Source organism: Buteo buteo, chromosome 3, assembly GCF_964188355.1.
Source record: "Buteo buteo chromosome 3, bButBut1.hap1.1, whole genome shotgun sequence".
Classification (NCBI taxonomy): Eukaryota; Metazoa; Chordata; class Aves; order Accipitriformes; family Accipitridae; genus Buteo; species Buteo buteo.
In genome coordinates, this window is record NC_134173.1 from 47,460,219 (window position 1) to 47,604,397 (window position 144,179).

Here is a 144,179-nt window from a genome sequence, read left to right on the forward strand (position 1 = left end):
ACCAGCCAGTGTTACCCCGGCTGTTTTTAAGGCAGCAGGGCTGTGTAGGTCCCCACTCAGCTGGCTTTCTCACAGAGGAGGCATCTGATTCTCCTAGACTTGAATGGCAACGGGTGTCTACATTGAGGATCTGGGGTTTGTCGGTGAGCTAAGTTTAATGAAATAGGTGGGAGGCTAATTGGTCTGAGCTAGCAGTCTTTTCCCATGTAGGTAATGAGTCTCGATGCCTCTCATTGGTATGACATCAGCTTTCAAAGATGTACTGACTGGGTGAGGCGTCTTTTGTGGGTTCAAACAGGATTTATGTGGACCCCCCTCCACCCCGAGTTTAGCACCCTTTCGTCAAAAAATAAAATGTGCACTTCGGAAGGAATGTAAGTCTTAAGTTATATTTAACATATAAATATGTTCAGATGTATTATCTTTACTTTTGTGATTGGATCCAGCTTACCAAAGGGACCTTGGTGCAGCTGCAGAACTAACTGAAGTCAGCTAGGACTGCCTATGTGTAGGCATACGCACGGTTTCTGTATTACCCTATACCTCCCTATTGTATATATCCTGTACATATGCAGGGTTGTTGAAGTGCCTGGTGCACTGATGTTTGTGCCAAGCAGCAGCGATGAGCTCCATCAGCGGCAGGGCTTGGACTCTGCGGACCTCCAGGAGGAGCTCTGGATTCAGCGTACGGCAAGAAACTCCAGCAGGCTCAGAAAGCTGTGATTTTCATACCGGACCTGGTTCCAGTCTTACTGCTTATGCTGGAGGGAAGGGGGCCTGCTTGGAAGTGCTGCTCAAAAAGTGGGCGGGGGAACCCTTCCACTCCCCCCCCCCCCCCAATCCCCACTTTTTTGAAGCTAAAATGCTCTTTTAAATACTAACCCACCTTCTCAGCTGCTTTTCTGGCCTCTGTCTCTTCTTTTACCTTCCCCTGTCTATGGCCACCTTGCCACCTGGCTTGGTTCCCTGCTCTGGACTTGCAAATATGCAGGACAGCAGGACCTCAGAAGCAGGCCTTCATGCAGAACTTTATCAGCCCTTTCCTTACACACTCACACCATGACAAACTGCAGCAAAGACAAAGATTAAATCAGTTAAAAGTACCCATTTTCAAAGAGAAGTTCAGCCCAGCATGATGACTTCTTAGCCTCTTTAATACTGGTTCAGTGAATTTTGCTTTGCAGTAACCAGCTGCGAGCTGGCTATCATTGCACCACACTGAGGACACTGAACTGTGAAGAGGGATTTCTTGGTCAAGTCTGTGCCTCTCAGCCCTTGATAGGGTTCAGGGCACGTCTGTTGTTGCGTGGTAATGTCAGTGCTACATTAGGTTAGGTGGGAACAGGGGGGACATGCCCATAGGAAGGTATTGCAACTGTTGGTTTTGAGGCTGTTGAGGATGTTCAAGTGTAGCATTAATCACTTACTTTTTGATTTATTGAGGATTTGGATCTTAAAAGGTAATTTTACCAAGAAGGAGAGGTCTTATTCGTCAAAGGAAATTCAGTCTGAACTGACATATTGAGCAGATTGGCCCCATTTTCAGGACTGGCTACACAGTAGAGCTGAATTGGGTTTGGGCACTTTGTCCACTAAGGAACAAAGTCTGCAGCCCCGTTAGTTGTTCTAGGGCTGTGTCTACATGTAACTTGGGTCATTTATTGAGCTCTCCAGAACAATCGTTGCGACGCTTGAAGAAGTATTGCTGTACTCTGGAGCATCTCATGTATCCCTCTTCAGGTACTGTAAGAGTACCTGAAGTAAGGCCCTGCAAAACGTTCCTCCTGAAATAAGAAAATAGGCTGGAAAGAAGAAACCATAATAGGCCAATCTCAAGAACAAGGAGAATAAATCATATAGATAATGCTTTGATTCTTTCACCATGCTTTGCAAATGTTCTTTTTACAATGCACAAGCAAGAGCTTGAGAGAAAAAGCCCTTCAGAGCTTCTGCAACAAGAGGCTATTAGAGTGTCTAGGCTAAGCTAGAAATGGTGGCAAGTGGCAAATACCAAATCTGGTCACAAGAGCAGGTTAAAAAAAAAACGCTGCCTTTGGCTCAGGTAATTTCTGCTAAACCAAAAATAAATACAGTGGAAACTCCATGTGGATGCACAAGTAAAATGGATTATGTTACCAGTGACCTTCCTGTGGCTGTAGTGAAAAGTTTCAGAAGTTAATAGCTGAACGTGGGTAGCAGAGACCACTTCATACTTTTCAGGTTAAAACCTGAAACACTGCCCAATGCTTTGCAAGCTCTGTCAGCAAAATGTCTAATCGATTTAGTTTCCTGAGCTTGGAAAAAAATCCTCCTGCATGGACCAAGAAATTTCAGAAAAGGTTTGTAATACCACTAACCTGATGAAAGATCTTGTCTGTATGTTGTATCAGACACTTGTGGTTGAACACAAAAAGGGGTTTATTTCACAAAGACGACAATAGGAGAAAAAAAAATAATGGGGGAAAATAAGTAGTCAAGACATTCATTTATGTAGGCTGAGAATCTGTCTAGAGCACATACTGTGTCTGAATAAACTGAAATCTGAGCCAACAGCTGCTTCACCAGAGCAGAACAGAGCAGCCTCTTTGTTGAGAGAAGAGATCCTGTGCTCTGACCTTTGGATGATCACGAGTCTTGTGTAACTCACATCATTTGAGAAGTGAAAGCTGTTGGTCTTTCCGTGGTTTTCTAGACTCAGAAACGAAACACGTAGCTCACAGAAGATGTCAGTAGTTGACTACAGCATGGTGACAGCAAAGATAGAGAAAAGTAATTATTTGCACATGTTCTGTCTCTCAGGTTAACTCACAGCAAGGTTGAGCTTAATTTTTCATTCTTACATACTCCTTCATAACACATTACTTTTTGTACATTAATTTTGCAACACTCTCAACTTATTTTTTAATTGCCTATTTAAGTAGGGACGATTGAGTCAGATCTGAGTGGTGTGAGATGAAAAAGCAGTGATCTCCACAAGAAACTGGCTTATCTGGGCTCTTCTTTTACATCTAAGCAGAAACAACACCTCTATAGGCACATCAACATCTTACTGAATGGCTGATTTCACTGTTTTTCAAAAGATTACATAGAATGAGACAATTTTCTCATCTGCCTCTTCCCATGCAAGTTATTATCCCCTTGCCCAACTCAAATCTAAAAAGTATCACATGATGTTTTTGTTAGTTTTACATTATCCTACAAGCTATGCTGCAAGGTTTCTAAATCAACACACAAAAAGTAAACCTCTCAGGACAAGACTTTCCCTAAATGTACAAAGCCATAATAGGGTAGATCTCTTGCCTGATGCCTCTGCTTATCCCTGTAACAGGCATATTTGTATGACAGAATGAGGGGGAAACCTTCACATCACAAATTATCCACCCCATAATCAGGTTATCAGAAATGCTGAGAACACCTAGGAAAGAGCCACAGGAAATTTGGGAGGAGAGATCTTGTAGAAGGTTTGCCACGTGTTGCAACTGCTTCCTAAACCACATTTATTTATTTATCTCTCTATCTATTTATTTTTCAAACATGCAAAGCAGTAATGAGATCTTTAAAGGTCAGTGCGCAACCTTCTCCCAATAGGCACTTGCCAGATGAGCAATGCTTGAGAAACCCACATTAACTGCCAAACAAACACATGATCAGCATTTCATAGTCATCCTCAACATTTCCATAAAACAGCTGTGGCAGCTGAGGTTTCTTCTAGATGAAACGCATTAATCCACAGGGGGTTCAGAGAGCAGAGGCCTGTTTCCCCACCATATTAAAGCAGGCGTCCTACTGTTTTCAGTTTGAACCAGTAGAAGAAAGGAGTATTATAAAATCTAGAAGCAGCTAATAATTTACGAGCAAGGATATTTAGACCTACTTGAAACCCAGATGAGATATCCAGGACACAGTTCCTGTATTACACAGACAGGAGTCTCACCGGATCAGCGAATCATCTAATTTTAACCTGCTGACAAGTCTATGGGATCAGCAGTAACACTAAGACTACACCAACTGACTTACTGTGCAATTAGGGTGAATCATATAATTACTTTCTTCCTCATTTTCTCTATTTGCAAAGCAGAGGGAAATACAATACCTATCTCTCAGATACAAAGTGGGAACAAATTCATTATTTGGAGAGCACCTTGATGATCCTTGAGTCACAGGAGTGCTGAGTACAAATCAGCAAGCATTTAAGATCTCCATGAAGAGCTTAAAAGGGGTAAAAAGAGGAAAGGTCCCCATGAAGACTGTGTTGAAAACCATGTACTCCTGAAGGCTTAACAAAGGGTTGTGGAGAACCTGCTGACTTCCCTTAAGACAGATGAGACTCAGCCAGTGCTGGGAGTTGAGCCCAGAATCCCATTTATCAGGCCAGTGCTTTAATCAGATGAGCCACAACGCCTGCTGGCAGGCAGGACCCACGCTGATGCTTTCTGCACTGTGGGGGATGATCTCTTCTCTGACAATGCATGTTCCTGTCTCCTAAAGCCGAAGGGTTCCGCTTTGGCTAGCAGCGACAGCACTTTTGAGGACTGGACTGAAATTACTGCTCAAGGTCACTACTCCAAGTCTCCTCCTTCTCCAGAGCCACACTGCCCTGCTTGCAGTTTGGGATCTTTACAAGCAATACCAGAACTCCAGCCTCGGCTGGTGCCCCGTGATATCCTTGATGAGACAGAAAAGGCACAAGTCACACAAACGGGGACAGGCAGAGGGTACGGATCTTGGTTACACACGAGACAAATGCGTTGCAGACTACTTTTCTGCCTGTCCATTGGAGGTTGAAGGTATAAAAAGAGAAAGAGAAGCTTTGCCAGTTCAGCTAGAACATCATTAGCTTTCCTGAATTGTAATTTTAGTGTCAGGTGCTGTTCCACTGCAGAAAGACTTCATGCTAAAAATTTTCATTCTTTATTACATAAAGATGAACTACACTAGGCTTTCTGATTTATCCAGCTACAGGGATTTACATTTGAGGACTCAGTAACTTTGGCCATTTGCATAGCTCCTTCAGCATTCCTGTTACCTCTCCGTGATAGTGAAAAATGTTTGTCTTCCAGAAACATCCTGCCTGTGCACATCCTGTGCTCTGGGCAGCCTAAATGTAACTCAGACTGACCCTTGTTAAACAGCATCCTTCAATGCTACTATCAGTTTATTTTGATGATGCTGGATAAAACTGCAGTTTGGAGCTTTGAAATGTGCCTACCAGAAGAAAAAAGATGCTATGTATGTGGCATACAGGGTTATGCTTAGACACATCTCGTGACAGCCTTCTCCTGACTCTGGAACAACCACCGGAATGGTTCTGAATCCATCAACCAAAGGAGAAATTTAGAGAGAAACATTTCCTATTCCAGTATGTCACCCAAGCTATCCAACTGGAGAATGATCTATAAAGCAACAGCAGAAATAGATATGGCCAACAGTCACTCATGAGTTGAGATGATGTAAGTTTGTCACTTATATCTATTACAAGATAAGAATCTGTTAATTTTTTTCTTTATAATAAAGGACTGCATTTCCTCACCTTTCCACTCTTTCAAATCTTTACATTTGCATCAGATAACAAAAGATATGTCAAACTTTGGAAGAAGATTGAAAACATTTAACAAAAGCTCTAGCTCAGTTTGTTTTCCTTGCAATGCACAACCTGGGAAGGACCAAATACAAAAGGTTGCCCTTTGAAACAAGACGAGGATAAAGGTTAGCACAACGAGGGGTTGCAAACATTTAGTGGAGAAGCAATTCTAGTTAGCAAATGATTGAACCAAGTTTCACTTTCAAAGGGGAAAAATCCTCAAGTGTAAACTATGGACAAGGCAATCCCCTCTTTCTCCTCTGCCTCTTCCACTTTCTCTCTCATCTTTTCTTTCAGTTAGGAGGTTAAGATCCTATGCATTAAAATGTGATAAAGATAAAAAATCAAAACATAGAACAAAAAACTCCACCGGTCAGTATATTGACTGCTCACCCAGAATACAAACTGTTTAAGAGACATCTTTTGAAGAGAGCTGCATTATCAGTACTCCAAGTTCAAAGAAAGAAACATGGATGTGAAGATACAGCTCAGCTACCCTAGCATCCCTTAAACTAAGCCCTGGAGTTTATAGGAAAAGTACATATCTAGTTTTGAATGTTGGACCTGTCTAGAAATCTGAATGTACTGATCTCTGGGACAAAGATTTAATTAAAATATAGAAAGGAATGACACGAAGACAGACACCTAGACCTGGTATTCCATAAAGGGAGTGTTTCCTAGAGGATTCTTCACTTCCTTGGGGATTCATGACCTTGGGCTATTTATCTGACATTTCTTAAAAAAACTGATTGCAGCAGCAGCTTCAGAGCATAGCTCTTCAGAATTCCTCTCCCAGTGTGTATGACAGCCTGCTGTAGCATGGGAAAAAAACCCTCCACAAACAAAACCATATAAAACTTCCTATAGAAAGTTGTATTTGTTACCTGTTCTACTAGAAAAGCAGATTTCTGGCAGGATAACTGCTACTGCTTCATAGCTACATTTCAACGAAGGAATAGAAACCACAGAAAAATCAAACTAGTGGTCTAATGAGGCGCACAGAGCAAAACCAATTTGGGACAGATATACCATCTACAACAGGAGCTTTCCACATCCCTTTTCTCTGCAACTATGACCCCCCAGAGCAACAAAGAGATGCTTAACACAAAGAGGTGAGTGCCGCAGCCTGCTGGAAAACACACGGCATAGGCTATTCTCTCCTGCAACTGTCAGGTGCAGTTTTGTGAATCTCCTCCCTCCCTTGAGCTTGGTTCAATGGGACTATTATAGTCACAGTAATTAATGGTTGTCACAGTGGGAAAGATATGAAGTGGGAGTATTATGTGGACTCATTCTTCATTCAAGACTAGTCAGCATTTTAATTGATTTAGGAGTATACAAATCAAAAGGAGAGAAGTGGTGTGGGCAGACTGCAAGTGCTTTGGAGGATAAAAAGTCCTACAGGATTATTAAGTTTAAGATGTAGTATTAAAAAAACAAAACAAAACAAAAAAAAAGCAAACCCCCAGTAAGATTCAGCTGGGTACAACGTATTGAAAATCTAAAACTAAGGGAAAAAGCCCCCACTGTAAATCAGTGGCTGAACTATTAATTACCTTTGGAGTGATTTGACTACAACAGAAAAGAACAAAGTGTTACTGGTTGCAATTCTTATAATTAGTTCACTCTGCTACAATTCCAGTTTGAATACTCCTCTGCTCATTGTGAAGAGCACAGAACTCCACTGTCAAATTCTCATGAATGAAATAATCGAAACTTGGCTTCTTTATTAAAATTGCAGCAGTGAGTGAAATGAGAAGGAAATGGGTGGAAAAAAGATGAATTGCCAGAACGGAAGCAAGCGCACCAGAAAAAGTTAAATATAGGACAGACTTGGAAACCACCTCAGTTAGGATGTTCAAGGCCACCATGGGTTGTACTCCTCAGATTCTGCATGTCCCTTAGGGGGGTAACCATTCATTAACCCAAGAACATAGGCCAAGTGATACTACATGGCTGCTGAACAAATCCACATTTTTCAGCTTAGTTTAATTAAAAATCAAGGTCCCCCTAAACAAAAATGTCTATTCATGTGATACTAAATATTTTGATCTGCAATATATCTTATAAACCTTAAAGACAGAGCACAACAAAATTTCCATTCCTTTGCCCTCTCATGACTAAATTGTAAATTATATTAATGCTTCCTTTAGTGACTAGATTTGCAGATTTACCTGAAGTACTTTAGAAATTCCTAGCATGTATGACCCAAGCACCTTTTCAAGATTTTAAAAACATTTATGGTCGCAAACCTAATACTATTTCAATATACATGGTTCAACCTTCTTTTCAAATATACAAGTGATATCTGACAAAAGAGTACATGAATTTTCAATAAGGTGTCAAAACTTTATTGAGTTCACTCAACATCTATGAGGATTCATGTAGAATATAAAAAAAAAGTTCCTTTTTTATTTTAATCTTCAGCAGAAGTACAGTAAGTTTTCTGGTCTCTCATTACAGAATTCTCATTCATTTTCATGCACACATTTTTTGGTACAAACAGAACTCAGACCAAAAGTTGAGTAACTGTAGGAAATCACTGAGGTAAGAAATGTCTCTTTCTAATAGTATTTTTATCCTTTTACTAGACAAGGCATTGAACATTTTTTCTACAACGGAAAAGAGAAGACAGGTGTTTTGTCCATAGTTTTATTTCACCAGGAAGGTTTATACAGTTCTGCATAAAGGTCATCGTATGCACAGCCTGAAGTACAAAGCTCCCTTTGAAAACTCCAGCACAAAGACACTGCATATTGACAACATTAAACAATGATGTGGGTGGTATACAGCGAAAAAAAAAGATTTAAAACAAAAAAGCATTCTTCCTATTGGAAAAGCAGAATAAAACAAGGCACTTCCAGTACATAAGTGAAGAACAGAAACAAGCTGCATCAAAGATTCCATAGAGCTGACACAGAGCACTGTAGCAAAATTCTGCAGTAATGAACAAGTAAAATACAAAAAGGCACTACATAATCATCTCCCTGCAACTCCCCTTTCTCAACCAATTAGCCAACCGAACTTGGCACAATGGAGTCTTAATTATAAAGTGCATCTCCTGTCGTAATACATTTTGAAAAATAGGCTATAGAACATATGTAGCAATATCCCCATGTATACAATATATTGAAACAAAAATACATTGCAACTAGATTCAATCTAGTTATGAACTGTGCAGGAAAAATATGGCTTCTTTACAAGTCTTTCAATCATGTCCATATAATCTGGAATATTTCTGAACAAACATGAATGTATTAGCAAGATGGTAAGAGGTAGTGTTCCAAGTAAAAGGCAAACTCACCAATTTTTATTGTTACATGGGTATATAGCAAAGGTATCCCAGATTTTAAAAGCAGCATTACCGAACAGAAAGTATTACAGCATGCTATCTTGGGATGAAAATACACAGTGTTTTGGGGGTCTCATATTAGTTCCTTCAGCAAAAATGACCATTTTTTTTTAAAATGTTCAACTACAATCCCATTGCGTAAGTACTTTTCTCTTGGTACTGTAAGTTTTCCTATTGCATTGCATTAAAATTTCCAGAGAAATATTCTTCAGCTTTATAATTTAAAAACAACACATTCTACACTCTCAGGAAACATAAGATGAGTCCATTTTTACTTCAACAAGCATTAACTTATGGCTATAAGAATATGAAAACACAAATACCAAACAGATGAACACTTCAAATGTGTCACATCAGTGGAAACATATGACATGCTAGTTAAATGTGTTTGGTGATTTAATGTGAAGCTTTCATCACTCTGCTAGGAAAGTCAGCCAAATTGTGTATGTACACTATCTAAACTTCAGCTGATTTTAGCCCTTATTAAACTTTAATATATTAAATATATAAAGGCTAGATAAAAACTGAAATCAAAGCAGCACTGGGTATATTTCTTACGTTAATAATTTGTAAGGATTTATGTAAACATTCAATATGTGCATTCTTGCTCTTTGCTGTAAATTCTTCACAGCTACTCTATGCCCCTACCCACAGAGTATGTCCCAAACGTGAACCTTTCCCAGGTAATAGCAGCTGCTACCGATCTATTCTTCATCAGCCGTATATGCTACTTCAGCGACTTCAATTTCTGGTACAGAATTTTCAGCCAAAGAGCCACTCCAGCATGCCTCATGGTTCTCTTTATCTGAGCTGCAACAACAGATCAATAAGCTTTGTCAAATGGAAACTAATATGATTCTCCATAGTCATTTTATGCCAGCAATCCACAAAACACTTATAAAGCTTGTTCAACTTACCACTTATTCCACATCTAAAATTATCTATCCTGAGGGCCTTTATGAAACATGGGATAGCTACAGAGAGGTGCAATAAAATGCTGAATTCCTCAGCTGTTCTGAATTTATGCAAGACCAAACATTTAAAAACATGCTTAAAAAAAGCCTTAAATATGTTATAAGTAAAATAATAGTATTTACCAGCTGTCCTCACCCAGGGTACCCTGGTCTGCTTCTACTGCAGAAGACTCCACCTCACCACTGCACTCACTTTCTTCTCCTGACATCTGACGAGTCATTTTTCCTAAAGATAAATCCCTACAACAAATAAGAACAGAGTACCACCAATCCATACAGCAAACATTCATCACTGAAGAGCTGTTTGTTTCATTTTAAACTTTGCAGTTTCTGGGAACCTATCAATCTCACTCCTACATGCCCCATTTCAGTTATTACTACAGAGATGCAGGGCTTGCACTGGATAGCTATTCAAACAGTTTATTTGCTCCAGCTGCTTATTCCTAAACTAATTCAATCCTCTGGTTGCATCACAATTTAGTAGTTTTACAAAATTCAAGTCCCAGAGGACTGATTATTACTTCAGGTAAGAAATTACAAGCAGATGATCTAAGACACACACATCTTGCCTAAAAGGCACAAGGATTATAACCAAAACATAGTCTGAAGACAGGCAGGATGATAAATAGATTTCTTCAACACTTTCCCAAGTTTCTCGTTGTAACTTTAGGGTCACATATTACATTTCAGAGCAATACATCTTCCCATTAATGATAAAGAGACAGGTAGTAATTTTTTCTTAACAGCAACACGAGCTGACAGTCCGACTAGCCTGGCTACAAATGGGAATACAGTCATGTCAAATTATCAAAAAAACTTGTTTCCTAAGTATTGCTCCGTGTGGAAATCATATATCAATTTAGTGTTGAAAGCTGCCACTTGAATTGGAAAGAAAAGCTTGTGAACAATTTTGTGTTGAAAGTGATACTACTATTATTTCACCCTCTTTTTAAATTACTTTAACTACTATTGTTTCTATAGTTTTATTTTAATGCATGCATTTTAAGTAATACCTCAGCAGTATGCTCTAACACATTTATTGGCCCATGTTTGGGCCAAATCCAGCATGACATGTAAAGGCCTACAAGTCTGATGCCTTGTCCAATTGTCCCCTCCTACCTCACATACATTTTAGGTACCTGGCCTTTCAAGCGTAAAGGCAGAAGATGCTGAATTCTTGTTGGGTCATCAGATCAAAATTCCACTTCAACAAGGCCAAAGACAGACCCCATTTCTTTTGGGTTCAACTCCCATCAGACATGCTGAATTTCTTAAACAAGGTCATGGGTTTACTTGCTAACTTTTACAACTAAAAATCACAGGAGTTATTTTCCATTAATACCTCAGATACTACTTGGCTGACTTTCAATAATTTTAAACATCTGGGAAGCTGGCAGGGCATATGTGTGATAAAAAAATAATGTCTTCAGGGAAAGCACTAAAAAATAAAATCCATTTTTGCTACTCATGTATTCTTGTTTTATTTTTAGTTACACAGAATTTCCTATCATGATGTTTTAGCCAAATACGAGTTATTTAATTTTTATTGGCTATTTCACTGTTTAAACTAGCAGTAGTCAGAACTTTCTTGTCAAACAGGGAAAACGTCTTTCAAATGTATTTACTTGCCTTCAGGAGTACGTGACAAACTGAATATGGTATTCAGATCAGAATTTTCAATAAGCCACAACAATTCCATTTAAATCCTTTTCCAAATGTAGTTCACTTAAACCTTATATCCAAAGATGTGATTTGTTAGTTAACCTGGATTTGCTAGACTCAACAACCCAAGCAGTATTAAAATAACTTCTAAAGGGACCATGGGAATTTACTCCTTTGCTAAGGAAATCCCACAATGACTGACTTAGCAGGTCTATCAGGACACTGAATAGCCCAACATCAACTCTGCTGGGCCTGCTACAAAGTTTAGCAGACAGGCGCCATAAAGTTTGTAATAAAACTCCACCATTTTTTTTCGTTATATTTAAATGGATGATCTGTGGCATCATCCTAGGCAATTCAGAACAAAATTAAAGACATTTATACAGACATATAATCACTTGATCACTATGGTCTGTCAAAGCTTTCAGTACAGGTGGAAGTTTTTCCACTGCTCTCATCTCTAGCAGGGCATTTCACATACCCAACATTTCAAAAGCAGAAGAGAATCTTTGCCTTATCTTTACAGGACTTAAAGTATTATGAAACGTAATTGCAGTTACTTTAGAGGGAAAAGATGGGACAACACTTTCTCAGTCATTTGTACTAAACAACAGCTTGTTAGCCAGCATACAAGAAAGAGCCCGCTGAAAATATTGCTTTATGTGTGGTTATGAGGGGCAAAGTGTTTCCACGAGTACATTTAAAGCTGGTGCCTGTGAGAAAATGCCCTCACGAAAAGAAACTCCTAAACCCCATAAAATTTCTACATACCTAATTCTTCTTTCAATAGCATCTATATGAAGTTGCTTTTCACTTAACAATTTCTTCAGCGATTCAACCTCCCTTTGTTTTTCAAGCAGTTCTTTTTGTAGACGGTAATTTGTTTCCTCCAGAGTTTCACAGAAAGCCTAAGAGACAAATTTAAGAACATCTTCCATTTAACTTCAGTGGACTGCCTTTATTGATTTTTCTTTTAGAAATATCAAACTGTAATAGAATTGTAGCTGCTTTTCTTTATATTGATTACCATAGAGCTACAAAAACTTAAAAAACCCAAGAGTTCTGTCCTTAATAAAACAATGCTGCTTTGCTTTGAAGAATGAATTTATTACGCTAAACTGCAATGCAAATACTTTTATCGCATCATTTGTTTGTCTCACAGGAGATTTCATAAAGAGGTTTCTTTCCTTTGACGCAGTCCCTAATTTTGAACCTTTTTGCCTATATGGGACATCAGCTGAACTCCCTACTCCCCTTTCCCCTCATATAAGATTTGCTTTCACGAGACTTGGAATTCAGTTTCAAAGTATCTAATTATTCCCAAGATGCTGGGAATATTTGGCTAAACTGCATGTTCTTCCCTTACCCAAGATAAAGACAAAGTTGTACAGTTCTGTACCAAATAGCTATTACAAATATGACAATTGTGAGAGTTGGAAGACCAATACAAGAACATTTTGAAAAAGTTTAATGAAATGCTAAGAACACTAACGACAACCATGATAACTCTGCTGAGCATGACATGTATATATAGTCCACCCTGATGAATTTGACAGCAAGCAATCTCATCAAACCTTAATGTGAAGACCAACATATAATGCAGTATCTGCTGAATGCAGGAAGTGACAGAAGCATTGGCACAGAGCCTGTTGATCTATTACTGGAAAGAGCAAATCTACCAACAGTAACGTGCAATTCTGATTTAATAATTTACATGTTCTCACTAAATAAGAAACCCACATAGGAGGCTTTCTTTGCTTAACATTACATGCACCTAACCAGTATTTCATGGAATCCTCTGAATATAAACTTTTTATATGAGCTCAGTTAAGAACAATGCTGTTGAAACACTGTTTTCCTAAAGTTTTAAAATGGGCTACAAACATCAAGAAGATACCGTTCTTTGCTTTAATTGAAGCAGACTTATCAAGTTCTTTAAAATGTTGAGTCTTCCTGTAATTATACAATTCAAACAAATGCAATGTTTTTCAATCCAATAGCCATTTGATTTTTATTTTTTTTGCAATGAGTTTTAATTTATTTTATTGACTCAGATAGCAAATTTATCTTGGTTGACAGGCATTGAAGACCAATCATCAGTTAAGCCACAGCTTTATTCACATCTACTAGAGCCGAGAACACGTGGCATGCAATTCATTCTTCACACAGCATTTTTAGTGATTGCTTTAGCAATCACTCCAGTTAAGCAGTCATCCTGTTCCATCCAAGCCAATTAAGTTAATTCTAGTGTATTTTGTAAAACTGTTCAGGGTTGCTGGTGGCCTAGCTGAAAATTGGCCATTATTTCCTTAAGAATGTAACTAAGTTATATGATGTCTACCTTTAGATTTATGCACATGCAAATTTCCCTATTCACAGAATAACTAAAAGTACTCCACATGTTGTGAACTGTTTCATTGTTCTATATGAGATCTGAAAGAAGACATTTGGAAAAACTCATCTCTAGCTGCAATCTGTGTATCAGCTGCCCAAAGAAAGGGAGTGACTCTTCACAACTGAGTAAGAAAACATCAGCATATTCTGAAGGATGCCATAATAGCAGAAAGGTGAACCAAAGCTGAGAAAGACCTATGAGGGAACTGTGTGTAATGAGACATCTTGTTCCTTGAAGACCTGGAGTCTGGTACAGTTCTAACACCCAGGTGGGACCAATTTTCCCTGTAAGTTCTGAAAGGGCAACAGAACTAGGCCAGCTGCAAGAGAGCTTGTTTCCTTCTTCAGTGGATCATGAAACACTGATGGCTAGGAAAGGACCTGTGGAAACAATTACCAAGGATATGACAGAAAAAAGATTGCTTTAGTCAGTATTTTGCCTACATTTCTGTGATTAAGTTTCTGTAAGGCCTAAACAATTTCTAATACGGGAGGTACCTGTACCCCTCCCAAAAAAGATAAATATGTTTTGGCAAGTCCTTACTGAACTGGAATAATAAAATGGACATAAAACAAATAGAGGACATTCGTATTTTCCATTATTAGGAAAACAGTAATAGAAGATTATTTTTTTTTTGCAATGCTTTGTATCACAACAGTAACAGCAGAAAGGTGAAACAGAAGTGATTTTTGAGATACCTTTAAAAATGAACTCCAGGAATAAGTATGTGAACCACAGCGCTTGCCCTGTAGTTGGGCATAGTTAACAAAAGCAAGGGATGGATATAGTTGCTCTCTGATATGTAGGAGTTCAGGATCCTAACAGGCAGGAGCAGGGCAAAAAGCAGGACCGCAACTATGGATTTCGGGTGAGCAGACTTCAGTCTCTTCAGACATCTCCTTGGAAGAAAGACTCCATGTGAAACCCCTCTGGAGGGAAGAGCAGACCAGAAGAGCTAGTTGATATTCAAGGATCACCACCTCCAAGCTCAAGAAAGGTCCACCTCAATAAGAAGGAAATGAAGCAAAGGTTGCAGGAGGTCCATATGGATAAGCAAGGAACTCCTAACTGAACTCAAACAAATTTTACGAGCACTGGAAGTATGGAGAAGTGACCCAGGAGGAATATAGGGCTGCTGTCTCATCTTGCAGGGACAGGGTTAAAGAAAGTAAAGGACAACCTCGCACCGAATCTGGCAAGGCCATGCAAATGGAAATAAGAAAGAATTCTACATGTACATAATCAGCAAGAGGGAGACTAGGGAAACCATGGACTTGCTGCTGAATGGAGTGGGAGAACTTGTGACAAATCACACTGGAATTGTTAAGGTACTTGATGCCATCTTTGCCTGTCTTGTCTGGCAAGACCAGCCTCAGGAATCCCGGACTTCAACAACCAGAGGAAAAGACAAGGAAGGGCACGACAGACTTACTCAGTGGAAGAGGATCAGGTCAGGGAGCACTTAAACTGGACATATGTAAGTCCATGGGGCCTGACAGGTTGCACCCATGAGTGCTGAGGGAGCTGGCTGATCTTCAGCTTGTTGTCCATCAGGACCCCATGGCTCATGATTCAACGATCATAATCAAAGGTAATTAAAGGACTTGAGCATCTTTCATGCAATAAGAGGATGAGCGAGCTGTGACTCTTCAGTCCGAGAAGGGAAGGCTTAGGGTGATCTTATCAATGGGTATATATACCTGATGGGAGGGAACAAAGAAGGAGCCAGACTCTTCTCAGTGGTACCCACTGACAGGACAAGAGACAATGGGCACAAATTAAAAACCAGGAAATTCAATCTGAACACATTAAAACACTGGTTTTTTTTTACTGTGGTGGTGATCAAACACTGGAGCAGGTTGCACAGAGAGATTGTGAAGTCTTCTCTGTAGATTATTCAAAACTTGGCTGGACATTGTCCTGGGCGATCTGCAGTAGCTGACCCTGCTTGAGCAGCAAGGTTGGACTAGATCTCAAGAGGTCCCTTCCAACCTCAACCATTCTGTAATAAAGCAGGGTATCCCTTGGAGACCAGAATTTTATGACAACTGTGCCTGACCAACTTCACAGAAATGGTTAATAGCCAAAACTACAGCAGCACAGCTATTTTAATAGTTTGCCTAAAATCCTATGGTGAAAGAATAACCCTGAGACTTCACCATGGCATAAACGATCAAAATCTTTACAAAGGCAGCACTAAATTTCTTAATTCATTATTTGAACAAATAATTCCTGCAATTTTTATTACTTTTCATCAACTTAAATAGCTATGATGAAACATGATTGTACAGAAATGAAATATGAGCTCATAAAACAAAAAACATACCAAATCCTTTAATATACATAGTAATGCAACAAGAGCCAAGGCACTCCCACTTGCACACAAAACAAATTGGCAAATACAAATTTAGTTGAAGAAGCATCGCTTACCATTTATAATTTCTACAGCATTAATAATGTATGTGCCATTCCAAAACACATTGTTATTCTATAAAGCAAGAAAACTAAGACAACCTGTTCTAGACAGACTTGGTATATAGGTCTGCATGCCAGTGAAACATACTTCTAATAAAACAGGCTGCAGCATACAGTATTATTTGTTCAATGTGCTCATATGCACATTGAACAGCTGCTGTTTTACAACACTACTTGACACTGCTCAGTTATCTGCAAGAACAGTATTTTTTGTGGTCAGAATTAATCCTTTCATTACATTTCATAGCAAGAACATTTTACTGCAAGACCTGAAGTCTCAGGTGTACGCATTATGACAGTGTGTTGAATGTAAACCTACAAAAACTCTCATATTCAGCAGTTGCCTTAAAAAGAGATTTCATCCACTGGTCATAAAAGGCAAAAAAGAATAGATTATACCTTGGGACAGGGATCAAATACAGCAGTCAAAGATTACCAGTGATCAGACTGTGTCAGTTTTAGAAATACAGCCATTTGCAATTCTTTGTGAAAGAACAGAAATAAAAAGGTTTCATTCCATACTGTTTCAGCAGATTTTACAATATCCTAACAACCAACACTGCCTTTTGCATTCTTTTTATCATAATACATAGCACTTACCCTGCTTTCTTCTAGACTGTCAAAAGGACCTGGAGGATCATCCAGACAAAGAAATTCCCTCACTGCAAGGCTTTACCAAATAAAAGAGAATGAATTACTTGGTGTACAAAAAGCAACAATACTTAAATATGATGATACAAAGGCAGTATTTCTTCAAGGGACACAAACATCCATCCTCAAATTTACTCTGAAGTATTCAAAATAACATTAAGAAACTATTAAGTCTTAGTTGTACATGCAAACCAGGGACAGTATTTAAAAATGTGACTTAAGAAGTTGTACAAGTACAGTTAAGAGTTTTCAAACAGAGAGTAAGTCAATTTAGAACATGATTTTTCAAATTTGTTGCTACATGACAACCGGCAAGCAAGTTTATCCTTTTGGTATTGAAAAGGTTTGAAAAATTCTCCTGGGGAAAAATAAACATTAAAAGATGGATGAAGAAGTGTGCTGCTAAAATCCATACACAGATTCCCTCAGTGAAACTACGCATGGGTACTGAAACACTCTTACGTGTCTCCATTTTGCTAAGATCATAATCCACTGACATATACACAGTATATAATTTTTATATATACACACACAAAGTATATAATTTTATAGCTATATATAAAAAGAATAGTAAGTTATAAAAGAATAAGCAGTGACAAGGTTAATGTGCCATGGATATACTACATAGCATCTCTAAACACACATTTTGAACTAATGCATTCAACTTAATTGTGTAAAACTCTGTAACAGTTGTCATCCCCCTCTATGCATTGTTTTGCAAAGCCCAGAAGAAAGAAGTATGTGCAATGCTGTGGTTTACTATAATTTTGAGCATCTTGCTCATTCTATCTTCCAAGTTTACATTACTTCTCACAGAACTCTTCAACATCTCCAAATATGTCCCTTCACCCACCTTTCCTGCTCTGTTGTATTCAATCGTCTATAAGTAACTTCCAATCAGAATACTGTATTCACAATTAATTAGCAAGTAGTAACTTACCAATTCTGTGCTTGCACTCACTACTACAAATCTTTAAATCATCTCCCACTGCAATGAATGCACAAAAATGGAAGATGTGAATCCAAACTAATTCCCCATCTCTTCCTCGCACCTAAGTCCTGTGGGAAGGTGAGGGCAAAAGGAAGTAGTTTTCTACCTTCCACTCATTCTCTGCATTTGAGGCAGACGCAAAGTACAAACACAAGAAAGGAAACTTCTTTTACCCAGCTACTAATCTAAACAGCTTCAGGTTTAGCAAGCAACATGGGGAAAGAAGTTTTTTCAGCAAACGCTAATCATAGATTATGCCATCACTTTTAGTTTTAGAAAGGCTCTGAAGAATATTTATCTAAAACACACTGAACCTTTATTTTGTCGCTGGATTTTTGTAAGCCTGTTTTCGAGTGCTGATTGCACATGTGAAGATACAGGTGGGTATTTTTGGCCAATGGTTAGTAAGAAGTCTTGTCTTCGTACCTACTTTCACCTCATCAGCCTTTACACTAACCTGAAAAAAGTTTCTCCTATAATCATGATAATTCCTTTTCCTACTGAATCTATGTGACGAATGTGATAAAACCTTCCTTTTTCAAGCCCTCTCCACTGGTTTACATTCATCAATCCACGATCTGTGCAAGCCATAGCCTAAACCCGTACTATTAAAACAGCTTCTCCCACGTACTCAAATCAATAATAAACAATTTCTGCTACTTAAACCAAGACTATCACTCCAATTAGCACAAAAAATGATAGATGACAAGAAGTCATTAGTTAAATTATTAGAAAACATAACACCAAACCAAATGAAAAGTTATTCAGGTGTATAAAGTACATTTTCAAGGAGAAGAGCAGGGTTGGTTTTTTTTCCTCTCCACATAGTTTAATCTGTTTGAAGTGACACTTTTCCAACATGAAGCTCAAGTCCATTTCTTAATGGTTGAATTGTTCTTTTCATAAAGATTAAAGTTAGGCATATGTGAGTTCATTCAGCACAATGCAGAAGAATTCATTACGTGGGAACACTTCTGCTCACCATTTTTTTTTCAATATCTTCATCTTTATTCACATAGTTCAAACATATTTTAAAAGTATTTATTTTCTAAATTTTGCTAGTAAATTTATTATGTTATTGAAGGGTAACATTTAAATGGCATAACATGCAGTAATGCTTGTGAGTGGAAAAAGGAAATACTCGGAAAAATAAATGTGCAAAACTATCCAATCTACACATATCATCTGCTTACATCAGGTCAAACCCATTTTTCTTCTCCCTACAGCTGCTGGCAGAAAACTGTGTCTTTTTCTATAGTTTTCAAAACTTCTTGAAACAGAAACCTTTATATTCATTATTTTACATAAGGAAGGCAAGAAACTTAAAGCCACAGGTCACCAAAACCATTGTTTCTTTAACTAAAATATGCACCTGATGGCATAAACATTCATTTGCAGCCTGGCTTTACTCAGAGTCTGCTTTGACCCTGCTCTCCCCTCCACGTGTTACACCTCTTCCTTTCATCTAATAGGAGAAAATTCTGCCTTAAAAGTATCATAGAAATCCTCTACGTCATGCAACAGATTGCTGTACGTGGCTTCTTTCTTTGCTCCTATGCTAGCTGACATTCTTCTCGAGAGAGGCAGCAATGCCAGGGTATGCCAGCGCTACGAAGGGCAGCAAGGGGCAGCGTGGCACATGGGATCCCTGACAAGACTCAACAGCCGACAGAGTTCCTCCCTTTCACGCTGCTGCTTGTACAGGCTGGAGGCAGAGGAGAGCTGTGTCATCTATAGAAAGCCAGATGACGCTTCTGTTTAGCAGGTCACAACTTCTTTCTCCCGCTTCATGGGTTGTATGAAATTTTCTTGAACACGTTAAACTCTACGGGTGGATTTCAATTTGATCTTTCACTGAGTCTTTAATACAAGGCAAAATATGAGAAGAAATCCATAAACCACAGACTCTAATTAGTCACCTGCATACTGTCCTATATTTTATCTTTAAACTGCTTTGCGAATCTAGTTTTATTAAAAAATAGGTATACCAAATGAGGTCTCCTATCCCTGAAGGGCAAATTTCCCACTGTCAATGTGTCTCAATGATAATATAGTGCATAAAGAGAAATGAAAGAGACCTCTCTGGAAAGAGAAAAGGCTCAGTTGGTTTTGGTGTGACCCAAGCAGTTTGACTTCCTTGCAAAACCGTAGAAGTGGTGAGCTTTTAAGGAGGAAACAGGGTCAGATGCTCACCATGGCTCATGTAAGGTGCAAATATTAATTTTCATTAATACAAACTTTTATTCTCTGATAAGTGGGTTAAAAAAAAAAAGTCAGACAGATCAAATCTCCCCAGTTTTAATCACTTCTTGAGGAATCCAGACCTTCCACAGATCCAAACATTAGAACATAAGGCATACCACTAAGCTATAAAGTTTATTAAAATCTTAATCTTTGTGCAGAACCTTACACAGCCAAGATGAGTATTCCTCAAAACCACATTTCAGTTAACTATCTGTTCATTAACCAAAATACAAACTGATTCCACAAGTACTTAAATTTCCTTTTGTAGCTGATGAGCGATGAAGTCTGAAAGTTATGGTTTGGGCTTTTTTGCTTTAAATTATGACAAACACTATTTTGTCCAATACGGACCATTATCAAGCTATAAACAAGCTTGCTGAAATGCCAAACTAGCTGCAACAACACGAGGCATAAACCCTTCTGATCTATTCAAGCAGACTAGAAGTCCATCCAGCTCACTCACTAGTCTGTCTCCAGTAGCATAACATAAGTGACATTTAGGGAACAATTCTTTTTTTTTTTTTTTTTTTTTGGCACACATATTATTGTGTCATTTAATAATCAGGAAGTTCTTAAACTGCTCAGCCACATATTTCACCCATATAATCATGTTTAATAGCCACTGACAGAGAAACTCACAGGTTGATCCCAATTTCTTTTTGAAACCATTTAAGCTTTCTGTCTCTGACATCTCACAACAAAGCTTCACAACTCAGTGTGACATAAAGACATGACTATGAATCATCAAAAATATTAACATTCTTTACTCACCTTCTTCCCTATCCCCTTGATGATTTCATACACCCTGTTTAGCCAGCCTTTTCCCAAGATGACAGACTAAAACAAACAGAACTCTTCTTGCAGGGAAGTTTGTCTATCATTTCATCTGGTTTCACTTGCTTTCTTTGTACTTGAGCAGACCCTCCTTTGAAATTGAATCCTATGTTTTAGCACTGGACTATGTGGAAGTGCAATTCAGATTCCCACAGCAATAACATTTTTTTTTTCCTTTCAAATTCCTCTTCAACAATTTTCATGCAACTTTTTGACTATTGCTGAATACTGAACTGATTCAGAAAACTGTATCAATACCAATAGTTATCTTCCAGGCTGTGAAAAACAATTGAGTTTATGATTCTGTACGTATGTACTTACTGTCATTTTGCACTTCATGATGTGAAAATTTATGTTAGTCACTCAGTGCCTTGGGATTCTTCTACAATACTTCATGATCTCATTGTTCATTCCCTTTTCCAGGTAATTCCTAGATATTCTGAACACCAGTGTCCATAACTGTGATCCAACATTCCATATATAGTACCCCTAAATTTCCATCAATCCTTTTCCCCTTGCCTCTCAACTATTTTATACAAGCTCCCTCATAACTACTTGTGAGACAGATTTCCCTCTGCAAAAGACATTATTGCTTTTCCAAGTATTATTTTTATTTACCTGCTTACCACTTTAGTTTTTTTATTACGAGTAGTACCAGAAGTCAGACTTACTTACTAATCTCTAGTTTCTAGACTCAGCAGTCAAATGCCTTATAAAAAATGCACCAAATGTAATAATAGCCATTCTAGTAAAAAGTAGATATGAGCATTATATGGTCTCACACCACAGCTCAGCAATTTTACATTTTAGTTCCTTTAAAATTCTTGAGGGAATGCTGTTTGCTCTAGAGAATTTCTTACTCTTCATTTTTAATGGAAGTTTCAGACAAAGACAATTCCTCAGCCTCATTCCTCAAAGAATCTCTGCTACAGCAACCTCACAACTTTTTTATTTCTGGTGTTGGAAAAGGTTTTTAGAACCAACTGCTCTGCCTCTAGCAACTTGCTTACTGAAGTTCTCTTTTGGCCTATATTAAAATGATTTTACATTTCATTTGCCAGAGTTATGTTCTAGTCACCTTCCAGCTTTGGAAGAATCTTCCACTTTGTATGAAAAAAGGTATTGTTCAAAGACTTCAGCACTTTGTTGCTTAAACACATTATGTTTTTTAGACTCTTCTTAAGCCTTTTTTGATTTGTGGTTTACACTTATGTACAGCAATCTATAAAGGTACTTCTATTACTACCATGTCATGTAAATTAAAAAACATTAGTTTAATACACATTTTAAGAACTAATCATATAACAGTGTAGGTACTTTCCATTATGAAAGCCCAACATTTAATCTCAATATAAATTAACAATATACCAATTCTGCATTCAGCACACAGAAGTAATGTTTTAGGAGTAAACATGGGATTAGTCTAACACTTTAAATATTACAGCTTTTAGTTAGTAGTTAAGCATGTACAATTCAAAATACTCAATTCCCATTTTTGCTTAGGTTAAGATGGGATTAATTTAATAGGACACTAAATTCACATAATGAGCAAATGCACAACATGAACGCTAATGAAATTCCTTACTATGTTGCTCAAAGGTACGCTGCTAGAGTGTAGGAACCTATATGAGGAATTTGGGCACAAAACCACCATCCAAATCCACAGGCAAAGTTTAATCACGTACCAGTTAGCAATATCTTTGTGAGCTACTAGGTTCTGGAGGAATGCTTGTAGTCCCAACTGTCGATCTTCCAAGAAGTCAGGATTATAATTATCCTTGAACCAGCGCTTTGGTGGAAGGGCCAACCGAAAGCCCGGAAACATATCTTTTAGCTGAAATAGAAATCAAAGCCAAAGAAAACCATGAAAAAAAGTTTTGATGAAATACTGAATTTGACACAGGCACTGACTTTACTCAGAATTACAGGATATTTCTGTCTTCTATTAAGTTCAAGCACATGGTAAGTCTCAACCAAAAGTACAATCCAAATTATAGCATAAATTGTGGACACAGTTCTGTCACTTGCTGTGTTGCCTTATGCAAATGACCTCTCAAATTTGAAAAACTTTGCTTTGTTATTTAGTGTCTCTGAGTATGCTATTTAATGCCTTTGAGACAATAAACGTTAAAAATTTGTATGTAAGTAAAAAGTCTCAGATGAGCAAGCATTTCAGTGGTGTTTCTTCTGAAGCACTCAGGGATAAGTACTATATAAATAGAATATATAAAAGCCCATTACAGACCTACAACTCTGCAACTCGTCTTTTTGGGGGGCTAGCAGAATGAATTACAGCACATGCATGAGATACTTCTAGCAAAGAGTAGTTCCTTGTACACTCAAAATATTAAAATTTCAATATGCATGGATGTGGCTCAAACCCTAGTACTAACATGCAAAATTGTGTGTTTGAGTTACTTATAGTAATGGGGTATATACTCAACATCCCAAATACCTAGAGTTTTTCTTTGAATTCAGAAATGAAATATACAAGTGAATGGAAGCATAAAATTATATCACAATGGACCTGTCCAAGAATGCAATTATTTTTCTAAGATGCAGGAAGATCAAAAAACATTAACACATTCATAAAACCCCCAATTTTTAGATGCCTTTTCTTATAAGAGATACTTGACACAGAAAAACCTCAAAGAGGATTTACAGCCAACAAGAAAAAGAAAACAGGTTTTACAAAATCTAACGTTCCTCTAACTGCCACAAGAATTGTTTAATCTTTTTCTGAAGACAGGATGAAGCCAACTGCTGTCAGAGATGTACTCCATACACCTAATATATTCGTATGAATGTTCCAGTGACAGGTATTCCAGAATCTGCCTTGGAAACAGTTTAGCACTCAATGTTTACATAGTTGCAAAGTAATTCTTCAGTGGGTGTCTTGATCCTTGCACAGCAAAATTTAAGCCTTCTGACAATAAGCTTTATTTATTTAACTACTCTTTATGGACTCATGGAAAAAGCTAATGGATAGCTCTTTCAGCGGATTAAGTTTTTAAAAAGTTAAAACAGATACTGTATTTCAGCTAGAATCTCTCTACACAGTTTAAAGGAAGAACCACGTTAGTGGATCACCCTTGCTCATGTAAGTACCATTTCACAGCACAATGGTGCTTTTTTAACACCACAAGTATTGTATATTCAAATAGCCCACGATAACTGCTAGTTTCTTATTTATAGAATGGTTTATTGTCAAAGCTTTGCTCTTTATTTTTGCATTTAATTACTTAAGTATGTTTTCCTCTTCTCTTACTGAATTTCATCATGATATTAGACTCTTCTTGGTATTTTTAAGTTTATCTTTGGTCATCCGAAGTTCCTTCATCTCTTTACCAAGTGTGGTGGGTTGACCCTGGTTGGATGCCAGGTGCCCACCAAAGCCGCTCTATCACTCCCCCTCCTCAGCTGGGGGGGAAGAAAATATAACAAAAGTCAACCCATCACACCAAGTTATCATTAATACCACATACGTAAATATCATCTATGCTCCATAACCCCTCTTAAGTTCTATTCTCTGAAAAGAACTGAACCCAGAAAAGGTAACAAAATGAGTTCCTCTGTTAGTTGTAGAGAGGAGGCAGAGAACCACTGCTGGGAAAACTTTTCAACCACAGGGATTTCTGCTTAATGGTAATTTCACTTGTATGGTTATGTAGATCATGTAATTTATTTCTAAGGAAAGAGTATGCCTACACACAGATTACTCCTTTTGTGGATGAAGAGAGTATGAGAAAGCTAGCTGCTGTCAGCAGACTAATTTTCAACAGCACAGTCCTGAGGCATTCTTCCTCGAATACTCCTCAGACACAGCAGAAAAAACTGTGGGTCAGACAAGTTATGCTGGCTGTGATTGCTTGCTTGGACCCAGCATCTTTTCTAGACGTCTCTCCCCTACATGACCACATGATAGATTATGCATGTCACATGAGTCATAGTCTCAGGGAGAAATGGTTAACTTCTTGGTTCTTAAGACTGGCCATTTCATTGTTTGTTCAACTTCTTTACCAGCATAGTAATAAACTTTACAAAGTTCTTTTCCCATATTTTTTTGGGACTGAAGAGTATTCTTCACATACTTCTACAATCCACTAGGTGTTCTTAACAAACAAAGCCTATGCATCTAGCCAAATGTCTGTATTTTAGCCTTTGCTCCTAACCCCTCAAATTCTGTTATGTTTCAACATCCGCTAAGATTAAAATTTTTTGTTAATATTACAGCAAAAAATATTTCAGTCTTTGCTGTATCATTCACTATTCACTTTCCATACTTTGCTCTCAAGTAATGTATCTGTTATTTTACTGCCTCCTTCCCTTACTTCTGTCCCTAATGATTTATAGAACTTTACCTATTGCTCTTAACATCCTGTGACAGTCCATCTTGCATATCAGCACTTCTACCTTAGTCTTTAGAAGTCTGTGCTACTCTCCTTGTGCTGATCTATATTTGTATTTTTTTTTAAATTACTTTTGACTTTGAGATCATTATGTGGCTTCTTGTGTACCCATACTGGCAATATTTCATCTTTCCTTCATATTGGACTACTTTGCCATCCTCTTCTATTTGTCTTCTTTCAGTAGGTACAGAGTTTTCTTAACCTTTTCATTGCCTGGATAACCTTTTCAGTGCCAAGCTTTGACACTCAAAGAACTTGTTGCTCACACTTGAAATCTGTTCAAGTCTTAACCTGCTGCTGCACTTACTCATTTCATTAATAAAAAGAGAGTTCATGTTTTGAGATCTTTTATTCCCATTCATTTCTATTTTATTAGCTGTTCCTCGCTAAAAATTTTTCAGAAACTAGTGGAAGTACAAAACACTTTCTAGGATCCTACAGCTATCTATTTTCTTTGAGAGATCAGGGCAATAAAGCATGCTATTACTAAGTTCACTTGCTGCTTCTATTAGTTAGCTGAGCTGGATTCATTCATCTAGTCCTGATTTTATCTACATGTCCCCATTGTGACACTGTTGCTATTCTCACATTTTCTCCATTTTTAGCGACTGCCAAAATCCAACTCTCAGTTCAGTTTGGACTTGCAAGCAAGTATATGCCCAACACGTACAAAACATACTGCTCTTTTGTCTTTACCTGGTCTTCCTGAAAAGCCATTCCCTCTCTGTTAATATTTCAAACTGATTCACACAGTGATTGATTATTCAATTCAGTTGGCATTTAATGCCAAGTTTCTAATACCATTTCAGGGAATCAATAATTTGCCACCAGCCTCAAGAAGGATAATAGAGAAAAGGATTCATAAGATAGTATATTTCTCTTGTTTATATTGGATTTCTAGGAGACAGGGAATAGAAAATCCTGGAAGTATACATGCATGCAACTTCACATCTATATTTGACATCAGAGAACAAGGAATGGCACGTGTTGCACCATGCCTTTTGATCCACTGATGTATGCATATAACCATTTACTCTTCATTTCATAAGACATTATGGTTTTTATAACACAGAAATGCCAGCTCCAGGAACCGAAACATATAATTCTGAAACTTCTCGAGAATTACAGAATAGTAACATAATAAAAGTTTAGATATATACTGAAAGATGAAAAAGCTTCAGTCAGTGAACCAAGGGAAGAATAAAGTTCCTCCTTCTAAACAGAAATCCTAATACCTACAAATTGTGCTAGGAGCCAGTCATTTTTGTCAAAGATTTAACTGCAAAGACTAAGGCCTTCACTTGTAAAATCTAAATATCTGTTCTAAAATAAATACCTGTGGCATTTCAATTTTTCAAACTGCTGATAACCATACTGGAAGTCAATGCAAGTAAGCCAGTTCTTGACCTGTATCTGACATAGCTGACCAAAATACAAACTGGTGTATGACTTGACTTCTGAAACTTGAGTTGAAATCCCCAGAACATCATCATCTCAAAAAAAGGCTTTTGCCAATACCAAGACACTCCTTAATTTAGGATAGACTGAATTAAAAGACAGAAATTTCTTCAGAAAGAAATCTCTAAACTAATTCACATTCAACAGTTTGTGGCAGTTTTAGACAGCACTGATGTTTTAAAGGTGGCCTAAAAGATATACAAATAGGTCAAGCCAAGTTCAAGTCCATATTCAAAATTTCAGCAGAATTAAGTTCTTAGTTGATTAGGCACATTGAACCAAGGAGAAGAAAAGGTATACAAAAAAAGTCCCCTACTATGGGTAAAAAAAGGTAGTGTTAAAAAGTTACAGGTTTGAACATGAAAGAACATAATAGCAGAAAATATGTTGAACTTGCAATGAAAGATTATTCTTAGGAATGGACAGCAGGACAAAGAAAAGTGTAATTCTGTTTTTCTAGTTTTATGCTTCTATAGAAATAATGCTAAATGGGATAGCCAAATGCTATTTACCAATTAAAAAAACTTGTGCTTTTTACACAAACATTTTTTGCTTTCAAATGTTCTAAAAACATTAAGATGCTGACCCAGAACTCCTTTTTACCTGGCATCTGTGTCTTCAGCTTTAAAGATCTGATATAATATTTCACAGTTAGCTTCAAAGACACTGAAAACAGCTGAAGACTGACCAACATACAAAGAACTTCCAATGTTCATGACACTTCAGTTTTATCATGAAAAAAGAGTTTGCTGCACTGGAAAGGACTGAATAATTACTGGATTACTCATGCAAGAGAATACAGGCCCCCACTTCTATTTCCTTGCATGGGATACAACTGTTAAAGAGTTAATTTCCTTTATCTAGGAATAAATATAAAGTATCACACTAACAGCTTCAAATGAAGAAATACCTTCTTTACCTCAGCTGTGGTTATTTCACGTATCTTTGAAAAAATAAGGAGGAATCATATGTTTTTACTTCATTAACCTAGTATGTGTTTTATATGCAGTAAAAAAAGCAAGAAAAGAAAAGTCACAAAAACGTGAGACACAAAGAAAATGAAATGTGAAAGAAGAGTGAGGCAAGTTAGCTGAGAATTTACCAGTGTATAATTCTCACCTTGTCATTAAGCCTGGAGAAGTCGGTGTACCGTCTGAAAACCACCCAACTTTCCTCTGGACTTCTTTTTACCAGTATTTTGTATACCTGTGTGGAAAAACAGGAATATCAGAAAAATGTGCACAACTTCACATTGCACTGGTTGGAAGGCTGAAATTATCCTTTATTTCTTAATGAAACAAAAGTTGTGGATATAAAGAAAATCCTTAATTGGATTTTTTTTTTTTTTTTTTACAAAACCTTAATTATTGGTACAAATAGTATAAATTAATTTCAGATTTTAAGGAAGGAGTTTCTATAATTCCTACTTACATTTAACTATCTCCTGTCTGTAAGAAAGGGGTTGTGAAACTGCACCCAGATTTCTTCCCCAGGAAAAAACAAGTCTCAGCTATCAAAGAGGTAAGTGAAGTTTTAGTGATCTACTTTAACCTTTGCTGAATTAATAGTTTTACTCATTAATCCTTGAGGCCAATCTGTTTTTAAGACAACTGTAATAATCAGGTACTGAGTGTTATATTGTTTTAAAATGTCTCGTCTGACTTGCTTCACAAGGAAAAGTGATGCAGGATAAAAATAACATCCTCCTTTGGTTCCATTTGTCTTGAACATTAGGTTTTGTCTTTCCAGGCAAAATATTACCACTTCCCTAGATAACTGCATCAGAACAATTATACTAGCACTGTAAAACAGAAATAAGGGATCCTTTGAATCATATTTAGCAAGACAACAGCACAGCAGTACCATTCTCCTATTTAAAAGCAAATGGATAAATAAACAAACAGTAATAAGTAAAAAAACCAAACCCAAACAATTACCTTTTAGGAGGACTGATGCTCAAATGCCTGAACACAATGAATCTAACACACAACTTCAACTAGAAAATATTAAACAGTGTCTAGGAAAGAAAGGTTCTCGTATCACAATCTTACTGTCTCCAATGTAAGGAAAAAGAGGCTCTGCAATTTTACTGGGTTAGCTTTCCCAGTCTAAGTGTTCTCTAGTTAAAAAAAATACAAGGAAGAAAAAGGTATTTTTGGAATCATAATGATAAACAATCCCTTATAGGCATTTAACCAAATTCTATTTAAAACATTTTCTAATCTGCTACATAGTAAAATCTTTTCTAGTATTTCACGTTTTTACAGCAGGTTGTCTTAGCTGATAAATATATTTTTCTTGTTACAGTCCCAGCAAGTGATAACCCCAGTGCTAACCAAGTTCTGTACACGTGAGACTGTTTTTTAGCATTTTTGTATTCTATAAATATATAAGTTGCAGGCAGTTACACAAACTACAGTGCAAATTAAAAGCAATTTTTCAGCAAGTACTTCTCTTATCTACTTTTTAAACACAGAATTCCACTTTCAAGCATCATCATCTGTGGAAGTCATGCACTGTGATAAAGGCAGTATTTCAGTTACTAACAAAAAGCTATTAGCTTTTAAAATTCAAGCTGCAAGACATGCCAGCATTAAAATGTAATTCTTCTGTCTTGCATTTTCTGTATAAGTTTGTCCAAATGTTTTAGCTTTCTTGTCATACCAAAAGTAGAAACAGTTTTATGTTATGAAAATTTCATAAAGCAGAACTGCTATATAAGACTGTGAAGACTCTTTGCTAGCACACAGTGTAACACAGAACAACAAGCTTTTGAATATGCTTGCGGATTTACTTGCTAATCAGTTTTCTATTCTTTTATTCTACTAAAAGTTTGGCAAAGGCATTGCTTACAAGTGCACACATGAAAAAAAATTCAGTTAGTCTGACCCTCACTTTGAATGGTTTCAAGTAAATACTAGACAACTTAAAAGAAAGTCTTCACAAATTATGGTCAACTTAACTGTAATAAGGAGCACAATCAGCTGGTGATTACTGGCAAAAAGAAATATGGTCAACCTGAAACAAACATTTTTGGTTTTCTTGCCAAAGTTGAAAAAAGGTGGTGTTTTATTGTTTGGTTGTTTAAGATTTGTAATTAATAGAGTATAAAAAAAACAACTGTCTGTTCCTTCACACAAGGTCTTGGGAAAAAACTACAAACAAATTCAACAAATTCATGTAATTTCAGTCAATCCTGAACGGCCTTATTCCACAAATAAAAAACATTCAATGAAAATATGCCAATATTTAGTAACAATCTCTGGCTGATTCAGCATCTCATTATTATTTCTAGTTGGCTTTAAAAAAAAAAAGTGCTAATTGAACATTCCAGGACTAACTCATTTGAGACTAACTGCTTACAAACAGGTGTTTTTCAGCCTAGTTTTTTTTTCTCCTGTAAGCGTCAGCAACCATGTACTCCAACATGCACTAACATTTAACTCTTGCAGTTAGTACATCACCCAGCTTAAGTAATTCAGATTCGTATTTTTTTGAACTATGAGATGCTAACAAACAGTAAAAAAAAAACTTCAGCAATTGAGTCTCCTGTCTTTTACAGGTGATTTCAATTTAATTTCCACTGTCTTCCATCCCATTGATTTTGCACTGCAGAAGCAACTGAAATTTCTAGGATTAATTCCTTGCTGGTTTTAATGGACAATAGCAAGCTTATTTTCAACATGCAGCTGAAAAGACACAGTTAGTTATGTGCTGTCAGAAACAAACACAGCAACAGAAGTGAATTCAGAAAGAGCAAAAATGCAACCAAGCATTTTAACGATGAAGAATGTTTCATTTGTACTATAACCTGGCCTTCTACACAAAATAAGGAGTCAAAGTTGTTCTTCAACTGTAGTTACAATGACATCTTACACACACACTGGTATATGTGTTGGCATATTTTCAGACTAACCCTTGTCAATATAACAATATTAATCATTGTTTTAGTTTTGAAGGTATTACTTAAAAGGAATCTTTAAATCTACATGCAAAAAAAAGTTGGCTCCTCTCTTACGCTACCATGCATGAAGATCTTAGAAACTGAAAAACTTACGAAGCCATCATTCTCAAATAATTAAAAAGCAGCATTATTTAATTATTTGCAAAAAGAACTTGATGATTTTATATTTCAACGGTCACAAGAGCATTAGATTCCACACTTTTCTAATCTAAAAGAAAATAGGAGAAAAAAAAAGTTTGTCTGCTATTTCCTCCTCCTTACTTTTTGTGATTAATGTTGCTCTCCTGAAGTAACATAATTAATAAATAATTAGTAACAAACAACTTCCATCAGTCCCACAAGCATTGCTGAATTATCTCAAGGAAATGTTTCAACCACATCCACAAAAGCAAATGCACAAATGCGTTAATATATTTATAGCATGCAAAAAAACCACTGAATTGCCAGCTACAGTACATTTGGAGAAAATCAGTACAAAACAGTTAAGCTGGTGTTCTGTTATGAGATACTACATATGTGACGTCTCACTCTGATGTTTTCAGAACAGATTTCCCCTTATTACAAACTAAACCTAGCAATGCAGGAAGCTGAAAACTACATGTTTGCACTTCAGTGCAAAACTAATAACTGTAAAAGGCAAATACCAGGCTGTCTTATCATTCATTTCAAATAAAAGAGTACATTTTATTTATGATGTTAAACTATCCAGAACTTCTAGAAGTTCAGTTTCACAAGGAATTGTAACTTTGCAGGGAATTCCTGACTTCTCCAGCAGAAATTGATACCTGAAGTAGAATGTATTCCATTTACACAGTCACAGGAAAGACTGCTTCCGAGTCTCAATTTTCCCACCTGTATAAGGGGAGTGGTATTTTCCTGTCAGATGGCAGTACTTCGAAGCTAAATTAGTATTTGTAAAGTTCCCCAACATCCCTGAACTGCAGGATTAATTACTGAAAGAGAATGCAAAGTACATTCAATTGTTATCTTGTCATTACAGGATGAACCATACTATCCCAAAAACTTACAGTGAATTTTGCCCTTTCCTCCATCACCTCATAACCCAGTATAGTAGGCGTGGACGGTCGATCTTCCCAGCTCCTGGAATCTGTATTCTGCTCTATTTCTTCTACGGGCTGCGTACAGTATTCTATGGATGTATCCATACCTGTAAACTTAGTCCTAACAAGTGGACTACTACACACAGATGATGTAGAACCAATCTGGTCAGGCACGCTCATCTTTTTAAAACTACCAACTGTGGAGTCCTCCAGCTGTCCTTTTGAGGAACTGGAACTTGTTGAGATGCTCCCAAAAGAACTTCTTCTTTGGTTTCTGTTTGTAAAGCTGGATGAGGAGCTTCCAATAGGAATAGGAACAGGAACATATGGTGTTGCCATCCTTCATGAAAAAAACCTCAGTTTTTGGTCCAGGAGTTTAAGGTTCATCCACTGTATAAGCCATATTTTCTCTTCTTTTCAAGAACATTACCTGTAGTGAAGGACAGAAAATATTGTCATTTTAAAGTGAAAGCAACACTAAGTACTGCTTTGGAAGAATACGTATCAGCACTGAGATAGTACATAGTACTCATGATTAAACATTTTCACAAGGAATTTGGCTTTGTATAAAATGCTGCTTTTAAACTGTATCTTTGCAGTTTGACGGACAGTTTTACAGGAGTTCTCTTTCACGGCAATTAAAATGACAAAGTTAAAGTAAGATTACAAAAGAGAAGAATCTTTTGGTCCTTTAAGTGCTATTTTGTTTTATTGAAAAAGTCAAGAATTTTTAGGCATATTAGAAGCTGGGATAGTTTTAGTGACTGTTTAGTATAAACAGTACAAAAGCTTTTCTCAGAATTGTTTCTGTAAGATATCTGGAGCAGACTACATAAGCCAAACATGCATGCTACAATATACATGACATGAAGCAAAAGACAACACAGTAAACAACTTAGGTGAAAAACATATTTGCATATATTAGGTATTCACTGAAGTATAATGGATCTGTTTTCAAAATGAAATATTTTTTCAAAACAACTCTGTTGTATATAATGCTGCAGACATTTGTAACAATGTTAACTGGGCACATTTTCTGTAGCTTGAATTGGAGCAATTAAGTTTTACAAGCATGCACATCAAAAGCAGTGTCGTAACAGCAGCTAGTTTTCCATTCCAGCAGATTAAAATGGAAAAAACAAGTTCAGGGAAAAGACATAAACAAAAGATTTGATATTTGTTCTTAAGGAAAACCATTTCAAGCCAAAATTAATCTTTTGTGCGCGTGTGTGTACATTTCTAAAAAAAAAGGCAAAAGAAAATTAAGACAGCAGTATCAAACTGCTAAAAAAGCACCATCTCCTCATTTTAACAAAGTACCCAAGAAAGAGCTCTTATAAGATGCAAATTAGATACCACCTCTTTGGATTAATAGGATTTGAGTCACCACCCATTTCACCCAAGAGTATACCAATCAACAGCAGACGGCTGTGAAATGGGAAACTGTCAACCTGATTCATATCATATATATAATCAATCATCTACTGGAGCAAAAACCAAATGAGTTTCCTAATTGGCCGGGTGAAGTGATGCTTTCATTCTCTTGCTCTAAATAAATCTTAGAGAACATGAATAAGGAAATAAATATGAAATGAACCAGCATGAACAAGGAAGACTGAAAAATGCTCTCGAAAGAATTCCATCAGTGAAGAAAAAAACCAAACTTGCTCATCCTTTCAGCTACATAGGGAAATCTTCACACACTCTGTATGTCAGAAATCTCAGGGAACTTGACCAACAAGAACAATTTCAAACTGGTAGTGACTCCTCAGGAACAGCTCTGCTTCACTGCAGGATGAGGCTGGACACTCAGCAGCATCCAAGGGACCAGAAATGTCAGTATCATAAACCCCTGCTGACTGACTTTGCTGGTCAGCTACAGGATTTGGACTACCCAGCAGCTTCTGTTGCAGCACAGTCCTGTGCTTGGTTGTGTGACTTAACCTCATGTGTCTGACAGCTGATCTGCTTCAGCCTCCCATAGTTTGAAAGAACCAAGTCGTGCCCGTCTTGGAGATGACACTCTCCTGGAGGTAGACCAAGATCTAAATGCCTTTTTCCACCTGTATCTCAGCAAGTGAATCTGTTTTCTGCCTCAAACAATAAACTTTGTAATAAATTCTTTTAATAGAGATAAAAATATCAAGATACGCAAGTATTCTCTGGTAGATATTCTCTAGCAATATTGTCACCTGTATAAAACACTGAACAAGGTAACTCCTTTTTTACTTGCCACTTCAGTGACTCTTCCATGTTACCAGCAAAAGGAATTGAGAGCATCCCTTAAAGAATACCCCCACCCTGCTATGTTCCTGGGAGGATTAAATCCCTATGAACAGAAGAACCCAACTGGGTCCAGGTTTGCAACAAATCAAAGGATCTGTAAACAAAAAGAAAAATGGTTATTATCTTCTGCTGCATGACTTTATTAATCTGAACCAGGAAAGGAAAATAAGCCCACATCTCAGGGAATCTGGTGAAGTTCACCCAGGAGTTAATGGAATTTTGAGACGAAAAAAAGCTTGTCCTTTTCAGCACTTTTTGGAAAAAAACCAAGAAAACCCAACTACAAACCACGACAACATTTTCACCAGTTACCATACTTGTGAAAAGTGTCTCTTCTAGAAGAACTTCTTTCTTTAAAGTGAAATGCCAGTCAAGAACTCACTATCGTGAACTTACATACTTACCACTACTCTTAAATGCACATGCATTATTGAAAAGCAGTACCTATATTGGCAAGCAACACACCTCAAGACAAACAGGCCTGTAGAGTAAAGCACTTGGTGTTAAGAATCCAACATCTACATTGTACATTCTTCAGCAGCTTTTATGTCAGACTAGCTGCAATTTTGTACCATTGGCTGAAAGCGAATTAGCAGCTGGACTGCATTTAGTCTGCTCGCAGGGTATCTTTTCTGGTTTAGTTTCTTTTGTACTCTGCAAGACCATCCCAAGTTGTGAGCCAATGCATATTAAATGGTGATGATCACAATATTTGCTTCTAAAGGACATTCTTGACTCAATCTGACACAGTAAACATATCCATAGATAAGTAAAAGGGGCTGATACTACCAGTGTCACACCCAGATTTCTGTAACTCTGAAGAGTACCAGAGGAGTATTCTTTTAGTAACAGAACTGTCAGGTCAAGTGAGCAAAGGGCACACTGTGTCATTTAATTTGATTTTTTTTTTTGGTCAAAAGAAAACAGAAAAAGAAACATACAAAGATATTACGTTAGAACTTACCAGATTCATAAATACATATATATGCATATATATGTATGTAAATCCATCTTAAACTGTAAAAGTATCACAATTTCTAAGCATCTAAAATATTTACATGCTATGAATCACAACAGGGTTTAAAAATCTCATTAATTTGCACTTCATGAAGGCTAAACATTAGAAGAAGAATACAATGTTCAAATGAGGGTCACAACCTTAGGATTCAAGCCTTTTCTATGAATATGGAAATTTATTGCCAACTCATGTAATAAAAGGAACAGAAAATAATTTGATATAAAACCCCAACCTTTCCGACAAACCATATCACTCCTTGCTTACATTGGTGCAGCGAGGGAAGATTTAAGTGCACAGTCTGCTACTACCCAAGCTTCACCACGGACTAGTCTCACATGTCACTGCACTGAACCAGCAGAATTGTTGCACCACACCAACTTTCAGAACAAACAGATCACTCACGACACCTATGAGATAATCCAGCAACAGCACTCTTTCTTGTCTAGATATTTACTTTACTTTTTGTAAGAAATTTGTTTCCTGTTCAGAACCTGTATTTGGTTTAGTTTGATTTCCACCTGTAAGTTAAGAATGAAATAAGAAGAAGACAATATTTGCTGGAAGTACTGAACTGCTAGACCTGAAACAGGATAGGATAGAGTCCCAGGAACCCTACCGTCACATGCTACAAAACAGCATGACACCAACTTGTCCTACAGGGTGTTTACAACAGCCACCTCCTTTTTTTGCGGGTGAAGCAAACAACCTATAATAAAACCACTTAAAAAGGGTTTGCCTCCAGCTTGCAGCTATTGCAATTCCAAACCCTTTTAAGCTAATGGTTTGTACATTCAGTGAGAAACATGTAAGCCAAGCGATTCAAGGATAATAGATTAAAAACAAAACAATCCTTACTTAACAGTTCTAATTGGATTTAGAAGACTTTTAGCTATGCAATACTATTTGTGATCTGGTTACATTTATTACATCTCTGTATGGACAATGCAGTCAGGCTGACCTCTGTTGTTTAGGATTTCAGTGCTACCATGGAACGTCAGCTGAAGAACTAGTGGAATATTTCCAGAGACACTTGCCGAGTTAGGTTTTATAGAATTTTTAAAAAATAATCATTTGGTGCCGACTTCAATTAAGTTACTTAACAACATACTCCACCCCTTTACGAACTCAAAATTGGGGCCTGCTTATCACACCTCACGCACAGACAGACAGGCACACGGAGGGAGACAATTCCTGCCCCAAAGCGCCTGCTACCGAACTAGAAACAACTGAAGGCAACTCCCCCCTCCCCCCAATTCCACAGTCGGATGCGCTTACGTTGCCTACCTCCGCCTGCGATTTAATGGTTCTGAAAGAGACACAAACCGAACAAAAACTGCAGTTAGCTCTCAGTCAAGCCACCGGCGACCGGCAGAGCCCCGAAGCGGAGGGGACCCGCTGAGGGCAGGGGCGGGGGGTTGTGCAGAGCCGCCCGCAGCGCAGCGGTTACGCCGCTGACCGCGGCCGCCGGGCTCCGTCAGGCGCCCGGCACCGGCGCGGAGGGGAGGCGGCTGCCGCCCGCGGGCCGCCACGCTCCCTGGATGCCGCTCGCGCCGTTTTACGCAGCTTCAGGAGCGGCCACCGAGCCGGCGGCACCGGAGGGGCCCGGCTGCGCGGCCCGGCGAACCTTGCCCGGTCGCCAAGGCTTCGGCAACCGGCGGGTTTCACAGCAGCGCCGGCTGGGGAACCACCCCTGAGGTGAGGCGCCGCTCCTCAGTCCCGCCCCGGGGAAGAGGAAGGGGGGGTCCGTCCCCGCCGTCCCGCCCGAGCGGCACCGGCCGCCTCCGCAGACCCAGCCGCCCGCGGCGCCCCCCACCGGCGGGGGCCGGCTCAACCGCCCGCGGCCGCCTCCGCACAGCTGCGCGGGAGCTGCGCCACTGGCCGGCGCGGCGAGGAAGCGGCGGGAGCCGGCCGTGCCCGGGACGGGACGGGCGGCAGCGACGAGGCTCCGTTCCCCCAGCCGCCCCAACCCGAGCGCCCCACCGCCTGCCTCCTTCCTTCCCGGCAGGCGGCGGCGGCGGCGCGTCCTGCCCCGCTCATCCCTTCCCACCCGTCGGGCGGACGGGGAGGGGAGGGGAGGGGAGGGGAGGGCGAGCGCCCCCGCTCACCTGCTCGCCGCCGCGCCTGCTTCCCTCTACCGCGCGGCCGCTGGGGCCGCCCCTCCCCCTCGGCCGGCCCCGCCCCGCCCCGCCCCGCCCCTCCGCGCGCCGAAAGGGAGCTGCGCGGCACCCCGGGCCGGGGCAGCGCGCTGCTACCTGCGGCGCGTGGCGGGCGGGGAGGAAGCGGGCAGGGGGCGGGGGCGGTGTGGGGACCACAAGTACCGGCCTGCCCCGCCCGCCGGGAAAGCCTTCGTTTCCCGGCAGGCAGCGCGAGGCCGCGCCGCGGCGGGACCCGGCCGCGTTGCATTTCGGGCGCTGTAGTTCCCTGGCGTCGCGGTGCCCGCTGGGACCCGTAGTTCCCCGGGGTGGGGCGGGGGAGCGCCCTGAGGGCGGTCGGGTCTCTGAGGCGGCCCTCACCGCTGCCGCGCCCGCAGGCCGCCCGCCTGGCCGGCCCCCAGGGCCTCCGGGCAGCCGCGCAAGGGGGAGCGGGGAGGCGGCTCCGGGCCCCCTGACAGGGTCCGCCGGCCCCTCGGCCGGGCGGGCGGCCCTCGGCGCCCCCGCCGCGGAGCGGGGCGGGAAGGGGCCCGCGGGCGCGCGGGGAAGGGCGGCGGGTCTTCGCCCTCCCGGCTCCCGGGCGCGGAAACCCCAGGGGCTTTGTCAAGTGCGGGATGCGGGCGTGATTTCGCGTAACACCACCATAAAGTCCTGCTGTACCGCGAGGTGCTTCCACACGGCCGCGTGACAGGTGTGGTAGTGGATAAAAGCGATTAGTGAATCTGCCGGGGGAGGGGGGAAGGAGGGAAATCACTGCTCTTAAGTAGTGGGAATAAAGCGGTATCTCAGTATCTCATAGTGACCTAGGTATGTAAACAGGGATATGATAAGTCTGGAGAAAATGAACATGGCACAATTTGTGTCAAAAGGTGCATTTTCTTTAATATGTTTTATATTCTTTATACATCACATAAAAACGTGATACCTAGAATTTCTGAGAAAGTCTATTGAGTTTTCATCCAGAGGTTACCACACGCCTGTTTTTCTGGGATTGGCTTTTCCCCCCCTTTGGACCTTTTATCTGGAAGGTACTTGAGCACTTTGGGATTTTAGGGTGACAGCAGCTGTGACTGCTGCCCAACATCTGTCTCACGTTCATGGGTCTGGAAGCCGTTAGATGCTTCCAGAAAATATTGCACCTTTTGTTCAAATGCTGCGCAACTGATCTGCGTGTTTATAATAAACTTGATACTTTCTGCAGCGCATGGGCACACAAATAGTGTAGCAAACCTGTGCTGGTAAGGTGATCTGATCTGTGATTGCAAACAGTAGAATAGGCCTGTTGCATTACCCGTGTCAATATATACTGCTCAGGGGGCTACTGTTACCACTGGAGTGTAATTCTTCTGCTGGAATTATATTCTTAGCGTCTTAGGGAATTTTGTTGTTTTTTTTCCTGTGTCATAATGTTTAAGCAGTACATTGGACTGTTTGGAATTGATTTTGAACTTAGTGGGTTTTATGGATGTTGGTCTTTCAGGCAATTTCCGCAGATTTGGCAGGGTAGCTAGCATTCATCATGAGTAGAATTAATAGATTTGAAAAGCATTTCTGAATAAATAGTTCAGAAGCCATGCCATGGGAACTTTTTTTAATCTAATTCTCTCTTCCCAATTCTGTTTTAAATATGTAGTACTCGGAAGAGATAAGGCACTGGATTTTTGAAATGTGTTATACTAATCCATATATTAAATCTGGGGAAATTTAATCAACTGCATTTTGAAAATTGCATTGCCAAACCTGATATGCCAAGCATATTACTATTATGAACTTTAAACTTTGTCTCACTCAAGGTGAAAATGCCCTCTAACATAGAGTGGCAGAGGAGAAAAAACTGTTAGAAACAAGAGAATTCTAATTTCCTGTTGTTCAGAACACTTTTTTCTATAGTAGTTGATCATATCTGAGCATTAAAATAATTTAGTTGTATATTCTATTTTTTTTAATGTAAAAAGTTATTTTTAAAGTTTGCTACCTATGCTGAGCTACTTTTTAAAAACAAATGAGATTTTTTCACCTCTATAAACATTTGATAGTTATAAATACATGTTTTTCAGTTTTCTAGTCAGCTATCCCAACAGCTTGTGGCATGACATTTATTGTATAGGTAAACGTAAAATTTTTAGCAGCCCCGCCCCCCCCCCCATGATAGTGAGATCAGTTTTCACTATGACACTGTCGATCAAGCAAGAGTCCTATACCATATCCTTTGAAGAGGACAGGACATTTTTCATCATGGTGAGCAGGTATAGGATCAAGGTGTGAGGCTGCATTTCTTTGTTTATTTGGAAATTCCAAGGAAGTCAGTGGGATTTTTGGCTGCTGAGGAATGTGGGCTCAGTGCCTTCATGTCACAAGGCATTATTCACCCACAAAGTCATCAGGAATGACTGTTGCTTCACTGGGGTGAGAGAAACTATGCAGGATTAAGGTGAATTAAAATTGGGTCTGTGCCTTTCCTGGTCTTCTCTTTACAGTAGTTCTTCCATGTATACTCTGGCTGTAGCAATCCGTGAAGCTTTGAGACTGCCTTGCTTCAGCTGCTTGTGTCAGCAGAAAATCTGTGGCTTTCATTGCAGGCTAGATGAGCCACCCTGTGGCAGTGCCGTGCATTTCACCTTTATTGAATCGAAAGGTCCACAAAACTAGTTTTACAATAATGCCTAAGAGACTGGAAAGTATTTGCTGGACTGCCCTGGAAAGTATTTATTGTTTATTTTCTGCACATACTTGTACCAGATGCCACCCGTATTCTGCCTTCATCCACTAGTTATTTGGTTTTCCAGAGGATTTATATATATATATAAAAATAGGCCTGATCAAAATCTGTCAGGCCATCATAATCCTTTGTGCCAAAGACCTGATTTTTGCTAGTGCTAGCTGGTTAGCTAGCTTAATTTAACCTCGTTTAGGGGATAGGGCTTGCAAAATCAGAAAAGCCTATTAACGTAAAAGAACTTTATGCAACCTCTGTGAACTTCCCAGCACTTTCTCTGCTGGGAATAAGAATGCAGGAACTGCCAATCATGTAGCACTAGTGGTCCAGCAATTCAACTTTCTGTTGTCAAAAATATACAAATAATCCTATAGATGACAACTCTGGGATAATCTGCTATTGAATTAAATGTAGCTTCTGCTGTGCTAGTCGAGGCATAATGTGATACATTTTGAAAGTCCCACCTGCCCTCATGATCATGTGAAACACTGAGGGCAGATTTGCAATCAGGTTATGGGATTTAGGCACTCAAATCTCATTACATTTCAATTGGATGTAGGCATTCAGATTCCATTGTATTTTAGAAAAATTCAGGCATTCAATCCCATTATATGTCAGTGGGATTTGGGCCTTTCTGTCTCAGGATACTGTGAAACCTATGACTTGGAGGATATTTGTTTTATGACAAAACAGCCAATTTTTTTTCTCAGCTGTAGAGCCTTCAGCATTAGAAGTGATGGAGTTTCTCCTAAAGGCAATTCTTTCTGTAACTCCTTCCAGGTGCAAAAACTACACAACTTTAAAGAAGTACAGCTGGATATTTTGAAAGTAGATATAAGCATTGAAACTGGGAATTTCATAAAATGTGGGCATCCTATTCCTGAGTTGTGATACTGTAATACTTTTAAGCAGTTGCCATGTCATTCTAATGTGTCTCCATTTCATAGATACTATATCAGCCTGTGTGTGTATGTTGTATTTTCATACTTCCTATGTCTGTGTGGTGCTACTTCAGCACGTGTTCAGAGGGACCTTGGCTTTTAAAGGGCTGAAAAAATTGACCTTTTATACATACCCTTTGAGAGCTCCTGTCCTTGGGAGGTTGAACTACACAGTTTCTGATATCCAGTGGTCAAAAAAGACTGAGGCAGAGGTAAGGGATGGGATTTAAACTCCGTTGCTGGCTGGCTTTTTGCAGGTTTGGTCTGACTTTCTGTGATTCACTGCTCTGTGGCTGACTGTGTTCAAGCTTACTTTGAAATCATCATGAGGCATCTCGCTTCTGCAGCATAGGTTCCTGGAAGCCTGCACTCCTTGTTCAGAGTTCGAAGTATTATGCTGAGGACTAGGCTCTCCCAAAGTCCAGTCCTCTGTTAGCTCTAGATCTTTATGGTTTCTAGGACTTTGTTCTAGCTCGGGTTTTGAATTTCAGATTTGACCCTTGTCCAAAACACTCAGGTGTGGGATACTGATTGCCGCTTTGTCTCCTAACTGATTACTCACAGCCTGGTAACATCTATCTATTATCTTCTGATGCTTGCTGTAAACTTTACTCATAATATAGTTTTACACCTAAATTGGTTTCAGGGTGGTATCCTGACAATAGACTTCTTATGGAATAAAAATAGACTTAATAGACTTTTTGTGGAATACCAGATTCACAGGTATGGTTTAGCTGCTGTGTATTATTCTAGCAATGCACTGAGCTACAAATGGGACTTAACAGCTATTCAGTTATGCCTGTTGTGCTTCTCTCTTAGATGGGACTCCTCAAGCAAGAAAGCAGAAGCAGCAGCCTTTATGGAGTTAAGAAATCCGTGCCTGCTAGAGGCTAGGTCTACTTTGAGTTATAGGGAATTTTTCTCTCTCAGGGATTGCTTCTGGGTAGAGAAGCTCACAGGTGTTATGGCCAGAATGTTCAGAGGAATGAACTATAAGTGTGGATTTTAAAATAATATATGAGTTACAACATTTGCTTCTGTCCTGTCGCAGGTATTGAGATCCCTAGCAAATTGTATCCTTCCTTATTCCTTCCTTTTTATCCTCACTGTGAGCATTTTCAGCCCCTGTCCTAGCTGGATATATCTTGCTTTGGCTTTAAAATACATAAGTAATTGTGATTATCCACTGCTAATAATGATGTATCATTAATAAATAAGAATATATGGAAGTATTCTGATAATTGATGTATGATGCTTAGGGGAAATTGTCCTAGAAATTGACAACTGAAGACTTGTTGACATCCGGCTACCCTTCTGGAAAAAGAACAAAATATGTAATTTTGCAATAGGTAGACTTCGTGATATTCCACTGGGGTCCTGCTTTCCCTGCCTTCTTTGCCGTGCTCTTTATTGGTAAAATCAACTTTCAGGGACTCTTAGTCCCCTGTGATCAGTGGGAAAGTTTGCAGCAAGGCAGATTTACCTTAGTGGAAAAGGATTATGTTGGGGAACATTTAAACAAACTGGACATATGGAAGTCCAGCGACCTGGTAGGATGTGCCCATACTGTTGAGGGAGTGGGCTAATGTCACTGCAAGGCCATTGTCGATCATCTTTGAAAGGTCGTGGGGTCTGGGGGAGGTTCCTGAGGACTGGCAGAAAGAAAATGTCATGTCCTATTTCAAGAAGGATGAGAAAGTAGATCTGGGGAGCTACAGGCCAGCAGTTGACCCCTGAGAGGGTGGTAGAGCAAATAATTTGGGAAACCATTTCTGAAAATGAAGGACAAGAAGGCAATCAAGAGTAGTCAGCATCATTTTAGGAAGGGGAAGTCATGTCTGACCAACCTGATAGCTTCCTGTGATGGGGTGACTAGCTTGGTGGGTGAGGGAAGAGCAGTGGAAATTGTCTATCTTGACTTAATCAAGGCTTTTGGCATGGTCTCGTGTAACATCCTCATAGATAAACTGATGAAGTATGGGCTAGATGAGTGGACAATAAGGTGGACAGAAAATGGCTAACAGCTGGGCCCAGAAAGTTATGAGCAGCGGCACAAAGTCAAGTTGGAGGCCAGTCACTAGTGGCGTATCCCAGGGTTGATACTGGGTACAACCCTGTTCAGCATCTTTATTAATAGTCTTGATGATGGCACAGAGTACACCCTCATCAGATTTGTGGACAATAAAAAACTGTGAGGAGTAATTGAATTACCAGGTAACTTTGCTGCCATTCAGAGGGACCTCAACAGTCTGGAGAAATGGGCTGTTAGGAGTCTCATGAAGTTCAACAAAGGGAAATGCAAAGTCCTGCCCCTGGGGAGGCAAAACCCCATGGAATAACCAGTTGTTGTGGTTTGACCCCAGCCAGCAACTAAGCACCATGCAGCCGCTCACTCACTCCCCTCCCTCGCTCCCCGCAGTGGGGTGGGGGAGAAAATTGGGAAAAGAAATAAAACTCGTGGGTTGAGATAAGAACGGTTTAATAGAATATAAATAGAAGAAACTACTACTAATAATGATAAGACTAATAAAATGACAACAGCAATAATGAAAGGATTGGAATGTACAAATGATGCGCAGTGCAATTGCTCACCACCCGCCGATCGACGCCCAGTTAGTCCCCGAGCAGTGATCCCCCGCCCCCACACCCCCCAGTTCCTATACTAGATGTACATCCCATGGTATGTAATACCCTGTTGGCCACTTTGGGTCAGCTGCCCTGGCTGTGTCCTGTGCCAACTTCTTGTGCCCCTCCAGCCTTCTCGCTGGCCGGGCATGAGAAGCTGAGAAATCCTTGACTTTAGACTAAACACTACTGAGCAACAACTGAAAACATCAGTGTTATCAACATTCTTCTCATACCTAGCTCAAAACCCTAGCACTGTACCAGCTACTAGGAAGACAATTAACTCTATCCCAGCTGAAATCAGGACACCAGTGCAGGCTGGGAACAAACCAGCTGGAAAGCAGCTTTACAGAAGAGGCCCAAGGAGTCCTGGTGGACACCAAGCTGAACATGAACCAGCTGTGTGCCCTTGCGGCAAAGAAGGCTAAGGGTATCCTGGGCTGCATTAGGAGGAGTATTGCCAGCAGGTGGAGGAAGGTGATCCTTCCCCTCTGCCTAGCACTGGTGAATAACATCTGGAGAGCTGTGTCCCGTTCTGCGCTCCCCAGTACAAGAGCGATACAGACATACTGGAGCAAGTAAGCAAAGGGCCATGATGATGATTGTGGGCTTGGAGCATCTGACAGTGAGGAAAAGCTGAGAGAGCTGGAATTGTTCAGCCTGGAGGAGAGAAAGTTCAGGGGTGTCTTATCCGTGTGCAGAAATACCTGATGGGAGAGTGCAAAGAAGTCAGAGCCAGGCTTTTCTCAGTGGTGCCCAGTGAGAGAACAAGAGTCAGAGAGTGCAAATGGAAATATAGAAAATACCACCTGAATGTAAGAAAGCACATTTTACTGTGAGGATGATCAAACACTGGAATAGGTTGCTCAGAGAGGTAGTTGCTTGATGATATTTAAAACTTGACTGGACACAGCCCTGAGCAACCTGCTCTAGCTGACCCTGCTTTAAGCAGGGGCTGGCCTAGATGATCTTGAGAAGTCCCTTGTAACCTCAACCCTTCTGCAATTCTGTGAGCTTAGAGGCCTGCCGTCCTGCTGTTGCTGCAAAACAAAAAGACACCAGACAATGTTTCTATTCCTGTTTTCCTAAAAGCATCTACTCTTCAAAGAGTATGGGAGCAAAATTTGTTCTTCTCATCTGCTGTTGTGTGATGAAATAAAATTCAACTTGTTGCAAGTTGACAGGTAATCTTTGAATGTACTTTCTGATACTTTTTTCTGAATAAGGTTTTTTCCTTCTTTTTTCTTTCCTGTAATCAATCTGAAAAGAGAAGAACATACCCAGGGAGTAGAAAGAATTATTGTTAATTGAATAGTAGACTACATGGTTTCTTTTCAATCTAAATAAAATTATTATGGCAGAGATTTCAGGCATTTTGATTGAGGAGTTATATTCATGTGCAATAATGACTTCATTACATGCATTTGAAGCTTCAAGTTTAAAAATGGCTAGTTTGCTCTTAGATAGAAGAAGTGGTTTTAAATGTTCTTTGTTTTACATCATTGAAACATTCACTTTCCTTGTGGGGAAGAGGTGGTTCTTTCCCAGTAATAACCTTTTGGACAAGATGGTACGCTGTGCTGTAATTTGACATAGCAAAGCTTCTGGTTCTTTGTAGAAGGTTTTGGGTTTCCCCCCTAATGCTCTACAGCTTACTGTTTTGTATGGCACAATGTATTTTAGTATTGATTTGGTCTCAGAGGTCTCAAAAGTATTTCTTTCTCTGTGGGGTAAAGAAGAAAGTTGGTCCTGTTAAAACATGAACGGACACACAAGTGGGACAGACTCTGTTAACTGTTTCATGGGTTTCTGTGTGACCTTGGACAAATCACTTCACTTTACTGTTGATTCCCAGGTTTTACTATAGGCTCATTAAGTGAGTTAACAAAGTTACAGTGAATATAATCTTCTTCTAAATCTGGAAGGCATCACTATTACTTGCACAACCCTGTGTTCTGAATTTAAAGTGATACTTGTCTTTCCTGCTCAACACAGCTCTGTTACAATACGCTCCTTCTGCACACAATCCCTAATACAGCCCTATAAAGGGCAGTGTTCATTAACTGTATCCTGTGCACAAAGGATGTGAGCTTGATTCTTTTCAACAATAATACAGAAACCTTTCAATTTATTTCCAAAGTTCAAATAGCAGCAGTGGTGTGAAACAGCTTTGTCTTGGAGAGACATGTGGTGCATTGATATGGAAATGAGCACACCCTGTGCTTCAGTAAGTGCCAGGGTGGCAATGTTCAGTACTGCCACACTTAAGTGAGCTTCTGCATTGTCTTCAGCTTGGGTTCAGCTAGCCAAAATTCTGGCAGTGTTTCCTTCTGTGTTAGAGGTAGACTTTGAAATGCTGCTATACTTGACATCCTTGTATGTAAAGTTGGATAGAATCATACTCTCTTTTCTTGTGAAGTAGCAACATGTAGTTAGTTATTTTTAGATTAATATTATACAATAATGTATTTTGTTTATGGTAAAAACCAGCAGATAATTTGGACTTTTGGCTTTGAAGAAGAAAAAAATCTGTCCTTCAGAAGGACTCTATCTATTGCTTTCTGTTTATTTAGCCTTTTAGTCTTTTTCTATTTCAACTCTACCTTGTGAATTGCAATTCAAGACTATGTTGCACACTGACATGTTAATTTAGCATTAACATTTGCCAGCTATTCTAGGGCCGGAGGCTACTGTTTAGTGATTATTATTATTGCTATCTTGCAGAGACCAGAAATGTGCTAATCATTTGCAGATGCATAGAAAAACATCATTATTTTCTGGATGGATTTGTAACTTTATATTGAACAGGATGAAACAAGTGATGATAACAAATATTTCTGGCAGAAGTTGATGAGAGAACAAGGGTTATCACATGAAGTTCAATCACTTACTCATTTTAGGCCTCGACATAAAATTTTTTATTATCAAACAGTATTTATCGTGATGGATGATTACATAGAGCAAAGACTCTTTTAGGAGAGGTGAGCTCTAGTTGGAATACCTCAGCTGATCTCAGCTGCAGCAAATTTCACTGAATGTGTGTGGTAGGAAACCCTCAAATCACAGAAACTGAGCGGCGAGTCCGCTGCACAGTGTGTCCTGCACTTCTTGTCTCGCTGTCATCTGGACACGGTCCCAGCAGCTGGAATGCCCATCTCTTCCTTCTGAACTGCCCACATGTCTTACTTCCCAGTGAATGTAAGAGTATGGGAGGGAAGCAGAGGGTGGGATGGTCCCAGCATGCCGGTAGGACACAGCCACGTCTCACACCCTCACCCAAGATGGGAAAAGCTCCCAGGTGCCACAGCTTAGAGGTAGTAATAGGTACCTGAAATGTCATTTCACCTAGAAACTTGGACACAACTGATCACTAGCATATTGCAGTATTCCCAAAAACTCAATAATTTTAAATGAAAGGGAAAATTAGACAGCTGTATGAGTGAATAATGTCTTTTACGTGCTGAGGAGGAAGGCAATCTTTAGGATGCCTTGTGAATGAAAATATTGCTGTGGCTGGAGGTAATGGAAGCAGTAGGCATTGCAAGTGTAGGGTGACATGGCAAAAAACATAAGGATGGTTGTAAGAAAGGTAAGCAATATTAGATGGAGATTTTCTGTCAGAACTGTCACAGATATTTCTAAGGAGATATAGTATGTGATGGAACAAAGTCAATATTAAAATGATCAGGTTTTATAAGAAATCAGTGTTGCCTTCCACCACTACAGGTGTGAATATGCACATCCTCACAAATGCATACTACCTGCATAATTTAAAAACAAACTTAATTTCAATGGTGTTACTTTCAGTGGAATAAGTGCTCCTAAATGGTCTCACGTCTTAGTCTGACTTTCTCACTGTACAGTAGTAAGGACATGAAGTTTCGGCATGAAGACCTTGGCTTACTAAGTCCACAATTGCCACTGAAAATTGTTTTAAATCTTTTAATAAAGATACAGAAAAAAGAAGAAAAGTAGTTAGAGAATTTGAAGTATAATTTATTAAGTGAGGTTTATAAATACACATTTTAAAATAAAACCTGTAACTATAAAAATACATAGTACAATAAAAAGTAAAAGGTTTTCATTTCATCAGCATTCCCTAATTGCTTTCCTTTGTATAAAAAAAGATTTTAGAAGGAAGTTCTTCCTCCTGTTAAACTATATTATAGCTAGTATTAAAGACTTTATCAAATGTCTCTTTTGGAAAAAGAAAAATGTATTTGAGGTGGATTCAAGTTATTGCTTTTCCTAAGTTTATGCTCTGATATGGCTTTGCTGGGAACAAAACAAATAGACACAAAAGGGGAGAGAACAGCAAAAGCTGACATTGCACTTTTTAGTTTTGATGCTTATTTTTAGCTTGCAGCCTTATGAGTTGGAATGACAGGCACACTATGCCATCTTTGCATCCAGCCCAAGACCCAGCAAACCTGCATCAGCCACCTTTCAGGTCATGGATTGACAATGAAATGAAAAGAGGTTCTGTATTGGTCGGCTAGATCAGATTTCTTTCACACCAAAGAGAAGAAGAGAAGTAGGAAAGAGCAAAAATAAACCAGAGCAAGAAAAAGACAAATAGAAGAAATGTTGCATGTAGGACCCAAATCTTATGTTCTGGATGATGTTACAGATTAATCTAAAGAGCAGTGAACAATCATGTGACAAAGGGAGCTGGACTTCTCTTACTCTGTAGAATGTAGAATACAGGATTTTACACCACAAAGCTCAGTGTATGAATTCTCCTTGCCTGGTATTAAATGGAGTTTCTTTGGTGTGAAACGAATTGTGTGCTGTAATTTGAATGGTAGCAATCTGACTTTTGTGCAAGAGAGATGGTTGAGAGGAAGCATAAATAATAACCTTACAATTTCTTTCTGACATGTAGATCATGCCGCACATTAGATGATGAAGATATTTCTGTCCTTTGATATCCTGTGTTCTCACAACAAATTATTATACATCAAAGAAATGAGTTCTGAGTCAAAATGATAGTAAAAGTGATGAGCTAGAAAATAATGTAAAGAGCTGGTACCTATGAAATTGCTGCAAATGTCTGAAGAAATGGGGTAAAGGAAATTGCTCACAAAGTTGTTCAAATGACTTAAGCTGCTGTCTGAAAAATAAATAATCTGGGATATGACTATTAAAAATGAAATGTGGTTAAAAGCTGAAGTTTTTGAAGCACTGTATCCAATACTGTATTATAAGCCATCTTTCCTTAACCTCCTTCCCTGATTAAAGTTTTAGAAAGATTGTAGTGGGGGCAAGTAGAGGGCAAAAGAGTTGCCAATATCATAAAGAGTCTTTCTTATCTAAGTCATTAGTCCTTTTCCGGCCATGTCAATAGTGGGTTGAAGTTGTCATTGCCAGAAGATTATTCAGTGGTCTATGTGAAATGAATTGATGGTTTGTTCTTGTTCCTGTTAGATATTTACATCACAAAAAAAGATTGCCAGGATTGATACCACCCAGCTGATATCAGAGACTAAGCAGTGGTTGAGGGTTCATTGCAGAGAGAAAATTGTAATTAACATGATAGACAATCCTTTTAGGAAAGGGTTAAGTGAGTGATGTAGAGTGGTAGGGAAACTTGTCCTTTTTGCTGACTAGACTTTTGTGTGATCTGGTCTAGTCTCACTTCAGTGGAGTGTCTTTCCATACCCACTTGGGGACAAGGCTTCTTCTTACCTGTGTTTAGCCATCTAAATTTATGTTTGAGGTGGTTGTCTGGGATCCCTCATAGCCCATATGAAGACAAAAGCATTTTCAGAGGACTTCAGTTTCTCAGAGATAACCTTTCTGGAGATTTTTTGAATCACTTTGCATGGTTGTCCATGTACAGAAATGTTGAACTCCAGGTCATCCCCTCCTGCAGGAGCAGCTGGGTCTTGGTTTTACTCATTTGGCAAGAGAGGAAATTCAAGTAAAATGACATGTGGGTTAAACTTTTCCATGACGGCTACAAGATTAAGAGCAGAGATGAACAGAAGGCAAAATGTTATATATTCTGGGATACTCTTCCTATGAAAAAAACAAAGGAGGAAATTGTATCATTTTAGTGAGTGTTAAATATTCATGCTGAATATGTTAGTGATGCGACTTACTCTGAAGGCAGAAAGCAGTGTTACTCAGAGCACAGACTTTCCACAAATTCCTGCAGTGTAAGCTTGTCTTTGATAACTCTTCTTTCTGGGGCCCCAAATTAGTCACTTAGCTCTCTATTTCAGTTTCTAAGTCAATAAACTGGGGATAAACTGTACTTTCTATCTCCCTTAAAAAATGTTACTTAAGAATTCAGTGTTGAATTACAGGTGAACAGTGGCAGGTATGTGCTCAAAGGCCCAGACTGGCACCAAGATCTCTTGAAGTGGATGGTACAGACTTAACTTAGATATCTAACTATCATACTTCTATCAGCAAACAGTTATAAGCTGTACATAAATCTTTCAGCTGCAGCTTTTGAGCCCTCCCTTGTGCTTCCCTTATGGTTGTGGCCTTAAATTTATTTTTTTTTCCAGAAGGAAAAAGCAGAAAGGTTACTCTAAGCTGTGCTCTTGGTGATATATTTGGATGTTATGGAAAATTGGAAAACAAATTATTGCCATGTCTTATTAAAGATCCATGTGTCTGGACCAGATGTTTGCACTACAGCCAGTTCTGCTAATGAGGAAAAGGGTAACTAACCATAACATGATTGATTTCTGGGTGAAGGTCCATCTTTGCGTCTATCCCTAGCAGGTGTGTGTATTTTCTGTATCGCAAAAAATACACATTTTCTGTATTGCAGAGAATATTATATAGTCTGTCCACTACCAGGACTTACAAAACAAAATATGTTGGCAAAGACCAACAGATCAGCATTCTTTCTTTAGAACACCCCCCCCATACCCCCCCCCCCCCCCATTATTTATTAAAAGTACCTAGACAAGCAGCAAGTGAGTTTCTTTGATTATACTTTACTGCTTCTTTTGCCTTGAACTGTGAATTGCGATTGCTTAGATAAATGCACGGAAAGACTGTCTGTTCTCACTTTGGCTTTCAGAAATACCTCTTTATGTTTTTCAGTGAGGTACTGTTTTGTAATTTACATCATCAGTCTCATTGTGTGAATCTCTACAGGTATCTCAGCAACCTCTTTAGGAGTAATACAGTGTGGGTTACCATTTCCCTCTGCTTTCCAACAGTGAAAGAATAATGCTCTCACAAAGCTGTGCTAAATTACAAGACTAGCTTTTTCTGTGCTAACTCCCTATTGTTATGTATGATTTTAGTCAGTATTATTAAAGAAAAGCATGAAGCATCCCAGCTTTCTGGGTGGTCTGAAAAATCTGTCATCTCCCCTCAGGTTTTCCACAAATGTACTTGAGCTTTCCTTTAAGTCTATGTCTGAATTTGAGAATCCCCATAAAGGAAAGAAAGATTCAAGCAATCTCCGAATGTAACTTTTAAAAATTGGAGATAGGACTAATGAAATCTCAGTGTGGGTCCCCAAAAGATAATTTAGTGGTAGGTACTGAATAGAGCATGCTGTGTGATTTGCTGATGAATCCTTTGAGATTTACTTAGACGCAGGATCAACCACACCGAGAGCAGAGCAATAATTCAAGCACTTCTCCTGGGTGGCAAAATAGCTGTCTTCCTGTAGCTGAGTTAGTGCTGAAAGGTGCAACAAGCTAGCTCATATATTTTCAATAGGAATTTTTAAATAAAAGACAATAAATTTAAAGCACCCAGCTGTTCTATAAAGGCATCATAAAAAAGGGACAGTGTGTAATAAATTACCCATCATTTATTTTCAAAAAGGGTTTCTAATGAAAGCTTAGCACTAATTGGATCTAATCACACTGGGAAAATGTGGTTATTTTCCAAGACATTTAGATCCTGTAGTTTGTAGCTATTCTAATTTAACACTTTCTAGATTTCTCTCTCATCTGCAGTATGTCCAATGTTCTTCAAAATTACTTTTTTCCTAAAGACTGGAAACTACGTCTCCCATTATGAACTCTAAGTTTATATAGGCAAGAATTTGAATCTTGACTAACTAGTTCCACTTGCAGTGCAAACTTTTCCTTTTTTTGCAACAAGAAACTGTGTGGTCGTATTAGCTGCTAGCAATGTATATTGCTCTCCTTAATCTCTTTCTCCATATTCTCTTAGCTTAGGGTTACTTCTTCTGTTCAACAGAAAAAGTTTTGAGGTTTTAGAGGTTTTTTTTGCTGCTACTCTTATTCTGAATTTATTTCCATGTAACTGCATATGCTGTCTGGTTGCTTGGGGATTTAGTTTAAAACTCTTCTGTACTTGACTGCATTCTCTGTCATCATTGGCTGTACTTCCAATTAAGTATCATGTGAAAAAACTGTCCATTTCTCTTTTTGCCTACTTTCTTTTCTGTTTCTTTATTAACCCTTAAAAACTAAAGCAAACCAAAATTAACCTGATCTTTAGACAGGTTAACATCCCCAAAAGGAAAGAGGCATTGTTAAATAAATGGGTCCATGTTAGTTCTGACAAAACTCTCTTCTGTTCCTATTTAACTTACTTCAATATGTTTGAGTCCATTAAATTATTTCTATTGGATAATATAAAAAATACATAGTTTAATGCAGAGTAAAGACACTGATACATATAATTTTGCACTTAATACAATTAAATACACTCTACTTTTTTCTTCCATGCAAACAGAGGATGCTTTCAAGGACAGGGACAGTAAACTTAGCTCCAGTCAAATACATGGAAATTGACTGGCTTCCTTTTTAATAATCTTTAAAGATTTCTTTAGATACGTCTGTTCATGTTGTCTGCAGACTGAAAAGACTTCTACCCTCAGAGTTGAGACATCGGTGCTGCTTAGCACTGATAAAATAACACTCTGTCAAATATTTGATGGTGGAGGGGTGGTGAGTTGATCACTCATACGATTGACCAAGTCACAGTCTCAAGATTTCAGGGTGGAGGCAAAACCACTGCTTTTGTTAATGCTTTCTCTCACCTAAAGGTGCTGAGAAGTCAGGTGAGGTGAAGTTGGCCTTTTTAGGAGAGAAGCTTGCCCAAAGGCACGTTTACATTTCTACCTTACAGTTGATTCATGTTTAACTCTTTTGCCTCGATCTAAATAAACATTGCATATTGTTGGTAGAAAATGAATTAGACTCTTTCAGAGCTAGTCTTCTCAGGTGATGCTTCTTTTTTTAGTGACACCTTTCTCTTACCAAGTTTTGAGCCATGGTTCTTTGGGCCGCAGTCGTGTCTCAACTTTTATGATAGACCAATATGACTTTTTATAAAAGCATTAGGAAAGCTCGTACGGTCTCAGGGAGTCCCACTGGTGGTTTGAGGGCTGCAGTTGCTGCTGTTGTAGGGCATTTTACTTTGCCCCTCTTCTATGCAGGGATCTGTGGCTGGCCGTTTGAACCTCTGATAAAGGAGCGGAGCACTGACTGTTGTATTGCTTTTAGTCCTGACGACATTTGGTCGCACATACCCATTCAGTCACTCGTGTGTCTTCTGTGCATGAGAACACCACCTGTGTCTCCATCATTCACACTGTGCACCTTGCTAATGGCCTTGCAATGTGCATACACAGAAATGTGTGTGGGATGGGCCTGGTTTTGATCTAACATTCATATTTGCACCCATGTCAAGGTCCTTTTATGCTGCTGGAGCAGTGTAAACAGGCAGTAGTGGCGTTTACCTGAGAATTAAGCCCTGTTTAAACATGAAGGGCTCAGTTCGGTTACCCTGACTCAATTTCATGTAATACATTACTGTACAAGTACTAGTAGATTCAGTGAATCTGTTTATGTGACAAAGTGTCATTTATGTGAGAAAGTGAAGCAAAATCAGACTGCTTGCACTTAAGCCCAATGGGAAATGGGATATTAACTGACTCTTTTACAGAAGAAGAGCTGTTGTAAAAGAAATATTTGACACTAGGAAGGAAAGAACAGGTCAGCAGGATAACACACCTTGAAGAACACAAGCAGTGATTATATGCCATTATTTGTCAGTATTCCTCTTCTGTAATCTAGAGCTGTGTTGGCAAAGTTAGCTGCAGCGCTCGGGAGTAACTCTAATGGGATGTTGGCATACCTGAATCGCTTAAGTAATACAAACTGAGTGCAATCTACCTTTATTGGTAGCAGACAAACAGAAGGCAATTTGGTCAAAATTCCTTCTATTATATTTTCAAGGGTGTTCTCTGTAGAAGGAAACATTGCTTTGAAATGTATTTGTTTTGAAGCACCTGCATCCACAGAGCTCATATTACCTCTGAGAACTGAAGAATAAAGGTTTGAGAGGAACCTCTGTGTGTAACAGACTCTATACTTCTGAACTACGTTTTCCCAGCATGCATAATTCTAAATATTGAATGATGGCAATTACTAAGGGCATTTGAAGAGTAAGACATTGAGGAGTGTTGTCGTATTATATTAGTTATGGGTAATAGCTGCTGACTTTGGAACAGTGATGTGAAAATCAGACTGCTTCAGAAGCTCAATTTGGAAGCTGGGAGAGTCATGCAAGGTGACAGATCAGTACCAATGTAGGAAATGTCTTAGAGGCAGATAACTGCTGTTTCATGCATAAGTAGTCAGGGTCCAAATATTTTTCCTATGCAAATCAATGTCAAAATTCAGGTTAACCTGATTAGGATCTCCTTGCAGAGAAGGATGGAGAAAAGTTATGAATTCCATCATTTACATAATATGTTGAATCTGGCAGCCCTAGGAAAGTTCTTAATATCAGTTATTGTCTGTATAGAACAATTCTTGTTCAGAGAAACAAATGAGGAAGGTGCTTTTCCATGAATTTAGGAAGGCATTTTGAATTGCTATGCATGGTATGCACTTGTGCTGATCCTGCAATGTGCATTTCTCACAGACATATTCCTAACTCGCAGTTACATTTGGTGAGAGTACATTGAACATTCCCAGACTGTTCACTCATCTTCGGTAGTTTGCCTAAAACAGTGTGATCTCCATGGCTAATGATGCTTAAGGTTTTTTGTTGCATCTCATCCCTCATCTACATGGGGTCACCTTTGCCGTTTTTGAAGAAAGACTCCCGCAAAAGAAGAGTGTTCAGGAGACATTGGCAGAGATCTGCAGTATGTCTTAGGGAGAAAGGAAGATTCCTTCTAATCTGTGCTATAAGTAATAAAATGTGGCCAGGCAAATCATTCTTCTTCTCTGGAAAAGTTCAAATAAACCATAAGGGAGATATTGTGAATTATCCAGCGTGTAAAAAAACCTCATGTTCTCATTCATTCACGAGGTGACAATAAAGAATTTATTTTGTGTCTTGCATATTTATCATTTTTGGATGTCAGAAGTATTGCTTTCTGTCATCACTTAAAAAGATTTTCTGGTGAACCCCTCACATCTTCCAAGGAAGATGTCTATTATACAAGGTAAAGCGTTCTTTTGCTATCATAATATAAGTTGTATTTTAGAATGGAATTAACTGTATTCATAAAGGACTGGTTTTAACATCTGGATATCTAGATTAGGAGCATTATCATTATAAACAGAATTTCTGTATGGGAAAATTTTATAAATATAGAATTACTCTGGACTATGTAGTGGCTTACTGAATGTCTCAAGATTTTCATAAGCTGTGCCTAGTTAGGAAGAAGTATATGTTGCAGTGAGATTGGTTTAGTAGGATGCTTTGCTCAAATATAGGAACACTCGATGCTCTTGGCAACTACATCATTTCAAAGTTAGTTCCCCTGATTTGTGTCTGTTTGTTACCTCATTCCCCTTCTCCAAACAGTGAGGCTCCTATTTGTGGAATATATCTAGTGTCATCACCAACATTAGCCCTTAGCTGATAAACTGAAACATTAATGGAAATTTTTGGCCATTGAAAATTATAGAAGTGCTTTTCTATATGTGCTCTTTCAAAGTAATTTCTCTGTTCCTTTGTACCAGTGCTACTTTTTGCTTTTGTACAACCTGATTTTCTTTAAGTGGTCTGACAGAAGAATACATGTACTGCTGTTTAGATTATTGCTCACATTATTTTAGGATTAAAAATTGGATTGTTGTGCTGTGGTGTGTTACTGAGTATTTACAGTGACGTGCATCCTTGATTATTAGGGTGAGCAGCAATTTTTTTTTTTTTTAAAGAATGTAAAGGGAAGGAGAAGCAGAAAAATGCACATATTTCAAATATATGAATTCCTGTTGTTATATCTTGGATATAGCCCCATTCTCTAAGCAGTAAGGCTCACGCTGATTGTAAGTACAGAAGAGCTGTGTAATTTTTAGTGCTTAAAGTAAGGTTTAGTTTTGTGTCTTTTGACAGTTCTGGCCCCTATTTCTTCTTAGATGTTGCTTTACATTTCAAGGGAAGCATAATATAAGTGTATCTAAAATTCAGAAATAAAAATAGAGCATAATATGCACTGAGTCTGAATCCATTATGTGATGGTAGGTGTTGCTTATGACAAGAGTGATTGTATTTTTTCCTGACCTGGAATACTTTTTGTATAATTTCTGTATTAATTTTCATAAGCTTTCCCTTTCTAAGTATTATTATAAAAGGGATTTTAGAGATGAAGTAATGGGGGGAATTTTCTCTTTTCAAAGCAGACACTCCGGCTTCACTCCTAGGAAGTCCTACTGGTATCTCTACCTTCCTCTCCTGATAACTCTGAGGAAGAGAGGTTAAATTGCAGTAAATTTCAGTGTATACTACAAATTATATATTTAATTATGCTTGTTCCCTAATACGTAGGTAAGAAATTTAACATTCCCAGATCTGCAATCTGAAGTTATTATTTGTTGCAGATTTTTTTTTCCTAAGTAAATGCAATGGAAGTACAATGAAGCTGCCTTTCTGGAAGCAGGATGGTGATTTTTTTCTGCCATTCAAGAAACTTCAAAACAATAGGAAACTCTTAAGTTTGGTGCATTTGCATGTACTTGGAAAAAAATCTACTTTTAAATAGGACAGCACTGTATCGTTTTAAAGCACTGAAGAGTAAGTAATATAAAATCAACCAAGAGGATAATCTCTGACATTTACAAACATTTATAATGGCATTAGTTCCAAGTAAGTTAGCTGAGGCAATTTGAACCTGTAGACCTGAACAAATAAATAAGCATGGCTTGCCATCAGCTATTTCAGAAATGTACCAGTATTGCTGTGGAGCTTTGTGCATCCAAATAAGCAGGGAGATCTACCAGATTTCTCTGGGGCTTCCGTCAATCAAGACATGGTCTACTTTACTAGCAAGTATTTCACAAACAGGTAAAAATGCTATGTTGCAAAATTTCTGGGCTTTCTGGAAATTCTGTTGCAGTGTTTTAGAGCTGGTCTGAAAATAATGGGCTTACAAAAGACTCAGTGACAGGGCTTAAAGGTGAAATTAGTTTTGATGAAATGTCCCTGATTGGCAGGTCTGCAATAGTTTCCCTTGCTTGCCTGTGAGATGAATCCGTTCTTTATGCAGCTGTATGCAGCAGTTAGACTGTGTTACCAGTGCGGGCCTGAGCTTGCACTTGATCCCAGACTGACTTGTCCAAATTCTCTGAACCCAAGCCAATGCCAAAGCAGCTTTCTGCAAGCCCTGAGGAGTGCAAAAGAATAATAATTAAGCCTGTGCACATTTTTAGTATGAGCGAAGTGTGTGCTTAGTATCAGGAAGGAGAGCTAAACATAGGCATGCCTGCTCTTGCTTAGCCCCCATCCCCTGCCGTAAGTGCCACCATGACTTGCAGCCATGTAATACGGCCACATGGGGATCAGAAAGACCAATATAATGGTCAGCATGCCCTTATGGGAAATAGGTCACTGTGACACAAGTGGCCTAGGCAGTATGAGCGTGCAGAGCGTGGCTCGGGGAACGCGCTGTGCTTTAGCCCGCTCTTTGGTTCAAGCGGGCAGGTGGCGGGGGGGGCACGGCTGCAGGGCTTTGCTATGCTGCCTCGCCACAAGTATGTATTGCTGTACGAGGGACAGAAGCACTGATGCTCATCTCTGGGCTGGAAAGATAATTCAGTTCCCCACTTACTCAATTGCAACCTGTCTTCAGGGGAAGTCTTATTTATTAAAGATTTCATCCACTTTATTCCTCAGGGAAAAATGTGAACAAGAGGAAGAAGAGGCGTCTGAGCCAGCAGTCTGAGGGCCAAAGGAGTTTGGAGACTGTTAAGCAGACATTGCAGCAATTCCTGCTCAGAGACTCAAGCAAGAATGTGCAGAGTGGGGCTGACCAGTGGCAGAGACCCTTGGTAGGACAATATTCATCAGGGTCCCATGTCCCTGCATCAGCAGTGCTCAGGTAAACCTCTAGCCCTCCAATCTCAGCCCCAGCAACTTTAAATATTTGCCCTGAGAACCATTTAAGACAATTAACCTGATGTGGTGTTCAAAACTAAAAGCTTGATTTAAAAGTAGGGAATTTACAGAAGCACGACTGAGAGTTAAGTTTGGCTTGTGAAGCCTTTATTTCTGGTACTAATGTTTAAGATGGAAACAACCCAGCTTGACTTCCAATTCCCCAGAGTGAATTTGTAGACCTGAGTTTTAGAAGAAAAAGCCCTTTAACTGGTATATTGAGATATTTAACCTGCAAATCTGTAAGAGAAGACAAAAATGCAATTCACACAATGATTTGATTCCATTTTTTAGAGGAAAACCACATTTAAAAACTGGAAACAATGCTAAATGCCAATTGTAAAATGCATGCTTTAATGCTGATTTCCTGCTACCATCTGTTCTGTAACAAAAAGTCAGTCTCTTAGTTTCTGGGTCAGAAACAAGGCTCTGGTAGTAACTTTGTACTTCTTGGAGGATGTCATGTGCTTTAAACCAATTCACTCCTGTGGTGCTGTGCGGTGGGAGGTCATCTGAAAAGTTTAAGATAACCCAGGACAATTTAAATCACACAGTTTTAGCAAGGGTCTGTTAGTTTTAAGCACTAGCACAATTTGGCCAAGGACTATGTGTAGATTGATTCTTCAAAGTTGAGTGCACATCTAAGTAAGACCTGGAGGCTTGCTGCAAATGGTTTTATGTTTATTCTTTTTCAAGACTTCCTTTATAAAAGTTTCTAACTGGGTGACACTTTCTGGTTTATATCAAACTTCTGTAATAGTGAAATTTAGAGTTCAGGATGATGTCCTGTCCGTAACTGCAACTACACCCTCATGGAATATAAATTGTTGTCCCATTCTCTACATTATTGTTCTAATGAATGCCTGTTTTGTGGTTTGGTTTTGGGGGTTTTTTTTGTTTGTTTTTTGGGTTTTTTTGGGTGAAGATGTGACAGAAGTAATCTTCTGAGTTAACAGCATACTGTATTTTCAAAATTGTTAAAAATTTGAGTTTTTAGAAGTACCCGAAATAGTTATTGACCATTGGTAAAATTGAGAGGGCAAATTATTAGTATGCCTTAGTGTGTGCTCTAATGCTTTTGTGTGTATGGGGTTTTGTGGGAGCTGAAAGACTTGCTTTTTGTTACTAACTTTCTGAAATTACTCTTCTGCTCTATTTTTTTGTCTTGTTTTCATTCCTTTTCCAAATGAAGTTCATAGATCGTTCATGAAAAAAAATATTTCAGCTGGTAAACATTTCCATCTGCTAGAATACCCTGTTTTAGCAGCTGTAGTTAGGGTTGTTTAGAAGAAACCCAGGAGACCAATATTAACAAGTATCACCATTTTGGAAATGAACATTGAGTATTCCAAGTAAGTCTGGAAATGTCTTGAAACTGGCAAAAGAAAAATCACCAGCATTCAATGATGACCTAGTCTTGCTAATTTGAATGTCTTCCTCACTCCACTGGCAGCATAGGGAGTGTAGCACCTCCAGCGTGTGCTGGAGTTCAGTTAAACTGGGACCCTTCAGCTGGCAATATTGGAAACCCATAGCACACGCAAGGTGGTCCCAGTCACCAGCCTGGTGTTGGCATTGCCACTCACCTTTTACACAAGAGTCAAGGAGAGCCCCAGGGGAAAACTGACATTTACAGCCCCTGCTCCTGGGGAGTGGCATGTGCTTTGCATGGCTGGATCACCAGATAAGCGCAGACATGATTCCCAGCGAATGGACTTCGCTGACCCCTGTTCCCTTCTTCTGTGGGATGAGTGGGCATCTAGGAAATCCTGCTGCCTGGTACCAGGGCTCACCCTTCCTAGGACGGTGCCCTGCGGGCTGGCCCACCTCCCTGTCACAGGGCAGCGGGCCTCTCTTCCCTCCCATGCCAATGGTAGTAAATCACTTGTAACTTTTTCAGGGACTAAAGTTGAGTCTTCATGCTTGTCTACCTTGTCTTGTCTTGCCCTCGATCTTCACTTTCAGGTTCAGTGGTGGGTTCCCAGTGTATTTAGCAGCCTACAATGTTGATAGATGTACTTAGCCATTTAATCATAGATTATGCTATGGATTGCTGTCTTGGACATTCAGTGGGTTTTCTGGAGCTTTTTGAATATTTTTCTGTCCTCTTTCTTCTGCTGTTAACCCAGGAATGCTAATAGCTGAAATCCCCTCTTTATACAGAGAAACATGGGTAGTGGCCCAGCAAGGCTGCACATATTACAAACACTTGTAATTTTACCTTGTCTATAACGGAAGCTGAGGACAGAATCTAAATGGAGAGATTAGAGTTAATCCTTGGAAGTGAGAGGAAGTTCACAAATTGTTTATTTGACAACTTAGTTTATTTGCCTAGCTGCTGCTGTCTGTATAGTCTACCTATCCTTTCTTGATAAAGAGATAATTTATCGTTCAGAAACATGGCTCAATTTTTTTCTGTGCTGGTGCACACAACTAATGCATGTCATTAATGCAATCCGGAGGGAGCAATTCAGAAGAGGAGAGGATAATTTACTCACCATGTGCATTCAGTCCTCGGCCTCCTTGCTGAGATTCCCCTGCTGGTTTGGATTCTGTTTTCTGACATAAACCTGCCTTACCTGTAATACCCAGAAACGTAGTGAGCCTACTAGTTTAATTCAAGGATAGGATGGTACAAATTCTGTTCCCAATCTTCGGAATTCAGAAACCTCAATTCTGTTTTAATCTGCAGACCCACGCCCAGTTCTGGCATTGCTGCCGCTGTATGATGTGAGAACTACGTTATGAAAGACTATGAGATAGTTATAATTACTAAAATATGAATAAATTATTCATATTGATTGCACTGGAAATAGGTCTGGTTTGACATGAGAAAGAAAATTTGAGGTGGGGATGATACCAATTTCAAGATGTGCTGTGCTGCAGGGGTGTTGCATGGTGCTGTAGTTACTGAAGTGCCTTGGCAAGAACCTGCTCCTTGCAGCTCTGTAACCTCCCCCTGAAGCCGTTGAGCCATTAGCTGGAGCCTCTGTGCCATAATTTTTCCATTATTGTTTTCATGCTGTTATCCTTGTATCATTTGCATGGATTTGCACCTGCAAATCCTGGCTGTTGTTAACAGTGGGCTTTCATGGAAGTAGCTACCACTGGTTTGAGAATCACCCTTCTTTCCCCTCTTTCTTTCCCTCCTGTTTTGTAGATTTTAAATTACATTAGAGAAATCAGACACTGCACAACAAAGCAGATAATAGTCATCCAAATGCTCAATAAACATTATCCAATAATATATGTGGACAAAAGCTTAACAGTCAATGTACAGCACTTGCATCTGATTAGCATACTCTGGTCAGTGCTAACAGCATCGTAAGCAGAAGCATTCCCTAGGGAATTTGAGTGGGTCTCAATGAAACATTTAGGATGAGGGGAAAAGTCCTCCTCCTCTTCTTCATCATCACCACCTGCCTCCATTACCACTGGAGACACTGTCCAGAGGATGACGCTCACCTGGGACCCCATGGCTCCCCTTACTGGCTGGTACCTGGGGAGTTTTTCCTCCTCCTCTGCATTTTCCCCTCTCCTGTCCTCTTTTCTCTGTCCTTCTCCTCTGCTTTTGTCTTTGTTTTTCCCCCCAAATTACTTTGTTAGAGTCAGTGCATGTCTTCAGCAGTGGATCCTGCTAATAAATCTTTGTGCACGTTACCCTGGCTCAGCATCCTTTGTGCGGCAGGGGAATCGATGATCAAGGTTGAAGTAGAAAGCAGTAAGGAAAGTGAAAGGTTGTGATCCAGACAGGTAAAAGCTGAAGAGGAAAGAGGCGTCGAGCAGCAGGCCAGACGTAGTGCTGGTATGGATACCTGGTCTGGTTGTGCTGACCTCTGCTATCAAAGTGCTCCTGCTGAGGGTACAGTTTGTAACAGGAAAATTATGGGGTGCTTTCAGCTCTCTCTGCAGAAGTGCAGTTTTTCTGGAATAAATGCATCTGTGGAAGGACTTCACTAGCACTAATATGTCAGTCACAAGGACTCTTAGTGCCAGCAAATGTTTGTAGGGCACCAGAGTGTGTCTGTACATGTTGAAGAAAGCGGGATGCACACAGAGGCACAGGCTTACATCTGCAGCTGAGCCCAGCACATTTCCTATGACAAAATGGGATGCAGAATGTGTCAAAGTACTTTTGCAGCCCCTGAATGACTCTGGTCTTCCTGCAGTTTGCCTATTAAATGTCTGTTAAATTGTTTTTCCTCCTTCCTGGTACAGAGAGTGCCAGACACAACATAATCCCCCATATAGAGAGGTGAAAATCCCAAGCAGTGAGCAGTCTTGAGGGTGATTTAGCCCAAAGGCTGGCTCGTGTGTGGGCGCTGCAAGGCTGAGGTCACCAGCATCGGGTGGGCTGGGCACTAGATCACACCAGCGGTACCTGCCTCTGCCTGTCACCCCCAGCAGAGCTTCCAGCACGTCAGAAGTCTGTCTGCAGATCTCTAGGGCCAGGAAACTCTGTAAAGTGACCTGTTTTCACATTTGCTACTCCTTTTGCTTACAAAAGCAAATTTACCTCCATCCTTATTTTGTTTTGATTCTATTGTGTATACACTAATTGTATATTCCATGGAAAAATATAACTAGCTGACTTATTCACAAAGAGATACAATATCAAATATAGTGTTATTTTTTTCTATTCATAAGTAATTGATAGAAAACAGCAGGTGTTATATTTTGTCTTGGAGCAGATAACATTCAAGGAAAAAGAAAAGGAAACCTCTCCTTTTCTCATGGTTAAGGGACTGATAAATCATTCCATGATAGATAAGGATAGAACTCACACAAGTAACAAAGCTTTGGAAAAAAAGCACATAATAGTAGTAGTGGTAGTAATAATAGTAATAATAGAAAATGAATGTATGCTTACACTGCTAAAAACTTGTTTGGATGCAGAGCTCCAAAGCTTTCCGTATTATTGAATCTAGAAGAAAAGCTTTTTATTGCTCTTAAATTAAAAACAAAACCAAAACCAAGCTACTGTACAAATGCAGTGGATTTGAGGCTTTGACTGTGTATTGGGTTTGTGTGGCAAGTTTTGGTAGTGGGAGGGCTACAGGGGTGGCTTCTGTGAGAAGCTGCTAGAAGCTTCCCCGATGTCCCATGGAGCAATGCCAGGTGGCTCCGAGATGGACTCACTGCTGGCCAAGGCTGAGCCCATCAAGTGACAGTGGTAGCACCTCTGGGATAACGTATTTAAGAAGCGAAAAAAAGTTGCTGTGGCACAGAAACTGCAGCCAGAGAGAGGAGTGAGAACAAGTGAGAGAAACAGCCCTGCAGACCCCCAGGTCAGTGAGGAAGGAGGGGGAGGAGATGCTCCAGGTGCTGGAGCAGAGATTCCCCTGCAGCCTGTGGGGAAGACCCTGGTGAGGCAGGCTGTCCCCCTGCAGCCCATGGAGGTCCATGGTGGAGCAGATCTCCACCTGCAGCCTGGGGAGGAACCCACGCCAGAGTGGGTGGGTGCCTGAAGGAGGCTGTGACCCCGTGGGAAGCCCACGCTGGAGCAGGTTCCTGGCAGGGCCTGCAGATCCGTGGAGAGAGGAGCCCACAGAGCAGGTTTTCTGGCAGGACTTGTGACCCCATGAGGGACCCACACTGGAGCAGTCTGCTCCTGAAGGACTGCACACTGTAGGAAGGGCCCCACGCTGGAGCAGTTCGTGAAGAACTGCAGCCCGCGGGAAGGACCCACGTTGGAGAAGTTCATGGAGGACTGTCTGCTGTGGGGGGACCCCACGCTGGAGCAGGGAAAGAGTGTGAGAAGTCCTGCCCCTGAGGAGGCAGGAGCAGTAGAGACAAGGTGTGATGTGACCACAACTCCGATTCTCCATCCCCCTGCGCTGCTGGGGGGAAGGAGGTAGAGAAAATTGGGAGTAAAGTTAAGTCCGGGAAGAGGGGAAGGGTAGGGGGAAGGTGTTTTAAGATTTGGTTTTATTTCTTATTACCCTACTCTGACTTGATTGGTAATAAATTAAATTAATTTCCCTGAGTTCAGTCTGTTTTGCTGGTGATGGTAATTGGTGAGTGATCTCTCCCTGTTCTTATCTCTAGCCACGAGTTTTTTGTTATACTTTCTCTCCCCTGTCCATTTGAGGGGGGGAGTGATAGAGCGGCTTTGGTGGGCACCTGGCGTCCACCACAGACTGACAATAGATAACCCAGAACTCTTTGATTTTTACTTGCTTTTCTACATTTGTGTGTGGCACAAAATGGAAATTCCAGTGTAAGAAGAATTTATAACTCCAGCAGTCTTTGCGTCTACCAAATAGGGAGAATAAATATGTCCAACACTCCAAAAACCCAAGAAATTTCTCCTGGGAGGAAGTTCAAATAAGAGAAAGGGGGTATAATGGTACCTTAACCACTCCTGTCCCCAGCTCTCCTGTTCATCTCCCTTTTGTTTCCATTGGCTTGTTCTTCATCACAAGCAATATTCCTTCAGCACATTTCTCCCATTGCTTTTGAGCTGCTATTAGTGTCTAATAAGTATATCATATACCCAATAAGTTGTCAAGATTCAGTAAAGATTTCTGGTCTATTACACATCTCTTAAGTGTGCTCTCACAGCTCTTAGCTTGGGAACGAAATCAAGAGTTTCCACCCCATTTGTTCGGTCACACTGGACTCTCCTTAGCCTGGTGCGCCTCAGTCCGTTCTTGGTGAGCTGCGGGGTGATTTGGGTGAGGTTTGCTCTGCGGGAAGCTGTATGCCAGCTCTGGGTCTGCCGTGCCAGCCACAAAACCTGCTGCCCTGTGCTTGGGACCTGCAGTGCTGCTGAGGCTGCTCTGATGGGCCAGGGGATCATATGGGAAATCCATGCAAAGAAGTTCACTGGTGAAATCCACGCCTGGCCAAGACAAAATTTTCCAGTGGTGTGGGTGTTGGCTCCAGTCTGTCATTGAAATAATTCTGCCAAGGACAAGGCAAAAACATTCACTGGTAATTATGGGCTACATCATGGGCGCTGTGCACAGACACTACTTAAAAAGTCTTGTCTTGTTCACTCCATCTATTTCATCAATATGAAAAAAGTGAAGAAAAGATTAAAAGTTGGGTTTAATGAAATACAAAAGAATTAACTCACAAAATGTGTCCACATTCTTATATTTCATGCAGTCCCTTGCTGATTACATCTTTTATTGATATCCATCTGAGTTGGTGATGAATCTTTTCTATGTATTCTTCACTCCTCCAGTGTAATTGAGCCTTACCTATCTGAGGTATATTTAGATAACTGGCTGACTGTGGTGCTGTGCAATTGATTTTAAATTGATGCTGAATAGTGGAATAGTTGCTTGTGGTACAAAATAATAAATGGAAGCAGGTCTGAGGTCTGTCTGAGAGCAGTTTAGAGATCAGGGTTAAATCAGACCTTGTGAAACTGGGCACACATCAGTGCAAGTTGATGGCATCACTTACGCCAGCTCTTAGTGTGGCATAGTGAGCTGCGAGCTGGGTTTGCAAAGCTTTCTGGGTGCACAAAATACCGTTTGAACTGACCTTTTCTCGTTGGTCTTGGTCTAACATAGGGAAAATTTCAGATACTTTGAAATTTGCTAGAAAATAATGAGAGCAAAAATGGAAACCTGCTATCTTGGAACAGAAACTATTCAGGTATTTAAGACACTAAAAGTACATCATGGTAAATAAAGGTCTAAATCTCTGCTTTCTCTGGCTTGGAACAAAGACTTATACATAGTTGTTTCTCTTTTCAGAGGCCAACACAACATAATTTGCTATTTGGCTCTGCTGTTATGTTATTCTTCACCCATCCCCTGAAATGGCAAACAGATCTAAGACATGTTTCCAGCACAAAAGTTATAAATGCCTCATTCTGGAAATGTTTGCATGAAAGGAACTTTTGTTAGAAATTAAGTTAAGCTTAACATTTTTTCACCTAGCTCCTTAGAATGTCCTTTTACCTGAGAATATGGCCTGGCCTGATCTTCAGCCAGCTCTCTGATCTGTGTCTTCAGATCAACTGAATTTCATATGAGGCATCTAATGACTCTTTGGAGGTGAAAAAGAGTTATAACTTGTGATTTTAAAAGTTGGAAGTTTTAGTATGGTTGTCAACATAGATGTTTAGACTTGCTGATATGGTAGGTAGGAGCTCATTGCAGCTTCACCAGTTATGTAAAAAACCTTTCCATTGTATTTACCCTGGGAAAATGGTGCCTCTCTGCTAACATCTATATGTGAAAGACAAGGACGGGCTTATTTTGAGCTTAGCTTATTGGCAAAAATCTCAGGATCTACTCTCTTTCTTGGGCTGATGGTTTGTAAATAGGCTCAGAGCTGAATCAGAGATTTTGTATTGTGTTGCCATTCATTAAGCAGAGTGAAGTAAAAGAAAGGGCTGAAGGTCTGACTTGCTTGGCAGGCAGCAAGGAAGAAATCTTGAGTTTGCATCTCTGCCATTCAGTTTAAAAATGTTGAATGCATCTGATGAAATGGAACTTTTTTCCTGCTCATTTTAATTCTCTCTAAAACTTCTGCAGACTGACTTTCCACAACAAAATATGAAGGTTTCTCTGCTTCTTTGGACATGTCCTGGAAGATGCCTATTGCTCCCAGCTGCCTTTGAACTAATTGACCTGCAGCTTAGATAACAGGACTCTCAGTTTTGCCAGTTGTATTAATTTGAACTTGTCCAGTAGGTGAGAAGAGAAATGAAGATAACTGATCCAGTGCTACATTTTTTGTGGCAAAATTTGACATAAGGAAAAAGTCCTTTTACTGATTCTAGCTGAAGGGGAAGGTATATTTTACAGATGCAAAGGAATTTTTCCTGAAACTATTCTTATCCATTTTTCTTGAAGTGAAAGGATGGAGTTAAGTTCTGAAGCAATTTATTTTGAAATCAAAAACTTACTAACAGGCTGCAAGGAATAAAAAGTAGTAAAAGCATGCCTGTGGACTAAACTGTGTACTTGGAAGGTTTTGTCAGTTATTTCCTTTGATGTGGTTCTCTGTTTACTTGAGATACCATATAGATAAGAATGTTTCAGATTCTTAACACAATAGTAGTACAGATGTTTAGTATCATAACTTCAGAAATGTTTAAATAGCAATATTTTTAGTAAAATTTTGCAGATCCTAATGATGATTTTGAATTCTTACAGTCTTGCTCTGTTGAATGATTTTGTAGAAGTTTTTTCCATGTTGTCAGTGTGCTGAACGTTATAAAATGGGGATGCCATGGTAAAACATTAACATTGGCTTTCACATTTTCAGTGATGGAGGCACGCTTTCTTGTTTTCAGAGTATTGCATAGCTTTCACGTGACTGTCTTCTATCCAGTTACATACTAAATAATCTACGTAATTTTTGATTACTCTTCTAATAGAAAAAATGTTTTGGGGTTAACATGCTGAACTGATTAACAGCAAGTCTAGCGTTAATGCCCAGCTCTGCCACAGACTTCTTGAATGGTCCTTGGCAGGTTGCTTTGTCTCTCTGAGCCTCCTTCCCTGTCTGTTAAAGGATGGAGGAGGGTTGATGATTCATCCCATCTCCCATTCTTCTAAAAGAAACTTATTCTGGAGAGTGTTTAAACATAACTTAGATGCCACTATATCAGTAGTTCAAATACATGTTTCCAGCTTCGCTTAAAAAAGCATAGGTATATGCCATTAAATCCTTTCCTGAACCAGGATCATGGACTGAAGGTTGTTTAAGGTAAGAAGCACCCTTGAGACTGTGCCTGTGTTTGTACATTATGTAGGGGCACCCGCCAGGGAGGAGAGCTCAGAAGTCTTGAGTGGTACAAATAGTTGTAAAGGGTGTTTTGTACAAGGCCATGTGGATAATCACCATACAGTGAGAACATTTTGTTTTGTCTTGGGCTCTCTTCAGAGAAAGGACTTTTCTTCATGTCTACACAAATGCTTTCACAGGTTGGTGTCACTCCTCAGACCGTTCCCTTGCACACTGGACCTGCATCAGTTCTGCTACCACAGCGTGTCTGGAGGATGGGCTGAGGTTGCTATTTCTCACACTAAAGGATTCATTTATGGTCTATTTCTTTGATTTCAGCATCATTGTGCCAGGGCTGCATGTGAAACTGCTCTGCGATCCTATTAAAATGGGAATGGCTTTGTCTTGGTGTCCTGCAATGGAGGAGTCAGCAGCTACTGTCAGGCTGTCTGAGAAACTGGGACAGTGAGTTCTTGGCTGTTTCCGTCTTGCTAAGCTAATTAATGGTAAGCTGAACAGGCCAGTTAAGAGTCAGGTCTGGTCTGGTCTCTTTGCCAGTCAGTGCTGACCATGAATGCTGAGAGAAGTGCCATCATTTAAGTAAAATTCTCACTGTGGTAGAAAAAGCTGGGCTGAAAAGAGATTTTTACTGTGTTTAGCCCTGAAATGCAAAATAAGTATATTTTGATTCTGTATTTGGTTATGAGTATGATTATTCCCTTATTGCAAAACATGGTGTAAATAACAACCCTAGATGCAGTTCTGGCAAGCATTATTGGCAGTCGGTGTGAAAGGAGGGTACTTGGTCTTTTGCAAAATTGGGCTGTTTATGATTGGAGTTGGTGGAAGGGAGGCTAGACTGTAATTTTACTGAACTAATCCCGTGCTTGGAGATTAATTTAAAACTTTTCTTTTTTCTGGGGGGAAGATGAGCTGTTTGGCTTAACATTTGGTGGCATTTACACTAGGTCTGAATGGCTCACATAATTTCATTTTTAAGGTTGAAACTAATTTTGCATTTTGAATCCCCTTTCTTCCCCCAGTGCTCAGAAGGGAGATGGAGATTGTTTTAGCTGTCTCATCACCTATGAGCAGTTGCATTATGTTTAGTTTTAATCAAGTGGTGTGTAAACAAAATGCTTGCTCTTAGGCATTTCTCCTGAATGTTGAGGAGCTAGCATTCATATAATTTTATAAGAAATACATTGATAAACCGAATGAATTGATAAACATATATTTTTTCTTAATACACAGTTGGCAGGAGCCATATGAGGATAGTGAGGATTAGAATTGCCCAAATAGCAAAAGAATTAAAAAGAAAAACCTGCTAATATATTAGTTGTACAGGGAAGAGGCTGTAACAAACTATCCCTTCTGAAAAATCTTATCAGTATTTGTATTTTAAAAAATCTGAGTTATAGTTGGTGCAGCTGGGTGTTTGCTTCAGGGACTGCGTATGTTGAATCTGATTTGGATCAACTCTGTGTGTGCAGCTAGGCATCCTTCTGGAAGACAATGCACAAGCCTACTTTATCCATTTTACTGAGAATCACCCCCCCCTCCATCCCCCAACTGGTTAGAAAGGTACTGAGGCTTTGCTTTATTTCTTTTTAGTTGCACTGTTTTTCTCCTGTATTCATTGGTGTTTCTTCTCCAGTGTAAACTGTGTGTGATTGATCCTCCCATGTTACTAAAAATTAAAGCATGATGTTACTAACTTTTAATTGCACTTTCGTTTGTAGATCAAGCTGTTTTCTTTTTCTCTCTCATGAGACCAAAATGTGGCATCAACTGTGAAGCCGGTTTCCATCAGACATTTAAACCAAGGTAGAGAGATTAATGTGTGCATATCCATAAATTAAAAAAAAAAAAAGAGCTCCTTTCAGAGCTGGAATTAATTTCTTCCTGTTTTTTCCCCTCTCTCATGAACCATGTAGAAAGTGTTTTATTCTAGGTGAACGGGTATGTGAAAGGGTATGTTGTCCCTTTAGACGACTTGATTCAGATTTGAGTACAGATGAAAGCATGCCTGACATTTATTTCCAAGACTGTATTGGGAGACAGGGTGACTCTATTCAGTGGCTGAGTTTTGTGTTTATGCTGAGAGGCAGCAACTTGCTAATGTACCACAGAATCCCTTCTTACAGGTCCCAAATAAACTGCACTGGGATTTCATTGACATAGTGTGTCAGGCTTCAGTAAGGTAAATTTTGTTAAGGACTTAAGTGTATTCAGTAATGGATGTCAGTGAGTGGACTAATATATTTATTGTGACGGTGTGACGGTCTGACAAATTCAAATGTCTCAAACATCCGCTAAAAGAGCTTTGGTGGACAAAATGACCTCTGTAAAAATGCTGGAGTTTTGTGAACAGGACAATGTGGACAGAGGAGAGGGCCCCATGGAGGGGGGGAATGCACTGCTCCAAGGCCCCAATTTCCTTATCTTAAGTGACCAGGAGAAGAAGCACGATTTATGTCTTCCTGGAGGGAGAGGGCTCCACGGAGGGTGGGCCAAGGCCCCAATTACCAGGAGAAGGAGCACAATTTATGCCTCCCTGGAGGAAGAGGGCCCCATGGAAGCTGGGACTGTGCTTCTATTTTAAGTGGTCATGCCAGCAGGCCACAATGAACACCCCCCCCCCCCCCCGCCAAAGCTCACTGATCGATTCCAGTGAACCCCAGGTGTGGGAACTGCGCATGTTAAGATCATCAACTAACACACTATAAAAGAGGAGAGAACAAATCCTCAGTGTGCGCCCTCCGGAACTGGATCTCTACGCTGGCTGGACCAACGCTGGACCCAGGACTGGTGAAACCCTTCTCCTCTTTCTTTCTCCTTTCTCTCATTCTCTCTCTCTCTCTCCCCCTTCTCTCTTTTCCACAGTCCCTACACCTCATCCTTTGAAACATAAACCGTTGACCAAGTCTGAGACTAGGAGTGGATCTAGCCGCCCCTGAGCTCCTCTTTGAGAAGGAGTCCAGAAAGCAAGGGGGTCTGCTCTGAACCTCGTGACTCAACGGGAGGGCTCTCCTGATACATTTCATGTTCCTTTTTCCATTTCATTTTTCTATACTTCCCTCCTCTTCTCAAACAGCGGCTTAATGACATGTTGCAAGGTTCATATTAACAAGTTCATGTGTATCTGGACAAAGTTAGCTAGGTTGAATAAATGTTGATTGTTGTTTGAACTCCCCTGGTGTTGTTTCACCTTAATTCTGACAAAGGAAATCCACGAACCTGAGTCGCTCCAACTTTGGGACGCGACAGACGGTGAAAATGGAAGATTTTAGCATGTGGCGTAGAGTTACTGTGCGCAGAAGCCCGTAGAACAATACTGGCCCTTTTTCATATCATACCAAATCATCTTTAGAATACAAAATTCAAAGTTAGTTAGTTTTATTGCACAGATATAACTTCAGTGAACCATCAGAAGCCCACATCTACCTCTAGCAATTTTTGTTATTGTTCCTGGTGGATGAAGGATGAAATCTTTCTAGTATGGATTCTCTTCTGCTGTGGGAAAAGGGGAAAAAGGAGCATTGCTTAGCTGCCATTATTGGTGGTGGCAGAACATGAAGGTCAAAGCTAAGATGAGAGTTTTACCAGTTTGCAACAGCTTCCATGCCAGCTGGAGACTGCCAGAAAGCATTGTGCTCCTGTCAATTCCCGTCACTGTTTCTAGAGCTTCTTGGAAAGGTGATGCTGAGGGTCTGTTTCTGCTGAGAGCTTCCTGGGCCTGGGGAATTACCAGAAGGGGAATATAGAGCTCATTTCTGGTCTTTCTGCACACCATGAACAGCACTTAGGAAGTAGAGCATTTGGCCTTACGTGCTGTAGTTGTATTAAGCTGCTCCTTGCCCTCAGATACTGCCAAAATATATATATCAAAGTTAAGTTCCACATCATTCTGATGTCTGCCCGTGAATACCCTGAAAAAGTCATTGCACTGTTGACTTTCAGTGTAAAGTGTGAGTCAGAAGTCTCCCAAGTGACTCTCTCTGCCTTTGCTGCTAATGATTTTATGGTAATAATCGCACTTGGAGATGGCAGATGTGCAGAAAGACTGAGTCTCTTTCCCAAACAAAGTACAGGCTAAATCCAACAAAAGAAAGAGATGAAGATGTGTGGGAAAGGCATATGGTATATATACCAAACAGACAGGTTGATGATAGATGTGTGCTGATGTTAGTTCCCACTCTTCATTGGTATTACTTGAATAAATATGAATTACTTCAAACTTCCCAGTCTTCAGACCTCAAGAAACCAAATGGCAGCTAATTTCAATAATTTTTTCAGTGAGTGTGTGTGGTATGGAAATACATCCCTCCGTTCCTGCTTTGTGGTTGGAAATCCTTCTTTGCCCGATGTCCTGCTGAGGCTTTTGGCTACTTGCGGCTTGTGCCGCATGCAGCTGCTGTTACTCCAGAGTGTTGCTGAGGTGTGAGCTCGGTGTTTGTGTCAAGACTGAAGGCTGTGCTATAGGTACGTGGCTGTAAGGTGAGGACTTTGCAGTAGCAGCTTCTCACTCTGGCCTTGATCCTACGGGGAGGTCAAGGCCATTGCTCTCCCGTGCATGTATGCTTGGCTGTGGACCCAAGAAAAGTAGGTAAAATGCAGCAAAGCAGATACATTATTTTCAGCTCCTTGCTTGCCTGCTGCTTTAATCTCAGGGGCCCAGGATAAATAAAGGTGCTGAGGTAGTTGCAGACAAATGGTATTTTTACAAAGTTAAAGTGTAATCCTCTAGGTAGGAGCAGGCAGGCTCTCACTGATGATGGATCAGGCTTTGCTGAAGGCTTCAGCCTGCTTGCCACTGAGCACTGTATTCACTGACTGTCAGATGAGCCCCTAGTTAATTTTGCTATTTTTACCACTTTTTGGAAGAAATCAAGCAGTGCAGAATGAGACAGTCACATTCTGGTGACTCTGTGCCCATGCCTCAGCTACCCCAGACCCAGGTGTGGAGCTGTCCCCAGGGGCAGCTCTGTGACTGCTGGAGGTCACAAAGGCACTGCAAGGGACTGTCCTGTCAAAACCCCTTCATTGAAATATAGATCAAAAAGTACAAGTGTTTGCATAATACCTGGTCATAACATGTGATTGAAAATTTTAGCATTCAAAATTTTTGAAGGGATAGAAAGGGACACTTCTTTTCCACCTCTTTAAGCTTATCTGAGCATATAAGCATTGGGAACAGGTTGACCTTGGAGTCACATAGGTGCCTGAATATGGAAATCTATTTTGGTTGTTATGGTTTGGTAGATTGTGTCCTGTAGTTCAGGCCTTGTCCTTGTACAGTTCTCCTCCCTTATCTCCCCGAGCCTGAACTATGCTCCAGAAAATGAGTTTTCATGTGGGGAAAATGTGTTTCCAATCCTTTAGTTGCAGAGGCAACTTTTGAAGTACAAACTAGTAAAGTCCATGGGAGTTTCCAGGCATTCTAGCTACATCTAAAGTGAAGATATAACTAAGCTGGCTTTGAACCATGTAGCTTGCATATAACAAGGACACTGTGCTGAATTAAAGCAGCTAATTAGCTGTGTTGAAAAGCTGATACATGGGGCTGGGTCAAGGCAGCTACCTTGCTTCTGGACTAGCTTGTTCCATGGAGCCTCAGGGATCTGTCTGCAGCATTGCACCACGCTGAGCAGGCACGTCTCCAGCAATGAAAGGTTGTACAGCTGTAAGCTGCCATTGCTAATCTTATTGAGGTGCTATCTGAGACTGCATCCTGGCTCCTTTTCAGGCTATGACCCTGGAGTGCACAAGGCTGCTTCCTCGTTGCATCCCATTGCTCTGATTTCTGCAGAAAGGAAAGCCAGGCAAGCTCCAGCAATCCCAGCTGGGCAATCCAAATCCTGGAGCATGCTCTGTTTTTTCTTGGTAATTAGCACAGCCTTAGGCAGTAAGGGTGGGATTCATCTCATTTAACTGAAAGTGTTGGAAAGTTAGCAATCAGTTCTGGACTGGTGGTGTAGGTTGCCTCAAAAGGAGAGAGGCAGGTACTTCCAATGGATGCTTTATCTTATCCTGGAATAGATGAGATGAATCACACTCTGGAGGTGTCTGTCTTTCTCAATTGACTGCATAGAAGAAACTTCAATGATTACATTGAACTTGATGCCGATCTTTTAGACAACTGAAATTCAGTGAGGTGCATATTTTGGTATTTGAAGCTGCATCTAAGCCGTGTGCTGGAGCGTTTGCTGTTCAGAGTATAGTGAAAGAAGAGGCATGTTCCTAGTCAGAGGATTTGAACTACCTAGTATAAATAACAGCTTGTTTAAAGTGATGAGAAGGTGATATGTGGGAATAAACCATCTGAGACCATTTAAGAAAAAGGCAAACTCAAAAATTGCACAAAACCTAAGAGTTCAGCCAAATTAGTACATGAATCTAGCTGGAGCAATTGCATGAGTAGCTAAAACTAGCACCTTATTAGATCAAGTTAGCAGGACACAATTTATGGGTAATATTCTAGGGACTATGCTGCTTTATTTTCCTTGGTTTGACTCTTGATCTAGCCATATATATATAAAAAATGCCTTTCTATTTTATTTCCAATAGATAGCAGGAGTTCACACAGAGAATTTTTTTCTTTTTTCTTTTTTTTTTTCAGTGACTGTACATGTGAATCAAAGAGGATCTTAAAATGTCTCCTTTTCACTCAGAAAGTTCAGTATAATTCTAATGCATGCAATACATACTGATTTTGTCACCATAGCTAATTTGTGAGGAGTATTGTTGAAGGGTTGAATTTATCTTGAGACCGAGCCAATTAAAAACACTTTTATTCACAACACCAAGGAATAAAAGGAAAAGAAGAGGAAAACAGGGTTTTTCTTGGTCAATTTTTGTAGATTAAAGTTACGTTAAATCCATTAGTTCAAAGTCAGCATTATAAAGTGCGTTTTCCTCAGAAGCTTGATTAAAGCAAACTCAAAAGTTGTTTTAGGAGCTAGAAGCATCAATGGCTTGAAATGGCCCCACAGACCATGCCTGGGCTGTTGAACTGAATTCTTCAGAGTTCCCAAGTTCGGTGCACACCCTGGCTGTGACAGAGTGATAGTTTCAGGCTACTGAAAGAGAGCGGATATGTGGTCATGCGTCTGCCAGGTACCTCCTGAAGTGATTGTGGGTGTACGGACCACGCGGGAGCCATGGTGTGCTATCACAGGAGTTGGTTCTATTTGGCTTCAGTTACCAAACAGACCCTTTTTGAACATTTTTTGAGTGGACTGAGAGCTGATTTTTGGGACATGCTGAGAAAAATGACAGTGTTACTGGAGGACAGGCAGATCCCTAGAGGGCAGAAAAAGCAGATTATGAAACAGGAAAATGAGTATTATCATTCTTATTTCATGCTGTACATTTATTCCACCTAAACTTCTAATTATACTTAACACATTTTAATAGGAATAATTTCCTTAGTCTTGCCTTTTGTATAGGTCTTTTTATCTGCTCTAGGTCTTTCAATATGCTCAGAATTAAAATTGCTACTCACTTACAATTATCTGAGGCCTCCTGCACAGCATTTTTCCTCTGTAAGACAGGCTGCAGCTCAGTTTGGCAGAGGCAGCATACTGTGTACAAGCACCTCATTTCCAATAACCAAAGGCAGTTGCACAGAAGTCAGTTTTCTTTCATATCTGTAGAACAATTATGGGAATCTTCATCTGTGCCTGCATTCTGAAAGTATGCAAGGTATTCAGTAGAATAGGACAAGAGGAAAAGATTTAAAATAAAGGTCAATTCATTAGCATTTTTTTTTAATATGTTTAGCTATTGTTGCAGTCCCTGTTATGTATTTATTGCACCAGTGAGTTGAAAGCTGAGATGTTGTATTCATGGCTTGACTGTTAATGTTCTTTTTGTCTTCAGATCGTACAGGAGTTGTGAGGAGAAAGATGCCGCATATGATGGAGTCCTTTACTTGGCAAGCAGTACCACCAACACAGAGGATGACAAAATCTGACTGAGTGGAAATGATTGAGTTATTTTTGAATTGTGCTAAATTCACAATTGATGAAGTTCAATACAGGAGTCTGACAAATGACTGAAATCTACATTTCTGCTACCTGGCCTTAAACTGTCTGAAGGCCAAAGCAAACAGCAGCTTAATTTGCAGCATGCTCAGGACTGAGTCTGGGCTGAGATTCGCTTTGTGAATATCTGACATGCCTCCATGGCCCTTCCTCATTCCAGTTACGAAGAAAATGGGTGAATTATTTGGGCTTGCTTTTCCTGCTGTTTTTGAAAACACTGAATACATGACTTTGTAGCTTATTGACATTAATCAAACTATATTAAAATGTTAGGAAAATGTGAACTACCTGTTTCTTGTACAGTAACCAAACACTGCATTCAGTTGCTACACTGTGGTTCCTGCCAATGGCAGCATAAAGCTCCATGTACTTCTCCAAGTGTAGGGCAGTGTAAATAATGATGCTCCAATCTGATTCTGGAGCTTCTTGTGTTTATATTGAGCACTTTGCTTTGTAAATCAGTATACAAAACTATCAGCATGTATTAGTTTTCTGACCAAACAGAAATTACTTTTTCCTATTCTATTATCAAAATAATTTCATGTGGATAGTGCCATTTCAATATTTCTGGATACCTTCTGGATTTGTAATATTTATACACTTTGAATAGATGAATAGATTTTGTTAGATGTCTGGTTTTTGGTTTTTTTTTGTCAGGAGGGAAAAGGAAAATGTTAAGAGCTAAACTGTTATGACTTTACCTAATGTCATGGTTTCATCTAGGATAGAGTTAATTGACTTCCCAGTAGCTGGTACAGTGCTATGTTTTGAGTTCAGTATGAGAAGAATGTTGATAACACACTGATGTTTTCAGTTGTTGCTAAGTAGTGTTTAGTCTAAAGTCAAAGATTTTTCAGCTTCTGATGCGCAGCCAGCAAGAAGGCTGGAGGGGGACAAGGAGTTGGCACAGGACACAGCCAGGGCAGCTGACCCAAACTGGCCCAAGGGGTATTCCATATTATGTGACGTCATGCCCAGTATATAAACTGGGGGGAGTCGGGGTGGCGGGATCACTGCTTGGGGACTAACTGGGCATCGATCGGTGAGTGGTGAGCAATTGCATCGTGCATCACTTGTATATTCCAATCCTTTTATTATTACTATTGTAATTTTATTAGTGTTATCATTATTAGTTTCTTCTTTTCTGTTCTCTTAAACCGTTCTTATCTCAACCCACGGGTTTTGCTTCTTTTCCTGATTTTCTCCCCCATCCCACTCGGGGGGGGAGTGAGTGAGCGGCTGTGTGGTGCTTAGTTGCTGTCTGGAGTTAAACCACGACACCTTGGCTTTTAGGTGATTTCTTTTCCCAAATGCTCTGAGGTCAGGTTAAATGAGTGAGCTCTGATTTCATCAGCGGTTGAAAATTAGTTGGCCAGTTACCCTTGAGCTGTGGAAAGCCTGCCTCAACCACTGCCTGTGCAGGTATCCCAGCATGCTTTGGACTGGTGCATAGAGCTGTGGTTTTAAGCAGAGCAGAATAAAAGCCACTTAGAAATTTCAAATAGTTGGCCAAAAATGTGAAGGACAATTGAAAAAACTTTGAATTGGTGGGTGTCTTTCCTGGCTATATTTATCAAAGCTTAAACACATATGATTAATAAAAATTTTTGTTCAAAAATAAACCAAGAGACAGTCAATTGCACGTCCAATAATTGAAAATCCTAAATGGGACAAATTTGGTGACAGTAACTGGTTCTTATTCCATTATTTTTAACAGAATGACTCAACCTGCCTCATTGTCCCTGTTTCTGCAAACACTTAAGCAGTTAACTCCACATATAAGCGGCAAATAAAATAAATGAAAAACCTTTTATATACTAGCTTGGAGGATTCTTCTGTACAGTTCTATAACACCCATGCAATGTAAATTGGTTTATTCTCAAGCTCCACAGATACATTAGCAACCAGGTCTCTTGTGTGACACAGCAGAGTATACAGTTCGGTGATGGCAGGACTACATTTTAATTAAGTGATTATTATTTATTTTAAGTAGATTTCATAATAGGAACACAATAATACATAGGTAGCATCAAGCTAGGTACATCCAAAGACATAGACTAGTAAAAATCCAGCCTGCTAGTTGCATTCTACTACTGTTAAGTAAATTGATTAAAAAAAGAAAGTTGGTAAGAATGAAGTGAAGCTAGACAGAAAGTGAAATTAAATTTTACATTAAAATAGTAAATTTGGTGTTTAGAACAGCATCTTGCTATCAATTCAAAATCCAATCCATATGGAACATGGGGCCTTGAGGATTTAGAACATTATAAGTCCTCATCTAGTGATTTTTTTTCACATTTTCATTGACCCTGCCCCTGAAGATTGCTAAATGCTTCTCTTCTATGAAAGGAAGAGTCTTAAACCACAAGCATTCACTGAGCACGTGTATTTTCATGTGGTATTGACTGGTGATTTTTAGAATTTGTGTACACGCCTCTCAGAATGAAATATAAATCTCTGTTATTAGCAGAGGGAGCTCCCATATATTTAAATGTCTAGAATCCCTCACAGATAAGCTTTCTATGATTATTTTGGTGAGCAGCAGCTGCCGCGTTTGGTGAGATGGCCCAGTGATATGGGTAATTCGGTGCTTATTCACCAAAAGGGGAAAAATAAAAGTCCTCAGTGTAATGGGTAATGAATGTGTCTGACTTCAGTGACTACAAGGGGTGGATGGTGAATCATCTTCCTACGAGACTGAACATAGCTTTTTTCCCCAATGCTTTTTGGCATTTCTCATGCTGAAGAATACATAAATCTATCCTTTTTTTCATGCAGCTTGACTTTAACAGCATCAAGCAAGTTATGCTGAACAAATCGGTCTTAGTTCATGTCTGTTGTTAAAGAGTTTATTATTCTTTCAGATTATGATGAAAGCTATTAATTGTAATGATTCCAAGTGCACAGTTCTGCCTATACTCACTTAGTTATTTTGCATTGTTTTAAGGAAGTGATTGATTGCAAAAGACATGGAAAATATTAGGCTCTCAATATTACCTTGGAAACTATGGAGTTTCACCTTCTTATTTCAGAGCTAGGAATGGGAGCACATTGCTTGTCACCTGGCAACTTCTGAATTCTTTCAAGGAAAATAGTTCTAATTTCTTACTTCTGTGGCTGACTGCTAGCTTTGCTTTCCATGTCCAAAGAGAGCATTATGATGAGATGATCTATCCCTCAGCAAAATACAAGCTGTTCACTTACACCAGACAATTTTGTATCAAAAACATAACTTTGAGTTATGACAAATTTTTTAGGATATGTCATGCAGTAAACACTGTGTTGGTCCATGTTCTCGCTCTCTCCCAAACTTATCCTCTCCCCCTCTTGAGGAGATCCCTTTTTCAATCTCTTTCTCTGTACTTCCAGCACTCTCCGTCATAGTTCACAGTGGTATATGGCTGTGGCTGACTCTGCTGTTGTGCAACACGACTGCCAGATTGAGCACCGTGGTACTTGGCTCTGGACGGGACTGCGTTGTGGACTGTGTCACACATCGAGTGACAGCATTTATAAAGCTTTTTCTTGTGTAATAATGTAAAACTTAGTACAATTGTTTTAGTCCCACTATTTGATCCAGATAGGTGCATAACTGGCATTATTACTTATTAGTCTTACTTATCCAGGATAGTCTTTTTAGTTCAATGAATCATAACTCCTGATGAGGTCCCACAAGGCAGCATAGGGTTTTAAAAGCAAAGGAAAGCAAGTCTTGTTTTTTCCCTCCCACAACACTCCTATTTTTCAGTGCCAAACACTGTCAACCTGCCAAAAATAAACATACGTAATATATTTATTCATCTGCTTCTCTTGATTATCTCAAAAGACATGTCAGTCTCAAGCTTCTGAGCTGGAATCTGACCTGCTGATAAGCTGATGTAGAAGTCGTCTGAGTTAAGAAGAGAACAGGTACTGTCTTGATGCATTGTCTCCGTAAAGGACTGGGGCAGGGACTCATTGGAGCCATCCATACTGCAGGACCTAACTGGGGCTGCTAGCATTTACTACCAACTTAAATCCCTTCAATGCCAGTCCTAGATGCAATTTATAGGTGAGAGATCACTTGACTTTGAAAGTGTTCCTGGAGGACACAGCTGTTGCCAAATGCAGCCTAATAGCTCTGATTTGGGACTTTAAAAAAAAGGGCTGTCAACTTAGTGAGAAATTGCTTATAGACAGAGAATTTTTTCTAAAGCAAATTGATATTTATTGATCATTCCTTTTACAGGAGGAAAAAAGACTTTGTGTAGAGACTTCACAAAAGGCCCTTCAACACGGGACCAGGTGAAGTAGCTGTGTTCCTCTCTGGAGTATAAACTGATTTCGTCTTTCTTCTGCTTTACCTAAAACCAGTTTTTCTCCATGTGGTTTCATTTTCAGGGTTAGAGCTTAATAGGAATTTGTGGCTGAGATTTACTCTGCTTCCAGTGTCCACTTTAGAAATAAATTATGTTATTGTCATTATGTAATGAACTGATCAGTTAATGAGCTCTTTAGCAGTTACTAAAAATATAAATTAAGACCTTGTAGAACTTGCTAAAGGATATTAAAAGACCTGATTTAAAGGAAAGATTATTTTTGCTATTATCAAAATTTCAAAACCCAGTCTGATACTTGATGGTAGATCTGAGTATCTAGAGAATGACAAAAAATTATTCATCCCAGTGGTTTTTTTTCTTTAACGAAGGGAAAACATAATATAATGAAGGGTAATATAAATTAACATTGGCCCTGAAACTGGACATGAGGATTTTATTAATTTGGGATTGAGCCAAATAGGAACAGAGTATGCAGTCCTTGCTTTCTGACTTCCTTCACCTGGAGAAGTCTGCATTCAGAGTCATACATGAACAAAAGCTTCCCAAAGCTTCTTACAACCAAGTATATATACTAACACCTTTGAACAAATGGAATTTTAGATCCAGAAGGCTGGAGGTATATTGCGACTTGATCTTACATTAGGAAGATATTGGCTGATAACCTTCTATCCATTTCAAAGTCCTAGCTGTGATTGTATGAGGCAGCAATGTGCTGTAGTGGTGCTGAGTCAGCTGGATTCTGTGGAGATTGCAGACCTTTTATCACCTGCAAAAAGTTAATCTAGCAGTGTTTAAGGCCATAGGAGTCTTGCTTTTGTCTTGTCACCCTAGAAAACAGATCTGGGAAGGACCTGTTTGGTACTTAGTCCTTGGCAACACAGCTATTTGTTTTAGGCACTTGCTTGAAAATGTAGACCAAAGCGTTCCTTGTACTAACATTAGCTGTGATGAGAACATATTACTGGTAGTTTCATAATTTTTGCATAATCTATTCTGCCAATTTATATTATAACTAAATGACTGGTTGGGGGGCTGGAATTTAGAGAGTGATACTTTTCTTTTCTCTGTCCTTCTGCTACCCAGGACATGATTGGTTTCTTTCTGATTCCTTCTTGGCACCCGCACTTAAGATTATTCCTCTTCCCTTCATGTTGATATATGCTTTTTGTTTCTTCTTGACCTTCAGGAAAACTCTTTTAAGATGATTGAGCTTAAGGCAAACCAAGCGTGAGGATGTGTCCTGAATGAGCCAGAGGTGCTACCCAAGGGAGGGGGGAGCGTGGAGGGGGAAGGGAGCCTAGCAGAAATGTTCAGTGTATTTCTTAATTTTCCTTTCACAAACTGTTTTTCAAATTGTCCAGAAGAAGACCAAATACTTTGGACAGGGAGTGCTACTTTATTAATTTCCATTTTTTGGAATTCCTTTTGAGTGACCTCCATAGGCTGTTTTCTTCAGTTGTGTTTCTGCAATCTTTTCTCTTTGAAATCTTAAAGATAATTTCTTTACATAAAGAACTTAATTAATTCATATTGTATGATTATGTTTATCCACATTTGATCATATAGCCAGACATGCCTGCAGCAAAGTAACATTGGTGCTGGCAGAAACAGGTAGTTAAGCGGGTAGGCTGTAAATATCTACAGTCATTGCTTGAAAGCTATCAATTATTTGTGTTCCCAAGTTTAACTGTTACACTGAATATTTACCCTGGAAACTGAGAAATAGCAGCCAATCTACGCAAGTCATTTGCTTTTCAGTATTAATTTAGCTTCTTGTGCCAGGCTCTGTAAATGTTTCCTCATATATCATTGTCATGGTGCCATACATTTGAAATGTCAAATTATGCAGTGTCTGATGTCATAAGAATAATATTAGCAGCAGGGAGGGACAAAAAATACCATGCAGAGAATAAATACTTGTTTTCAGTAGCTTCCTTACCTGGTGTTGCAGTTCTACGGACAGAGTTATCTAAGGGTTGTTTGGATGTATAAAACATACATCCTTTGAGTATTTTAGCCACCCCCTGAGGAACCTTTTTCCTATACTGAAAACAAAGGGTTTGTGCATTTCAGCTGCAGTATTTCTTTCTTTCCCTAGGCTCTTGCGTCCCAAGTGAACATGCCAGAAAGGGCAGATAAATGCCATTCTTTTTAGTAGTTATTTTCCAATTATTGTTAGTTCACAAGCCTTTTATGAGAAATTATAGTGCTAAAGCAAAGTAAGAGGCAAACTTTCAGATGACTATGTATTGTATGTAGGAGACAAGGGCTCTATTCTGCTCTCCTGCCCCCCATTTACCATCAGATTTATACCACACTAGCACAGCAACTGAAGATTAAACAGGGGTTAACCTTTCTGGTTATCCACAATTTCTCACACTATTTGTAGAAATAATATAATTTACCACTGTGTTATTATTTTCCTAGTGGAGTAATACTGCTACAGAGGTTAGAGAAGTCAGGGCTGTGTAATAACCTATTTATAATAATAAGTGTAAGGTGATCCCATTATTATGCTCAAGAGGCTTCACAGAAGAAGGTCCATGTTATGTTGTGTTTTTTCACTCAAACCATGTATTTCTACAACCAAAGCAGCAAGATTTTGCGCTGCCTGTCCCTGGAGCCAAGCAATGCCGACTTGCCTCCACCATCCCTGACCCCTTTTCACACCTCTTCCCGCTGTGCCAGCGGATTTAACAAGGAGGTACAGAGCTACTTATGTCAGCATCTCCTCTTATGGTGTGAACTTTTCAGACTGGTGGGTAAGTCAAGAGGGCTGAAATCCAAATTTAGTGTCCTTGGGCTTGATCCATTTGCTCGTGCATGAACATCTAGTGCTGTCTGAGCTATCCGAGGGGACCTCTCCAGCAGCTTCTAGAAGGGAAAGGGTCTCACAAAGGTCTTCTCAAATATATACCACCTCTGCAGGGATTTGCCAGATACTCTAGTCTGTCTCAAGTGGCACTAAGGTATTTAAATATGCATCACCACATCAGGCCCTAAATAATCAGTCTGCAAATTGGAAATGCATCTTCCATTTTCTGAATAACCAGTTCTATAGTAAAGCAATGAAGAGGCTGTGATGTTCATGAAGGGAAAGCAATTGCCTGTCAGGTTGTCTAAATGCTCCATGCCATTGCTCAGGTCCAGGAAACAAACACACAGAAATTTTTTGGCATTTCAGCCAACTGCCTGTGTAGGAGCTGGGTTGAGCTGGAACTGGAACCTCCATCATTGTGGTGCTTCTATAACCTAAGCAGACCAGTAAGCCTCTCCAGGACACAGATCATCTTGGTATAATATTAAAATTAACCATAATGTGATAATTTAAGGTAAGATGAACTGGTGCCTGCAAATGCCTATCTGTTTTCATTGGCTCTACAGGCAACTTAAATGACTTGCTTAAGCTACTCACCTGACTTGCAGATCACTTGCGTTAGTAAAAATGAATTCCTACTTTCAAAGAAAAAAGGGCTAGTTTGAGTCAGAGCCTTGACCCAGGCAGAGGTATCAGAACCCAAAATTTGCATTGAAGGTAAAATGTCCAAAGTACATATTTTTGATATAGACTTCATACATAAATCCCTTGCTAATCTTTCGCTAGAGTTACCTATTTCTTGAATCACCACCTTTAGAGTTCCTTCCCCATTTCTGGATGTTAATCGTGACAACTCTTATACAAGATAGTAGTTCGTATTCAGATAATTCCTAGTACCTTTCCAATAGCCTGAAACCCACTGTCTGAGCTTTCCAAATAGCACAAAATGCTGGTTTTCATGATTTAAATAGGTGGCACATCTGTTTTCTATAGTCATGTGAAATTTAAGGCCTCCAATGCAGAAGACATCTGTGGGCTGCTGTACACAATTCAGAATGAATCGTGATGTGTTGTGGTTCCTATTTTTGCTACCTTCACTGGCCCCTAGTGTTTTATCTTGTGAGTAAATCATCTATTTTCTATAAAATTGTCTATTTCAATCTATATGATTGTATTAAATTGTATCTAGTTCTCTGGATGTCCTTGAGAATTTATAAAAGTACATTACTGCGTTACTCAGATTTAAAATATACAGATGTAAAAATACTACACATACTTAACAGTACATATGTCTTGGTTTCATGTATGTTTGCCTATTAAAAAAAAATTGTTGAGTATTTCTTGCTGATGATCTTTATTATTTGTCTTGATTCCAGTGTGGTTAGTCTCTCAGTGTTAAAAATCATGAGTCAAACTGGAAGTTGTGGAAATACACTTTGGCTTCATGAAATGTGAAAAAGAAATAATGCATGTGTGTTCTCCTTCTGTATTCCATTTATAGTTGCATTATGGTCATGGTTTTTTAATCTGCCCGTGACTAAAGAGATACTGATAAGAAATAAGCAAGAGAAATCTGTGATATCAGTGAATCTCTGGACCTGAGACTATAAGAACAAGTCCAAGTGGCAAGAGTCCAAATAATGCTTCATCTGTTCTTAAAAACCTCTGAATGAAAGGATTTCTTAACTTCCCCAGCTGCCTCAGGACTTAACTCTCCTTATAAACAGACAGATTTTCCCTACACCTTGCATAAATCTTCTTCTCTACTAGTGTTGCCAATTTCTTGTGTACAGAGGGTACACAGAAAACAATTAATCACTGCCATGTTTATGCTCTCATTATGCCTCTTCTCTGTTTGAAAATAAGTCAGTCCAATTGCTCTATCTTCTCTCCTCATATATCGTGTTCATCAGTCTTGTTGATTTCTGCTGAACTTAATTTCCTAAATTGCCACCTCCATGTCTGATGAACTGCACCCACACCTGTACATCCCAGATTTGCATTTGCCTTTTTTGCATTGGCATTGCACAAATGGCTCCCGTGCAGTTTATAGCTTCCTGGTCCTCTTTTGCTAGTTTTTTTTCTGCCAGTTGGTGTTGATGGTTGTGGTGGATGTGAGGTACCTCTGCTTTTTAGTCAGGAACAGGACGTGACTGTGTGGGCTGCTGTATGAGCAGAGCACACCAGGCAGCTCTGCCTCCAGGCAGACCCTGCTGCCTTCTCGAACCCCAGCGCTGCCGTGCTCCCTACAAAAGTGAGACGGTTCCTTGCCGTACAGTGCTCATGACTTACTCAGCTCAGCTGAGACGCTGCCTCATGTCTACTACTTGAAGCTTAACTTCCTCATTGGCTGAATGGATTGTATCAAACCTACTTCTGTTTCCAGTAATTAACAATAGTTAGCTGAAAGGAGTACTTCTCGGGAGAATGTGTGTAGATGTGTGTTCCTCCTTGTAACAAGGAAACTGCTGCTGTTTTTCTCCAGCTACCAGAAGTTAGTGCTTTCACCCTGTGCACGGCATGAAACTCTTGGAGTTGCTTTCTGCAACGTTCATTTTTGCCCTTGACATTTACAAAGCCTCAATTAGGAAAAAAATCTCACATAGTCATTATATCCAGACTGTGGATGTAAAGGATAGTCATAAGGATCAGTGAAAGCTTTGCCGCGGTGATCAACAGGGCCAGGATTCCACGTGGTGTATCGTAAAGTATGTTTTTGTATTCACTGATTCTCCTTCCCCCTGCCTTAAGCAAACACTGACAAGGTATCTGGTGTCTCCAGGTGACTGGAAGCTGTTGGCAGAGTTACTTAAGTCACCCTGGGGAACCCGACTTTTTGAAAACCAACTAATACAGTATTTCCTTTCAATCCTGTGTTTCCTGTTTGCATCTTTAAATGCCAGTGTCTCATCTTCCTCTCTCCCCTTTCGCAGTCGTGAAATGAAAGTGAGAACTTGAATTTCTAACCTGGTTTAGCTACCGAGCTTTGCCCGGGACTTGCCAAGTGCAGCAGGGCTGCAGGCAGGGGGGTTGCGTCGACCACCATAAACGTTCGGCCCTCTGTGGCTTTTTAGGCTGGGAGGTAACAGTGCTGACTCTTCCCAGCACTGTTTATGCACGTTTATGGTCACGGACACGTACGTGCCCTCGGCTTCTCGATTTTAGCCGCTTCGTGAGAACAAACGCTTGTCAAAAGCTGCGAGGAGAGCCGCATTTCCAGCCTTTTCTTGGAGCGGCTGGCCGCAGCTGGCTGTCCTGCAGGTGGCGATGACTGCAAGGAGACGGCGCGGCCAGGAGGGACGCGAAAGCGCCAAGTTAAAACGAGCTTGCTTCACAAACGTGTGTCAAAATGCCTTCTTGTGCTCCTGACCGCTGCCCCCGCCTGCTTTTGCTAGCGCCAAGAATAAATCTGCGTCCTTCTGGAAACGAGTGCTAGGGCCGTTGTTGGGAGCTCTGTGTGTTTGCGCTTCGCTCTCCGGGCGCGGTTGGAAATGGGCGTTTATTTATGATCGATCCCTCTTCCCTCCCTTTTTCCATTCGTCATCTTTTCTCCCTTTGTTTGTGCGCCAGACAGAAGTCATTGGTATAAAAGGGGAAGGCTGTAAAATACCTGCAAGCCAATTTATAGCTTCTGCTTCCGTAGGTGCACCAGAGGGTTTCTTTCCTTGTGGTATCCTTCCGGCTGGTTCTGGTGGGCACTTTGCTGCCAAATCGTTCCAGCTGTTTTACTGCAAACTCAAACACTGACCACGTTTTCCAGTCTTGTTACCACAGTACGTCATATTCGGATGTTCCCTTCACCATTGTCTTGGGGCTTATACTTATGTATTCAGTACAGTAAGAATCTTCTGCAATGCCCTTTCTTTGTAAAATACAAGTATCTTCAGCTTCGAACACTGTCAATTTTTTTCTCACAGAAAATACTTTTCTAATTGAGCTACTTTTGCAGCTAATAGTGACATTTACAAAAGAGAAACTAGAGAAGCTGTAGCAGATCACTCACTGAAATCTAGCAAGCTTTATCATAGTCTTCATTATTCTTCATGTAATTTTATTCTGTTCATGTTTGATTTGATTAGAAATATTTCCAGTGAAGCAGGCTGCAATATTTGAAGTGCTTGATCTTCTTTAAGCCTTCTTCAGTGCTTAAGGAAATACAGAAAATGCTTGGATTTTTTCAGCCTGTATTGTTTTCTGCTGTTTTTTGTCTGTGGATCTTAGAAACCTTAGTAAGGCAAGAAATGGTAGTGAGTATACACTGAGGTAATGGATATGCATGGCTCTTGTAGTACAAAGACTCTAAAATGATGCCTTGTGCAATAATATTTGTGTACACAAATTAAGAGCCTACATGTGCAAAGTTATTATTTCCAAAGAAATACAAATGCGAATAAGGCAGGTTTGCTACTATAAATGCTGTAATTTTCATGCCTGGGTGGAAAGCTGTAAGTGTGACTTAAATTTTGCAGATATAAGTAGAAGGTTCAAATGTTTTCTGATGTAGCTGGCAACATTTCTGATTTATTGATTTCTATTTTCATCCAAATGTATATACACCCATTATTCCCACTATTGCCTTTAAAGTACCTAAAAAAAGGCTGCAATGTAAATTGTGATGAGTTATTTGAAACAGTCTTATGTGATATTTTACTTAGGATGGTGAACCCTGGAATTTGAGGCAACCTTCAAAATACATGGGTTTTGTAACATTTTATGTCTTTGCCTTTGTTTATTTGCACAAAGCCTTGTTTGTTGACTTGTACTTTTGCAAAATGTCACATATTTTAGCCACTGTCAATTCCTTTGCTACATTTGGATCTGATGTGTGCTTTTTTTCAAGATCATATGAGGTGATTGATGAATTGACTTAACTATGTATCTCTTTCATATTTGTTTTTAGAGTAGCAGGAAGAAGTTCAAATTAATCATTAGTAGTCTATAAAGAATTTAACCAAATTACTCTTCATCATGCAGTGTATTTTTACCACCTGTACCAAAAGATATCTGTGGTGTCCTCCTCAGACATGGGTTTTTCTGCTCTCTTACCATAATTTATTGATCTGACAAATATGATAAACATTCTCAGCAGCATTGAGGAAGGGCATTCAGCAAGGTTCACTCAATTTCGGATCCCTGATTTTACAACAGCAAAGTTCCACCTGAGAACTGCAGCTTTACTGATTTATTATTTTATAGCACTGATTCTGTGACCCATTTCCACTGTTGTGATCTGTCTAGGATTCCCAGGTATTGCAGGGCACTCCATCTTGCAGTTTTACCATTGGAAAAAGAGGAGTGTAAAGATGAGCAACTGAGTTCAACCCTGAGTTTCATGGGCCTTTGCCCTGGGGCAAGGCATCGAGCATTGAACAAGGAGGTTACTGCATTGCAAGGAGCTGAGTATTTCTCATCCTTGGGAGGCACCAAGTGTCCAATAATGATGTGCAAAGACAGCAAGGAGTTGGGAAACTCAGGAGATCCCTTTGATTCCGTGCTCTGGCCAAAGCCAGAAATTATAAAATGTGGCACCAGACTGATGGTATTTAGCTGTAGTGGTACTCTCAGAAATGGTGGTGGTGCAAACCAGACTGCTGTTTTCTGGTGGCATTCATTAGGGCGCAATAGCCCAAACCAGCAATTTTGGCATCCTTTTTTTCCCATTCATTTCCCATTCAGTTGTATTATTAATATTATTATTATTGCTATTTATTATTACTAATAATTTGATGCTGCTACTGCCAGATTTCCTTTGAACTTTTTCTCTACTTTTCTCACCCCCCTTGCTGAATTAAGCTATATTTGGAACTCTTCTAATGGAGTATTTCTACCATCTGCTCTCTGCAGCAATTATTCAAATTATTTGCAACCCTCTGTGCCAGCAGGGGTGAATCTAGCACAGTCCTTTAAAGCTACAGATTTCCTGACTGACATATTTTTACCCTGGAATATGCCACAACTGGTACAGATCTGTAATTCTCTGGGGTTGGGTGGGGGTGGAGGGTTATGCTTACATTTCCAATTATTTCAGTGTCTGACTCGAAGGAAACTAATGTCTCTTTTACTGGACAAATCAAGAGAAAGATGGTACTTTTTTTTTTGTTTGGTCCCTGTTTGCTGGTTTTGAAGGTTCTCCTTCCTTTACAATCTCAGCCTGTGCTAGAATCCTCCAAATCCTGAATGGTCTAATTTGTTCACAGCACTGAACACAGCACATCACATGTCTGCACTGGCTATTCTATCTGCCATTGAGAATATAGGTCCCTCTCTGTTTTGCTATAATTAAGGTACTGCAGTAGTCTGTCCTATGTTTTTCCTACCTCTTGTGATATTCACCTGCTATAAAAGGAATGATTTTCCTACTTCATGTCCTGTATCACTTCTTCCTAGTAAATCAGGGCTGGTTTTGAAATGTAAACCCAAAGTCAAGGTATCAGTGGATCTGCATAAACTCTTCATAGCCTTTATTTCTGGGAGGAATTAAAATGAAGGTAGGGAAAGTAATATGAATGTTACTGTAAAAAGAAGAATCTTAAACTGCATTAGAAAGTGTCAGAATATTATGAAGAGATAAGTAAACACCCTCTATGCTGATGGGCATAAATGTCAGCTGAGAGTTATAGGCAGTTCTGGTCCATTTGTGACCTCCTCAATTAAGGAGGTTTTCAGAACAGTATCAAAGTAACTCCACAGCCAGCAGGAATCTTTTCAGCTTTCACCGAGTATTTATTCATTTTGTAGACATACATACTTGAACTGTAACATGAGAGGAGCATGCAGGCTCCATCCCATCCTGTGTTTTCAAAGCCATGTGGGAACCACTGACCATGCTTGTGTTATGGGCAGCAATTTCTCCCAACATTTAAGACTGATAATCTCTTGGTTTGGGCACTAAAATAATACAATCTAACACAGTCTCCAGGCCCCATGGGTGGAGATAATGCTGAAAGATTTTAAAACATATGGCTCTGAATCTTTGTTTAGAAATATATGAAGATTTTCGAGAATTTCCAAATAAGTTACTCATTGCTATAGTTACAGAAATATAAAGCACAGTCAGCAAAGGAAGGGTCTTTAGTGTGGTGCTTTCCCGAGTACCACAGCTGATTTCTAGGAAAGTTCCTGTTTTGCAGCTATTAATAAGTTCTGCCCATACTGTCCTTCATCCTCGACCGGTTGCTTTTTCTCCAAAGGTTGCTGTCAGAGTTTTCATGAAGCTGCCAACATCCTTTCTGCTTTACTCTATACCATGTACTATAAGAGGGGCTGTGGGTCACCATCATTGCGCTTCCTTTTCATATGGCTATTATTTGTTATAATTTTAAAGCAATATTTTTATATTACTATGAACCTTGCTTTGTCTATCTTAAAGAATTGTGACCTCTCGGATATTGTGCAATGCTACACATATATGGATAAAATGTCTGTCATAATTGCCAGGAGTGCACAAGCGATACCATTGCTGCTTTGATAGTCATTCCGATTGCAGGCAAGTTTTGTGTTACTTGCTGGGCTGATAACCTCCTATTCTGCACGTTGCCTCGCTTCTGAGGAACTCAACTGCTTTTTGGACATTTGGACTTCTGTAGAGTTCAAACATGTTTAGGCATCATCATCAAAGAGTTAGGTGACCAAGAGAGGTGGGGATTGGCATCATAAGGAGGTCTTAATCCCCAGAACAGAAAGCCAGGCTGAAGCTACATGGAAGTAGCAAGAGCTCTTGCTTTTTAGAAGAAGGTTGGCTTTAGCAAAGGTGTTACATAGGTAAGTTCAAAAAGCTGGTAATTCACATTTGTGTATTTGTATCTTCTGAGACACCCATTGCAAATCTTCTTCTGGGAAGACCACTGTCGTGGTTTAACCCCAGCCAGCAACTAAGCACCACGCAGCCGCTCACTCACCCCCCCCCCCCAATCCAGTGGGATGGGGGAGAAAATCGGGAAAAACAGAAGTAAAACTCGTGGGTTGAGATAAGAACGGTTTAATAGAATATAAATAGAAGAAACTACTACTAATAATGATAAGACTAATAAAGTGACAGCAGTAATGATAAAAGGATTGGAATATACAAATGATACACAGTGCAATAGCTCACCACCCTGCTGATCGACACCAAGTTAGCCCCAGAGTGGCGATTCCCCCAGCCCCGTCTCCCCCCAGTTTATATACTAGACATGACATCACATGGTATGGAATACCCCGTTGGCCAGTTTGGGTCAGCTGCCCTGGCTCTGTCCTGTGCAACTTCTTGTGCCCCTCCAGCTTTCTTGCTGGCTGGGCATGAGAAGCTGAAAAATCCTTGACTTTAGTCTAAACACTACTTAGCAACAACTGAAAACATCAGTGTTATCAACATTCTTCTCATACTGAACTCAAAACACAGCACTGTACCAGCTACTAGGAAGAATTTAACTCTATCCCAGCTGAAACCAGGACAACCACCTGCTAGCTAGTGAAGGAGTATGAGCTCTGACTCCATCTTCAATCAATACTTGGCCTATAGGCTGAGGCTGTGATCAAGGCTTCCAACTACTGCCCATGAGACCACTAACGAATTTGGGAGCTGGGAGTGTAGTTCTGAAAGTAATAAAAAGTGATTCAAACCAAAGAAAAATACAGGAAAGAGAGGAAGCTAAGGCTCAGCATAATTGGGACAGCTACTATGGCTTATGTAAGTTTTTAGGTTAGGTGATCTAATGGTAAATTTTATGAATCTCTGAATAAAATGTCTCCCTAAAGAAGTTCATTGCTGTATGGAATTGCCTGTACCCATATAATAAAGTGAAAATGTTTCCATCTGAGAATATTGGTAAAAATCATTGTCTTTACAGTCCCTACCAAAACTTTTAAAACAAGGTCACTGCCCACTGGAGTTTTCCTGAGTGGAGCACTAAACTCAGTATGTGTGAATGCAGAGTTTGGCTCAGGGTTCAGCTTCAACTAGAGCTGTGTAACAAACAATTTTCTTATTGCACAAAATTTTCTGAGTTTATTTTATAATGTTTTCCACCACACATCAGGGTGAGTCAGAGACTTTTTAAAGTGGTTCAGGGGAAACAAAAAAGAAATTCCACAGTTTATTAAATAGCTTGCTGATCAGGAGAGTTATGTGAGAGAGCAAAGATTCAGTTTCCATCATGATTTGAAATAGCAGCTAACTCTGGGCTTCAGACAGCCCAAATGAGTGATTGGTTATTTGTAGTTCAAATGTCCATTGTCTCCTTATTTTCTATTTTTAGCAGAAATTTAGTGCTGAAGCAGAGAAGCCTTCTTAATTATTTTTTTCCTGCAACTTCTGTATTCTCACAGAAATCTTTGATCAAACAACAAAAATACACCTCTACCTTTTTTTCTATGGTGTACATTTACAGTATATTTTTTTCCCTTTTCATTTGTCTCTTTTGCACCTCCTCCCTTGTACTTTCCAGGTTTCTCCTTTCATGATCTGAAAATGCTGCTGAATAAAGATGAGCCAATAGTTAGTCCAATCCCAGACGGTCTTTTGTTCAGGTAATTACTCGGAACCGCAGCAGCTCTTAAGCGCCCTGACTTCCCTGACTGAGATTGACTGATTGAATGATTAGTCAAGGCAGACATTTATAGCCACCCTGGTAAGAAGAAAGGAAAAATTTAGACTCATTTAAATAAGGGGTTTTCTTCTTTTGCTCTCCCCCCACTGTATCAAGGATGCATCCTGAATGCTATCCAAAGTTATGTATTAAGGTTGGAGCCAAGCTCGTTTTGTTGGAGCAGAGGCGAGCATCCCTCCACCCACTGCTGAATGGCACTGGAGCTGTGCTGGTATCGGTATGACACCCTGCAGGAGGGCTCACTTCTTAAAGAAGAAATTCTACCAAGTTTCTCAGAGAACATAATGCAATTCTCCTTACAATAAAGCCAGTGATTTAGATTTATACCTGATTTATTTGCCTTGGTTTCTCACTTGCTAAAGACATTTGCCGGTATATACCAGATGACACAAACCATTTAAAACAAATGAAATTGGCTTTGAAACCTTTATCCCCACCTTATCAGTATGGCCACAGCAGATTCTCAGTAAGTAATAGTGACATTTTGCAAAACAAACAACATAACCTCATTTCTATATGGAAACAAATAAACTCATTGTAATCCCTGCTAAAATATATTTAATGATTCATATAAAATGTTACCAGCCTATATCTAAGAGACATATTCATGAGCAAATACATAAAATCATATCCATAAACATGAAAAAATATCCCAGGGCTCACTGATGAAACAGCTTAAATGTATTTACAATATTGCCAGCAGTGTTTTCCTAAAATAAAATCTTGTTAATGAAGCACTGAGTGATGGAGAAACAATGCTATGTGTTGGCCTTTTTTTTTAAAGATCAGAATCTATAAAACGACTGGCATCTTTACGTAGCCTGGAATGGCTACTGTTAGAGCATTTAATGTAAATTGCGATATCATAGTGTCTCCTGAGTTATAGTCAGTGTTACAGCTGTACAGCTCCAGGATCAAACACAGCGTAGATGTCTATCCCCAGTGCAGACCAGTAGCAGAGCTCTTTTCCTCTATGGGGCTCACACTATACATCAGCTATACTAATTTATGCTTGCGAGGTGAAGCCAAAGCTCCCCCCCTTTTCTTGCCTTTAGACCTTATGTGCATGAGCAAGAGAGCAAAGAAGAACGATGCTTAGAGGTAGCTGCTTTCTCTCATGGCTTCCATGGGGACCTTGGGGCGAGCAGCCTGCAAAACTCACCATCACTCGCAATTCACAGCATGAGAGGTACAATTTGTGCCCTTTCTGGCATGGCTGTTCACCAGCTAGAAGAAACCCTTTGTGTTGTCAGTCTGGAGACATTTTGGCTTAAGAAGTCACAGAGAGAAAAAAATGCAGTATAGTTTCAGTACAAAGCTTTTGATATCTAACCAGTTAATCATTTGGCTCTGACATAAATAAGATCAGTCCTAAGGTTTTAAAAACTGAAACATTATAATTTAATCTCTGGTCCCCAGAATACTAATATCTGTGAAGCATCTTCCCTTTAAATTAGTAAACTGTTCGGTAATGACCTTGATGTACAAACAAACAGGCAAACATTCAGAATAAAATATTGAAGAGATGGAAAGATAAAGAACACAGAAGACAAAAGTTCTAAGATTTATGTACTCAGGTGATTCTATTATCTGTTTCAAGAGTAACCCAGCTTGATTTATAATTTCTATTAAAAATATCAAAACACTGTCTGGACTGTATCTAATCAAGTGAACATCCCTAAATCTTTGTTTTATGTCATTCTAAGAAAAATGGTACATGTTTACCCACGTACTTCACCGTCCAGTCTTTGCTCAAAACACAGCTTTAGCTGCAATAACAGGGAGGAAATCAACTTTTCTTGAATCCTTAATTTCCCGTGGAATTAAATGCCTCTTTCTCTTGAGAAGAATATTTCAGCTTGCAGGTTGGATAATCCCTTCACTTTTCACTCTTTAACTGTGTAAAAAAAAAATGCATACATTACTAATCTTCATTTACTTCTGCAACTTTGTCCTTTAAGCCCTATGCAAAGCACATCTGTTCTCTAACAGCAGGTCACAACAAGGTTTTTACTCAAGGTAAAGGTGGGGTAAAAAGCAGGTCTGTTGAGATTTGTATCTGGGAAATATATCTCAAATTACACTTTCAAAATCAGTTCACTAAGAACCCATTGTCTAACTGTGCTGCACTTTGATAATATATATATAAATATAAAAATAAATTGTTTGCTGCTAGGTATATTTTGAAAATATTTTCACCAGATATTCTCTAGAAACAATAGAGTAAATTCCAAGGGCTAATCCAACATCCCTGTTTGTTAGAATATTATCTTACTCTATGAACAAACCTTAAGTAGGGCTAAATATGCAGTATCTTTGCTTCCAAAGAGCGGGGAAGTTAACATGCAAGAACGAATGATATGATTTTTTTTGAGATTTGGTCCGAGGTCTTCATTATCTAAAAAAAGTTGCAGTTGTCTGGATATGTGAAGGTCTCTGCTTTGCCAGCTGAATGTTGCAGATCCCTCCATAATAGTTCTCACTCCTTCTTCAAACCAGTGCTTTTTCCTTAATCCAAATAAAGCATTAAAGACTACATGGAATAACTGAGTTTGAAGGAAAAGTTGAAATCAACTAACTTTGGGCCAAAAATATTGATTGGGTTCTATAAGAAAGGTTCAAAGGCATCCCTGTTTTCCGAACATGTTACCTGTTGTACATCTAGACGTCTGGAGAGAAATGTGCAGGTAGTCCCTATGTCTGCTGGAATGTTGTTAAATTCATTATATGAATCTACCCTGGTCTTGGAAAAGGAAAATATCTACCAGGCTCAAATTACTAATGGAATAAATAAAGCAGAGATGGGAGACTAGGTAGGATATTTTACTCACATGATGTGTCCTTTGCAGGAATGAAGCAGGATTCATATTCTTATAGTGCTATTTAAAGCTGAAAGCCTGTTTTTCCAATTAGACGTGTGTATCTGCATTTGCAGTGTGCCGCTGGCAAGGTAAATGGGATCAGCAGTAAGCGTTACTGAAAGCTGCAGCTGGCTGACAGTTGCAATTTTACAAAACTCCCTTTTTTCCCCCTCAGAGTCTATGCAGATATGAGTTTCAGCAATACTTGCCTCCAGCCTCTTTCAACTTTCTTTTTAATTAAAAAGCTTAATTGGGAGTAATAAAAATTCCAATTAAGCTTTTTAAATAAAACCCAAAAGCTCAAAGTGGCTGCAGTTGCAGATAACTGCTACTGCAACCCATGACTAGCAATTCTATTTGAAGAAGGCTTTTGTTTCACTATAATAAATATTGTGGTTTATGATGGCACCTCCACATCTTTCGAAAGTACTGTACCTTTAAGTTTCACAGAGCTATCATTCGCATGTGAAATAGGGGCGTCCTTGTGAATTTTCCTAAGTGCAGCACAGGGTCTCAAGTCTCCATAGGCTGCTGCGTACATATGCCCCTCAGCATCATGCCACATGTTATATCTGTAAGCAGAAATAACAGCAGTAACAAGTTCTGATCAACCAATTTCCTTGTGAATTCATGTGATTGTGTAAGTGAAAACAGAAAGCATCAAACTCCAAAGGATTTCTCCAGCCAAACACCGTCATCCATTATGTGTAACTATTTAGGCCAGCTTCATGGTTTAATTATATGTAACAATTTATGCTCTTTATATGTGTGGCTTTTCTTCCTCAGAAAGGCCAATGAGAAAATGCATGAATTAGATCTTGTACATCATGATATGTGACTTCAGGGGTCATCCATAGATGTAATCAAGGAGAATTGTAAAAGACGTGAAAGTACCTGATACTATTAATGTTCCGTAGGTGAATCACTGAAACTTTTACTGTTCTGTTTTTGGTGCAGAACTTCATAGAAGGAAGCAGTTGTTTCCAGTGGTATGTCAGCTGCATGAATGGGGCATGGCTGTGGTTAAAGCAGAGTGAATTTAAAATTTGCTGCATTCTTAATGGATTTCCTTTGCCCAGTTCAACCTAGCATTCACTTCTGTATGGCAGGAAGTACCTATAGATCTAGAGAAGTCATTAAATCGCAATAAACCAAAAAGAAAATAAAGCAGCAGCTGGTGAGGTTGAAGTTGTTAAAAAGGGAGAAAGAGCTAACTGGTGCTTACTGGTGCTGCACAGCAGCTCTGAGAGAAATAAAGCCTGGACCATCACTGAATGATGCTGCTGGCCCACCTATGCTTCATTCTCAGCTCTGAGGGCATGTGCAGAGAGACGGCAATAGCACCTCAGGCAGGAAGAAAAGAAGTCTTGCTGTTACCTGCATTCATTGCAAATTCTAGGTGACTCTGTTTCATTCAGCATAACCTACAAACAGGGACCTGGTCTGGTAGAAGTAGTGGCACTCAGTTCAGGAGCTTGAAGTAGAAAAAGGAGGAGGAAATTTATCTTTATGTGGCTATCTGACTCTTTCCAGGGAATGCTCTGTGATGGTTCATGAAATACTTAAAGGATCTCTGGAGTGGAGAAATCGTCCTGCATTGTCAGGGGAGGTAGGCCAAGCAGTTTAGCAGGAGTTTTAATTTCTGTTTAACTGTATTCTTCTGCAAAAATAGCAGATTGAGTTGACCTTACTCAGAAATGTGGTCCCAGACAAATCCCATTGCTTAGTGCTTGACTGTCCACTTTTTCTACCTTTTAATTCAGTTCAAAGTTGGGATGTTTCATGATGCCGACTATGCCTGAAATTCCCAGGATTGTTTCCTCCACAGCTTCATAGGGGTTTTCTTTTTTTTTTTCATTTATTATTGACTGATTCCTAGCTCTTCTTCTTTTGAAAACCTACTTGCATTGGCTCCAGATACCACTGGCATTAGCTTCACAGGCTTTTCTCATCAGCTTGATGGACCCAGGTGGCCTTGTCTTTCACTGCTGTTGTTGCTTTCATTTTCTCAGCCATCTGTTTCTGACAAGAATGAATTACAGCCCAGGTTTCCAAGAAGTACATTGATAGTTGTAGCTCAAATGATTACAGAAAAAAAGCCCAAAAAACAACAGGATGGCTTGAAAAGCAAAATATTCATATAGAAAACATAAATGCATGTAAACACTCAAAGGACTTTCAAGAAAATAAAAATGCTAATCTTCTGCTCAGCTAGTATTTAATTTATTAACAATGTTGAACTTAGTTAAATGATGAATAGAGTTGGTTAGAGAATGGCTATATTACAACACAAAATGTATTTTTTCTCCCCAAATTATAACCTTAGTATAAAGAATTAAACCAAGTTTTTCGTACTTCTTCCCCCCAAATTTTGAAAACAAGAAATATTTTGTCCAAGAACTCAAAACCCCTTGGCTGTCATTAGAAGGGATCACCCAGCCTGTTACACTGGACAATTTTCCTCCAGCCCAGTGGTCTAGTAGAGTAATAATGTGGTAGTGTAAACTGAATAATGTGCTTCTGACGGATATAATGCCCTGTGTCACCAAGTTGCATTTCTGTCCAGCAAACATGCATTTGCCATAGGTCAAGGGAATTGAGAGAGACATTGTAGGTCGGGCTAGTCCTCACTTCCTCTCAGTCCAGGTTTTATCTGCTGGATCAGGGCTCTAACAGCTGTGTTCAAGGAGAATTGGCAGCTTGAATTACAGGAAGGTAGGAAAGATTATGTTTCAAATACAGAGCTTTCTTGTTTTTTTTTCCTGAGCTTTCTTTGAAAGCATTTTCTGGAATAAATCACAATATCTAATAACCCAGTGAGGCTTTTTAAGTGGAGTTTTAAGAGTGTACCAAGGTCTTATTGAATCATGTTATCTACCATTTCAAATCCTCTTGAAGTTAGTTACAAAGAATAATAGCTATATGTTCAGTCTGAAGAGTCTGAAGATTTTACTGACTTTGGATTAACAGAAAGATTTCTGACTATCAGTGTTTAAGCTTCACCTCTCTGTCAGTCATTCCTGACAAGGCCAGAATAAGGTACTAATGGCAGTGACTTTAGAGAGGGTGGTTTTTCATTAGTTTAAGCGGAATGTCAATTAAAAAGGAATTGAGATAAAGAACCAGCAACTAAATTAAGTTTACACTTCTTCACGGATGATAAGAAAAATCCATTTACAGGTTCTATTTCAGACTGAATATACTTCCTAAGGTAAAGGCCTCTTATATTATAGCTTTAAAAGTCTACTGACAATTTCTGAAAAGATTTAATAACTATTGTGTCAGAAATGTGGAAGAATTTTTTAACCACTGGAAATAATTATTTCTTACCTAAAATGAATATACTAAAATTAATTTAAATTTAATTTCACACATTTTATTAAGGAATGTTATCATCTACCATCACTTCTTCTCCTCCTGTCTGACTATTATTTGTATTCTCTAAGAACTGACAAAGCCCATTTAAAATAGGAAGAGAAATCTATCTTTCTGTGATCTCTGGATGGGGGAGGACAGCCTGGGGCTGATTTCTAGCTAAGGAGTGTGGGACACTATGAAAGACTGTGTGTGCTATTTTTTACTATTTCTGTGGTCCTTTTGCAAGATTTTGAGCAACTTAGTAGGAGTTATGAACTCAGAATTTAGCAGACTGCACAGAAGTGGGGCAGCATTGGGCTTTGGTCGGGCTTAAGGCAAAAGAGGCTTCTACAGGGACTCCTCCTTCTTTATATCCTTGTTACTCCTTTGGACAATACTGGTCTTCAGGGTTCAGATGAAAATTATTGTTTCAGGCAGACTCACGTAGGTATTTATTACCCTGGACTCACATATATTTTTTTTGCCTTCATGCAGGCTAGAAATATTTTCTCCTATGGAAAGGGAGACTGATTTCACGTTACTGCGTTCAGAGCTGGGTTCGTCATGGGTTTCTACTTTGGCCAGAAGTGCAGACTAATCCAGTAGAGACAAGTACTTTGAGGGATGCTTCCCAGTGAGAAATACAGTACGGGCCACAGCATATGACAAAGGAAGCTCAGACAGCCTGGGCCTGTTGAGCGTGATCTGCAGATCCTGTAAATACCACCAGCAGATCTATAGTTCCTTTGTCTTAATCCAGTTCTGCCCACTTTAAAAAGACAGTTTTTCTGCCTTTTAATTTTAATCTGAATAGAGTGCTGTTTCAGAGCAGACGGTACATAAAAACTTGCATGTACTCCTGAAGTTACATAAATCATTCATTCTGAGTATTATCTTAGGGATTTACTCCTCTTTACTGTTCCTATGACTAAATCCTAAGCAGATGAGCCAGGTGTGGGGCTTTTTTGTGTTTTTTTAGTAGTGAAACAGCTTTCAAGTCTAGTTCCTCTGCTATGAAATAGTAAAATACTAGCTGAAAGAACCAAAACTTTCTATCACTAACAAAATTACAAGTAGTTTTTCTTATAGGTAACTAAGTTTTCTCTTACAGGTAACTAAAGAACAGGCAGCAAGACACCCACCCAACCTGGAGGAGAAGAGAACTACCCTTCAGAAACATCCAAACCCAGGAGAGATGCTGACAAACTCTGATTCTCCTGCACTATTTACACTGGCTGACAGAATGAGTCACATTATGCTACTTTTTAATAGCTTTCTCACCTTCCTGAAATGAATTACATGCTTGCAGAGCAGTGATGGTAAACTAGGATTCATAGCTATCATTATTAGCTTTGCAACATCCTTAACATCAGCGTAGCTATTTGTATTCAGTACCCATGAATCAGCTGTAATATATTGTGATAAATAATCTGTCCAGAGGGACATCAGCATTGCATCTGAAGAACAGCCCAGACTAATCCTGTGAAATCTGCTTTGATGCAGTCTGCGAAGTTAGGTCTTGTTATATTTCTCTGAATCAGGGAGGTGGCTATTATCAGTTGGTTCTTCCTGATAAAGAAATTATTGAGCAGCTTTTTCAGAAGTACTTAAATGCCTTGGTATTTGTGATTTAAAGCTGATGTTTTTCAGCAACAATGTGTGATCCCACTCTCTCTATTAGCTACATATACACCATTACATTAAAACCTCACCTAAAGCAAAAGGAACACACTTGGCCATGATGGAGGGTATTCTTTTGAACACTATATTCCAAGATCTCTCTGCGGTTTTGAAGGTTTCAGCTGAATCAATTTTCTGTCACCAGGTTATGCAATAGATTCTGTTTCCATTAAAAATGATGTGACATCAAAAAAACCATGGGAAGATGTGAGGGCTTATGGCAGCACCAAGCTGAATCTGTAAGACAACAGCCTGAAACAATCGCAGGTTACAGAAAATAGTCCCAGAAGGGGCTGTGAGAGGTCATCTACACAGTCTGCATGCTGAGGCTCAATTAACGCTGTCTGAACTATTTTGAGAAATGTTTATTTAACCTTCTCTTACAAAGTTCCCCCAGTAGTGGGGAAAGATGTGGATTAACGCCTTTCACCTACCAGTGAAAGCCAGAAGTGGTAAAGGCCAGAAGTCCTGACCTCATTGGAGCTGGCCAGACAGCAGATGTTTGCAGCTTTTCTCTGCTGTTGGATGGACCTTCAAATTTGTATAGAAGGGAGCCACATTTAAGGTGCGTGAGAAGTCCTTACCTTTAATTTACTAAAATTTCTGCTTTGCAATGGCAGAGCACTTGTGTTTCTATAGCACAAAGATTTGGGAGTACCCTAAATGCCTCCGTATGGCAACCTAAAGTAAACAAGATTAACATCCCTGTAGGGAACGGGCAATGTTCTGATGGTAACTAGTTTAGTAGTTAAGGTAGTGTGTACTAGTGGGTAACTCTCCTGACTCTCTCTTCATGGCTCAGGGGTCTGTTGCTGACTCTGCTAGTGGTCTTCAGGCCTTTTCTCCCTAAATCCCCTTGTCCCACTGTCCTTCCATTTTCTATGTGGATACGGAGAGTTTATTCCCTGTAAACATTTAGACAGCAGAAGACAGTGATGCAGAGGGCCCTGAATGACCCGGGTTACCCACCTAACTTAAAGGCTGGAAGCTGCACAGTCCAATAGATCAGCCATGTAAGAGCACAGTCCCCCACAGACCCAGAGGCAATAGGTGTCTCCTTTCAATAGGACTAATTTAACTTGAGCCCACCAAAGCATTGTTAGGGCTGTAAAGTGCCCAGGTCCTTGTATTTCCTGCAACACTGCCATGCAGATGTTCTGGCTTAGGATGGCACCAGCTGAGGGGTCTGAAAGACTCTTTGGCTCACACACAGAGCTGCTGGGCTATAAGCGTTGTAGCTGGGAAAGAAAAATCCTCTTTGCTCCAACTGGAAAATCATCTTTAACCCAGTGCCACACACCAGTGTTCCCTGTATAAGCATTCCTATTATTTCATGCTAAGGCCTGATACCTTGCCTGAATAATAGATGCTGCCAGTTTATTAAGAAATAAGATCACATTGTTAATAAAACTTTTTTTCAACCAAACCTCTAGAGTTCACCTACCAATGAAGAAAGAGCTACAAAAAAGAAAGCTTACAGCCTGTCAAATAAAAATTCCACAAAACAGCTTTTATATTTAAGGTACGTTTATGTTTATTGCTGTAGTAGTACAAATAATGATGATGTGATTTAATGGGTTGTTAGCACAATAACGTTCTGTGCTTAAAAGTGACACAAATTTCTATCCTCCATTTGAATGTCATCAATGACTGTGAATGCAATGGGATGTGTTCTTCCATTATCTAGCTCTTTGCTTATTGTCTGATGATGAATTTAGGGTTTTATGGATTTCAAATATATTTTTCTGAGTTTAACAGCTTTAAATGTTGACTTCCTTTTGCCAGCACCTGATATATCAATACAATTGGTTGATACAGGTATCTCGTACAGTTGAAAATGACATTTGGCAGTTTGTGTCAAACAGATACATGCGTTCAGTACTCCTTAAATGCAGATTTACTCTGTAGAAATAGTAGCTAAGGGTGTTTATTATGAATCCTAAAACAATTGTGTTCATTTATTTTAAAATAAATGCTTATATACTGGTTTGTTTCTTTTACTCTTCTCTGGGTGTTAGAAAATTACCTCAGTGGTCACTTTCAAACTCTATGTTTAATAAATTAATTCATTTTAGACCAAAGGAAGTACTACATGCCACTTCCAGTATTTCTTTAATGGGCTATATCATGCTGATAAACTGTGTACGCCTTCCAGGAATGGGCCATTACAAGGGTCAAAGTATGAAAAATAAAGCTCTACACATTGGCACTCAAGGGTGAGGGGTAAGTTTAAGATGTGGGAACACCTGAGTGAATACAGATGTGGTGTTATCTTAGTGAAATCAACAGAGACTTTGTTTGCGGTAGTTTAAAACAAAGCATTGTGGCTTTGTTTAAAACAGAAGGCTTCTTTCCAGGAGGAAACAGATCTCCTAACGCACAAGGAGGAGTTTGCCTTCTTCTGTAGGATTATGCACAGCTAGTTTTCTTCTACCTATATGTTGTTTCAGAGTCAGATGCATGTACAAATCCATTTATTGCCCTACATCTGTTGCACGTCTTCTCCCCAGAGGTTAGGTGCAGCCTTGGGAGAGGCACGATGGAGCTGCTTCTGCGTGTCCTGAGGGCTGCAGCTGCCGCGGGACGGCGGGTGCATGTGCAGGGCCTAGGGGACAGGGCTGCAGAAACCCAGTTCTCCTGCCTCGGAGGAGGGCCATCTGCACAGCCTCATCTGGAAACCCAGCTGAGATGGCCAAACCAGGAAGAGCAACCCGTCACAGTTCAGGTGTTACTGCGGAGAACGGAGTCGAGTCACGCTGTGACAGTCGTTTTGAAGCAAGATCAGCAGACATAGGTCTCTATCTGGAAGACACTGTGTGACCCCCTTTCTGCAGGTTCGGGCACGGGAATGGTGAATTCATTTGCTCTGGGATGGTTCAACGAAGGATCAGTTGCTTTCTTCCAGCCTAGACGCTACTTTCCACCCCCAGGATGTGGCGTTACTGGTGTACGCTATTTTGCCAGGGAACAGGCTGAAGCTATCTAAATATTTGTTACAAAACATTAACTACAGCTTCAGGAGCACTGTTAACAGCCTTTTTAGTTGCAGAAGCTAAAGCAGTATTATTTATAGTGTTCATGGACAGCTAGCTAAACTCACTGTCATGGGAATTTCATGATCAAATTCCCATTAAATTCAGCAGAAGTTGAGCTGAGGTATCCTGGAGCCAGCCTGTGGAAAACACCATGAGAGGCAGCCTGTGCACCCAACCTGTCATGAAGGACTGATTCACAAGATTAAATGAAAAGTCTAATTTTCAAATTATATTTTAGGAGTCAATTATTTAAAGAATATCCTAATTTACTTTATAGTGATGTAAGATTTGTAATTTCAGCCACCTTTTATAAATTTTAAAGACAGAGAGAGACTGTCAAAATGTTCAGAAGGTTTCTGTGCCTGACTTGTTCACAAAGAGTGTTGCTAGTAGGCAGAATGGTGGTGTAAGGAAACACAATCGCTCACAACAGCCGAGCAGGTATGTTTAATCTTTAAGCCTGCCAGTCTTGACATAATTCCTTTAATTTTTCTAAAATCCTCTTGTACATCTTAATTATCCTGTGTAGTCTCATAGGATGGATTTGATAAGGACAAACACTAACTATTAATTTTTAACTTCAGGGTGTTAAAATAACTGATGAAGCTTGTACTAAGAGAAAAAAGATAGACATCTTCTATATCAGAATACAATGCTCTGTGTCTGATGAGCATTTGGTTTATATACTGTACCCTCTAGCATTTACATTTTCAAACCAATAGGAAACTGACCCTTACAGGAATACAGGGCATATGAAAATGCCTGGGATAACTGACCTCCCTATCAGCAGTTTGCTATCAGCTTTTGCAAGGTGTGTTTCAGATGTGATATCTATCTATAAAATTATGTAATTTCAAATATTTAAGAGATAAACAGACAATATGGTACACGAGAGAAACACTGTAGCTGGTTAACCTAAGGCATGTGAGGAGAGTTTCTAGACTGAAAAATACACCAGTCTTTCAAATACAATACTTCTGAGATGCAGCACAAGCAAAGGTTATATGGTTAGAAGATCTATTTTCTTCCAAGTGCTTATAGCAAAAAGATAAAGGCAACAACAAAACCCCAAAGAAATCATGCCTGTTATGATTACCTCCTTAATTCTGGCAATCAGATAAGCCTCTAGTTGGGACAAGATCTGTTTATTGAAACTTGAAGTGCTCTAAATCATATCAGTTAATCATTTCTAATTTACATCAAGTTAAGACCTAACTGATAAAAGAAGTTTCATCATAGCAATACTTTAAAGTATTGAAAAATGTCCAGTTTTGTTGCTAAAAGGCTGACTTCATTGTTCTGGTCAAACACACTCTAAAGCTTCCAGATACCTGATCTGCTGACCTAGTGGGGAATATGACCTGATCATCTTAAACAGCTACCATGTAGATGGCACAAATGCAATCAGCCTCAGTGATAAAACCAACAATATCATAGAAATTAGACTTTTCCATTTCATAACAATAAGGTTGTGAGACTGCTTCATTAAAATCTGGGGCTTGGGTTTTTTTTGGTCTATTTTATCATGAATTATAAAATAGACATTTATGAATTCTGATCATGTCAGTCATTTCAGGGGTAAGAAGAAAGGGTGCTGAAAGTAAGTAATTAATTCCAGGAAATTAGTGGAGAAACCAGCAGAAAATAAAGATGAAAAAGAATGGGTGGTGGAGAGGGAAAGTACTGCATGCAGTTGTTAGGTAGAGGAAAGTGAGACCAGTCATGACAGCATGATGGCGGAAATGAGTGACTTATGAGTTAGTGGTAAGAGAAATTCCATGATATTACCAGAATCAGGAAATGAAAAAGGCGTGAAATTTAAATGAGAGGCTGTGGGATGTCTGGTCTTCGAGTTAGAAGATCCATCATGTAGTACAGCCAATGTTTTGTCAAGCATTCCTTCCACAGAACTGGTTGAGCAATTGAGGGTAGTAACTGGCAAGAATTTGTGTGTCAAGAAATGAATTTTAAGAGAAGAACAGGATCTTAATTTGACTGATTTGGTTGCCTGGACCTACCTCTTTCTCCATTCTGTGGAACTAGAAAGTGTCCTCCCTGGACAGAGATAATTTATAAAACAATGCATTAGATCCCTTCTTATTTTGTTTAAATTAAAATAAATTTCAAAAAATAATTTTATGTTGGGAAAATGAATCTGAGTCAGACGTAGAGGAATGTGTGTTTGCAGAGGTCTAGTTATAGGTATATAATGTTTTGGCTAGAGATTTGAAAATACTAGTTGTAGCTGCAGAGCAAAGTGACATTGATCTAACAGTTATGTAGATCTCTGGAATATTCTTGGAGTTAAGATATTTACCCAGATTTATCACTTTTATGTGATAAAAGCAATAAAATTAGCATCCTTTATGTGGCTTTTTTCAACTAAGAGTATCAATGTAATGCAGAGGTACTGATGAGTCCTGTTCATCTCTATTTCATAAGTTGCAACTCAAGCAGGCTCATCAATATGAAATGAATATTTAATATCAATAATATTAAATGTATTTGCTCAAAGTTCCAGAAAAAAGGTCACATTCTTAGGGGGTTTTATCAATTATTTGAATCATGGAATAAACCCATTACTTAAAGGCTTTATTTTGATTATCTTTGTAAACCTATCACCCTGTGTTGCTATTTCTAAAAGAAAACAATAGAAAAAACAGCTAGTTTGACCTAAACAAAGCAAAGAAAGTTTATACGTAGGTTTTCTCTTCTTTAAACCATGCATATTTCTTTCAGGAACCTGAAATTCAGCATTGCTTACTCCTGCAAACTGGAGCCAAACCCCCCAGATATCTGAGAAACAGGGACTGACAACTCTTAAATAGCCATGGAATGTGCTATTTGTACCAGTGGGAATGTAAAGGGACATAGTGGATATTTGTGTAGTCCAGTGTTAGAAACTTTGCTCAGTCAATATGAGAATGCATTCGCATACCCTTTAGATTTTAGAAACGTAGCAAACCACTAAAACATACATAAATTAAATGGATTCTTCATATTCATAAGCTCCCTGCACAATGTTAGATTGTTTAGCTTTCATGGTTTATTTTGTTACTTTAAATGGTGCTATTAATCATACTTTCTCATTTTCTTTCACTGCTAGGATTTGACAAGGATTTTCTTTCACCTTGAAAAACTGCATATTCTGAGGAGTTTCTTCTTAATGCTCCCGTACACTTAGCACACCCTGCTGAGTGAAGGCAGCTTGTTTTCTGCACCGCACTTCTTTCTGAAAGGTGGTTTAAAAAACGTGGTTTTGATCTCTCTCTTGGTAGTGAAAGATCATAAACAAATATGTCTTTCAAATTATTTTTCTACTGGAAGCCTTTATGATTCCATCAAAGAGGAAACGGAACTAACTCAATAAGCAATGGACCATAAGGCAGTAAACTGTTACGTTGTTAATTTTTATTGCTAAAGTTTCTTTCTACTACTCTGGTTCAAAATGCTATTCATATTTTATTACCGTGATTTTTATGATTGCAATGGCAAATCCTTCTAATATTCTACTCAATATTTTTCATTGAAATGCATTGGCTGTAGCAAGCAACAAGGCAGGGAGCATAGCAGTATCTCCATCCAAAAGAACAAAGAAAGAGACCAGACACGTTACAAACGGACCTGCAAGCTGTTGGCCAGGGCTAACAGAGCACCTGGCTAGTTGATACCGGAACCTGCTCTAGAAAGGCCTTGGAAGAAGAGCATCAAATGCCCAAGAAGGAAGCAAGGGATATGAAAATAGTATGAAAAATTGTTTGTGGTAGGTGCTCAGGAGACAGCTAAGCAAATATACGAGCTTTGGCAACCTCTTGTGTCCCTTAGCATTTTTATATATTGTAATATATACATAAATATATATGTATCTGAAGAATAGCCATGAGCAGTTTGAAAGCTTATGGGTAAGAACTAGAGACCGAGGCAACAAAGAGAACCTTGTGGTTGATGTCTACTACAGGCCTCCTGATCAAAAGGAGCCTATTGGCAAAGCCTTCTTGCTCCAGCCACAGGAGGCATCACACTCGCAAGCTCTCGTCCTGCTGGGGGACTTCAACCTCTCTGATATCTGCTGGAAAAGTAGCACGGTGAGCTGTAAGCAATCCAGGAGACTCCTGGAATGCACTGAGGATAACTTCTTAAGGCAGGTAGTAGACACCTCTACCAGAGACAATGTGATATTGGACCTGTTGGTCACCAATGCAAGTGAGCTAATTGGTGACGTGAAGATTGGAGGCAGCCTGGGCTCCAGTGATCATGCACTGATGGAGTTCGCAGTCCTGAGGGATACGGGTCAGGTGAAGAGTAAAGTCAGGGCCCCGAATTTTAGGAAAGCAAACTTCCAGCTGTTCAAGGAGTTAGTCAATAGGACCCCCTGGGAAACTGCCCTCAGGGACAAAGATACAGAACAGAGTTGGCAGATCTTTGTCCTGGTTTCAGCTGGGATAGAGTTAACTGTCTTCCCAGTAGCTGGTACAGTGCTGTTTTGAGTTCAGTATGTGAAGAATGTTGATAACACTGATGTTTTCAGTTGTTGCTAAGTAGCGTTTAGACTATAGTCAAGGATTTTTCAGCTTCTTATGCCCAGCCAGCGAGAAAGCTGGAGGGGCACAAGAAGTTGGCACAGGACACAGCCAGGGCAGCTGACCCAAACTGGCCAATGGGGTATTCCATACCATGTGCCGTCACATCTACTATAGGAACTGGGAAGTGGGGGCAGGGAATCACTGCTCAGGGACTGGCTGGGTGTTGGTCGTCGGGTGGTGAACAATTGCCTTGCGCATCATTTGTCCATTCCAATCCTTTTATTACTACTGTTGTCATTTTATTAGTGTTATCATTATCATTCTTAGTTTCTTCGTTTCTGTTCTATTAAACCGTTCTTATCTCAACCCACAAGTTTTACTTCTTTCTCCCAATTTTCTCCTCCATCCCACTGGGTGGGGGGAAGTGAGTGAGTGGCTGCGTGGTGCTTAGTTGCTGGCTGGGGTTAAACCACAACAATCTTTAAGGATGCTTTCCATAGAGCACAACAGCTCTCGATCCCCAGGTGTAAGAAATCAGGAAAGGAAGGCAAGAGACTAGCATGGCTGAGTCAAGACCTGCTGGCCAAACTAAAGGGCAAGAAGGAAATGCACAGGCAGTGGAAGCAGGGACAGGTATCCTGGGAAGAGTATAGGGACACTGCCTGGTTGTGTAGGGATGGGGTCAGGAAGGCCAAGGAGTGGTAGGAGCTGAACTTGGCAAGGGATGCAAAAGATAATAAGAAGGGCTTCTACAGGTATGTCAGTCAGAAAAGGAAGGTCAAAGAAAGTGTACCCCCCTGGTGAACATGACTGGCAAACGGGTAACAATGGATGAGGAGAAGGCTGAGCTACTCAACAGCTTTTTTGCCTCAGTCTCCACTGGCAGCCTCTCATCCCACACCTCTCAAGTGGATGGACTGCAAGATGGGGACTGGAGGAGCAAAGTCCCTCCCACTGTAAGAGAAGATCAGGTTTGTGACCACCTGAGGAACCTGAACATACATAAGTCTATGGGACTTGATGAGATGCATCCCAGAGTCCTGAGGGAATTGCCTGAGGGAATAGTTGCCAAGCCACTCTTCATCATATTTGAAAAGTCATGGCAGTCAGGTGAAGTCCCTGGTGACTGGAAAAAGGGAAACATTGCATCCATTTTTGAAAAAGGTAGAAAGGAGGATCCTGGGAACTACCAACCTGTCAGCCTCACCCCTGTGCCTGGGAAGATTATGGAACAGATCCTCCTAGAAGCTATGCTAAGGCACATGGAGGACAGGGAGGGGATTTGAGACAGCCAGCATGGCGTCACCAAGGGCAAGGCCTGCCTGACCAACCTAGTGGCCTTCTGTGGTGGAGTGAGTACATCAGCAGACAAGGGAAGAGCCATGGATGTTGTCTATCTGGGCTTCTGTAAGGCCTTTGACACAGTCCCCCACAACATCCTTCTCTCTAAATTGGAGAGATATGGGTTTGATAGATGAACTGTTCAGTAGATGAGGAATTGGTTGGATGGTTGTATCCAGATGGTAGTGATCAATGACTCAATGTCCAGATGGAGATCAGTGACGAGTGGTGTCCCTCAGGGGTCCATATTGGGACCACTACTGTTTAATATCTTCATCAATGGCATAGACAGTGGGATTGAGTGCACCTTCAGCAAGGTTGCAGACAATATCAAGCTGAGTGGTGTGGTTGACACACCTGAGGGACAGGATGCCATCCAGAGGGACCTGGGCAAGCTTGAGAAGTTGACCTGTGTGAACCTCATGAGGTTCAACAAGGCCAAGTCCAAGGTCCTGCACCTGGGTCAGGGCAACCCCCAGTATCAGTACAGGCTGGGGGATGAAAGGATTGAGAGCAGCCCTGCAGAGAAGGACTTGGGGGTACTGGTGGATGAAAAGCTGGGCATGAGCTGACAATTCGTGCTCACAGTCCAGAAAGCCAACCGTATCCTGGGCTGTATACAAAGAAGCGTGACCAGCAGGTCGAGGGAGGTGATTCTGCCCCTTTGCTCTGCTCTGGTGAGACCCTACCTGGAGTACTGCATCCAGCTCTGGAGTCCTCAACACAGGAAAGACATGGACCTGTTGGAGAGGGTGCAGAGGAGGGTGACAAAAATTATCAGAGGGATGGAACACCTCTCCTACAAGGAAAGGTTGAGAGTTGGGGTTGTTCAGCCTGGAGAAGACTCCAGGGAGACCTTATTGTGGCCTTTCAATACTTAAAGGGGGCTTCAAAGAAAGATGGGGACAGACTTTTTTAGTAGGGCCTGTAGCCATAGGACAAGGGGTAATAGTTTTAAACTAAAGGAGGGTAGATGCAGACTAGATAGATACAAGGAAGGAATTTTTTACAGTGAGGGTGGTGAAACACTGGAACAGATTTCCCAGAGAGGTGGTAGATGCCCCTTCCCTGGAAACATGCAAGGTCAGGTTGGATGGGGCTCTGAGCAATCTGGTCTGGTTGAAGATGTCCCTGCTCATTGCAGGGGGGTTGGACTAGATGGCCTTTAAAGGTCCCTTCAACCCAAACTATTCCAAGGATGCTATGATCCTATGATAATAGTGGACTGAGAGCCCAGGGGAACCTGGGCCTTAGAGATTAGAGATCCATAGGCTTTATTTCTCATTAGATTGCGAGAGGTGCCTGAACTGGTTCAAGTTATAAGAATAATTTCTTTCTGCTTGTTCAGGTGCTTCTGCACTGTATTTAATAGCACACTATAAGTGCCATGTTTGTTTTCCCTCCCAGCCTTAATTTCTCATGTTTGTTGATTACCTAGCAGAATGAGACCCCAGTCTTGACTAGGCTCTGCCATGATCCATCTGGCCAATATAAAATCCTGTTTAAAGGTTATCAAGGTACTGATTTTTCAGAGTCGATTCACAATGTGGTTTGTTAAATAGCTCTGAATACAAAAACACAATCTGCTCCACCAGATTGGGTTTTTGGTCCTTCAGGTCCATTATTCTACTTCCAGCAGTTGCTTTGTCTAATGTTTCAGCAGAAGGGAGAGGACAGACATAACGTAGCTTGCCAACAGTATGAAGGTTTCCATAAGGGCAAAATTCCATTTTTAATCCTATGTCATCAGCTCCTGCCCATTACCCACATTTGTCCCATCAGAAATAAATTTTAATTTTTTTTCCTGAAAAAGATCACTTCCTTTCAAAGTCCAATATAAGACACTGTAATCCCTGCAGAAACAAATTTCACAGTCTATCAGCAAACTGCCTCGAGAAATGTTCTCTTTTCCTTCAAAATTACTTATTACAGTGTTCTACTTCTTATGGTTAATGTGTATTTGAGGTTAACACAGATATTCTTGAAATCTAACCCTCCTTTGAGGGTACTGATGTAAATCAGAGGTAACTCAGTTTATCCCCAAGGTTAGCTCAGATCGATTTAGTCCCTTGTACTGGTCTCTGATATGGTCCCCGATTTGCAGAATTTGTTGTAAATTGGATAATATTCCTCAATGAAATGAGTATATGAAGAAAAAAGAGGTGCATCTATGCTGCATTTGCTTGTGACTGTGGAAGATTATTTTCAAACATGCTCATCCAGGTAGCTAACATTACAGTTTTTTAGGAATTGCAGTCCATAAACTTCCTATTTAGCCCACCACCAGTGACACATCTAAACAGGGAGAAACAGGGATTTAGTGTCTAAGAGCCACACTGGTCACTGCAGTCTCACAGCTAGACCTTCAAAAGCCTTCATGAGTCATTGCCTAATCTGAGGGCATCTAGGGACTCTGGCTGCGATTCTGCCAGTGCTGTTCCCTGGCAGCCTAAATCTTAAGTGTTGAGAATTTTGTGTTTGTACCTTGGCAACTCTGTGTTGGGGTTCACTAACTATGCATCTGCTTTCCCTTCTTCTTGGTGTGACCTGACAAGCTTACAGTTTGTGGTGTGTCTTTTAAGCCTAAAGAAGGAGGAAATGATGTTTTCCTTTACCTACCCCATAGCCTAACACTTTGAGAAACTGCACAAGATGCATTACCCAGATAAAATGCTATCTATCTGGTCTGTGGAGACTTGGATCTTCTAACAGTGGGGTCCTTTGATGTGATCTGATCTGTCACATCTCTGGATGAAAATATTCATAAATTGTGGGCATCAGCCTTTTTTTCCCCAACTTGTAGGCTTCTGTGTTGAACAGGCTGCTTAGGTGCCCTACATGGGTCTGTAATGTGTCAAAGCATTTCAGCTGTGAATATTACAAAGCTGAATCTGTGGCACTCAGGTTCTGGTGTGTGTCTTGTCTTAGGACGGAAACATTTCATGTGGTCACAGGAATTCACACTGGGTGGTTCTCTGACTTATAAAAGGACTTAGGTCATAAGACAGCAGTGGGGAGTATTGGGTCTCAAGACAGCATTCACCCTTGCTTAGTTGTAAAACTGAGACTGGAAAGCAATTCAGCTTAAGGTCTGTTTTCTGTGTGATTCAGATTTCCAGTTGGTCCCTGCTTCATTGAGAGCAGCAGATGTGTGATCGCTAACAGAATGGACATAACACCTCTCTCTCAAGATGTTGGTAGGGGAACGGCACTCCTGTTATTCACTGAATCCAGCATACTGTTTTGCCAAATTTCTAACAGAAAGTTTCCAAGGCTGGGTTGATTTTTCTCAGAGCAAACACTAGGATTCTAATGTTCTTCTACTATCTTCCTCACTGTATAGATTTACAAACACCAATGTAAATTGATACAAACACCAGATAGGCTCAAAAATTATTAAAGCTGCCTGGTTCAAATGAGAAAATTGCAAAGATGTTTCTGCAGTGTTTATAGTTTCATTTTTATTTGCTTGGTGTAGATGCAGTGAAATTTACTGTTGGTCCACTGAATTCTTTAACATATTGCCTAAAGTTTAAAACTTATTTCTCATAATTTATGACACTTCACTGAACTTGTGTAGTCTTAAGAACCCTTCTTCAGAAAATATTTAAAATTGCATGTAATCAGTTTAATAGATATTTGTTTGCTGCTAAAACAGCTTTTTTTTTTTTTAAAAAAAAGGCATACACATGCTGGTTGCTCTTCCAGTCAGCTTATCATTAGGAGTGTGCAAAGAACAGATACTAATGTCAACCTAAATGATCCTGGCAGTGACTACCTAGATGTTCTTATTCTATTATGATCATAAAGCTGTGAAAATATAAAAAATTATAGCGACCTACCAAATCGAGAACTACTGAAACAATACCAGAAAAGCTGGAATTCAGGTGAGACAGTGTTCATACTTACCAGATGTTTCTATTCACCACTGATGCTCACAGAAGGGAGTCTGCTTGTAAAAAATGGAGGCTGTCAGCTTAATTTGTATAGCTGTGAGGAATAAAGGCTAACCCATGCCAATTTTGTTCTGATGACCTTAAAAAGAGGTGGCTCAGTATTCAATTATCATTTCCCTGAACCACCTAAGTGCACTTAAATTTTTTCTAACATTGTTTTAAATGATAAATATGAATGAAGTCAATGCAATAACAAGGATAAATAAAATCAGGACCTATTCTGCATCTGACAGGGTGAGCTGGGTAACTCCTTGTCTTTAGTACTTAACTAACTAGGCCTACTCTTTGGGTTCTGTGCAGCAGGAGACAGTATGTGATTCAAAAGCCTTACTTTTAAGACTTACTGAGATTCAATTTCAGAAGTAGTAAAAGCATCATAAAACCACATCAATAAATCTACACATACATACTAAACCCAGCCATCTATCTATTTACATGGAATTCAGCCTTTCCCCTCTCCCACAGAGAGCTAAATCTGTGTATTAAATTTTGTCTATGTCCATTTCCAAAGACAAAGAAGCAGAATAGTTCTTTATCAAGGAATAAGTCTCTTTACAAAATATTCTATTTCAATATTTTAAATCTCTCCCCAAGACTGAATCCATTTTTTCTTGATCCTTTCACTATGGTGCAGTTTTGCTGTCTCTTCTTGTGTTTCTTTGCTGCCTGCATGTCTTGGGAAGAAGAAGGAGGCTGCCAACATGGCACGTACTCTCTTCCCCTGGTGTTACACAACAGCAAAAAGGGAGTTGTCCTTCTGTGATGCCCTTGGGAAGCATTCAGTAAATGAGGGAGCAGCCTGATTTGATGAAACACCACTTGAAGAGCTAAGACTTTGAAACAGTAGCTTAAGTTCAGGTATTCCTATCTATATACCTTGCCACCAAAAAAGGTAAGAGCACACCTCCTTAGAAAAGGAAGTTGCGGTTTGTTTTCAGTCAGTGTGGCTGTTCAACTAGCAAACAAAACATCAGATTTTCTCAAATCTTCAAAAAATTCAAAATCACAAGATGCATTTGCCCTTGAATATAAAGCTACTTAATGATTTCAGGGTACTCTCAACACTCAGGTAACAGAGCATTTTGAGCACATAAAAACAAAAGGAGCGTGGTAATAATAGCTGGTGTAAAATGAGTTATTTTGTGTCTCTAGATTTATAAACATTAATGGCTTAATATATATTCTATCATCTCCAGCCAGTTAAATTAATCCTCTCAGCAGAAGCAATATAAATTTAGACTATATTTTCCAGATGATTTTGCTTACTTGTGATCCCCCTTAGTACATAATGTGCTGCAGCTCTAAGAAAATTAATGCTTAGAAGTGTAGATGTTTATATGAGTCAGCAAAGCTGGCATAAAGTTGATGACACCTTGTATACCCAAAGGAGCTGACATTCACTGCTTAATGAAAAAAAAAATCTGATCTTCAGGCCGATTATAGTGCTATAGATTAATGCGCCAATGAGTCTATTTGAAAACATTATCTTGTGCTTGCATAGCAATTCATATAACTCAGATTGCAAGAAAGAACAAGTGTGAACATAACCCATTAAAGGCACAAGTTAAGAATAATCCAACTGAATTCAAAATACTGCAGTTTCAGCTAGTATTAGCTGATCTGCTTTAATCTTTGCTAGCTCTCTTAGACAGCAGTTTCCTCATGCTGAACTTGGTCTTCATTTGAATAAGATGCTAGTTGCAATTTCCACAATGAATCTGTAAGGGTGCTTTCATTGTCCCCATTGTCTTACTTTTTCATTTTGAAAATTTCCTGTTATATAGCAAGCACAGTCTGCGACTTCATACCATGCCTATGTATTGTACCTCTCTCTGCATTATTTTGCTTTTCTTGCACCCGAGAAGCAGCAGATCCCAAAGTAGAAATTAAGGAATAGTAATGAACAAAGAAAAAAAAAATCTCCTCATTGCAGAGAGTATTGTTAGACGTGTTTCTTCCACGGCTGTCAGTGGGAATTCAGCAGTTTACCCTTGGTGCAGATATTGAGACATGAAAGTTTCAAATTAAAGGTATTTATCAAATTAAGTCATTATTTTTGCAATGAGTGTAATTAAGGAATAGCTCTGGAAACTGCTGTGTTCTGAGTAACTGGCTCAGCCTTGTAAAGAAAAAAGATGAATTTTCTAAATGTTTCTAAGTTAAAAGCAGCAGTAATCAGCAAGTATGATTGTACTCTTCGCTGGGTGAAAAACTGGCTGGATGGCTGAGCCCAGAGGGTTGTGGTGACTGGGGTGAAATCCAGTCTAAAATTTTTTTTTAATTTTTTTAATTCCCAAGTAGGTTATTTCCTTCTGGCTTGTCTCAGAAGTTAAACGGTCCTTTAATGGTTTACTGAAACTCTCACAGAGCCTCTTGCTTAGCTGCTTCTTGGGGAGAGACTCGCTCAGACTTTGTGTTGGGTGAGATGCTGTGAGAAGACAGTGAAGATCAGTGCTATGCTCCTGCATATAAGGTGTTTTCTTGCCAGGCAGCTTAGGTGACAGAGAATTTTGGAGACTTCAAATTCCCTTGAGATATCACAGAATAAATAGTGGGACTGTGAACTGACTCATAACTAAAAGTTTACATTTGGCCAAATGATGTAAGAATGTTCAGTTTGGCTTGACTGAAAACTACCGTATTCAACTTTTCAAGTGAAAAAATTCTGATTTTGGATGAAAAATTAATCCTCAAGTAGTAGGCTGTGAGAGTTGGTGGGGTTTTTTGTTTGTTTGTTTCAGAGGTGCTCTTTTACTGCTATCTGCTCAAAATGCAGCATTTATGACAAGTGCAGGAGAGTTCTTGAGCAAAAGCACAACCTTAGATGGACTTTATATTTTGCTCTAGCCATGATAGTCTATGGACAAAAACCAGAGCCAGAATATAGATGGAGGTAATTTAGTTTATTACTAGCTAGTATAGCCAGTAAGATTCAAAAAGCTTTGGGCACACAAACACTTCCTCAGATCTTAAAAGGAAAGCAGAGAGAGGATGTGTGAGTAAGTGAAGTTTATGGCATAAAAGAAGGTGTTGGCAACAATGAAGTTGGTGATGGACTATTTTAAAAGGCAGAAGCAGTTAAAACTCAAACCTTGTCAAGGTGCTGATAGTAGGCTGGTTGCCCCTCCTGCAGCTGCTGTGCATGGGTAGCAGGAGGAGGCTTTTGTGCTAAGTTTTTCTGCAAAGGCCAGTGAGCTGCTGAATTCTCAGCCTCTTTCTGTAGTGCTACATAAAAGAGAGATGGGGAGTTATTTCAAACACTGGTCTACTGACCATTCAGACTGTTTAACTGGACACATCCTGCATGCCCCCCAGATGTTTTGTTCTGTGCTGACTGGCACTTTCTGAGATATTTTTTGGATATGGCTTAGAGGACAGGAGACACCATGCCCAACAACAGTATTGGGTATGGCTCCCACCACATACACCTCCAGCGGTCTCTCAGCAGGCTTTGCCTTCCCAAACTGTTCACATGTCTTCGTGGCACACTGCCAGTCATGCCACGTGGTTTCATGCTGCAAAGCACCTCTTGGATGGGCTGTAGCACAGGCTTTATTTCGGACACTTTTGTAATGAGAAAGCTCCCGTCTCATATTAGGTGCGTCTTAGATGCCTAAGGATATGAAATAAGGCTGTGGCCCTGTTTCATTTAGTAGTACTACAATGTATGGCTTTAATGTCAACTCAAATGTGTCCACAGAAGAGTGGCAGGAGTAACAAACATGCTGTAGATTCATGCCCTTTGTGCTGCATTATGGCTTCTCTGTGTAGGAAAACCATTTGTATAGCAGCATTCGAAGTTGTGTCTATAAATGACTCCTAAACTTTCCCAACATACTTGTTGGAAACAAATACACTTGCTTGAGTGAATAGTTTTTAGCCTGTGAGCTGTTTAGGAGTTCTTTGCTTAACTATTCCTTCTCAGTGTTTTGTGCTTCCCTCTGAAGTCACCTTTTTGTTGCCTTCTCCTTGCTTGAATGACAGGAAAATCTGAAATAGTTACTGCTACAATCAAGTTTTGAAGAATAATCTTCTAGGTAATAATGAATTCTCTTTTTTTTCAGTTATTTTCTGCAAATATGAGTACATAATTTACAGGTAACCTTGTCTTGCAGATTTCAACTGTGAAAATATTTGTAACTTAGGTCTTTACCATTAAACAAACTTTAATAAGAGTGCCATTTAAGTCAGGTAGCCTTTACATCACACATTAAATATGCAGTGAAATACAAGCTTGTAAGTCTGAAAGACCACAATAAACATCTTACTGTCATCAACAAAAATCAGTTTACTTAGCTTTAGTTTAAACCTGGTCTAAGATGCAAATGGTATTTATCTCCTTCAAGGGCCAGAGAAACTAGCTTTTCTAGGCAGATGCACAGGTTTGAAAGACATACAGTGCATGGCTAGTCTGTCAAAGGTATAGAGAATTTTAAGCAGTTTGGCATTATCATAACTGTATTAAGCTATGTTTGGTTTTATCCTGTCGTGTTCTTTGACATTCTGCTTGGTGTGTGTGTGCTGCCTGTCAATCAGAGAGTCAGCATGTCATGAGGGAACTTCACGGCAGAAATGGTGCTACTCAGAGAATTCAGATGAGCTTAAGGAAAAGGAGCAAGGAATGCTTGACAGCTGTGAGGAGAATTTTTGAGGTGAATCTCAGTCTCATTAAGTGTATGGTTAAAATCATGAATAGAGATGGGATGGCAGAGGAAAAGGCTCTGACATACTTCCAAGACTCCTTGTACTGGAAATGCTTTTTAAAAATTTCTCTACAGTTTTTCACTGATGGGAAGCTTAGTGAAATGAGTGAGCAGCAAAGCATAACAATTTATTTTTAAAGTGAAAAGGGTAGTTCCTGAATTATTTAAAGGATGCGTGTATATCTATGTAACTTACACTGAACATGGGGAAAACCAAAACAGGTTGAATTCAGCTAAACTTCCTTTTGCGGACAACTTAAAACAAATTTGTCCTATGCTGTGACTTGGCTGCGGACCTGCAACAGCCTAATGGTTTCAGAGCTTGCTTGCTATTGCATTTTGCTTAACTTTTTGTTAAAACAGTTGCCTGGCTGTCTCCTTGCTAGTTTGAAGCTGTCCCTGCCTTGCTGAATGCTGCTATCACTGTATCCATATGAGTAAGTCAAGTGCTGGCAGGAAATGGTCCTGGGGCCTGGACCCTGACCAGCTACAGCGGTGACTTGTCATAGCAGTCCCTAGGGTGGTTTTGCCCTCACCAGCCATCTCTCAGCCCATGCTGGGGCCTTGCTCAGATGTTAGCAAAAGTCCTAACAGGAAAACTGGGTAAGGCCATCCTGTTTGGGAGGGGAAAGCAGTTTAGTAGTATGGACATGAGCTGGTCGATGGCATTTGATTTCAGTGCCATAGAATGGTACTGCCATGTTTAATTTACTTTTCTGTAGATATCAAGTTTTTCTATGCCTACTGGTAAGCTGCTGCTCTGACTCCTTCAGTTTCTCCTCCAGAGCTTTAGGGATCAAAGCTTGACTCTCATTCACACTTAGAGGAATGGAGAAGAAAAATATAAGATATAGGCCCTATCTGATAATTGTCTACAGTGCAAGTGATGGTAGTTTCTGCTGCACAGTTACTCTCCAAATCTGATAGATTAGGAGCAGCTAAAATGGACTGAGGATTGGAGTGGAGCTCTGGCTCAGTCCTTCCTCTAACTTCACAGTCATCACAGCAGTACAGACATCGCTGTGCCCTGGTGTAAATGGTTACTCTAAGGTACTTCTTCTCTGGGGCTTTTAAAAGGAGTGAGCTGGAAATTGGAATGTGACTGTAAAGGCTGCACAGAAGTATTTGCAAAGTTAATGCTAGAGGCAAGTAAAAATCTTTATAATGTACTTTATTTGGTCATAGAAAAATTGTAATTTAGCTCCAAGATGATGCTAAAGCTGGGTGGTAAATACTTTGATAGAAACTTCTTTGTGGAAAAACAAAACTTAAAAAAATTAAGCAAATTAAAAAAATTAAAAAAGTTAAAGCAACTTAAAAAGCCCTGTGGAACACATTAAAATACTCACCAGATTTTTGGTTTTGGAGAATTTGAACAAACTAAAATTCATGCAGTGTTGTAACATTCACTATTCATTCTTTTTGGATTTTTTTTTTTAATTTTGCTATCACCATTGCAACTTCTTTCCATGTTATATTATTATATAATATAAGGATTGATATTGGGCCCAACACCGTTTAATATCTTAATAAGTGATCTGGATGATGGGATCAAGTGTAACCTGATGAATTTTGCTGATGACACCAAACTGAGTGGGGAAGTGGACACTTCGGAAGGCAGAGCCACCCTGCAGGAAGACCTGGATAGGCTGGAAGAATGGGCTAATAAGAACCTTATGAAGTTCAACAAGGACAAGTGTAAGATCTTGCACCCGGGAAAAAATAATCCAGGAGTGCAGCACAGGCTGGGACCTACCCAGCTGGGGAGCAGCTCTGTGGAAAGGGACCTGGGGATCCTGGTGGACAACAAGCTCAATATGAGTGAACGGTGTGCTGCTGTGGCAAAGAAAGCCAGCAGGATGCTGGCTTGCATCAACAAGGGCATCACCAACAGAGATAAAGAAGTCATTATCCCACTCTACTCAGCGCTTGTCAGGCCACACCTGGAATACTGTGTTCGGTTTTGGTCCCCGCTATGCAAAAAAGACGTGGACAGGCTGCAGAGGTTCCAGAAAAGGGCCACAGAGATGATCAAAGGACTGGGAAGCCTGCCATATGAGGAAAGGCTGAGAGAACTGGGTCTGTTCAGCCTTGAGAAAAGAAGGCTGAGGGGAGACCTTATCACCATGTTCCAGTATTTAAAGGGTGGCTATAAAGAAGATGGAGTTACCTTTTACAAGGGGTAACATGGAAAAGACAAGGGGTGATGGGTACAAGTTACTCCTGAGGAGATTCCAGTTGGACACAGGAGGAAATTTTTTCACAATGAGAACAATCAGTCAATGGAATAATCTCCCCAGGGAAGTGGTGGATTCCCCAACATTGGACACTTTTAAGATTCAGCTGGACAGGGTGCTGGGCCATCTTGTTTAGACCATGCTTTTGCCAAGAAAGCTTGGACCAGGCAATCCTTGAGGTTTCTTCCAACCTGGTATTCTATGATTCTATGATTATTAAGTACTTAAAGAGTATTTTCAAAAAGTCAGTTTGAAATCTCTAAATCCCCCAAATCACAGAACTTCAATCTTCAGCATGGCTTTATTAAATTCCAGACAAATAAAGACTGAAGGAGAGATTTGTCTCCTAGATGCTGCAGGATCTTTCATTCCCGTCATCTTACAGAGACCAGGAACAGCGAAGCTTTGGTGGTGAAATATACTGTTCTTACTTCTTTCCTCTTAGGACCCAAGGCATACTGCAAAGACAATTCCCATTCCAGTTGACTTCCAGATGCAAACAGGCAGGTTTGAACTCCCAGCCTGGCGCAGGCTCAGCTTTTTTCTTGTAAGGACAAGTTGGGTGATATAACTGGGAGCTTTCAGAAAAAGGAGGAGGTTTTATTGGTAGTGAGAGATAACTGGCTACAGAAGAGTTACTTCAGAAAAGTGGAAGCAGAATTGAGCTCAAGAACTATTCATTTTAATCAGACTAGTGTTACTTTAACAAAGCATACTGAGTCTTTGCTGGTTTTGTGATATTTAATTAAATTTGGAAGGTTAGATAGAAAAGGTATGTTTTCCAATTAACCTTTACCTCATTAAAATTCCATTCTAAGTTGTAAGCAGTTCTTTAGAGTACATGCTGTTAAGCACTATCTGGCCATTTTATTTCCTGTTATACTCGCTACTAATCTGAACCTAAACCAGGATATCTTTATTTTAAATTCTTACCCTGGGAACACATATTGCTCTACATAGATCACCACTGATTTACATCTTATTGTATATTTAACACCTGCAGAATATAATCTGATTGAATGTGATTTTTGCATGATGTAAGGCAGGATTTTTCTTTGTATCTAAACAGAAGTTGCAGCAGGGATTAATATGACTCATAAAGAGCTAGCATTTCAGAAAAGAAAGCTTTTGAAGAACAGCCACAAAGCTAAAACACTGGCACTGCTTTTCCTTTACCTGGGAGAAATCTGGCCCAGAACCCTGTATTTACCTCTGAGTTCTCAGGTATGCTGTGTATGGTGTTTTCCTGAACATCTGTGTTATGTTAAAGTTGTTAAAATTGAAGAGAGAATAGTAGTCTGTTGTAATGTAGTTTGAAGCTTTTATGATTTGTGGAGATTTTGCTAATAAGTTGAATTATTATTTTTTTTTAAGCTATTGGCAGAAGTAATCATGAGAAAGGCAAATGTCATTTAAAGGTAATGAAAGAATTTTAGGTGTCACCAGCATGATTATGAACTCTGAATAACTGTTGTTTTCCCAGCTGCAGTAAATCTGCCTAGAATTATGTTTGCTATGATAACAAACAAAGAGAGAAGAACTCAGACCAAGATACTGAAAAGCTGTTAATGAACGACAGAAGCCTGTTGAATATAGACCTGGAGGTGGTGCAAAATGTAAAATGCAGGATACTGCTTCAGGCCAGTCTCGTGAGATCAGTGGGGCTGGTCTTTCCGAAATGATGGTATATTACCTTCTAAAATAATTTTGTTAATTCAAAGCTTGTTTTGTTTCAGGTCAAAATCTTTTGCAGACAGATTTGGAAGGTTAGTACCTTCTTATTTAGACCCAAATCTATACTATACTATAATATTATTATGAATATTATGCTGGAACAAGGAGTGGCCATTCACAAATATTTGACTGGGCAGAAAGCTAACACAGAAAAGGGAATTAATGGGTTTTGCAGAAGGACAATGTAGCCATCTTCATCCTAAGTCAGTTATCTTAGCAATCTTCATCCTTCATTTCCTAAAGTCATCTTCCTAGGTTGAGAAGGATAAAATTAACTTGTTTAAATTTACTCATAGTGTGAGCAGGTATAACTCCTATTAATGCTGATGAGAAATGTACTGAACTTACTGGGGATGAAGTTACTTAATTCTCCAAAGCAGATTATATTTCTTTTTCATGGCTGTGATCATTCCCTTCCTCTGCCATAATTATATTCCATGCTATATAGATCTCAGCATTTTATCTTGGAGTTACCCTCCAGAATAATTTCTTAGTAATTTCTTTCCAGAAGGATTTCTGTGATCATGTCAGAAAGTTTCCATTGATTTGGATCATGAGAAAGAAAGAAAAAATAATTTTAATGAAAAATTTTAACAATTCTATATTCTCTTATCCCTGTTAGCATTATTTATCTGGGTTAAAAACTTGAAAAATACTATTTCACATTCATAGCTGACTCTGTTATGCTCTCAGTTGAACATCATACCTAATTTTAACATTTTTGGATAGCATTTCTCAAACAGGAGTTTAACAAAAAAATGTTTTAAACAAAACAGTACTAAAAACACAGGCAATTGGAAAAGATAAACCATACATTTATGTTCACTTGAGCCAAAGGTACTTAAAGTCAACCTACTACTGAGTTTCTTGTAATGCAATAAAAATTTTAGTATTACACTTGCCTGATTTTCTTCTTACTGTTTTTACGTCTAAGAACCTTTACAATTTTAATGCGTTTAAACTTATCCAAAAGCCCATAACAACATTTTTTTTTTATTTTATGCCCCTTGAGACACATAGGCAATCATTAGGCATTTTTTCAGGACCTGGGAATTTATGGAAAATAATACCGTGCACCAACCCTTGTGAGAGACACGTAGCTCAGTTTGCACAGGGCTGGTCGTGGTTCTTGGCACTGGATGACCTCCCGGCACTGGTTCATACTGCAAATTGCATGGGGAGAAAAGAAAAGAGAAAAATCATCCTTGCATTTCTTAAGTTAGTTTTCCTTTAGGTTACAGCTTGACGAGCAGCTTCACATTTAGGTGGAATATCCGGCCTTGAGTTTATTTCCTCGAGTAACTGCACTGCAGAGTTGGTGCCTGCACACTGCTGCCCTTTCCTCTGAAAGCCCTTTGGGCTTAAAAAACGCCTTCACTGCAACAACCCAAAGTATCCCAGAAACCTGGCAGCACCCATTAGATCGAAAAGCCTGCTTGTGAGTCTTTCTTCTGTAGAACTGTAGAGAAGGCAGAGAAGACAGCACATGTTTGGCACAGGAGTTTTTCACAGGAGCTGTTCTCAGCTGCCCCAATAGCTGCACTGGCAGCAAAGCGGTGTAGCCTCCTCTAGTACCCCAACTGCTCTCTGTATAGAAAACATCACAGAAAAAAAATTCATGCCAGGGAGGGTGAGTGTTTAGCCAGCTTGCTTTTCTTCCTTGATGTTTGGTCTGCAACTTTGGTAACCTCCATGACTGCTACCACACTTTAAAGTATCTGGCATTTTTACCTGGAAATGCACCTCAGGGTATCCTGTGGTATGGAAGAAATCAAGCTTCTACTAAAAAACCCCCTGAAAACAGAAAAAAAGACATCAAAACCTTCTATATGGTTAGCCTTCTGAGCTAGGGAAACATGTAAAGATGCCAATTCCATAGGTTAAAAATCCAGTGGACAAATAAACTGAGGCTCAATATGCAATTTTAAGACTCAGTGATTTTTAAGCCAAGCCAGTAATTTTTTAGGAGTAACTCATCACTTCTGAAAGATCACTCTTGGCAGGTAGTCAAATAACAGGACCGTTACAACAGTATGCAAAATAAGGGCATACTGAAGTCTGTTCTGGTAACCGAGGGTATTTTCTTGATGACTGCCTCGGCCTGACCTAGCATCCTGGTTGTTGCTGAAGGACCCAAAAGGACATGAAAAGCCTATAGACAGCCCAGGTTCCTAATAAGCTTTTGTAAAATAAAACTAAGTAAAGTACAAGTAACAAAACGATGACTCAGGCCCATATTGAGATTCTTAAGACCGACCGTAGCACTCCAGACAACCCGTATAACGTGAGGCCCTACAGCAGATCTCCGCGTGGGTGGCCCACAGCTGATGGTGGACTGCCTGCCTAACACATCCCAAATGAAAAGGCAGCTCACCTGTCAGCAGAACACATGCACCGCCAATATGCAAGATATTTTATAGCTAGGGGTGGACCTAGCTGTTTGAGAGAAGGTTGCTTCTCTGAAGATGGGGTCACTGGAGTATCCACAAGTATTGTTGCTACTTTCTCTGCCCAGTCATCAGGTCAACAATAAAAGCTGTGATGAGATTTCTGCCTCATGAATTGTTTTTGCTTGTTTGTTTCCTTTCTACATAAATCCAGCAAGGACTTTTTTGGTTTTGCTTTTCTTTAAATGCTGATACATTTCAATCGTATGGAGCCCTGATCTTGCCTCAAGTCACTGGAAGATGCAATAATGTAAATGTAGGTGTTTTTAGCGATATTTCTATTCTCTAGAGACTGAAACATATCTGAAAACCTGCATAATGTACTTTTTAAAATCAGAATTATGCTAGAGGACTCCGATGTTGTCTAAAGCTTCTAGAAACCAGAGAATTCTATATTTTCTTATATTTAGTAGTCTAATGGGGTTCCTTGAGTGTTTGAAGTTAAATGGGTCTGGATGATTTCTTAAGTAAACACAGACTTTACTTTGGGATTGAAATTAGGTTTTTGGAAACTATAATATTAGGACTATGGTATTGACACTGACAATTAAGATAAGTGTCATCCTTTGCACAGAAATTTAATGAAAAGAATTGCTATGATGTATTTCAAAATTACAGTGTGATCACTTCATTCTTTATAACTATTACATGGCATATTTTTCCAGAGGTGCTACCTAATTATGTTGTAATTAAATGTGATTCATCAAATAGAACTGAAGACAAAACTGGTAATCAGTGAGTCTTTTCCATTCACAGAATCTCTAAAAAAGGTGTATCTTGTAATTAGTTTACAGATGTTTATTTTAGAACAAGTAAATAAAAATTATAATAATTTTTCTTCTCATCATCTGGTAGAATATTTTAGCATACATTTGCAGTGCATAACAATGGCTTTTATGGATGGGACAACAGCCCACTACCAGAAATTATCAACATAGCCACAATAATAATAATTATTCAGAGGATAAAAAAATGTAGCCTCTTACTAAAGGTAGTGAATAAGACCAGGTTTTAAGCCCAGAGGCAATATCAGAAGCTTATTCCTGTTTGTACACACCATGTATAACTGAAACATCAACTATTTTTGTTTGCGTTGATTGAGTTTACTTTCCTGTGTAAAGTTGAGTAAATACTACTGGAAAACCAAATACTGCCATACACATTATATTGATTAAAAATGCACCTTCCTGGGAATATTTACAGGCTTCAGTCGTCTTTCTAGTAGAAGGGTTTGACCATGCTTCTAATTTCACTGGCTATAATCACTCGACTTTTGGGTAACTGAGAAAAATGGGCTGGTCTGTCCCCTGAGGTGCTCAACTGGAAAAATGTGAATAGACTTAACCTCTGTGTACCATATACAGCAAGCTCTAGTTCCAGCCCATTGTTCTGCTCATGTAGTACAAAAGAAAGAGGGGTTGTCTGTCACTGCTGTTTTGGGGATGTCCCTAGCACATGAGAGTCTCATGTACACACACCTACACGCACAGGGACACAGAGCTGGTAGGCTACGGGTCTGCCTGCCCCTCCTGCTGGGACCACTAAAAGGCACACACTGGGATATTTAGGCACATATCACAGCTATAGCATGGAGCCTTCTGGCATGTCCTGCTGGCAGAATAACCCTGGGGATTAGAGCATCTGCGGAAATAGCTGCCACATTTCTTTCCCCTTCACCCTGAACATCAGAGAGTGGTAGCTAGACCCTGCCCCCCTCCTGTCCTCATGCCTGACACCAACTGGGTGCAGCAGAGCCTCTTCAGAGAAAAGGAAAACTTAACTTCGATCTCTTTTTTTGTTTTGACTGCTGGAAGTATATTTAGCCTAATCATGCTTAAAGCAGGTAATAATGAGCCATCCTATTTATTCATGGAAATTGCTTTCTGCTAGAAAATAAATCTGTTTTCCTTAGTACAGACCCAAGCCCATCCTATTTCCATCACTCACTGTGCTCCCCTATATTTATCCACCCACACAATCTATTTGAAGCTACAATCATTTGTAGGACTCTTCTTATCTTCCCAGACTTTGCAGACTGTCTGGAGAAACAAAGCAGCTTAAGTAAGCTTTGTTTAGGGTCTCCTTTTTTTCCTATTCATTTGTTTAAAGAACATTTGGCTGAAATGTAACTTTTGCTCTTTTACAGCTGTTTCTGCTCTTTCAGTAGCAACAAATCTTTCATTTTGTGACAAGCTATTTCCAGGACAACCTGTTATGATATGGCAGAAAATTACAGCTTAAGAGAGGAGGAAAGAGAAGGAGCAGATGATATCTCATAACCCCGCAAACAAATCCTGTTGTCATGAAAAGTATGCCTATTAATAGCTATAAAGATGAAGGAAAACAGGTATGATTTACAATTTTAAAAGGGTGGCTGTTAAGCTGAAGATTTTCCTAAGGACTTTGAGCTGCTTTTTGATAGTGATAAGCCACTATCAGTTCTGAAAAATGCCTGGCAATAGGCACTGAAGAAAGAGATACAGCATAGGCAGACAGGGAACACTCTTGAAGCTTAACCACATGCAAATTGCAGATTAATAGATTACAACTGATTTCAGTGCACGTGAAGAATATGGTGTAAAGCCTTCATGTATCTTCAATTTTAATTCCATATTAATCTCTTGGTGTGAATCTTTCTTAAAAAGAAGACCTCAGAACTGGGAAGATAGACCAAAGAAGGCTCAACTTCTCTGCTAATGAAATCAGTAGAACCATTTACAAAGTTGGGAGTTTTGTTACATACGCATATTCCACTTAGAGGACATTAAAAAGTATTCCCAAAGATGACTTGCTGTTGTGGTTTAAGCCCAGCCAGTAACAAAGCACCAGGAAGCTGCTCGCTCACTGTCCCCATCCCCCCCCCCGCTCCAGCACCAGTGGGACGAGGAGGAGAAAATATAAAGAAAAGCTCATGGGTCAAGACAAGGACAGGGAGGGATCACACACCAGTTATGGTCATGGGCAAAAGACAGGCTCAACTTGGGGAAAAAATGAAATAAATTTAATTTACTACCAATCAAATCAAAACAAAGATAATGAGAAGAAAAACCCAAATCTTAAAACACCTTCCCCCCACCTTCTTCCCGGGCATGTCACTCCCAGATTCTCTACCTCCTCCCTGCCAGCAGCGCAGGGGGACGGGGAATGGGGTTGGGGTCAGTTCATCACACGTTGTCTCTGCCGCTCCTTCCTCCTCAGGGGCAGGACTCCTCACACTCTTCCCCTGCTCCAGCGTGGGGTCCCTCCCACAGCAGACAGTCCTTCACGAACTGCTCCAGCGTGGGTCCTTTCTGCAGGCTGCAGTCCTTCAATTCACAGAGTGCTCCAACACGGGCCTTCCCATGGAGTCCCGGCCATCTTCGGGGCATCCCCCTGCTCTGGCGTGGGCTCCTCCCCGGGCTGCAGGTGGGCCTCTGCTCCCCCGCTCCCCTCCGTGGGCTGGGGGACACAGCCTGCCGTCTCACCAGGGCTGCAGGGGCATCCCCTCCTCCCCCGCTCCTCCTCCCCTCCTTCCTCACCGACCTCGGTGTCTGCAGAGGGGTTCCTCACACACTCCAATCCCCTACTCACTGCCGGTTCCCCTTCTGAAATCTGTTCTCCCAGAGGCGCTACCACCATCGCTGATGGGCTCGGCCTGGGCCAGAGGCGGGTCCGACTTGGAGCCGGGGAAGCTTCCAGCAGCTTCTCACAGGAGCCGTCCCTGTAGCCCCTCCCCCACTACCAAAACCCCACCACAGAAACCCAAAACGCTTGCCCAGGAGGGTCTAGAAGGGATTACAGGACCTCTGGGAGCTGTGACTGAAGTGGGATGTACTGTGCATCCTGCTGCCCAGGCCATGATGGTCTGAAAGTCTGGTGCGCTTGCTTTGCCTAGGACTGGATGGTCATGCCCTTGCCAAGCACCACATAGTCTTTAGTGATGAGTGGTGTGTCCCTGTCCGGATATCTATTTAGGGACAGAAGTCAAAGTAACATGCTGTTGTATTTGCAAGGCATCATCTTCCTTTATTTTATGATTAACATACACGGAAGACAGTTGATGATTGCTAGTTAAATTATGGGTTGGAGACGTGTGCAGCACCACATGAACCCTCCTTTATAATATTATCTCTGCTGTGGATTCACAGGAATACCGACCCTGAGCCAGAAAGGACTATGATGGTAAATGATCCGTTGTACAATTTTGAAAAAAATTCTTTGCTTTTTTTGCCCCCTCTGCCCATCTGTGACATGATGCTAATAAGAGGATAAGTTCAACTTGATATTTTTCAAGGAAACTTTTTTAGTATCCCCAAATATGGTAAGACAGATTTCTTTTGTTTCTAGTTGCCGTGCACGTTAAATAATTGTTGGGAGGTAGGTACTTGTGATAGTAAGAGTTTAGTCCTTGGCGCCTAATCCACGTTCATCCTACTTTAAAAATTTGAATACAGTGACTTTGGCAATGGCAAAATTGTTATAGAGACAGGCAAACTGTTGCAGAGAGACTTGACCTGAATACATGCTTTTTGTGCAACCTTGGCCACACTATTTAACATCCTTTTTTCACCCCATTATTTCAATTTATAAAATGAGTGCAAATATTGTTTCTTTCTTGTACCAGGATGAAAACCATTTTTGTGTAGTAGTAGAGCATACAGGCTAGATTCTTAGCTCAGGAAAATAAGGGATGTGCCATTGCTGATTTATGCTAGCTGAACATCTATTTCCTGACACAGAAAATATTTATCCATAAAACACTTTCTCCATCACTGGTAAATGTATTCAAGGATTTTTCTACTCCAGTTTTGTCTTCATCTTCAACCATGATATAAAACTAATACTGTAAGTCCATTTTTTAGTTTTTAAAAATAATTTTCTGCTAGTTCCAGAAATTCAGAATTTCTGAATTCAGAAACAAACATATTGTCATAAATAATAAAAAAAGATTAATTTAGGCCAACTGATCATCATTCAGTGGTCAAAGTGAAAGATTCTTATTTATACAGTAGCACTTCACACATGATTGTCAGTAAACTGTTTTTATATTGTATGACTAGAACTATGTCAGTTGTGTGATCACAAATAAAAGAATTATAATTATTCTTTTATATAAAAGTGAATTCAATAAAAAGATTATCTATATATTCTTTCATAGCAAGAGTAACTAATAAATTACCAACCACAGGAGTCTGTCAGCTGGATACAGGATGCAGCATTTGTTTTTGTAAACAGTTCACTGGTATGTCAACTGCTAGCTTGACATGGAGAAAACTGAACAGTATTTTCCTCAAAAAACTTTATTCCCTTGAATGAAATCCTAGACAAAATATTATGTGGGAGCTGTATTGGTAGGGAAGGAAGATAACCCCCTAAAATGGACTACTCACAGGCATTATACAACCAGAAGCTACTCTAGGAGAAAATTTCTATTGAAAGCTAAAATGATACTGTCATTATTACAATAGCCATTTCCTTCAGTGTATGGAAAGATAGCTTAAAAGACATCTTTTAAAATACTCTTCCTTGATGAAGAAATGAGTGTGTAGGTTAAATAGACTTGCAGGTTCCTCCAATGTTATAGACAGAAATGGTAAATATATGCAATTATCTTCATATTGCAAGCACAGGTTCAGCATATGTGAGGAGCTAAAGAGTTGAAAAATGATATAGCACTTACATCCATTTGGGAATGACAGGAACGCTAAGAAGGAGACTGATAGGACGCAGTCTTCAGCTGATGTAACCTGACAGAGCTCCATTGAAATAAATGGAGCTATTATGATTCATGCCAACAACGGAGCTGGTCAATAAGTGCATTGCTTTGAGACTTGAGCTTTTCTAAGATTACAATAATTGTAAGTGCTGTGGATATTTTATTTTTTCTTCAGACTTCGTATATATTTGTATTATCTTCTGTGACCCACTTAGCATCTTATAATACAAAAAAATTAGAAAAAAATCTTAAAGCTTTCTAATCTGTCAGTCCTTGAGTCTTTTTTCAGGCTAAGCTCTTAGCACTTAGACTTCAGTGAGCTTTCAGCCTCATTACAAACACACACTCTGTGTGGAAATGAGCCATTTGCTGTGCATGTAAATGTACACTGAAGCTGGACACTCCTTCTAGTGGGCTGGACTGTATTCACAATTTTGCTTTCATGACCCAGAAGCGAAATAGTGCACTGAAGTCTGCCTAATACCCTATCGCACACTGACCTGGTAGGTGTGCTTTTAGCAACCTACTGTACATTAACAGCATTGATTCTCCAAGAAGGTGTCTAAATGTATGTAATTTTTAAGTATTCTTGTGCCTGACTTGGAAGCATCTGAATTTCTTTTGATCTTGCCTCTTCTCTTTTCAACAAAAAGACTGCAAAAATGTATCTGGGGCCAAAAGGTTTCACACAGAACCTTATCAATGACAACTATCAATGACAGGATATAATGGTCCTGTGTGCCAATATCCCAATATTGTCTCAGTCAACCATATTCCAACGAACATTTGACCAGTGTAAGGCTGTGTGGGAACAGATTTAAAATAAAAAGTTTACACGTGTTCCTTACATACTATACAGGCTTCTAAAATTCATAGAGTTGCAAAGAATCAAAGTTGTTGAAATCCTGAGTAACTCAGATCTTGTACACATCGTCATGGATAATGAATACTTCTGATTAGGCTTTTGTGCCTCTGGATGTCACTGTTGTTTTGCAATAATATAACCAACGTTATATGACAAAGCAACAAATGAAAATGGTATGATTGTCACCATCTTATGGCTGTTAAAAAGTATGAGACTGAATACACTGGCAATCTAAGAGATACCATTATTTCAGTGTAAGGGATGAACAGCTGAACATGTAAAAGAATACTTACTTCAGTTTAAATTTAGGTGAAGAGGAAAAAACCCTATACATTTCTTCCTAGATGAAAATCAACTTCTTTGGTGTCCCAAAATGAATTCCTTTGGAAGGACTTAAAATGGAGCTTTCATTGCCCTGATGTGGCCCCATCAGATTATGTCAAGGATAAATACTGGTTTCTTTGAGTCAGATGCAATGGTGAAATGTGTGAGGAGGAGGTGGGTCAGTGTCAAGGACCAGGCACTACCATTGCTGCTCACGGCTGCTCAGGAGAGGAGTGGAGCTTACTTTTCCCAAGTAAACCTGTTATGCATTTGTTAGAAAATTGGGAGCAAAAAGAAGGAAGGGAAAAGTCATACTTTTCTTCTTTTACAGTCTCTTGCACAGCAAACAGTTCTACCTTCTGGAATTACCTATAAAATTAATGGAGATTCAGGGATTAGGGAGGGCATTTTCAGAATCATAAATTGCTGCAGTTGCCTCAGTTATTTACAATAAAATGGGATGTCTGTCTGCACTGTGTGCAGAAAGTCTTCCTTGGAACAAGGAAGATTTGTCAGAAACTTGTATGGCTAGTGGGGTGTGACACACAAATAAATAAGAGAGTGTACAAATTTCTAAATGTCTCTGATCCTTAGTTTTTGTTGACAATTCAATGGATTAGAGTGGCTGCCTTTGGTTGGAAGTATCAAATGCTAAGTAAAGATGGAAATAGAACATTTCTGTGAAAAAAGAGAACATATTTTATTTTTTAGAATCTTTGAATTTCATTTGATCTCAATCTGAATAGGAAATTTTGCCTGAAGAGGGTCTAGGACTCAGTGATCAGGAAACAAACTGGCATCCTGTGTTTTTGAAGTCAGTAGCCATTGACTTGAGTTTGGATAGGATTTCTTCTTTACAACGGGATCTTATAGGATCCCACTCTCAGAGTCCCACTGACTTCCATAAGTAATGAATTAAGGTAGTCAAGCTACTTTAGAAGTAGATTAATATGTCCAGGTATGTCCAAAGTGCTCTTTATCCCTCAGCTAGACCAGAGCAAATGTATTAAATAATTCATATACTGTAAAGAAGATGCTGCTCTTAGACTGTATCTTCCTTTTCCCAGTAGCAGGGTGCTAATGTCATATCATGCTGTGTGGGTGGGTTTTCATTCTTTTGTCTATTTTAAGCCTGCAGACAAATATCTTACACATTTCTTTTATGGTTTCAAACTGCTACCATTACAAGCCTGATTAATAAGGCTTTATGAGCTAATTAATATGCCTTTATCTATATGAGCTTTTATCTTTATGTGCCTGATTGCTACAGTAATTCTATAACATTACAGGAAGCTATTTATTTTCAAATTAGTGATGTCATCACGACTTTTTACCACATGGATAAGTCAAGGTTCTGGCTTGCCAGGTACATAGAGGATAGCTCAAACTGTTCAGTGCTCTCTGTAAATTACAGGCTGATGAGGGGATGTGATGATCTCTGTTCCTTGATGTGTATGCAGCAGTTCATTCTCCTGAACATAAGTGATGATGGAATTCTCTAACACTGGAAAGAAGAATGAAACAATAAATTTCTAAAGTAGGAATGGCAGGAGGAGCATTAATGAATGTGCTTACTGGGGAGTGAGTGTCCATGTGCCTGGCCCAGTCCCTAATGGTGCCTGTGGCTGGACCTCCTGGCGACCCAGGGACATCTCTGGTCCTTCCAGTTGCTCTGCCCAAGATCTTCTGCTGGGCGCGTTTTGGGAGGTTACATCACCAGGCTGGTGTGGATCTCCATTTCTGATCTGTTGTTCCCCAAGCCTAGTATATGCACTGACTAACTGGGCAAAACACTGAAAACTCCAAGTGCAAAAGAACGAGACACAGATATTCATATTGCTGAGGCCTTGACAGCATATGCATTCAAATATATTCAAAGACATTTACAGGGGGAGTTATTTAGAAGTATTTATTTTCTGATATTGAAACCATCCAGCTTCTCAGGCCTGTCTTTCCTTTGAAATGACTGGACCTTGTCAATAACAAGATGCCACTGCAAATATTTAGACTTTAAGAAAATGCATTATTTTGTTGAAAAAACAATATCTAGTAAAGAAAGTTAAAGTGCAGTGATTTTGAAAGGCTATTGGAAAAACTGGGAAAATGGAATTATAGTCTCCTAAGTTTCAGTCTGAAGTCTTATTTTCTGACAAAGATGTTTTCCATTTAAACATTTTTCTTCCTCTCTCAGTTCAACAGTACAGCCTTGCATGGCTGATTTTTTTCATGACTTTTTGTTTCCTCCACACAAATTTAAAAGACTCTACTGCTTTCCAGGCTGCAGTTCAGGTAGTGATTGTCTGCAAATTTTTAGCTTGTATTGATAACTCAGATAATTTTAAACACAACAATAATATTAATTGGAATTAATAAACATTACAATTATACTACACGTATAAGAAAAACTTTTTTTTACTCTACTGTAGTTTAAAAGTTATGGATGAATAACTTTAAAAAATCATTAAATTTGTTTCACAAGCAGTTTTGATTTAGATTTTTCAAAAGTGCATAGAGTCTGATTTCTTTTAGAGTTAGAAGTAATCAGACTTCCTTCCATTAATGTTAAAATATCATGTTCTAGACTGTTACACAAAGGGATTAAAAACTGTAGTGCATCTAGGGGAAAACATTCACAAAAGAATGGAAATGAATTTATGTGGTGTTTGTGTGACTGTCATACGTGCTTTCAAAGGATTTCTATTGTAATTCAAGATTAGTTGAGCATAAGTTAATGGACTCTTAAAGTATTACCCAAAGCTTATTATGATAGACTATAGGAGCCTCTTTTTAAAATGTTTTTTAATAATATCAACTACAAGGTCCCTGAAGACATGATATTTCTAGGCTTAGTATTTCTTCATCAAATATTAAAATAGGTCAAGCAATTTTGATTCAGTTCCTTTTCTGCTCATTCTACTGCTGTAGTGTGCATACCAAGTAGAGTGTATTATGTAGATTTACCAACTGTTGAGTTCCCTGCTTTATGTCATTATGTTGTTTATTTTGTAATCTATACTGAGAGTGGAGGAACTACTATTACGTGCTGAGGAAACCTGTTATTTACTAATTCCATAAAGTTAAGGTCATCTTCTGTAGCAATGGGAGAAAAAATTAATTGATCAGAATTCAATGTTGTAGATGCAGGTAAGCTGTAATAACAAGACTGACATGAGAACAGATGACTCAACAAGGTTCATAGTTGCATGATTAAACTACTAATAGCTTATAGCATGAATAACAGTATAATTCTGTGGATCGAACTGTGTGTTTCCCAGGGAATATTTGTACTTGTCAGTTAGAATCTGGCTCAATTAAGGGCCTCAAATTTTTGTTCTTGGGTCCAAGTAGTCAAAGACAACCCCCAAAATGCAAATCTTCCAGCCTTACTTTCCAGCTGAACAATTTTCCACACCCTTTGTTTTGTTTCGGAGCAGGAACAAGTATGTAACATGTTTAAAGCTTAATCCCATCAATCTGATATTAAGTTCTGTACAAAGTTTCACAAATACTAGGCAGGAATGAGACAGAAGAGGGCCATGTAAACACAGTGAACTATCAATTATAAACTTAGTTTTGGTGAAGTATAAAAGAATGTGACCCTTCAGACCTCTTTTATTTAAAAACTGAAAGTACAAAGTAGTGCACAGAAATGACACATTTAGAATAGAATTAAAATCTTTTAATGTTTCAAAATTGAAGATGCACACTTTTTTTTACATAATAGCTGGCATGAAAAACAGATTCTTAGAGCATAAATTGCAGTAAAGATATGAAAGTGCATGACTTATAAGCTTACAGTTCATCAATAACATTGTTAAATGAGTTTTCATACCTTTTGTTATACAGTAGTAAAATACTACTATTGCTGATCTCATCAAAAGTGAGATCTGACAGCAGAACTGTTGCTGGGCAATACATAAGGTTAAGGAGGCATTTGGCATATTTGGTTTTGATTTGAAGCAATCTAATATTCAGCAACTCAACAACTTAGGAGGCTGACATTTTTGGCCTGAAAAATGTTGCAGGGCTTGTATAGAGCAATGTCCTTGATCCAGGAGCAGGATCCAGGAAGGAGTATGTCAGATATAGTTTGGAGTCTGCAGACTAGAATTATCCATGAGTATTTGATTTGATTTTGATGCCAAAGACAATCTTTGTTCTGATATCCATGCCAAAGACTGTCAAGTCCCTGTCAAGTAAAAATAAAATCATGTGGTTTAGTGTGCCCCTTTTGACAATACTGGTGTATCATTACCTTGGTTTACCATTTTTCTGTGTATGTGATTCTGTTTCTAGCAATTTAAAATACCTACCATTATGATTTCAAAGATGTCTTATTGTTAATGATGTATTTCAAGATCAGGTGTTACCTATTCTGATTGAATTTCTCAGGTCATCACGTTGAACAAACCTAGGTTTATTGGTTTTAGTAGCTTGCTGAGGAATAAACTTCATGATTATCCTCTTGTCATTCAAATCAGTCTCAGATTTATTTCCACTCCAAGCACTGCAAAATGCAAGACAAAATAAGACTCATTTTTTGAATGGTGACTGTGAGCAGCAAAATAAAACAGTCATTCCTTAGGAAAGGACTTGATTCAACATCCCCACAAGTTACTGCAATGCGTCTTTTGGCTTGCAGAATTTTGGATCATGGTTTAAGTGTGCAGACTTCAGGAGCTAACAATTTCTACAACTCCCTGTCTTTTTACTACCTGCCTTTTTACCTCTTGGTTGCAAATTGTAGCCAAGATTATATATCAAGAGCTTTTGTGGAAGAGTTATAGTTTCTCATGTATGTGAAGTATTTTTCAGATTTCTAGTGGCTCTAAAATAATTAATGATTGTAAGATAGAAAAGTGAATAACCTGAATGTTAATAACTGCAACTTCATTTTTTAATCAAATTTTAAATATTAGAAATTTGCAAAACTACTTATGCAAATGAAATTGCCCTGTCTCACTGGCTATAATAATCCTGCTCAATTATGGTACTGCTAAGACATACAGATTTATCAAGTTTAAATAAATGTGCGTAATTCTTCAAAGGCTTTGTGTAATTGCTTCTAGATTTGCCATCAGCTGTACTTGTCTTTGTGATTGTATCTGTACTTGGTACATTTTCATGTTGTAATTGTATGGTAATTGTTTGTGATTGTATCTATGAGGTTTTTATGCATTAATTTTGAATGGCAATTGCCTGATTGTACCTTTGCTGGAAATTTTAATACTACTTTTTCCCAGAATATATTTGCTAACAAGCAATTCACATAGACCAATATATACTACACTGGAAATTATATAAATAAAATGGGAGGGCATTCCCACAAAGATAACATATTGTGAATTATAAAAGTGAGTACTTTAGTTTTTTTTTTAATGGTCAGAATAATCTGCACATAAAAAATGCTTCGACATGAGGTTTACATTGTGACTAAACTCAAAGAAAGGCTGCTGTGAATATGATAGCATTTTATATCACATTTATTCTTCATTAATTAGTTCTGTATCTGTAGCTCACTGTATTAATAGTCTCATAACTGGCATATGCGAGGCTAAGCCTTATTGCCAAGACTCAGCAGAAGCAGGTAGACTAGGAGAGGGAAGACTTGCAAGGCTTGTGAGAGTATTACCTTTTCCTTTTTCTTATTAGAAAGGTTCTACATATGCATATTATGCAGTCTCACTGCTTAATAGAAAAGTGGAGTACCTACATAGCAAACTACTGATTAGCAGAACAGTTAGGACTCCACATCAGACTGATCAGACTGGCCCAAGTCACATCTTCCTATCATCCTGAGCTCTTTCTGGTACCAGCCGTTTCCCTATATCTGTAGATAGACATCAATTTTCTCTGTAACAAGATTTTGTTGCAAATTCTGTTTTTGTTAGCAAAAATGGTACAGCCTAAGTGTAGCCTTTAGGTATTTCTGGTGAGGATTTGGTACATCTCCCAGAAAATGGGAGCGATCAGTTTATGAGGAAAGGACTGAAAACTTGTGGTCCACAGAGTTTCTCTCTAAACTATCGGGTTTATCCTGGAAAGCTGTCCTGCTCCTCCTCTTTGGGAGGGATTAGGAATGTCTTTTGTGTTTGGATATATTGCTTAGGGAAAATATATTGCATAGATTTTTGTGTCAATGCACTGATGTTGACTTTTTGGTTTCAGACTATCTAGCTGCAGTGATCCACAAGAATCTGGGCAAGGTTCTGACCATTTTGTAAAGGGAGCAGAGACATATCCCCCATGACGGGACTGTAAGAAAGTTGGGGCTGTGTCATAAGGCTCTGGAGACCTGTGGCTTGCTCTGGGGGAGCTGGGTGGAGGGGAAGGAGTGATTAGGTGGGTTAGTGGGTCCCCTTGCCATTGTCTCTCGAAATCCTTCCATTCCCTGGGCAGCCTCAGCAGCAACGGCCTGTGCAGGAAGGAAGTGTTGATCCCAGCACTGCCACAGTCATAAATGACTCTTGTATCCTCCAACACTGTCATGGCAAGATGCCTGTCTTCACTGTCAGTCTTCCAGTCCACATAATTGCTTACATTGCCTGGACATAACATCTGCACAGGCTACAGTAAATAAAAAGTTTTCATTCTGGGGCTGATGAAAAAAAAGGACTGTAAGCAATACTGAGAAAATGTTTTTTTTAAATGGATTTTTATTTTTGGAAGTCAAGCGAGAAATTTATCCCCATAAAAAATGATTTTTGTTGAACCAAAAAGAATATTTTGGAAACATGACAAAAAGTTTAAAAATCCTACAACAGTTCTACAATTATTTTAGATTAAACTTAGGTGCTTTGCTTGAAATTACTTTATCATATTCAGTTATTTTATTTTCAGATTTTAATCCCCTTTACATGAACATTTTTCTTTAGCTTAAGTAAATTGTGTAATAACTAATTCTAGTTCCAAATGAAGAATTGAAAACTGTCAACACCATAAAATACTGCTAGGCATATTTCTGAAACAAACTTTCAGAGATGATGGAATGGAAATGTTTTGATGCTTTTGACCTCTCTCCCACATTTTATATTCCCAAACATTGGCTATACTTGTTTAACAGTTAAAATAGTTTTGGTATTCCTGAAACTCTATTTTGTGGAGCCCTGGCTATGAATTGGAAAACAAAAATTGCCCAGATCTATCCAAGATCTTTTCATTCACTGGATATCTGTAATTTACTGTATTCAGTCAACATCATAATTTTTCTTGTAAGGTATTAAAACCATGTAGAGCACAGTGATAACAGCCACAAATCATGGAGATAGTGCCCAAATAAAGAGTGCTTAACTTAATCATCCAGTACTGACCAGAGTAAATGTCACTAGCTGATAGAAGAAAAGATGCATCTTATTTCCTCCATCATTAGCAAGTATAAGAGAAATGAAGTTTTCTCATTGTGAAATTTCTGGACCATTTTCTTGAGTTTTTTGATAACTTTGCATTGTTATGCAGTTGTAAAATAAATCATGGGTAAACTATCCTTTAGCTTTTGTAAGTTCACAGATGCTAAGCTCAGAAAATATCACTGCAATAACCCAGATTGCATCTGAACATAAGAACCTATTCTTTGAGCTATGACTTCAGCATGTGTTTGAGAAAGATTCTCAATCTTTATTTAATGACTTCAAGTGATGAGGAATCTACCACATCCCTTGGTAAATTATGCCAATTAATTGAGGTTATTTACCCTCCACTAAAAATGAGCACCTTATTTCTTCCTTGAATTTGCCTAGCCTCGTCTCCATTTGGCCATGTTATTCCTTCATTTGTTAGATGAAAGATCCCTGTGTGGTATTATACCTCTTTTTCCTGTGTAGTCTGTTTTATTAAATACTGTTTATTGAAAAATACAAATTCTACAAAAACCAGAACCTGTTGAGTCTGCATCGGTTTTAAAGTTGACATCCCTGAACATCAGGCGACCCGTGGCCTTTCAGAAAAAGATGATTCCTAGCCTTCTCTGACAAAGCTCTTCTTTAGTCAACCATTTATATTATTAGACCTTCCCTGTACTCAGATTTAGTTCCAAAGAGTTCGATCATAAGCCTTAGGTGGTAAAAATGTGAAACTCTATATTGGATTGTGACAAAAGGTTTGTTATTACTTTGAAGAAATAGCTTTTTGTAGCAGTTCGACAATAGGATTTGTACTCCGAAGTGATTATCAGCTAGAACAGTTAGTGAGTATGCAGTTACTAATGTCAGAGGACAGAGGTACTCATGAATGCTGTATATCTACATATCTACCAATTTGTAAACCCCTCTTTGTAAAACCAAGCAAGCAAGCATACAACTACTAGACACTCCATGAAATCAAAATGAATTTTGAAAAATTATTTTGTTTGTTAGTCTTTGCTTACATGCATTTTCTGCTATGCTATTAGCATTTTGTTAACATATTTCACTGGTAAATGATAGACATTTTCACCTGCTTACCACTTTTTTTTGGATAGGAGTATTTTTAATGGAAAGAAACCAGCAAAATTCATATTTACAGAGAACATTCTTCTTTAAATATCTAATTTTCTTTTTATATTTGAGCATTGCCTTCCACTTCTATTAAATCTTATGAACACAGTGACGCAGAAAAGACTTAGGTGCTGGATCTGTTCTTCACATGAAGACTTAACATAAGTACTTAATGTTGGAGACAATTAGTTTGATTTGACTGTACTCAATTAAGTAGGCATTACCCGATTAAGAAATTCATGTTCATGAAATAAGATTCAGATAATCGCAAGTACCTTGTTTGTAGCCATTTTGTGATATATCAATACTGTGTGATAAAGAGCTTCAATGATTTACAACTTTTCACTTCAATTTCTTCTGCCAAAGAAAACCTGCTTGAGAAAGACTGGTAACTCTATTATGACTCAGTAGCTTTGGGGTTTTTCACATTCTTTCTGCTCGTTCCTCTGTGCAATTTCTCATGGGCACTCTAATGATATAATCCTTTACAAGGTAATCGGGTTCTATTGTCATTTTTTTCAATGCAGAAACACAGCTTAAAAGCAGAGCCAGGACCAGCCGCAGTGGATGGGCAGGCATTTTTCTGGGTCCCATCCAGTGGCAGGGACTTTGGTCTGGGATGGACACCAGCCACCCCTCTGCTCCTGTTAACTGTTCCCAGGGGAGCCTTGCTATAAGCCTGTTCCATCTAGGTAAATTTGGTAGTAAACATTCTGAATGATTTTTGTTGCCAGAGCATCCTGAGGCTCTTGATACAGCCCTGGAGCCAGTATGAGTTTTCAAGACCATATATAATCATGGCCTGGCTGCACAGAATGACAAATTCTAGGCTCATTCCATAAATTCTAGTGTATAAAATATAATTTTGCCCAAGCACTCACATATGGGAGTGCAAAAGCTAGTTTATTTGCAGCAGCACTAATTTTAGAATTAACTTTTTGTTTGCATTTTTAGGAACAGGTTTTCCTCATTTTTGTGACTGGCAGAACTAGAAAAAAGAAGTAGATTTTGAAAAACTCTCCAAAATCAACACTCCAAAATAAGTTTCAGGCTGTGCTGGTTTTGGCTGGGATAGAGTTAATTTTCTTCACAGTAGCTGGTATGGGGCTGTGTTCTGGATTTGTGCTGAAAACAGTGTTGATAACACAGGGATGTTTTCGTTACTGCTGAGCAGCCCTTACACAGAGCCAAGGCCTTTTCTGCTCCTCACCCCACCCCACCAGCAAGGAGGCTGGGGGGGCACAAGGAGTTGGGGGGGACACAGCTGGGACAGCTGACTCCAACTGACCACAGGGATATGCCAGACCATAGGACGTCATGCTTGGCATATAGAGCTGGGGAAAGAAGGAAGGGGGGACATTCGGAGTGATGGCGTTTGTCTTCCCCAGTCACCATTACACGTGACGGAGCCCTGCTTTCCTGGAGATGGCCGAACACTTGCCTGCCAATGGGAAGTGGTGAATGAATTCCTTGTTTTGCTTTGCTTGCGTGCATTGCTTTTGCTTTACCTATAAAACTGTCTTTATCTCAACCCATGAGTTTTTTCACTTTTAATCTTCCGATTCTCTCCCCCATCCCACTACGAGGGAGATGAGTGAGGGGCTGCATGGTGCTTTGTTGCCGGCTAGGTTAAATCCTGACACAAGCTTATGGCCTTTATTTAACTTTTTTTTTTCCCAATAAATATATTTTATTTGGGTTTTTTTGTTTTTTTTTTTTTTAGTTTATTAACTTTGAGAAATTATGGACTGCCTTTTCTGTTTCATTATTCAAGGTCAGTGGTAGGGAATTCTCAATTTTTTTTTTTTTTTTATAGATTACAACATTTAGATGTTTGATTTTTGATGTTTCTCTTACATGTCTTGATTTCAGGTATGTGAAGTTGAATAAACCTGCTACACTCAGCACATTTTCTTAGTTGGTTGATGGCACTTCATTCCCATAATGTGATGAAAGATTCTCCTTCCCCTTAGAGACTATTCATTCAGTTCTGACATTGTTTGTATTTTTTGAAATAATGATTGACTATTCATTTTTTACAGCTAGTTTTTTTTCTGTTCCTCCACTTTTTTCCCCCAAACTGTCTAACAGTAGGTGACAAAGATGGAGGCAGGCAAATATCAAAAGATGTCACCAGCCCCAGCACAAGTTAGATCTACTCAAGCAGTGGCCAGAATTCAGCAATAAAACAGCAAAAAAAGGATTTCACTGCAGCCCATTTATGTTAGCAAATGCTGTATGAGTGAACCATGAATAGGTGAGCAGGCAAGACCAGATGCACTATTAAATGGATAAGGTGGGCCAGTTGACTATGATTGTGAGTCATTGCAATTCATTTAATTGAATCTGTTCTTTTGGCAGTGATCCCAATAAGCAGACATTTAATTGCCCAGAATGTCTGTGGTAGATAAACTATTTCAGACTAAATATAATCTACTTCTAATCTATTCTGTGGTTCCCTTAAGCATAAACCATGCTTACACTTTTTTAAAAGGTGTGAATAACTTGAAAGCACTGATTTTACTGCTTTTCTGCAACCTGTGGAGTGCTCTAGGGTTGCCTGAGAGTGAGCACGAACAGTAAGACAACATGTAAGGAAAGGTGTGCCACCTTGCCAGGGAAAACTTCAGTACTTAGTTTAAATAATAAGACAGGCTCTTCTACAGTGAGTCTTGTCTGAATAGAAATGTCTCAAAAGACTTAATCAAAGATGTCAGGATTTATAGTTCTCCACAGTTTAGAATTTCCTCAAACCACTGGATCTTGTGAGGCTTAGCATCATGATGAATTGGAAAGATACGGACTTCCTACATTTCACAGATGCCTAGAGTCCAGTAAAAAGGAAAGAATTAAACATTCATGGCTAAGAGACTTGAAAGAGAGAAAGGAATGCACAGTTTAAACCTGTGCTTTCTGAATTGTTAATACATTTAACACTGAAGAAGTTAAAAACCACCAACAGCTCAAAACACCTCAAGCCAGGAACTGTTTCTGGAGTCTGGTGCAGACTCCATGAGATCATTAACTGGTGTCTGTGTGTGGGCTGTGTCCCTTCTCTGATGCTTGTAGCCATGTCATTGGGCTGTGGGAGCTGTAAGGGGTCAAATGGGACTCAGAAGAATAAGCACAAGGAGGGAGACATCAGTGGAGCATGGAGGTTTGTGTGCTGTTGTGCTGCCTTCCAGGAAAAGAAGATTCTGAGTTTTGGTGCTTATTTTCAGGGTTGTATCTGTGTTTTATATTCAGCTAGCATTACCTGCAGACCAGAAAGCCTTCTACAGAAGCAATCTGCATCTGTCCTCCCTGAGCAAGATGGACTAATTACTTGCTACCCCTACATGCTAATTGCTGGGGTTACCTAGCCTGTTGTCTAGCAAAATATACTTCATTACAGGTTTTGAACATCGTGTGGCTGAGGAAGGAACAAAATCAGTGTCTCCATTCATGTAAGACATCTCTAATCGCCTGACTGCGATGAGAAAGACACGTGAGGCTTTTTAAAAAATTATTAAAAATTATTATAGTTTTACTTCCTTTCAGATCACTAAGCCTACCAGCAATTTTTTGCTTGAATGAGCAGATAACAAGGTTTGTATTTTCCACGTGAACTGGTTTTGAAGCTTTTAGCCCTCCTTTACCTAATTGAAAGAAACCTGAAAATGAACCGACACACCACACACAGCACAAAGTAGCTGGTGTCCACTGGTTTGGAGGCCTGGGACTCCACAGAAATTGGTACCATGTGAAGTAAAATTCACTCTTTTTCAGGAGATCAACAAAAGGACTTCTCAAGGTCTGTTACGTACAGATGCCCAAGCCTCCTGCTGTGGTCTGCATTCATAGATCTCAATGTACTCCTTGGAAAGTGGGCAATTTTAACCTTAGGGAAACAGCTTCTCCTTTAAACTTCGCAGCTGGCTGTGCTAAGAAGCCCATGTTCAAAGCAAAAATAAGCATCAGGTTGAAGAGTGTATATGTGGCTGGTAACAAAAAAAAAGGAAGAAAAATAGGTTAACAGCTAAGCCAAGCTGAGACGTGGCATTTGTTTGTTGACTGCTGACAATCTTTGTACAGACAGAACTTCACCAAGTAGTAAACCCTTCCAAGAAAACCGTGTTCTAAATATCAGTGTTTGCTTGCAATTGTTTGTACACATTTACTGAGACTAACAAAGAATTTGGCCACTTTAAGTGGCATCAGTAAATTATATATCATAGAATCATATATGCTTATTGACCCTTGATTACTTTATACAAATTGGTTTAATAAGTACCAATTATATCCCTAAATGGTTTTCTGAATGTTAGTGTATCAGCTACATTCCTCATTTTCCTATGTATTTTGTA

General features: G+C 39.6%; 1 protein-coding gene and 1 long non-coding RNA gene across 5 annotated transcripts; one reads left to right on the plus strand and one right to left on the minus strand.

Moving 5' to 3' along the window:
* Positions 1-7,968: 7,968 nt before the first annotated feature.
* On the minus strand, positions 7,969-37,620 carry SNX16 (sorting nexin 16). 4 transcript variants are annotated; one of them, XM_075023504.1, is made up of 8 exons: positions 37,461-37,620; positions 32,019-32,481; positions 28,146-28,232; positions 22,845-22,993; positions 17,040-17,109; positions 12,341-12,477; positions 10,031-10,147; positions 7,969-9,743 (listed from the first exon to the last, which is right to left on the minus strand). In XM_075023504.1, exons 2-8 carry the CDS (start codon positions 32,388-32,390, stop codon positions 9,638-9,640), a joined length of 1,038 nt encoding a protein of 345 aa, XP_074879605.1. In that variant the 5' UTR covers positions 32,391-32,481; positions 37,461-37,620; the 3' UTR covers positions 7,969-9,637. The 4 variants fall into 4 exon arrangements, with proteins under 4 accessions (XP_074879605.1, XP_074879606.1, XP_074879604.1 ...); XM_075023505.1 differs by lacking the exon at positions 37,461-37,620 and adding an exon at positions 36,679-37,392; XM_075023503.1 differs by lacking the exon at positions 37,461-37,620 and adding an exon at positions 36,640-37,392.
* A 212-nt stretch (positions 37,621-37,832) lies between these two features.
* Positions 37,833-76,878, plus strand: LOC142029504 (uncharacterized). Its single transcript, XR_012649942.1, has 3 exons — positions 37,833-38,196; positions 57,876-58,080; positions 75,717-76,878. It is a non-coding gene; the product is annotated as an uncharacterized LOC142029504 (long non-coding RNA).
* The last annotated feature ends 67,301 nt before the right edge of the window (positions 76,879-144,179 follow it).

What these genes read in the sequence shown, in the direction of transcription:
- SNX16 (XM_075023504.1), bottom strand. Translation starts at nt 32,390, where the DNA reads ATGGCAACACCATATGTTCCTGTTCCTATTCCTATTGGAAGCTCCTCA. An exon ending in AGGAAAGGGCAAAATTCACT is followed by an intron (nt 28,233 to 32,018) that starts GTAAGTTTTTGG and finishes TTTTCCACACAG; the next exon opens with GTATACAAAATACTGGTAAA. An exon ending in ACAGTCTAGAAGAAAGCAGG is followed by an intron (nt 12,478 to 17,039) that starts GTAAGTGCTATG and finishes TTTGTCTCTTAG; the next exon opens with GCTTTCTGTGAAACTCTGGA.